The sequence below is a fragment of the Dendrobates tinctorius genome, unplaced genomic scaffold (assembly GCF_039654945.1).
Source record: "Dendrobates tinctorius isolate UK_male_01 unplaced genomic scaffold, ASM3965494v1 ptg000069l, whole genome shotgun sequence".
NCBI lineage: Eukaryota > Metazoa > Chordata > Amphibia > Anura > Dendrobatidae > Dendrobates > Dendrobates tinctorius.
Window position 1 is genome coordinate 4,979,648 of NW_027361737.1, and position 130,634 is coordinate 5,110,281.

Genomic DNA, 130,634 nt, shown 5'->3' on the forward strand with positions numbered 1-130,634 from the left:
CAAAGACGTGAATCGCTGATGTTTTGGGGGATGTGTGCGCTACAAAGGCACAGGAAACTTGGTCAAAGTTGAAGGAAAGATGAATGCATCACTTTATCAGCAAATACTAGAGGAAAATATGCAATCATCAGCCCGGAAGCTGCGCATGGGACGTACTTGGAAGTTTCAAAATGACAACGATCCAAAACACAAGGCCAGGTTGACCTATCATTGGCTACAGCAGAACAAAGTGAAGGTTCTGGAGTGGCCATCTCAGTCTCCTGACCTCAATGTCATTGAACCACTCTGGGGAGATCTCAAGCGCGCAGTTCATGCTAGACAGACCAGTAATTTACAGGAACTGGAGGATTTTTGGCAAGATGAGTGGACGGCTTTACCATCTGAGAAAATAAAGAACCTCACCTACAACTACCACAAAAAACTTCAAGCGGTCATTGATGTTAGAGGGGGCAATACAGAATATTAAGAAATGGGGTATATGAACGTTTGATCAGGGTCATTTGGATGTTTGGGTTCTCATTATGATTAAAAAAGGGAAAACACAGTAGTTTGACAATAAATGGCTTCACCCAACCACTAACCATGAGTGGAGAAAAAGGTTCGGTGTTGTCATTCATATTCTCTGAAAAAAGGCCAAGAAAGCAAAAATTCTGCCGGGGTATGTAAACTTTTGAGCACAACTGTATATAGCAGTGATGGCGAAACCTTTTAGAGACCGAGTACTCATACTGCAATCCAAAGCCCACTTATTTTGCTCTGAATACTGAGGTTTTAGATTAGAAAGGTAACTCTTACATAAACGCTATATAGAGTCAATGTCAAAGAGCTTATAATAGCTGCACTCCAAGCCTAAGATACTAGCCACCAGTTGCAGTGAAGGTCTGTTCTTGAGAATGGAGATGAATTTTAACAAAATTGCAAAGTTGTTTGTTTTTACAACCCCTTCGCAATACTAATCCTTTATCATGGTGAGAACAAACCCTTAAAGGCAGGGATATCAAACTCAAATACAAGAGGGGGGGGGGTCAAAGTAAAAAGCTTACAGAAAGTTGCAGGCCAACCTTGACATTTGTTAAAAAAAATATGTTTACAATTGAGGAAGTTTTTTCTTATCAAATAAAACGATTACCTTTTAGAATTATAGTGGAATAATATAATATTTTATGCAACAGCTGTAAAAAGCATATGGCCCAATGACCTAATTTACATATGTAATAAAGGATAAAAAAAAAAAAACCGTGAATGAAACAAAATAAAGTATGAGGCAAACAAAAGTGCTCCCAACCATAGTATGATACCCCCCCCACTGTGAACTCCTCCACATGCACAGTATGATGACCCTACTGTACTCCCCTCCTCAGTTCCCCCAACAAAGAATGGTGATCCGATCACAGTATGATTCTCCAACTGTAATCCCCACACAGCCCTCCATACAGTATAACGGGCACAAAGTCCTCTATGCAGTACAATGGCTTCACATAGATCTACTGTATATACTCGAGTATAAGCCGAGATTTTCAGCCCACTTTTTAAAGCTGAAAGTGCCCCTCTAGGCTTATACTCGAGTCATATATTCATGACTTTAATGAGCGGTACCACGTGACCGCTGAAACCTGGAAGAGCTGAGGCGCTGAAACCATGGAAGAAGCAGGGGGCGAGTATGATGGGGGGGGGGGGGTTGGGCAGCAGTGCAATATTAACCTGTCCCCGCTCCAACAACAAGTGCCACTCTGTCCTCCGCGTCCTCTGTGACGTTCAGGTCAGAGGGCGCGATGACGTAGTCAGTGCGCGCCCTCTGCTTAACATCACTGCAGAGGACCCGGAAGACAGAGCAGCAACAGCGATAGAACAGGGACAGGTGAATATCGCCGGCACCTGAGCAAGCGGCGACACCGGCACCTGGCTCACATAGAACCATCACGGTGGGCATGCGCGCTATGTGCCCCCTCTCGCACGCTTCTCATAGATTCGCCACCACTGTTATATAGAGTCATTACAAAGAAAGTGTTGTATTTCAAGTGTTTATTTCTGTTAATTTGATGATTATGACTTACAGCCAATGAAAACCCAAGAGTCATTATCTTAGTAAATTAGAATAATTAACAAAAATACTTGCAACGGCTTCCTAAGCATTTAAAAAGGTCCCTTAGTCTGTCTAAGTAGGATCCACAATCATGGGGAAGACTGCTGACTTGATAGACGTCCAGAAGGCAGTCATTGACACACTCCACAAGGAGGGCAAGCCACAAAAGGTCATTGCCAAAGAAGCTGGCTGTTCACTGAGTGCTGTATCCAAGCATATTAATGGAAAATTGAGTGTAAGGAAAAAGTGTGGTAGCAAAAAGGTGCAAAGCAACCGGGATAACCGCAGCCTTGAAAGGATTGTTAAGAAAAGGCCATTCAAAAATTTGGGGGAGATTCACAATGATTGGACTGCTGCTTGAGTCATGGATTCAAGAACCACCACACACAGACATATCCAGGACATGGGCTACAAGTGTCGAATTCCTTGTGTCAAGCCATTCATGACCAATAGACAATGCCAGAAGTGTCTTACCTGGGCCAAGGAGAAAAAGAATTGGACTGTTGCTCAGTGGTCCAAGGTGTTGTTTTCAGATGAAAGTAAGTTTTGCATTTCATTTGGAAATCAAGGTCCCAGAGTCTGGAGGAAGAGTGAAGAGGCCACAATCCAAGCTGCTTGAGGTCTAGTGTGACATTTCCACAGTCAGTGATGGTTTGGGAAGCCATGTCACCTGCTTGTGTAGGTCCACTGTGTTTGTCAAGACCAAAGTCAGCACAGCCATCTATCAGGAACTTTTAGAGCACTTCATGTTTCCTCTGCTGAGAAGCTTTTTGGAGATGGAAATTTCATTCTCCAGCAGGACTTGGCACCTGTCTACACTGCCAAAAGTACCAACACCTGGTTTAAAAACAACAGTATCACTGTGCTTGATTGGCCAGCAAACTCAACTAATCTTAATCCCACAGAGAATCTATGGGGTACTGTCAAGAGGAAGATGAGAGACACCAGACCCAACAATGCAGACGAGCTGAAGGCTGCTATCAAAGCAACCTGGGCTTCCATAACACCTCAGCAGTGCCACAGATTAATCGCCTTCATGCCACGCCGCATTGATGCAGTAATTGATGCAAAAGGAGCCCCGACCAAGTATTGAGTGCATTTATTGAATGTAAATTTCAGTAGGCCAACATTTCGGATTTTAAAATCCTTCTTCAAGCTGGTGTTATAAAGTATTCTAATTTACTGAGATAATGACTTTTGGGTTTTCATTGGCTGTAAGCCATAATCATCAACATTAACAGAAATAAACACTTGAAATAGATCACTCTGTCTGTAATGACTTTTTATAATATAAGAGTTTCACTTTTTGTATTGAACAACTGAAATAAATTAACTTGTTGGTGATATTCTAGTTTTGTGAGAAGCACCTGTACCTTTATCAAAATTTAACAAAAAATATAAGGTTTATATAGTGCTCTTTCGGGATTTTAAATGCCACAGCAGTTTCCCAGCTGACAAGTACTTGGATGGGCTGCGTAAAAGACCTCTGCTTGTGACAGACGTCGGGTGACAGCAGAGTCCTGTCAGGTATTCCTCTGTTCACTGAACCTGATAGGACAGAAGCTGCTGGAATAAAGTGTCTTCAGCTGGACCGGGCATTTTTGCTCAGTAAGGCCAGGCTCACACTTGCGAGTGTGATGCGAAAAACTCGCATCAATACCCGGCACTTGGGACCGGAGTGTGCGACTGCATGTTTTTCTATGTAGCCGCACACTCCGGTCCCGAGTGCCGGCGGCAGTGTGGGGCATTGCTGCGAGAAACTTGCGAGTGCGATGTGAGAAACTCATGCAAGTGTGACCCCGGACTAAGTCTGACAGAATCCTCTCCTTATCTTGAGTAATCTGAGTGAAAATGTAAGGGTATGTGCACACGTTGCGGATTTGGCTGCGGATTTTTCTGCACGGATTTTGCTGAATCCGCAGGTAAAATAGGTAAAATGACCTACGTTTTACCTGCGGATTTAATGCAGATTTCCTGCGGATTTTCTGCAGATTTTGTGCGGATTTTGCCTGCGGATTCCTATAATGGAAGAGGTGTAAAAACGCTGTGGATTCCGCACAAAGAATTGACATGCTGCGGAAAATAAACCTCTGCAAATCTGCGCGGAATTTTCCGCAGCATGTGCACAGCGGATTTGGTTTTCCATAGATTTACATGGTACTGTACACTGAATGGAAAACTGCTGCGGATCCGTAGAGGCAAATCAGCAACGCGTGCACATACCCTAAGGCTATGTGCACACGATGCGGATTCTGCTGCGGTTTTGGCCCTGCGGAACCGCAGCAGTTCCGCAGACATGGTACAGTACCATGTTAGCCTATGGGTTTTAAAAACCGCAGTGCTCACGCTGCGGTGTTTTCCGTGCGGTTTTGCTGCGGTTTATAAACCGCAGCATGTCAATTGTTTCTGCGGATTCCGCTGCGGTTTTGCACCTATTCCATTGTCCAGGTGCCAAACCGCCAGTCACTTTACCTGTGGTTCCGCACGGAAAAACCCGCAGGTAAAGCCGCAGCGTGTGCACATAGCCTAAGTATTGTTTATTCCAGCAGCTCGATGCGGTCCTGCCCTCCACTACACCGATCTCTTAAAACTTTTGGCCTGTGTTTTGTTTGATAAATGAGGGCCCACAAAAACCTTTCCCGAAGAATACTTTCAGCTACGCGCACAGATGGATATGAAGTATTACAAATATAATACCCCATATATAGAAGCTTGTGTTGATTTGTAATTTTTCTTTAAATAATTATACATACCACTCCTGTATAGTAACGCAATCCAACCACATTGCCTCTCAGCACACCGAATAACACCAGAGAGTCCAGATCTTCCTCTCCAGATGCAGAATCATCTGCTGATGATGTAATGTCTTGTACTTCATCAAAAAATATATTGGGAGAAGCGTACACCACATGGCTGCCTCTTCTGTTATACTGCGGAGACTGCAGGAACTTCCAAGCTGAGCCCCTGGTGAGATTGCAAGAGGAACAAACAGTTTTAAGCGTGCCCTAAAAATGCATTTGTTCAGACTGGCCTACCACCTGAACACATTTATCTAATGATCCCTGTGTTGCCCATTCAAAATTTTCACCATAACCAGATTCCTGGTATCTTGTTCTCACATGCTTTATGCAGGGCTACTCCGTGTCTGTACTGTTATATACTTAGGCCGATAACTAGTTCATGCAGCATTACATGAACATCAGATTTCTTACATTATGGCTGGTCTGAACAATGAAAGCAATTGTTACCATCCACCTTTCGTGTCTCCCCTATTTCCTCATAGATTGTAAGCTTGGGAGCAGCAGGGCCCTCATTCCTCTTGGTATTTGTTGATTTATGTGATTGTTATTCTGTAATGTCTTTTATTTTCTGTACAAGTCCCTTCTAAAATGTAAAGTGCTGCGGAATATGTTGGGGTTATAGAAATAAAATTATTCTATTATTCTATTATTATTATTGTCCCTCACTTTAAACAAATCCAACATCAAGGGGATGTCGGAGAGCAGCTGCAGACCTGGCTTCCTGTTCGAGGACAGCGCTCATTGGGCACAGGGCTCAGGTGACGTCCCCACGCGAGCCCCAGGAACGAGAGTGCTGACACCGGAGGGGAGTATAAGCGTTTGTAATTTAATAGGGGCAAACATTCAGATTGAGAAAGGGTTGTCCTAGAGGTGTACAACGCCTGTAAGATTAAGTTTTGCCCCTTACTTTTTTAAGACTTCTGCACTTCACTCTGACATGCTAGGTACCGGATTCTGGACCAAATTATGATTTGGGACAACCTATTCTGGCCAAATCAGTGCTTGCACTTTATTAAAATTATCACTTTTTGTTTATCCTCTAGTGCAGGGGTCCGCAACCTGGAGATCGGGAGCCACATGTGGCTTGCGGCCCCATGAATTGTGGCTCGCGACTGTCTACCAGCTTGGTGCATTAGGTCCAGGTCTAGCAAACAGGTATGAATAGGGCATCTCAAAATGGTGAATTTTGTGAGTAGCCCTGCACAGAAGAGCAGATCTGGATGCACATATACTGGACTTAGGGGTTTAGAGATGTTTTAGGTATGGTACGCTGGAGGATGGTACTACCTGTTAAGAGGAGGGTCCTGAAGCTGGATGTGACAGTGTGTTGGGAGTCGTTGATGGGAGAATACTGAATGGGGGTATTGTGGGACCCCCTGGATCTCAGTGTACCGCTTTGGAGTGATTCCTATGGGAAAGCTTTGGTTATCATTATACCTGTAATGGGGGCTTTGGTTGACACTACTTTGAAGGGGAGGTGAATGTGGCTCGCGACCCTCTCTCTAAGCTGAATGCGGCTCTCAAGGTCAGAAAGGTTGGGGACCACTGCTCTAGTGGGACTGAGATCCCAGATCAGAGTTTCTTGGCCATGGACCCAAAATCTCAATGATTTGTTCACTGAGCACTACATGATCACTTTTGCCTTGTGACATGGCTTCCACTATGCTGGAAGATGCAGTGTTAATCATCACGTGGCTCCTGGAACCTTAGGAGAAATTGCTCCTGAAAGATGGTTCAATGCTTAAGGTCCCCCATCTAGAAACAGCTGATTACGGGAATATTTAACCCCTTCCCCTCCATGATGCACAGCTATCCATGAAGGAGGGGACTCAGGTCAGGAGCTGTGCCTGCTCCACACAGGGCAGGTGTCGGCTGAGTTACACAGCCGGGATTGGCGCTGGCACCGATTAACCGTTCAGATGTTGCCGTCAATTGTTAAGGCGCTCTGACCCTGCCGGGGTTTCCATTAAGACCCCCACAGGCTGAGCCTCATAGGAGACTTTACTAAAGCCTGTGAATTATTCTTCAAGACTAAACATAAAAAGGTCACATAAAAAAATAATAATTGGAAAATAAAGTTTGCCATCACCACAACCGTACAGTCCTGGAGAATCAAGTATCTAGGTCATTTTTACAGCACAATGAATAATATAAAAACAAAAATGCAAAAAAAAACAAAACAATGGCAGTATTGCGTCTTTTTTAGGCTAGGTTCACATTAGCGTTTGAGTCTGCAGTGTATCATCCGCATGTGCAAACGCAAAAACGCATGATTAACGCAGCGGTTTTTATGTGCATCATCTTATGCAGGATGGAAAAAACACTGCGTGTACATTCATTTGTATGCGTTTTTGCATGCGTTGTTTATGCGCATGTGCTCAATATGACATCAGACAAAAATGGGCGTCTCATGGGATTTCTATTCACATTTTGAATAACACATGTCCTTGTGTACCAATGCATTCCCATAGACAGTAATACGTTTTTTTGACGCACTCATGCGCATGCCGACACACATTTGACGGATTTTTGGTGCCTCAAAAAATGCAACGTTGCGTTGGCCGGACCCCGCCGCACACTGCGAAACGATGCATGTGTACACAAAAGCATGTCTTTGCGTACACCATGTTAAAGATACGTATGCATGTGGATCTATGCGGAGCAAACGCTGCGCACACAGACGCTAATGTGAAACCAGCCTTAGGCCAGGTTCACATAGCGTGAACGCAGTCCGTACAATGCACAGCGTTGATCGCGTTATGTGAGCCCGCTAGCGCTAATGCTCCATCGGTGCTAGCAGTGACGGACCCTCGAACGCTGCAGACCGCGTCTAACGGTCCGTCACATCGCTAGCGTATGCCGATTATGACATCGATAGCCATGCGCTCGTCTATAGCAGTCTATGGGTGCGTTAACACATCCGTTACATAGCACCCGAACGCCATGAGGCATTTCACTTGGTGCACACTGTGCGGTAAAGCGACTGACGCCATTGAAAACTACAACTCCGATGATTCGCTCCCAACTCCCGGCCGCAGTGCACACTGCACAGAACACACAGCGTTACCTCATGATTCCCGACATGGTGCCACACAGGACCGACGCAGCGGTACAGGCCGCCTTCCCGCTCTCACACTCCGACACTGCTCCTAGCACACCCCTCCAGTCTCAGCCAATGAGCGCGCAGCAAAGATCCCGACACCCAATCAAAGTCACAGGAACACAATGTTATCCTATGAGAAACGGGGCGGAGCCATGAGAGAAGCCGGGGTGATGAGAGCAGTGTCAACAATCGGAGCTTTCCGGTGTACTTGTGTCCTGGTCAAGTCTCGGTACACGGGGCTGAGACTACAGATACATCCGCCTCCTCTCGTGTGACTGACGGTGGAGGGAGACTGCCGCGAGGGCTTCTCTCATTACACAGACAAGATACAGGCCGACAGGGACTTGTTTACGATAAAACACGTGGTCGATATGTCACGTGACCGCACTTACAGGGTGGTAGGTAGGAAGGAATGCAAGTGTAGAGGGAGTCAGGGACTGGGAAGGGGATTCTGCTGAGACAATAAGGAGGGAGAACAGAGGGCTGTCAGCAGCCCGGGGGGGGTAAAGTGGTGGGACAAAGTAAGGGGAGGGGGGCATCTGTGGAAGAAGAGGGAAATGAGGGGCCACGGGGAGCACTGTGTGATATGTGGAGGGGCCACGGGGAGCACTGTGTGATATGTGGAGGGGCCACGGGGAGCACTCTGTGATATGTGGAGGGGCCACGGGGAGCACTCTGTGATATGTGGAGGGGCCACGGGGAGCACTCTGTGATATGTGGAGGGGCCACGGGGAGCACGATATGGAGGGGCCACGAGGACCAGCCTGTGATATGGAGGGGCCACGAGGAGCACTCTGATATAGAGGGGCCATGGGGACCAGCCTGTGATATAGAGGGGCCACGAGGACCAGTCTGTGATATGGATATTTTTTGCGTGCTGGACTGACGTTTTTAATGATACCACTTTTGTGCAGATACGTTTTTTGATCGCCCATTATTGCATTTTAATGCTATGTCATGGCGGCCAAAAAAACGTAATTCTGGCGTTTTTAATTTTTTTCTCGCTACGCCGTTTAGCGATCGGGTTAATCCTTTTTTTTATTGATTGGGTGATTCTGAATGCGGCGATACCAAATATGTGTATGTGTGATTTTTATAGTGCTTGGACCTCTAGGTTCAAGCAACATATTGTAATCTGATTTCTTATATTTTATAATTATTATTCTACTTCATCTCTGCGTTTTCTGCAATTAATGCGGCCCAAACCGCTCAGTGCAGAGACCCCGTTCAGGCGGCGTTTCAAAGCCCTCGGTGAGGACAGGTGTGCTATGAATTTTTGGAGTCAATCCGATTTGTAGTTTGTTTGTTTTTTTAAAAATCGCATTTTAAGCAAAAATTTTCCCATAGGAATTAATGGTGACCTTTCCATCACTCCCAACTGACATGGATTGAAGCAACAGCACAGGTGCAGTGACCTTACAAAGATGGCAGCTATGCAAATGCAGCTTCCACACATGACCCCTAAGAAGCTGACAGATCGCTGATTCAAGGTCTTAAAGGCGCAGCTCGCCAATGGCTTCTGAAAAGCCCCACCCAGTGATGGCTAACCTTGGCACTCCAGCTGTTCTAAAACTACAACTCCCAGCATGCCCTTGCTACCTGCAGCAGTTGAGGCATGCTGGGAGTTGTAGTTCTCCAACAGCTAGAGTGCCAAGGTTCGCCATCACTGCAGTTGGACCCAAAGTGGCTTTAGAAGCCCAGTGTGCCAAAGTGGCCCCTTAGGGGCCCGGAGTGCCAAAGTGGCCCCCGAGGCAAAGTGGCAGCATGTGTCAACATGGCTAAAGTGGCTACAGAGGTGCCGAATGTGCCAAAGTGGCTATACACAAGCTTCATATTCTAACTTTACTTTCTTGCAGTCGACACATGATACACTGCTGTAAAGCTGGCAGCGCTGTTCAAGCACCATGTATTTCCTTCAGGAAATGCCCATCTATTTTTTTTTTTTTTTATATTGTTCTGTTTTGATTGAGGCGAAAGGGGGGTGATTTGAACTTTTAGGTTTTTTTTTACTTTTGGCATGCTTCAATAGCCTCCATAGGAGGCTAGAAGCATGCCACACTTGATCGGTTCTGCTACATATGGGCGATGAGCAGATTGCAAATATGTAACAGATTTTCTACCCACCGGGCGGCACTCAGCAATGTGCCTGCAGAAACCATAGAGGTCTCTATGAGACCTCTGGTTGTCAAGGCAACGCGTCGCTGACCCCCGATCACGTGACGGGGTAGGCGATGCGCTCACTTCCGGCCCGGCGGCCGGAAACGCTAGTTAAATGCCCGCTGTCAGCTTTGACTAGTTAATAGGCTCGGGCGGATCGTGATTCCGCTCACGCCTATTGCGGGCACATTTCAGTTCATAACAGCTGACATGTCACGGCTTTGAGGTGGGCTCACCGCCGGAGCCCACCTCAAAGCAGGGGATACTTACCGATGACGTACTATTCCGTCATCGGTAAGTAAGGGGTTAAAGAACATGTCTGTTTATCTGCTGACCAAAGATCTCCAATTCCTGACTGCTCATTTTCCATGCACTGCAGGTGGTCACATTGAGGTGTAAAGAGCTTCTGGTTGGTTGATGTCTGGAGCTTGCTGACATACTAATACTATGAATTATATTGTTTTCGGTTATCTTGTAGTAAACTATTTTTTTTTTTTGTGCAGTCTAAGCATAAAATCCACAGGAAATTCTTATTTTAATTCGTAACATCCTTTAAAGCGAATGGGGTCGTTCAAAAGAACAACTCATCCTTCAAAAAACAAGCCCCACGTGGCCATATTGACGGAAAAATAAAGCAGTTATTGCTCTGGGGAGAAGGGGAGCAAAAAACAAACGCAAAAACGAAAATGGGCTGCGGCGTGAGGGGGTTAAAGGGATTATTCCAGAATTTACTTTTTTTTTTTTTTTTTTTAAGATTTTCTGCAGCCTACTAACCACTTTAAAGGGAACCTGTCAGCAGGATTGTGCACAGTAACCTACACAAAGTGTCAGGTTGGCGCTGTTATACTGATACGGCCGGGATCACACTACCGTGTGTGATGTCTCGCACGAGTCTCGCATCAACACCCCGGCGCTGGCACTCCGGACCGGAGCTGTGACTGCATAGAAATACATACATCTTTATGCTTGTTAAGAAAGTTCTATTCAAACTTGCGGGGAAGGCTATATTGTCAGAGATTGGTGTTAGCGGTCCCGGTATAGATGTCAGGTGAAGTTTTTTAGCGGTATATCTGACAATATCCTTTCTAATGAGCAAAGGAAGAGTGCTGCTCCGATCACCCATATTCCATGTTCTGTCCATAGAGTTGCCAATGGATTATACTGGGACAGAACTGTCTCCAAGTCAACCCATTTCTTACTATTTTTACGGTGGAAAAGGTCCAGCGTACATGTACCAAGCGAGGCACAACTATAAAGAGACAAATCTGGAAGACCCACTCCTCTATTTTGCCTTGAACGACTAAGGCCGGAGTCACACTGGCGAGGAATACGGGAGAGTGAGAGGCGCTAAAAGCACGCATTAGACACGGACCAATGATTATGGGGTCACTCGCACCAGGCGTAAATTTCTCATCCGTATCCTACGCTCCGTGCCACTCGCAGCATGCTGCGATTGTTAGCGTACTACGGCCAAAATACGCCAATGCAAGTCTATGGGTGCGCAAAAAATACGGATTACACACGGACCACGCGTGTGACCTGCGAGAAATACGCACCCGGTGTCTTTTGCAAAGCCGGCAATTCAGTGCACGATACAGTAAAGTCACACTGACAGGTTTAATAAAGAAACGAAAGAATAGATAGACACACAGAATACATATGTATATATATATATATATGCATTCTATGTGTCTATCTATTCTTTGGTTTCTGTTAGAAACCCTGTCATAGGGCTCCATTATGTGTCCATTTTGCAAGCCTGCGAGAAAATCTCGCCATACGGATGCTGACATGCGCAAAAAACGCGACCACACCTTGATTACGGATGACATACGGAGCACTATTTAGTGGTGATTCATCCATATTACGCATGTAAAATACGGAGCGTATTTTGCGCATGTTAGTGTGACTCCAGCCTAAGGCCTGTTTCACATTTCCGTTTTTTGATATCAGTCAAAATCCGCCAGTTTCAGAAAAAAACCGATCCGCCCCTTTTTGGCGGATCCTTTTTTTTTTGCCCATAGACTTGCATTAGCGACGGATTTTGACTGATGGTCATCCGTTGTCTCCAGTTTTTGACAGATCAGCCTGAATTGTAGCGTCTCCGGGGCGGAGGAGACGGACTATGAAACTTTTTTTGTAGTGGCGGACCGTCATTTTTAAGTGCGCATGTTCGGTAGATTTCCTTTGCCAAGCATTTTAACCCTCAACAGCGTTCTGGAAACGGCCTGAAGAAAAAATTCATTCTCTCTCTACCGCGGTTCCTTTAACTCCTTAACGACCACCGATACGCCTTTTAACGGCGGTGATTAAGGGTACTTAAACCACAGCGCCGTGAATTCACCGTGGAGTAAGTAAATAGCGCCCCCCCAGTGTCGGATTTTCTCCGGGGTCTCGGCTGCAGGGGGTAGCCGAGACCCCAGAGAACATGAGTTGGGTTGGTTTTTACCGACCCCGCTTTTGCGATCGCCGTTATTAACCCTATAACGGTGATCGCAAAAAAAAAAGCGACGATTTTGATTTAAATTCTCTTTCCTCTGATGTGATCGCACATCAGAGGAGAGAGAAATAGGGTCTCTGATCCCCTCCGGTACCTCTCCGTGCTCCAGGGTCCCCTCCTGGTTGTCCTGCGTCCCGCCGGTGTCTTCCAGTGGGCGCCGCCATCTTGGATCCGGAGAAAATGGCGGGCGCATGCGCAGTGCGCCCGCCGGGAATCTGCAGGCTCCGGCTGGCAGATTCCATTCATTCATTTTGATCACTATGATAAACTATCATAGTGATCAAAATAAAAAAAATAGTAAATAACCCCCCCATTTATCACCCCTTAGTTAGGCAAACATAACAAAATAAAGAAAATATTTTTTTTTCATTTTTCCATTAGGGCTAGGGTTAGGGCGAATTAAGATTAGGATTAGGGTTGGGATTAGGGTTAGGGGGTGTGTTGGGGTTTGGGTTGGAGCAATAATTGAGGGGTTTCCACTATTTACCAACTTTGGGGGTCTAAAAATTGGGGGCTAAAAAAAATCACTTTTGTGGAAATAAAAAAGTTTTATTTTCACAGCTCTGCGTTATAAACTTCTATGAAGCACATGGGGATTCAAAGTGCTCACCACATATCTAGATAAGCTCCTTTGAGGGTCTAGTTTCCAAGATGGGATCACTTTTGGGGGGTTTATACTGTTTAGTCACATCAGGGGCTGTGCAAACGCAACGTGACGCCCACAGACCATTCCATCAAAGTCTGCATTCCAAAATGGCGCTCCTTCCCTCCCAAGCTCTCCCATGCACCTAAACAGTGGTTCCCCCCCCCCACATATGGGGTGTCAGCGTACTCAGGACAAATTGCACAAAAACTTTTGTGGTCCAATTTCTCCTGTTAGCCTTGTGAAAATAAAAAATAGCGGGCTAAAAAATCATTTTTGAGGAAAAAAAAAAATATTTTTAATTTTCACGGCTCTACGTTATAAACTTCTGTGAAGCATTTGAAGGTTCAAAGTGCTCACCACACATCTAGATAAGTTCTTTGAGGCTGTGTGTCCACGTAGCGATTTTTAAGCGTATTTGCCGCGATTTTCGGCGCGAAAACGCTGTGAAAATGTTTAAAAATCTTGTACAGAACGCCCCCCATGCATTCCTATGGCATTCCGCACATGCTGTGCTAATGCTGCGCTTTTTTCCGCGGCAGAATCGCATCGCGGGAAAAAAAAAATCGCAGCATGGTCATTCTTTTGTGCGGAATCGCAAAGAATTGCCGCGATTCCGCACCCATAGGAATGCATGAGAATCGCTTACTTCCCGCATGTGGCTATGTCCTCCATGCGGGAAGTTAAGCGTCTCATGTGCGGTTGGTACCCACGGTGTGGAGGAGAGGAGACTGTCCTCCAGGCCCTTGGTACCATACCCCTGTAAAAAAAAGAATGAAAAATAAAAAATCGGGGTATATTTACCTTCCGGCGTCCCGCGCTGCATTCCCGGCCACAGCGTTCCCAGTAATGCCTTGCGGCAAGGTCCTGTGATGACGTGGTCTCGCGAGATCGCTATAGCAACACGAGACCAACGTCATCACAGGTCGCGCAAGGCATTACTGGGAACGCTGAGGCCGGGAATGCAGCGCGTGACGCCGGAAGGTAAATATACCCCAATTTTTTTATTTTTTTTAGCATTCTATCTTTTACTATTGATGCTGCATAGGCAGCCTCAATAGTAAAAAGCTGCTCACACTTGTCAAACACTATGTTTGACGAGTGTGAGCAACCTGTCAATCACTTTCCAAGCGATGCTTCAAATCGCTTGGAAAGTGTTTGAATATTGCACGCGAAAATCGCGCGGAAAAAAACGCGCGAGAAAGGAATCCGGTTTTTGTGTCTGGAATAAAACGCTACGTGGGCACATAGCCTAAGGGGTCTAGTTTCCAAAATGGGGTCACTTGTTGGGGGTTTCCACTGTTTTGGAACATCAGGGGCTCTCCAAACGCAACATGGCATCCGATCTCAATTCCAGCCAATTCTGTGTTGAAAAAGTCAAAAGTCGCTCCCTCCCTTGCAAGCACTGCCGTGCGCTGAAAAAGTAGTTTACCCCACATATGGGGTATCAGCATTTCAGGAGAAATTGCACAATAAATTTTGTGGTTCATTTTCTCTTTTAACACTTGTGAAAATAAAAAAATTTGGTTCTGAAGTAAATTTTTTGCAAAAAAAATTTTCCTTCCACATTGCTTTAGTTCCTGTGAAGCAAGTAAAGGGTTAATAAACTTCTTGAATGTGGTTTTGAGCACCTTGAGGGGTCTAGTTTTTAGAACGGTGTCCTTTTTGAGTATTTTCTGTCATGTACACCCCTCAAAATGACTTTAAATATGATGTGGTCCCTAAAAAAAAAAAAAATGGTTTTGTAATTCTTGTTGTAAATATGAGAAATCACTGATCAACTATTAACCCTTATAACCTCCTAACAAAAAAAAATGTTGCTTCCAAAATTGTGCTGATGTAAAGTAGACATGTGGGAAATGTTATTTATTAAGAAATTTGTGTGACACATCTCTCTGATTTAAGGGCATAAAAATTTTAAGTTTTAAAATTGCAACATTTTCAAAATTTTCGCCATATTTCCGTTTTTTTCATAAACACAAGACTTATCGAATAAATTTTACCACTAACATGAAGTACAATATGTCACGAAAAAACAGTCTCAGAATCAGCAGGATCCGTTAATGCGTTCCAGAGTTATAACCTCATAAAGTGACAGTGGTCAGAATTGTAAAAATTGGCCTGGTCATTAAGCTGCAAACTGGCTCTGTCGCTAAGGGGTTAAATTTCATCCACTTGCCGACAGCAGCGGATCCGTCCAAAAAAACGGGTCCGTTGGCATCCGTTGGGGCCACAACGGAAACGTATCCGTTTTTTCCAGGACGTCCCCCTGACAGCACCATGGAGGACGTCCTCCTCCAGGGACAGGAAAGCACACGAGCAGTTAAAAGGTCCCGTCCCACCCCCTTTCCCTCAGTGTCTTTCCTGTCCCTGCACGGAGGGACACGCAAGAGGATCGCCCAGGAAGCTTACCGGGGGGGGATCGGGCGGCCAGTCCAAACCTTCCCCCTGTGAAGACGCCCAGGGCCGACACTCCCCGGTGGGGAGTCCCTCTGTCCCAAAGGCCAGGAGCAGGACATCGCTCCTGGAGGGAGCTGCTCCTCCGGGTGGGAGGCTCTCGGCTCCAGGCAGCGCCGCCGTGGCAGTCACAGACCGGTCCCCTGCAGGCAGCGGACGGTGAGGGCCCGCCGATTCCCCGCAAGGAGCGGGCGGTGCGGGCGCCGGCATTTCAAACAGCGCCCTCAGGCGCAGGCGGGACCTAGTGTCGGGGCAGGAAGAGGTCGGCGCGACGTTCGGGCTATCGCGAGAAGACGCACGGCACTACCGGTGACGTCACGCGCTGTCTTTGAAACAGCGCGCGCCTGCAGCTCAGCGTCTAACCAGCAGATTCAGCGGTAATGGACCCAGAAGCTCCGACAGACGGAGGGGTAAGTGCGCCTGGCGCAATTCGCCCGTAACACAGCCATCCCCCGCAGCCCAGGACGACTGACCCGACCATCCCTGTCTTATATTAAATAGGAAAAGGGAACCCCAGCAGCCCCCCGACAGTGACTAAGGACCCGGCTAAAGCCACATCTAAGTCTGTCAGATGCCCGGTATGCAGGGTAAAGCTGCCAGACACCCATATCAAAAGCCTTTGCGGACCCTGCACTTGAAGGGTCGTAAGAGATGAACAGCCATCCATCCTTGCGGAGATGCGATCCCTGATTTGGGAGCTGAACGAAGAGATCTTCCATCAATTATGTCAGCGGTGGGGGACCTGTTATGAATGGGTCACAGAGGAGGAAAAAAACTAAACAAGCTAAGTCACAGAAAACCAGAGAGGTTGGTAACTATGCAGATTGCAGATCCCTGATCCTAACCACACAACTAGCAGCAGCTGTGTAGCGTTCCTACGATGATCCTAGACGCCTCGTCACCGCCGGAGGACTAAATAAGCCTAAAGCAAGAAAAGGGGAAAACTAACTGCCCCAGAGCAGACCCCAAAGGAAAGACAGCCCTCGCACATGTATTGATGGTGAAACAAGATGAAAACACAAACACAGGCATGAAAATAGGCTGAGCAAACAATGGGGCCCAAACTAACTAGAAAGGACAGGAAAGGAAAGACACTGTCTGCAATCTGCCAAAAACCCTACAAAAATAATGTCCAACACTTCTGATAACAAAATTAACCCTGAAGTCACTAGACTTCTCCCACTATATCAGCACTCTGAAATATTCTGAGACAGAGCAAAAAGAGGCCAATCTAATAGGGGACAAAAAGCAAATTGGCAAATACAGATGAATAAGAGTGGAAATTCAGCACAGCCCCAGCCGGGGCTGGCTGACCACACAAAAAACTGAATAGACCAACAAAATCAAGTGTGAACATTAGCAGAAAAACTTAGCTTGAAATGACTGGAACAGAGCTGAAAACCAAGAGCTGAAAAGCCAGAAGGAATCACCAGCACCAGAATAGGGCGTCGGCTGTCTTAAATCCAGTCTGAGATTCCTGAGGTCCAATCATCATCCTCAATATCAGGTGGCAGATCTCTACTGATTAAATCAGCCTCACTACCTCCTGTTACCACCAGAGGGAGCCTGGAAGGAGAACTCACAACTGGTAGACCAGAAAATGAACTCACAACAGGGACCCCCAGAATAGACGTATTCGCAAACCGGAAAAACTCAAAGGTCTCCAGATTCTACTCCCTGAACCCGGCGGACCACCCGGACGGTGTAGACTCCCTAAGTCAGGTCTGGGAAGAGCCCCTCTCGTACGCATTCACACCTCTAGCGCTCATACCGGCGGTACTAAGATCCGTGAGGAACACGCAAGAGTGATGTTGATAGTTCCATACTGGCCGAAGAGAAGCTGGTTTCCCCTACTAGGAGCCATGGCAGTAGGAAGCCCAGTCAAGCTACCCCTAAGGGAAGATGTAATCCACCAGGGCCCGATCAGCCACCCGAATCCAGCAAGACTCCACCTCTCGGCGTGGATCCTGAAAGGGACATCCTGAAGGCAAAGGGCTTATCAGATCAGTTCATATCTACCTTACTAGCCAGCAGGAAGCCAGTTACAGCCGCAATCTACCGGAAGATATGGAAGACATTTTGTCTGGACGGTGGCAGGTCCGACCTCATGGCAGGTACCCCTGACCTCCCTAGTGTCCTAGACTTCATACAGTCAGGGTATAAAGGCCTTAAACCCAGCACCATAAAGGTCCAGATTTCCGCCTTGAGCTCCTTCTTTGATTACCCCCTGGCTTCTCATCCTTGGGTAGTAAGATTCATAAGGGCCACGCAACGTCTTCGCCCCAGGATTAGGCAGCTCACCCCGCCTTGGGACCTTGGTCTGGTCCTTAGAACCCTATGTAGGGACCCATACGTTCCCAGTGAGAGAATGACCATCTCAACTCTCACTCGGAAAACGGCCTTCCTTGTAGCCATTACCACGGCCAAAAGAATAGGGGAGATCCAGGCCTTGTCCACCAAGGATCCATATCTCCAGATCAGAGAAGATCGTATAATCCTAAGATTAGATCCGGCATTTATCCCAAAGGTAGCCTCTTACCAAAATATAAATCAGGAGATAGTGTTACCATCCTTCTGTGAAAACCCTCGTAACGAGAAGGAACAGCGCTTCCACTCACTGGATGTGAGACGGGCAGTTATAAACTATCTCAAGGCCACCAACAGTTGGCGTATAGACCCAAACCTGTTCATCCTTTTTGGGGGAAAAAATAAGGGGAAGAAAGCCTCTAAAGCATCCATCGCAAGATGGATAACCTCGGTGATTTCAGACGCTTACCAGTCGGAAGGCGTCAGCCTGCCAGATACTTTAAAGGCCCACTCTACAAGGGCAGTATCGGCCTCTTGGGCCGAGCGAGCAGGCGCCTCAGTTGAACAGATCTGTAGGGCAGCAACCTGGGCCAGTCTTAATACTTTTTGCAAGCACTACAAGCTCGATGTGCTTTCAGGTCAACACACCGCATTTGGGAGAAAGGTTCTCCAGGCGGTAACCCACCCTAAGGAGGTGTTTTGGTACTCTCCATGGTGCTGTCAGGGGGACATCCTGGAAAATAGGTATTAGACCTACCGGTAATGATGTTTCCAGGAGTCAATCCTGACAGCACGGGTAGTTCCCTCCCTGTTATGGTATGTTATGTCATATGCTGTAATATGATTGTATCATTAAGGTGTTATTGCATTATCCACGCTGTGGTACTTGTTAAGTCACTGAGGGAAAGGGGGTGGGACGGGACCTTTTAACCTGTCGTGTGCTTTCCTGTCCCTGTAAGGAGGAGGACGACGTCCTCCATGGTGCTGTCAGGATGGACTCCTGGAAACATCATTACCGGTAGGTCTAATACCTATTTTCATATTCTGACGGATTTTAACTGACCACAAATGACGGAAATGTGAAACAGGCCTAAGCAGGAAGATAAACGTGGGCTTTTAGTAGACCATACGAATCTTGTGATCGCTGTCTTAAGTCTAGAGAAAAAGGAAGCTGGGAGAAAGAGGAATTATTTGAAAATACTATAAAAGGCACGGCAAAAGAGCCATCTTAATAGCATTGACCCTTCTCGACCAAGATAGTTGCAATTTATTCCATTTCTCCAGATCGATCTCTGCCCTGTGTAGTGCTGCCTTATAGTTAGTCTCGTATAAATGTGACGTCTTGGCTGTTAGTTTTATACCTAGATCGGAAAGAAAGTCAGAGTGCCACTTAGGGTATGTGCACACGGTGCGGATTCTGCTGCGGTTCCGCAGCGTTTCTGCAGCTGCGGGTCCGCAGCAGATTCTGCTGCGTTGTACAGTACCTTTATTTGCTGTGGAAATTAAAAAAAGCTGTGCACATGCTGCGGATTTTTCCGCGCGGTTTTGCTGCGGTTTACAATCCGCAGCATGTCAATTGTTTGGTGCAGAAACGCTGCAGTTTTACACCTCATCCATTATGAGGTGTAAAACCGCAGGACTTTTGTCCTGCGGATTTACCTGCGGTTTTCTCTACAAAATCCGCACACCAAAAAAACTACGTGTGCACATAGCCTAAAACGGGAAAGAGGAGCATAGTTGGGAAATCAGAGCTGGCTGCAGTGAAATATTCAACATCTCTGACTTATGGGAATTAATCTTGAATTTGCTCAGAGAGCGAAATTTGTGCAATTCCAAAATAATATTGGGAAGGCTAGTGACAGAAGTAACATACAGGAGTATATCATCAGCAAAGAGTGCCGGTTTATGCTCCCCCGACCGAGTTTTCACTCCCCTTATTGAAGGATGTTTGCATATTGCAACAGCCAAATGTTCCATAATCAGCACATACAGTAGAGAAGACAGTGGGCAGCCCTGACTTGTGCCTATGAAACGGATGAGACCGAGCACCCTTAACTTTGATCTGTGCAGTAGAAGCATAAAGTTCCACCACCCTCTCCATCATTTTTCTCTAAGCCCCACACCCTTGAGCGTCTGAAACATAAATTCCCAGTGTACCCTATCAAATGCTTTTTCAGCGTCTATTCAGAGGAAACAGTGGGTCGCCTCTTTCTGCTCTGTCTACCAAAGATATGGAGCTAAGGCCTCTTTCACACTTCAGTCTTTTGACGTCAGTCGAAATCTGCCCTTTTTTTTTTTAAAAAACGGATCGTATTTTTTTAGCGGAATCCGTTTTTTTCTCAAACTTGCATTAGGGACGGATTGCAACGGATGGCCGTCCGTTGCATCCGTCATTTGACGGATCCGTCGGAATTTCAGCATCCGTTGTCTGGATACAACGAACATAGTAATGTTTTTTTCTGCGTTGAAAAGGCAGATGGTGACGGATCTGTCGCCATCCGTTATCTGCTATAATGGACGCCTATGGGTGGCGCATCCGTCTCTGTCCGTCACATGACGGAATCCAGTGACTGATTCCGTTTTTTTAAACTGAACATGCCCGGAAGAATTTCCATTCATTTAATTTAAAAAAATCTCTCTCACTCTTTAAATTCCGAAAGCTGCTGCTTCAACGGAAAAGAAGGATCCGATGCCAAAAAACTGATGCAATCTTCACAGGATCCATTTTTTCACACTTTGAAGGATTTTGACTGACGCTAAAAGACTGAAGTGTGAAAGAGGCCTAATAGTGTTGTCTCTTGCCTCTCTTCCCGGTATGAAGCTTACCTGATCTTGATTTATTAAGTTTGGCAGCAGACAACTCAAACTCTTTGAAATCATTTTTGGGAGCATAATAATTTGGAATACTGCTTGTAAAAACCGGCCGTATATCCATCTGGGCCGGGGCGCTTTCCTGGTTTTAGCACTGAAACAACAGAAGAGATCTCATCCAATGAGAAATCTTCTTCTAAATCTAAAAAAGTTTCATTAGATAATGTGGGTATTTTGTTCAGTTGTAAATAGGATTTGATTTTGTCTTCAAGCAACTGTATGGGGTGTACTGATGTATTATATAGGGATTGGTAGTAATCGCTAAAACCTGAAAGTATGTCTCCAGTGCTATGTACCTTTTTCCCTTTATTGTTTTTTATAAATGGAATAAAAGTATGGGGATTGTGGGGATACAAGGCTCTTGCCAAGAGCCTGCCACGTTTATTACCCAATTGGTAGAAACGGCTTTTAATTCTTTCCCTCAGACTAGAATGGTCAGCAATTTTTGTCTGACGATGGAGAATTGCATTAACGTGAGTGGTAAGTTTTGTTTGTGTTGTGATTCCAATTTAAGAATCTGTGAAGAGAGACTATTTCAGCAGCACACTCTTTCTTAAGACGAGTAGCCTGTGAGATGAATACCCCAAAACTTTATCTTGGGCTTGAATCCAGCTGAATTGGAAAAAAAAAATAGAAGCATGATTGTACCATAATATAGACCTCACGTACGCCCAAATCCCAAAATTTAGTAAGTTATGTGTGATGAAAAAGTCATCAAGTCTGCTGTATGTGGAGTGCACCTGTGAGTAAAAGCTGTAGTCCCTCGTGTCGGGGTGGAGAACCCTCCAGACATCCACCAATCTCAAATCAAACATCTTTTTCTTCCCTTTGTGAATGGAAGTTATGGGGTAAGAAGACACCTATTGAAGGGTTCATTGGAATATTGAAGTCGCCTCCGAGAATTATTGGGGAGGAGCCTGCAAACTTCCAGAAGTCTCTTGCATCCAGATCCAAACCTCTGCTGGTCCTGATTTGTGAAGTAAACATTAGCAATGATGAATCTATACAACATCCAAGCCACTCGTAGAAAGATGTATCTCCCTTCCGTATCAATAAGAGAATCTAAAATTTCCGGCACAAAGCAGTTATAGAAAGCAATCGAAGCTCCCTTAGATTTAGAGTGTGGATTTGGGCTGTGGAACCATCTGGGATAGTGGAATGAAACACAATTCAGGATTGCTCCTGATTTAAAATGTGCCTCTTGGAGCATTAGTAAGGATACACGTTGTTTATGGCTCGAATATAAAACCTGTTTCCTTTTTTCGGGAACACTCAGCCCCTTCACATTAAAGGAGCAAAATTTTATTCTTTCCATAGAGGCTATATTGTTTTGAGCAACGATTATGTGGATGCGGCAACCAGACCCGGGGAGAATTAGATGGGATTGCAATGGGATGGGAAACAAGACAAAAAAAAGAGAGGTAAAAAAAAAGCTGGAGAAAGATAGGTAAAAGAAAAAGTACAGAAGCATGAACACCGAGTATAATGAGTCATGGTGCAGTGGTTTGGGAAGCAGCCATGGAGGAATCGTCGTCCCAATCCCCTCCCCCACTGCCTAAGGGTAGAATTCTATCTCAAACTCTCAATGCCTATTGTCATCATTAACTAAACATAGTCTAACCTAAGGGCCCCGTCACACATAGCGACTCACCAGCGATCACGACAACGATATGAACTTGTCAGAATCACTGGTGTCGCTACATGATCGCTGGTGAGTTGCCAAACAGGCAGATCTAAGCAGCGATCAGGACAGCGACACACGGGTAACAAGCGACGCACGTCCCTTAGTTACCTGCAGTGTACGTTAAGATACCAGCGCGCTGGTGCAGGGAGCTGGTAACCAAGGTAAACATGGTTTCTAAGTGCCGCACAGTACTTAGAAACCCGATGTTTACCTTGGTTACCATCTCCCTGCACCAGCGCGCTAGTATCTAACGTACACATCGTGTTTCTAAGCACCACACGGCGCTTAGAAACCCGATGTGTACCTTGGTTACCAGGCTCCAGCTCGCTAATCGCTGCTCTCCCGCCTGCCACAGGCAGCAATGTGTGCTGGCCAGCGGGAGACCAACGATCACAAAAATGTCCAGGCCATTCGAGCACGATCAGCAATACCCGGCAGGGGGGGGCGGTCGCTGGTAAGTGTCACACACAGCGATCTCGCTGGTGAGATCGCTGTTGCGTCACAAAACTTGTGACTCAGCAGCGATCTCACTAGCGAGATTGCTGTGTGTGACGGGGGCTTAAAATCAGCTGAACATCATTAACCCCTTAACTCCCAAGGGTGGTTTGCACGTTCATGACCGGGCCAATTTTTACAATTCTGACCACTGTCCCTTTATGAGGTAATAACCCTGGAACGCTTCCATGGATCACGGTGATTCTGACATTGTTTTCTCGTGACATATTGTACTTCATGTTAGTGGTAAAATTTCATTCATATAACTTGCGTTTATTTGTGACAAAAATGGAAATTTGGCAAAAATGTTGAAAATTTCGCAATTTTCCAACATTGAATTTTTATGCCCTTAAATCACAGAGATACGGCACACACAAAACTTAATAAGTAACATTTCCCACATGTTTACATCAGCACAATTTTGGAACCAAAATTTTTTTTGCTAGGAAGTTATAAGGGTTAAAAGTTGACCACAGCGATTTCTCATTTTTGCAACACCATTTTATTTTTACGGACCACATCACATTTGAAGCCACTTTGAGGGGTTTATATGATAGAAATTACCCAAAAGTGACACCATTCTAAAAACTGCACCCCTTAAGGTGCTCAAAACCACATTCAAGAAGTTTATTAACCCTTCAGGTGCTTCACAGGAATTTTTTGAATATTTAAAAAAAAATGAACATTTAACTTTTTTTCACAAAAAAAAATACTTCAGGTTCAATTTTTTTTATTTTACCAAGTGTAAAAGGAGAAATTGGACTGGAAAAGTTATCGTGCAATTTGTCCTGAGCACGCTGATACCTGATATGTGGGGGGGGGGAACCACTGTTTCGGCGCATGACAGAGCTCAGAAGGGAAGGAGAGCCGTTTGACTTTTTCAATGCAAAATTGGCTGGAATTCAGATTGGATGCCATGTCACGTTTGGAGAGCCCCTGATGTACCTAAACAGTGGAAACCCCCCACAAGTGACCCCATTTTGGAAACTAGACCCCCCAAGGAACTTATCTAGATATGTGGTGAGAACTTAGAACCCATAAGGGCTTCACAGAAGTTTATAACATACAGCGGTACAATTAAAAAATCATATTTTTTCCACAAAAATGATCTTTTCACCCCCAATTTTTATTTTCCCAAGGGTAACAGGACCCTAAAAGTTATTGTGCAATTTGTCTTGAGTACGCTGATACCCCATATGTGGGTGTAAACGACTATTTGGGCACATGGCAGAGGTCGGAAGGGAAGCAGCGCCATTTGACGTTTTTGGCTGGAATTGAGATCGGACACCATGTCGCGTTTGGAAAGCCCCTGATGTACCTAAACAGTGGAATCCCCCCACAAGTGACCCCATTTTGGAAACTAGACACCCAAAGGAACTTATCTAGATGTGTGTTGAGCACTTTGAACCCCCCAGTGCTTCACAGAAGTTTATAACGCCCGGGCGTGAAAATAAAAAAATCGTATTTTTTCCACAAACATGATCATTTAGTCCCCAGTTTTCTTTATTTTCCCAAGGGTACCAGGAGAAAATGGACCCTAAAAGTTGTTGTCCAATTTGTCCTGAGTACACCGATACCCCATATGTGGGAGAAAACTACTGTATGGACACACGTTGGGGCTCGGAAGGGAAGTAGTGACGTTTTGGAATGCAGACTTTGTTGGAATGGTCTGCGGGTGTCATGTTGCCTTTGGAGAGCCCCTGATGTACCTAAACTATTGAAACTTCCCACAAGTGACCCCATTTTGGAAACTAGACCCCCCAGGGAACTTATCTAGATGTGTGGTGAGCACTTTGAACCCCCAAGTGCTTCACAGAAGTTTATAACGCCCGGGCGTGAAAATAAAAAATTTTTCCACAAAAATGATATTTTTGCCCCCAATTTTTTATTTTCTTAAGGGTAACAGGAGAAATTGGACCCCAAAAGTTGTTTTTCAATTTGTCCTGAGTAGGCTGATACCCCATATGTAGGAGTAAAACACTGTTTGGGCGCATGGCAGAGCTTGGAAGGGAAGGAGCACCATTTGACTTTTTCAACGCAGAATTGGCTGGAATTGAGATCAGATGCCATGTTGCATTTGGAGAGCTCCTGATGTGCCCAAACAGTGGAAACCCCCCAATTATACCTCCAACCCTAACCCCAACACACCCCTAACCCTAATCTCAGCCCTAACCCTAATGGGAAAATGGAAATAAATACATTTTCTTTTAATTTTATTATTTTTCCCTAACTAAGGGGGTGATAACTGGGGGTTTGATTAACTATTTATGGCGGTTTTTATTTTTGGCAGCTGTCATACACTAAAAGACGCTTTTTATTGTAAAAATAGTTTTTGCATCACCACATATTGAGAGCTATAATTTTTCCACATTTTGACCCATTTAGTCATGTGAGGTCTTATTTCTTGCGGGACGAGCTGATGTTTTTATTGGTACCATTTTCAGGCACGTGACATCTTTTGATCGCTTTTTATTCCGATTTTTGGGACGCAGAATGAACAAAAACCAGCGTTTCATGAATTTCTTTTGGGGGTGCGTTTACACCATTCTGCCTGCGGTAAAATTGATAAAGCGGTTTTATTCTTCGGGTCAGTACGGTTACAGCGATACCTCATTTAGGTCTTTTTTTATGTTTTGTCGGTTTTATGCAATGAAAACAATTTTATATAAAAAATAATTATTTTTGCACCGCTTTATTCTGCGAGCTATAACTTTTTTATTTTTTTGCTGATGATGCTGTGTGGTGGCTCGTTTTTTGCAGGACAAGATGATGTTTTAAGCGGTACCATGTATATTTATATGCGTCTTTTTGATCGCGCGTTATTACACTTTTTGTTCGGCGGTATGATAATAAATCATTATTTTTTGCTTTGTTTATTATTTTTTAAGGGGTTCGCTAAAGGGGTTAACTAATGGGACAGTTTTATAGGGCGTGTCGTTACGGACGTGGCGATACCAAATATGTGTACTTTTGTTTTTTTTATTTCAAAAAAATGAATTAGGGAATATTTTTTTTTTTTTATTTATTTAGCGATTTTTAAAAATTTTTTACACTTTTTTTTTTTTAACTTTATTACATTGTCCCAGGTGGGACATCACTGTCGTGTGACAGGTCGCTGATCTGTCACATCACTGTGACAGATCAGCAGTCTGTCACAGACACTACACAGGCTTCCTCCTTGCCTGCGCTTTGCAGGCATGAGGAAGCCAGCTCTGTGCAGGCCCCCGAAGGTCCCCGTTGCCATCTTGGATCTGGGCACCTGCAGGGAAGGAGCCCCCCGCAGCAGCGCTGCACATTGCACTACTGTGGGGGGCACAGGGAAGCACGGAGGGAGCCCCCTCCCTGCCCATGCTTCCCTTTAACCCCCGGTACACCGCGATCGTGTGTGCATAAAGACAAATAATGGTTTTGAAACTTATTTCAGACCATGGTCAGTCTACATGACAGTCAGCAACACATGGGCAAACCATAATAAAAGGGATGCAATGATATCAGAGAAATTCGGTAAGTCGCACATGTAACCTGCAAGGGTAAGAAGCGAGCATGTTTAGATTATAAGGGTCAGTTTTCTCAAGTTAAGCTGGAGGGGGGGGATCCTGGCCTTTTTTGTTTCCCGGCTTGTTAAGCAGTAAGCCACCCTGGAGGGATATCTGGGAGTTGTTGGATCTGTGGAGTTCCAGTAGTGGAAGTTCAAAAGTTCTCAGAAAGTTTGCCAGATCTCCAAGGTTACGAAATATTGCTGTCTTCCCTCCATGAAAGGCAATCAGTTGAAATGGGAATCCCCACTTGTAGGTAACATTCCTTTCTTTGAGTAACGATAATAAAGGTCTTAGAGCTCTTCTTAGGCCTGTTTCACATTTCAGTTATTTGACGTCAGTCAAAATCCGCCACGTTGTGAAAAAACGGATCCGTTTCCGTTGTGGCATAAACGGATGCCACCGGATCAAAACGGATCCGCTTTATCAGTTTAGGACTGAAATTTAAAGGAACACGAGTCTGGGAAAAGGAAAGAAAGAGAGAGAGAGAGAGAGAGATTCTTCCGGGCATGCTCAGTGAAAAAGCGGATCCATTGCCGGGTTCCGTCAAAAAACGGTTGGCAACGGATCTGCCGCACATTATAATGAATGGCGGAGAGCGGCGGATCCGTTGCTATCCGCTATTTTGATGCAGACAAAAACGTTTCATTGTCCGTCCACTAAAGTCAGCGGATGTCAAAATTTTGGCGGATCCGTCAAAAAACGGATCCGATGGATGACCATCCGTCAAAATCCGCCGCTAATGCAAGTCAATGGGAAATAACGGATCCGCCCAAAAATATGGCGGATCCGTTTTTTTGCAAAACGGCGGATTTTGACTGACGTCAAATAACTGAAGTGTGAAACAGGCCTTAGTTCTAGTGTGCATTATTCTAGACAGATCTGAAAGTATCAATCTGGGTTCCAGCAAAATTGATGGTGCCTTTTTGTCTTGCAGAAAACATAATGACTTCCTTGACTTTATAGTAATCTATTCTGCATATGACATCTCTGGGTCGTGACTCTTATGATGGTTTGGGGCCGAGGGATCTGTGGATGCGATCAAATTCTATTGAGCTTGTTTCCTAGCCACCTAATATGCCCAGAAACAGTGTGTGTACTGTATGTTCTAGGTCGGATAGGTTTATGGATTCTGGAAGACCACGTCTTCTAATATTGTTCCTTCTGTCACGATTCTCTAGGTCTTCCATTCCTGTAGCTAATTCTTCCAGTTTAAGGGAGTGACTTGTAATGACATCCCTGTGGGTTTGTAATTCTTGTAATATGGTTTCTTGAGACTTCTCTACCTCTTCCACCCGGGTGGTAAATTCAGTTTTTAGGGTGTGAAGTTCTTTTTTTGTATGAGTTTTCCAGTCTGCAAGCAAAATCTCCTAGATCTTTTTTTGGTTGGAAGTGCCTTGATGTATTTGGTAAGGTCAAGTAAACATATCATCAACTGAACTATCATTGAGGATCTTGGATGTCATTTTAGATCTTGTACTTCTGTTTTGGTTATTTAGTTTTAGGAAACTGTCCATATCGTCAGGGAAGTTTGCTGGATCTGATTCTGTGGTCTGTCTAGTACGTCTTATGATAAAACACTCCGGGATCGCCTTTTCTGGGGTCAAAGGTCACGTGCGTTCAGCATGAAACTCAGGCGCACAGCCGGGGTCCGGGTATAACTGACACTGGGTCAGATTTATTAACGGTGAAAGCAATGCATAAAGAAAAAAACTAACAAATCCTTGCCTGTCTGGCACTAACTAAACAAGGTACAACCTAACTACCAACTGGCGGGCTTCTCCCGTCCAGCCAAACCCCAGTTGCAGTGGGCACTGCTTTCACTCACGTGTGTCACTCACACAGACAGGCTCTCTGTGTTCCCAGGCTGAGACACTCACACAACCACCTGGCATCCTTTTATATCCGCCTCCCATTATTCATTAGTAACCAGGTGATATACTAACCAGACTAAGCCACATAGGAAAGGTATCTGGGCGAGATATACCTGCCCTCATCCTCTATTCCCATATGATTCTCACATATCCCCCCTCTGCTCAGACCACTCCGGTCGAGCAATGACACCTGCCAAACAGTGCACTCGGGACAGGGCATCTGCATTACCCATCTGTACCCCTGGGCGGTGCTCCACCGTAAAAGTGTAGGCCTGCAGGGCAAGGAACCACCGTGTCACCCGGCTATTCCGTTCCTTGTTCAAGTGCATCCACTTGAGAGGGGCATGGTCAGTGATCAGCCTGAACTTTCAGCCCACCAGGTAATATTTGAGGGCCTCTAGAGCCCACTTAATGGCTAGGCACTCTTTTTCTATGACTGCATACTTTTGCTCATGTTTGTTCAGCTTCCTGCTGAGATAGAGGACTGGGTGTTCCACTCCGTCCCTCACTTGTGAAAGTACGGCCCCGATACCGGTATCAGAGGCATCCGTTTGTACCACAAACTCGCTGCAGAAGTCCGGAGTCACCAGTACTGGTTGAGAGCAAAGTGTCCGTTTTAGGCTATGGAAGGCTTCTTCAGCCGCTAAACTCCATTTAATCATGACTGAGTCTTTCCCTTTTGTAAGATCCGTCAGGGGGGTAGCGATGGCTGCAAAATTGGGTATGAACCGGCGATAATAGCCGGCGATCACCAGAAAGGCTTGTACCTGCTTCTTGTTGACAGGTTGCTGCCAGTCCTGAACCGCCTGAATCTTATCGAGCTGGGGTTTAACAATACCCCTCCCAATTACATACCCCAAATACCGGCCTTCTTCTAGCCCGATGTGACATTTCTTGGGGTTCGCGGTTAGACCTGCCTCCCACAGGTCGTCAATCACAGCTTGCACTTTCTGGAGATGAGTCTCCCAGTCCAAGCTGTAAATGACAATGTCATCCAAATAGGCCGAAGCGTACTGCTAATGTCGCCTCAGGACTCGATCCATCAGTCTCTGGAAGGTCGCCGGTGCCTCGTGCAGTCCAAACGGCATATACACATACTGAAATAAACCTTCCGGCGTAGCAAATGCCGTCTTTTCTCTGGCAGCCTCCGCCAGAGGGATCTGCCAATACCCCTTTGTTAGGTCTAGGGTCGTAATATACCGGGCTTTTCCTAACCGATCTATTATCTCGTCGACCCGGGGCATAGGGTAGTGTTATGAATGAGTCACCGTAGGAGGCAAAAACAGAAATACTAGCTAAGTCCAGAAAACCATATAGAAGTAGAAAAGCTACTGACCAAAAACAAGCAGGGATCACCAAAACAGTATAGTAAATTTTATTAGACAACCATAAACAACACCAACATAAAAACAATTAAAAGTCATAACACATGACAAATTGTACACTAGGCTCCTAATAAAGCCAAAAAGACATCCCCATATACCTAAGAAAATGGCTAGGCAGTTAAATGTAATATGAAAGTGGTACAAATAACCTAAAGAGAGCAGTGTGTAATTTGATGTAAAAATTGTAGTAATTGAGTCAAAAAAACTCAAGGCTTTATTTCAGCTTGTCCTCTTATCTTCATTAGTGGTATTTATATTACATTGAATTGTGATTGTTCTGTACTTCTGTCATAATTGTTAGTGATAGGGGATGTTGACATTGTTGTTTTTTTGACTCAATTACTACAATTTTTACATCAAATTACACACTGCTCTCTTTAGGTTATTTGTACCACTTTCATATTACATTTAACTGCCTAGCCATTTTCTTAGGTATATGGGGGATGTCTTTTTGGCTTTATTAGGAGCCTAGTGTACAATTTGTCATGTGTTATGACTTAATTGTTTTTATGTTGGTGTTGTTTATGGTTGTCTAATAAAATTTACTATACTGTTTTGGTGATCCCTGCTTGTTTTTGGTCAGTAGCTTTTCTACTTCTATATAGTATCTGTCTTTTGCTGACTGCAGGAGGATCCCAACATTTCATTTGGTGGTGCCCTCCTTTGTTTCACTACTGTAAGTCCAGAAAACCAGAGAAGTTGGCAGCTATCGGATTGCAGACCCCTGAACCTATCAACAACAACTAGCAGTAGCCGTGCTATGGTGCCCTAGACCCCTCGATCACAGCCGGAGAACTACATAGCCTAAAGACAGAAAGGGAAATCTAAACTGCCCCAGAGCAGACCCCCAAAGCAATAGGCAGCCCCCAACATATAATGACAGTGAAGCAAGATGAAAAAACACTCACACAGATAGAAAGATAGGCTGAGCAAATGATGGGGCCCAAGCTAACTAGATAGGACAGGATAGAAAAGCTGCTGTCTGTAATCCGCCAAAACCCTATCAAAACAAAAGCCAACAGCTGATAGGGAAAAAAAGCCCTGAAGACACTAGGCTTCAAAAAGACTATATCAGTACTCAGGTATTTTCTGAAGACAGAGCAAAAAGGAATTCAGCTCACCCCAGCAGGGAATGGCAGAAATCAAGGAAAACAATGCAAAATAAAACCAAAACACAAATGCAAAAAGTAGAACAGAAAACTTAGCTTTTGAGGAGCAGGAATCAGACTGGTCTCCTAGAATCCCTCAGAGAGATCACCAGCAAGGCAGAAGGGCGTCGGCTGCCTTATATCCAGTCAGTAATTCCGGTCACCCAGTCATCATCATCCTGCCCAGGTGCTTGGTAATCAGCCTCACTACCTTCCTTCACCAGAAGAGGGAGTTCATCAGACCTCAATGGTGAAGGGGAAAATGAACTCACAACAGGGTAGGCATCAAATTTTGAGACCGCATTCAGTTTCCTGAAGTCATTGCAGAACCGGATGGTGCCGTCCGGTTTAGGAATTAGCACAATCGGGCTGGACCAAGCACTGTGTGACTCCTCAATGACTCCTAACTCTAACATTGCCTTCACTTCTCGGGAAACGGCTTCACGGTGTGCTTCCGGGATTCGGTAGGGTTTTACGTGAACTGTGACACCAGGTTCCGTTACAATGTCATGTTTCATTAGCGTAGTCTGCCCGGGTTTTACTGAGAAAAACTTTTGGTTGTGAAGTAGAAACTGCCTGACCTCAGTCTTTTGCCGCTCCGAGAGAGTCTCTGCAACCCGTACCTCCGGTACGGTATGCGAGCAGACGGGACGGGCCACCTCCGCTGACAAGGCAGACCGATCTTTCCAGGGTTTTATCAGATTTACATGATAAATCTGTTCAGGTTTCCGTTTACCTGCCTGGTATACTTTGTAGTTTACTTCACCAACTCTTTCCTTGATCTCAAAGGGGCCCTGCCACTTTGCCAGGAACTTACCGTCCACCGTGGGGACCAGGATCAACACCCTATCTCCGGGTGCAAACGTACGGATCTTGGCGCCCCATCATAGATTCTTTTTTGGGCTCCTTGAGCCTGCATCATGTGTTCTTTGACAATAGGCATAACAGCCGCAATACGGTCCTGCATTTGTGTGACGTGATCTATCACCGTTTTAAACGGAGTGACCTGACCCTCCCAGGTTTCTTTTCCAACGTCTAACAGTCCGCGAGGACGTCGGGCGTACAATAACTCAAAAGGCGAGAATCCCGTGGAAGACTGAGGTACTTCCCTGATGGCAAAAAGCAAATACGGAAGTAAATAGTCCCAGTTCTTCCCATCCTTGTCTATCACCTTTCTCAGCATCTGCTTCAGAGTTTTATTGAACCGTTCGACCAACCCGTCCGTTTGAGGGTGGTACACGGATGTGCGTAACAGTTCGATTTGTAACAATCGGCAGAGCTCCTTCATTACCCTGGACATAAAGGGGGTCCCCTGGTCGGTGAGTATCTGTTTTGGTATCCGACCCGACTAAACACATGCACCAGTTCTTGGCAATCGTCTTGGTGGCCGTGTTACGCAAAGGGATGGCCTCCGGGTAACGAGTGGCATAATCCAAGATGACCAGGATATGTTGATGTCCACGTGCAGACCGTGGAAGGGGCCCAACTAAATCCATCCCAATCCTCTCAAACGGGACTTCAATAATAGGTAGGGGTACCAAAGGGCTACAGAACCGGGGCTTAGGTGCAGAGGCTTGGCAGTCAGGACAAGACTCACAATATACACAAATATCGTGATGCATGCCTGGCCAAACAAAACAGTGTAATATCCTTTCGGTGGTTTTCTGGACTCCCAGGTGACCTCCCATCACATGTCCGTGGGCCAGGTTCAGCACCTGCCGCCGGTAGGGTTTTGGCACGACTAATAGTTGCACCGTGTCTTCCCCCTTTTTCTCTATCTGATAGAGTAAATCATTCTCCAGAACCATGTAAGGATATGCCAGCCTAGAGCCAGGTTCTACGGGTACCCCATTTATCACTTTTACATTTGTCCTAGCCTGAGAAAGGGTAGGATCCTTTATTTGCTCGCTTTGGAAGTCATCTTTCTGAACTTCTAAATCCGGCAAACAGGAAGGTGGACGGCTGTCGGCCTCCTCCTCTTCCCCGGGCTCCTCCGTATCACCCGCCATGACTGAAAACGGGAACTGCAGGTCATTTCCAGCAGACTCTTCCCCCGAGTCTTCCGGGGAGACCTCTTCCAGGGGTTCGGGACCCACACGCGCCCTGGGAGAAGAATCATGTACACTATTACCCTGAGGTATCAACTGATTCTCCCACAATTGCCAGAAGTGGGGAAAATCCCGGCCCAGGATAACATCATGCAACAACGCCGGGACGAGTCCCACTTTATGTTGCACAGACCCATAGGAAGTAGTAATGCATATGACCGTGGTGAGGTACGAACAGGTGTCTCCATGCACACACGTTACAGAAAATTTGTCTGATGGTCCAGTCGGGGCTGACACCAGACTGGCCTTCACCAGAGTCACCACACTTCCCGAGTCTAACAATGCCACCACATTTTTTCCATTAACAGTTAAATCACACAAGTGTTTCTCCACATCCATTTGACCAGCATAGAGTTGAGCGAAACGGGTCGAAAAAATTCAAAAGTCGCCGACTTTTGGCAAAGTCGGGTTTCATGAAACGAAACCCGACCCTAGGATGAGGTCGGCCACGAGGTCGGCGACTTACGCGCCAAAGTCGCGTTTCAAAAGTTTGTTTTGCGCTCTTTTTCAGCCAATCAGGATCCACGGACACTGTGGGCAACGTGATGACCTAGGCACGGGTCAACACCATCTTTCAGAAGGGCATGCAAGTGATTGGCTTGCTTTGGTGGGCGTCACAGGGGGTATAAAAGGGCGTGCACGCCGACCGCCATCTTACGTCTGCCGATCTTAGTATAGGGAGAGGTTGCTGCTGATTCTGTAGGGAGAGCGTTAGTCAGGGAAGAAGACAAAAAAACTGCTTCTGCTGCTAGCGATTTGGCCTGCACAACACACAAGTCACTGTGTGTGCAGTGCAAGGGGAGACTATATTGTGGTGTATCAGTGGTGTTGGTTGTTGGGCTGCCTTTTAAGGCTTCCTGACACGCTGGCATTGCTGTTTACCCACTGCTCCGCAAACTGCTTTTTTAAAAGCAATCCAATCTCCCTTATCCTCTAGTCACTTTTGTCACAGCTGTGCCATCGAGCGTGTCACATAGCGCTCAGATATCAGTGGGCCTCACACAATCCACAAGTGTCCAGTGTCCAAAAGTGTACGCAGAGATTCAAAATCTCCATTATCCTCTCGTCACTTTGGTCACAGGCAGCTGTGCCATCGAGCGTGTCACATAGCGCTCAGATATCAGTGGGCCTCACACAATCCACAAGTGTCCAGTGTCCAAAAGTGTACGCAGAGATTCAAAATCTCCATTATCCTCTCGTCACTTTGGTCACAGGCAGCTGTGCCATCGAGCGTGTCACATAGCGCTCAGATATCAGTGGGCCTCACACAATCCACAAGTGTCCAGTGTCCAAAAGTGTACGCAGAGATTCAAAATCTCCATTATCCTCTCATCACTTTGGTCACAGGCAGCTGTGCCATCGAGCGTGTCACATAGCGCTCAGATATCAGTGGGCCTCACACAATCCACAAGTGTCCAGTGTCCAAAAGTGTACGCAGAGATTCAAAATCTCCATTATCCTCTCGTCACTTTGGTCACAGGGAGCTGTGCCATCGAGCGTGTCACATAGCGCTCAGATATCAGTGGGCCTCACACAATCCACAAGTGTCCAGTGTCCAAAAGTGTACGCAGAGATTCAAAATCTCCATTATCCTCTCGTCACTTTGGTCACAGGCAGCTGTGCCATCGAGCGTGTCACATAGCGCTCAGATATCAGTGGGCCTCACACAATCCACAAGTGTCCAGTGTCCAAAAGTGTACGCAGAGATTCAAAATCTCCATTATCCTCTCGTCACTTTGGTCACAGGCAGCTGTGCCATCGAGCGTGTCACATAGCGCTCAGATATCAGTGGGCCTCACACAATCTACAAGTGTCCAGTGTCCAAAAGTGTACGCAGAGATTCAAAATCTCCATTATCCTCTCGTCACTTTGGTCACAGGCAGCTGTGCCATCGAGCGTGTCACATAGCGCTCAGATATCAGTGGGCCTCACACAATCCACAAGTGTCCAGTGTCCAAAAGTGTACGCAGAGATTCAAAATCTCCATTATCCTCTCGTCACTTTGGTCACAGGCAGCTGTGCCATCGAGCGTGTCACATAGCGCTCAGATATCAGTGGGCCTCACACAATCCACAAGTGTCCAGTGTCCAAAAGTGTACGCAGAGATTCAAAATCTCCATTATCCTCTCGTCACTTTGGTCACAGGCAGCTGTGCCATCGAGCGTGTCACATAGCGCTCAGATATCAGTGGGCCTCACACAATCCACAAGTGTCCAGTGTCCAAAAGTGTACGCAGAGATTCAAAATCTCCATTATCCTCTCGTCACTTTGGTCACAGGCAGCTGTGCCATCGAGCGTGTCACATAGCGCTCAGATATCAGTGGGCCTCACACAATCCACAAGTGTCCAGTGTCCAAAAGTGTACGCAGAGATTCAAAATCTCCATTATCCTCTCGTCACTTTGGTCACAGGCAGCTGTGCCATCGAGCGTGTCACATAGCGCTCAGATATCAGTGGGCCTCACACAATCCACAAGTGTCCAGTGTCCAAAAGTGTACGCAGAGATTCAAAATCTCCATTATCCTCTCGTCACTTTGGTCACAGGCAGCTGTGCCATCGAGCGTGTCACATAGCGCTCAGATATCAGTGGGCCTCACACAATCCACAAGTGTCCAGTGTCCAAAAGTGTACGCAGAGATTCAAAATCTCCATTATCCTCTCGTCACTTTGGTCACAGGCAGCTGTGCCATCGAGCGTGTCACATAGCGCTCAGATATCAGTGGGCCTCACACAATCCACAAGTGTCCAGTGTCCAAAAGTGTACGCAGAGATTCAAAATCTCCATTATCCTCTCGTCACTTTGGTCACAGGCAGCTGTGCCATCGAGCGTGTCACATAGCGCTCAGATATCAGTGGGCCTCACACAATCCACAAGTGTCCAGTGTCCAAAAGTGTACGCAGAGATTCAAAATCTCCATTATCCTCTCGTCACTTTGGTCACAGGCAGCTGTGCCATCGAGCGTGTCACATAGCGCTCAGATATCAGTGGGCCTCACACAATCCAAAAGTGTCCACTGTCCACAAGTGTGTGCAGAAATTCTAAATCTCCCCTGTCCTATAGACACCTTGTACCTTGTTTTACATTACTATATAGTTTGTTGGATTTTGTCTACATTTCTACCAAAAATGAGGAAGGCTGGTGGAAGAGGCCGTGGAATTGGGCGGGGGTTGGCAGCTGGTAATGATGGTGTTGGTGGTGGATCTGATGGTAGTGGCAAGAGCAAAATAGGACCGAATGCAGGAGGTGCTGACCCTGCGTCATCGTCTGGCTACATAAGGCCTCGAACGCTTAGTTTTCTAGGAGTTGGCAAACCGCTTTTAAAGGCAGAGCATCAGGAAAAAGTTTTGTCTTACATTGCTGACTCAGCCTCCAGCTCTATCGCCTCCTCTTCTTCAGTTGTAAAAAGTAAAAGCACTGAGTCGTCATTGGAGGCTCATGTTCATGAACCACACCTTTCCTTGTGTCCTTCACCCCAACCAAGATTGAAGGATGACGCAGGCCATACTACTGATTACTCCATGGAGCTGTTTTCACATACCATGCCTGGATTATCAAGTCAAATGGTGAATTACCCAGGCCAAGATGAATCTGACATGGAGTGCACTGATGCACAGCCGCTGATGGATGATTCTGCTGGTACATTCACTCAGAGCACTACATTGTCCTCGCAGTGTACAGAGCCAGATTTTGACCCTGATGAGACTCAGGTGCCCCTTCCCGCACACTATACCACCATACACGGTGACACAGAGGAAGGTGCACATGACATAGAAGAGGAGGTGATGGATGACCCAGTTGTTGACCCAGATTGGCATCCATTGGGGGAAGAGGGTGCTGCTTCCAATAGCTCAGATGAGGAGCATCCACAGCAGACATCGACATCGCAACAGCTGTTATCTGGCAGGCCCGGAGCACTCCAAAGACAGGTTCCAAACATCAAAAGAGTTGCTGGACAGCTTGTCCAGAGGGTCAAAAGATCACAGCGTGCTAGGCCGCAAAATGTCTGCCAAAGTAGGAAGAGTGCAGTGTGGCACTTTTTTGAACAAAATCCTCATGATCAGGCCAAGGTTATCTGTAAGAAGTGCGCAAAGACCTTTAGCCGAGGGAAAAATCTGAAAAATTTGAATACCAGTTGCATGCTTAGACATTTAACCAGCATGCACTTACAAGCGTGGACACAACACCAAACCTCAAGTGCCACATGTGCAACTGATCACAACGAAGGTAGTCAGCAACGCTACATTGTTTCCCCCACTGTAAGCCCACCGGTTAGCACAGCAGCAAATGTTGAGGTGTCGTTGCAAGGCCACAGCAGTCAGGGAATCCCACTGTTATATCAACGAAAGACTGATTCTAGGCCATCAGAAAGAACACCAACTCCATCACCATCATCAACCCTCTCTCAGTCCGCCCTGTCCACCGCTACTTCCACCATATGCAGCTCTCAAGTCCAGCTCACCCTCCCAGACACTATGAGTAGGTCAAGAAAGTACTCAGTCTCTCATCCGCGTACACTGGGTTTGAACGCCCACATTGCCAAACTAATCTCGTTTGAGATGATGCCCTTTCGGTTGGTGGAAAGCACAGCTTTCCGCGAACTCATGGCCTATGCAGTACCACGCTATGACCTACCCAGTCGCCACTTCTTCTCTCGCAAAGCCATCCCAGCCCTCCACCATCATGTGAAAGACCGCATTGTCCATGCACTCAAGCAGTCAGTGAGCGGAAAGGTGCACCTCACAACTGATGCATGGTCCAGTCGGCATGGCCAGGGCCGTTACGTGTCCATCACTGCGCACTGGGTTAATGTGGTGGATGCAGGGTCCACAGGGGACAGCGGTGGTGGGACAGTGCTGCCTAGCCCACGGTATAGGAAACAGTTGGCTGTAGGCGTTCGACCCTCCTCCTCCTCCTCCAGAAGCGAAAGCTCGTCCACAGAGCGCAGTCGTACGAGCACTCCATCTGCAGCTGCCACTGTTGCACACGATGTGTCCCCCTATCGAGCAGCTAGTGGAAAGCGTCAGCAGGCTGTGTTGCAGATGATGTGTTTGGGCGACAGACACACCGCCGAGGTGCTGGCCGAGTACTTGAAGCGACAAACTGAGTCATGGCTGGGCAGTGTACATCTTGAGGCAGGCAAGGTAGTTAGTGATAACGGCCGTAATTTTGTGGCAGCCATAGCCCTTTCAAAACTCAGCCACATACCTTGCTTGGCTCACACCTTGAACCTGGTGGTGCAGTGCTTCCTCAAAAATTATCCGGAGTTAACAGCCCTGCTCCAGAAGGTGCGAAGACTGTGCGCGCACATCCGCCGGTCGCCTGTACACTCCGTTCGTATGCAGAAGCTGCAGCGATTGCTCCACCTTCCCAACCACCGCCTCATTATCGACATTGCAACAAGGTGGAACTCCACCCTGCACATGGTGGAGCGGCTGTGCGAGCAGAGGCAGGCCATAATGCATTTGTGGGAGGATACACGGCCAGGCACTTTGAGAGCAGACATGGAGTTGACAGGCGTGCAGTGGTCGAAGCTGAAAGACCTTTGTAAAGTCCTTCAGTGTTTTGAGGAATGCACACGGCTGGTAAGTGCAGACGACGCCATCCTAAGCATGAGCATCCCACTTATGCGTCTGCTCATGCAAACTTTGACGCACCTTAAGGAGCAGGCGTCTGCAGCCAATGTTGATGAGGAGGAAGAGGAGGAGGGAATCCTTGATGACATTCAGCTATTGTCTGCTCAGGGACCTCTCCTGGACGAGGTGGAGGAAGAAGAGGAGGAGGAGGATGATGGGGTTGATTACTTAGGGGAGGAGGATGCATCTCGTGGGGCAAGTGAAAATGTTGGCGTGGCAAGGTCTGGTACAGGGTTTGTGCGTGACTGGAGGGATGTGGATTTGCCAGAAAGTGCTCCTCCACCCAGCACTCGCAGTGCATCATTGACACCGGGAACATTGGCCCACATGTCAGATTATGCCTTGCGGATCCTAAAAAGGGACCCCCGCATTGCCAAAATGATGAACGATGAGGACTACTGGTTGGCCAGCATCCTGGATCCACGCTATAAAGGCAAATTACAAAACATCATGCCACAGGAGAACCTTGACCTAATATTGGCTAATAAACAAGCAACTCTGGTAAATCGGTTGCTTGAGGCATTCCCAGCACACAGCAGCGGTGATGGTTCTCACACGAGCCGTACGGGCCGGGGGCAGCTTGGCAGAGGTGTTCGTGGTGCACACAGCAGAAGTGGCGTTGGAGACAGGGGTTTCATGACAATGTGGACTGATTTTTCAAATACCGCTCACACAACTGGTAATACTGCATCGATGGAAAGTGACAGGAGACAGCAGTTGTCAACTATGGTTACAAACTACTTTTCCTCCCATATCGATGTTCTCCCACACAGGTCATTCCCCTTTGACTATTGGGCCGCTAAACTGGACACCTGGCCTGAATTGGCCCAATATGCCTTACAGGAGCTCGCTTGCCCAGCTGCAAGTGTGCTATCCGAAAGAGTCTTCAGTGCAGCTGGATCAATCCTGACAGAAAAAAGGACCCGTCTGTCAACCCAAAATGTGGATGATCTAACCTTCATTAAAATGAACCACGCATGGGTTTCCAAGGATTTTGTCCCACCTTTCCCTGATGACACATAGGGTGACAGAAAAATGGCTTGCTTTGGTCCACCTCTTCCTGGTACTTCACCTATTTCGCCTTTGCATCAGCTGAATGTCCAACATCAACATATGCCACTTTCTAAAACTCCCTAACTGTGCTGCCTCCCCCCCCATGGCCGGGGTAACCACCTAGCGCACGACACCGTGCGAGTGCCGTTTCCCTGGACAGGTGGGTAGGCCGACTCTTGGGCGCGGGCACTGGCACAGGGTCCCTCATAGTGCAATCAAGTGTCTCTGACGGTGGTGGTGCACACCCGCCGTCAGACACACCGCTGTACTATGAGGGGCCCAGTGCCAGTACCGACGCCCAAGAGTGGGCCCCCCTTGCTTGGGCAGGGCCCCAGCATTTGCAATCTTTACCTCTCCCTGCTCCTCCGCTGTGTAATCTGGGCCGTCAAATCCATACTGTGCCTGACACCGTCTGAGCCTGCCTCCTGAGACATATATTTTGAATGTGTACGCTATCCATACATGTTATCCAGGGATACGGTACCCTTTCTAACCTTTGTGCAATGACGTGCAATCCATACTGGGCCTAACACCGTCTGAGCCTGCCTCATGCTGTATAGACATATATTTTGAATGTGTACGCTATCCATACATGTTATCCGGGGATACGGTACCCTTTCTAACCTTTGTGCAATGACGTGCAATCCATACTGGGCCTAACACCGTCTGAGCCTGCCTCATGCTGTATAGACATATATTTTGAATGTGTACGCTATCCATACATGTTATCCGGGGATGCGGTACCCTTTCTAACCTTTGTGCAATGACGTGCAATCCATACTGGGCCTAACACCGTCTGAGCCTGCCTCATGCTGTATAGACATATATTTTGAATGTGTACGCTATCCATACATGTTATCCGGGGATACGGTACCCTTTCTAACCTTTGTGCAATGACGTGCAATCCATACTGGGCCTAACACCGTCTGAGCCTGCCTCATGCTGTATAGACATATATTTTGAATGTGTACGCTATCCATACATGTTATCCAGGGATACGGTACCCTTTCTAACCTTTGTGCAATCACGTGCAATCCATACTGGGCCTAACACCGTCTGAGCCTGCCTCATGCTGTATAGACATATATTTTGAATGTGTACGCTATCCATACATGTTATCCGGTGATACGGTACCCTTTCTAACCTTTGTGCAATGACGTGCAATCCATACTGGGCCTAACACCGTCTGAGCCTGCCTCATGCTGTATAGACATATATTTTGAATGTGTACGCTATCCATACATGTTATCCAGGGATACGGTACCCTTTCTAACCTTTGTGCAATGACGTGCAATCCATACTGGGCCTAACACCGTCTGAGCCTGCCTCATGCTGTATAGACATATATTTTGAATGTGTACGCTATCCATACATGTTATCCGGGGATACGGTACCCTTTCTAACCTTTGTGCAATGACGTGCAATCCATACTGGGCCTAACACCGTCTGAGCCTGCCTCATGCTGTATAGACATATATTTTGAATGTGTACGCTATCCATACATGTTATCCGGGGATACGGTACCCTTTCTAACCTTTGTGCAATGACGTGCAATCCATACTGGGCCTAACACCGTCTGAGCCTGCCTCATGCTGTATAGACATATATTTTGAATGTGTACGCTATCCATACATGTTATCCGAGGATACGGTACCCTTTCTAACCTTTGTGCAATCACGTGCAATCCATACTGGGCCTAACACCGTCTGAGCCTGCCTCATGCTGTATAGACATATATTTTGAATGTGTACGCTATCCATACATGTTATCCGGGGATACGGTACCCTTTCTAACCTTTGTGCAATCACGTGCAATCCATACTGGGCCTAACACCGTCTGAGCCTGCCTCATGCTGTATAGACATATATTTTGAATGTGTACGCTATCCATACATGTTATCCAGGGATACGGTACCCTTTCTAACCTTTGTGCAATGACGTGCAATCCATACTGGGCCTAACACCGTCTGAGCCTGCCTCATGCTGTATAGACATATATTTTGAATGTGTACGCTATCCATACATGTTATCCAGGGATACGGTACCCTTTCTAACCTTTGTGCAATCACGTGCAATCCATACTGGGCGTGAGAACGGCTGGCGAGCTGTTAAGCAAGCTACAGCACCTGTCCAGACAAGTACAGGGATTCCCTAGCGAGGAGACTTATTTGATTGTTTTCAATGTTGGGACAGCAATTTTTGGGGAGCACTATACTCTGGAGAATGATAGATGGGTCCCACCATACACTGGAACATTCCAAAGGTGGACATCAGACACTGGAGCAGCATTTACAGGGCCCATTATACACTAGAGCATTAGAAATGGGGCCCATTATGTTTGGAGCATTATTTGGGCCCATAAGACAGTGGAGCTTCATCCATGGGGACCAACATATACTGTAGCATTATGTGGAGCTCATCATATACTGTTTCAAACATTATATGGGACCAATGATTCTGTATGGAGAAATAGATGGGCCTCGTCATGAGATGTAAAAAGTGAGGTATTTTTCATTGTACTATACCGCTATTTATCTGCCGTATCGGAGCATGATGAGTTGTGGTATGTGTTAAAGGGGCGCTCTTTCGCCCAGGGCACATGAAAACCTGCAGCCAGCCCTCCCTCCCCACAACTTTAGCCAAATAACACCCATTTTTCAGTGCGTAACTTATATTATGAAGTTAATTAAGGTTGACAAGCTTAAGTAAGAAGAATTGATGCTTTTGGCATTCAAATGGGCACTGTTGGTGTGTTTCCTGTCCTCCTCTCACTGCCGACTTTTATTCCCCATTGACTTACATTGGGTTTCGTGTTTCGGGACGACCCCGACTTTTCCCTATAATCGGACGATCTTGCTCGACCCGACTTTTGGAAAAGTCGGGTTTCACGAAACGAAACGCGACCCTAAAAAACCAAAAGTCGCTCAACTCTAGACCAGCATTCACTATGCTTAGACCACAGTTCGTTACTCCCCCACTGTCTTAGGGATTTTTCCTTCTCCCCTACTCCCTGGAACAGTCTTACCGGTTCCACATGGAGATGATGAAGAACGAGGTGGGGTAGCGTCGTCTCTGAGTCCTTCCGCCACGGAGTAACGTTCAACCAGATCCACAAGTTGATCTGCCGTCGTAGTATTTCCATGGCTTACCCACTTCCTGAGGGCTGGCGGTAGGGCTCTCAGGTATTTGTCCATGACGACTCTCTGGATTATCTCTGGCGCTGTCAACACCTCGGGTTGTAGCCACTTCTTCGTCACGTGGATCAGGTCGAACATCTGTGACCGCGGTGGTTTATCCGGCTGATAAGTCCATTGATGCACTCTCTGTGCACGGACAGCGGTCGTCACTCCGAGCCGGGCCAAGATCTCGGCTTTCAGTTTGTCAAAGTCCTGCGCGGCTTCAGGTTCTAAGTCATAATAAGCCTTTTGGGCTTCACCGGAAAGACGGGGCAATCAGGCCGGCCCATCGTGCCTTCGGCCATTTTTCTCGCACCGCCGTCCGTTCAAACGTGGTCAGGTATGCCTCGACGTCATCTTTGGTCGTCATCTTCTGCCAGTACCGACTCACGTGAATCACTCTCGACTCGGCTTCCAGGTTAACCTCAGGTAAGCTTGCCAAGTGCTGTGCCACCTGCTGGAGAAGCGAACGCTCGGTAACTGTCATGTCCACCAACTCCCTCAGCTGGGCCATCATCACCCGATTAGCTTCATGTTGGACAGCGGTGGACTGTACCAGCGCTTTCACCACGTCCTCCATGCTCATGCTTCCCACGTGATGCCCGCGTTCTCCACCACAATGTGATAAAACACTCCGGGATCGCCTTTGCTGGGGTCAAAGGTCACGAGCGTTCAGCATGAAACTCAGGCGCACAGCTGGGGTCCGGGTATAACTGACACTGGGTCAGATTTATTAACGGTGAAAGCAATGCATAAAGAAAAAAACCATAAAACAAATCCTTGCCTGTCCGGCACTAACTAAACAAGGTACAACCTAACTGCCAACTGGCGGGCTTCTCCCGTCCAGCCAAACCACAGTTGCAGTGGGCACTGCTTTCACTCACATGTGTCTCACACAGACAGGCTCTCTGTGTTCCCAGGCTGAGACACTCACACAACCACCTGGCATCCTTTTATATCCGCCTCCCATTATTCATTAGTCACCAGGTGAGATACTGACCTGACTAGGCCACATAGGAAAGGTATCTGGGTGAGATATACCTGCCCTCATCCACTATTCCCACATGATTCTCACAGTCTCTTGTGTTTGCCCACATGAGCATTAAGGACACTGCTCTCTCCTGGTTCTCTATCTATCTATCTTTCTGACCACTACAGTGTTTTGTTCGCTGGCTCCACGTCATCTCCTCTTCCTCTTGCTGTCGGGGTACCTCAGGGCTCAGTCCTTGGCCCTTCTCTTCTCTCTCTACACGTCCCCAATTGGACAGACCATCAGCAGATTTGGCTTTCAGTACCATCTTTATGCTGATGACACACAACTTTACACGTCATCCCCTGACCTTACCTCCGCTGTACTACAGAATGGCAGTGACTGTCTGTCCGCAGTCTCCAACATCATGTCCGCTCTCTGTCTGAAACTTATCCTCTCCAAAACTGAACTTCTTCTGCTCTCGCCGTCTACTAACCTCCCTAAATCTGACATTACCCTCTCTGTGGGTGGCACTATAATAACACCCCGGCAGCAGGCGTGCTGTCTGGGTGTTATGTTTGACACCAATCTCTCCTTCACCTCCCATATACAATCTCTTACCGATTACACATAAAGAACATCTCTAGAATCCGCCCTTTTCTTACCATGGAAACAAAAACCCTCACTGTCTCCCTGATCCACTTAGGACTATTGTAACGCTCTATTAATTGGTCTCCACGTTACTTGACTTTCCCCTCTCCACTCCATATTTAATGCAGCAGCCAGGGTCGTCCGCTCTTCGCCAGTGGTTACATTGGCTGCCCATTCATTATAGGATCCAATTCAAAGTACTTGTTCTCACCCACAAAGCTCTCCACGATGCGGCACCCCCCCTACATCTCCTCCTTCATTTCTATCGGCCTAGCCGACCGCTGCGCTCTGTAAACGACTTTCGACTAACCTCTGCACTAATCCGTACCTACCAATCCCGACTCCAAGACTTCTCCCGCACTGCGCCAATCCTCTAGAATGCTCTACCCCAAGAAATTAGGATCATCCACAATTTGCATAGTTTCAGGCGCTCCCTCAAAACACATTTGTTCAGAGCGGCCTATCACGTTCACTAATCAGTCATTTTATGTGTAAGTGTGCGTGTCTAACTCATTCACTATCTCTACCCCACTCCCTCATGATGGCTGGACCATCATTGTAAATACACACCTGTACTTTGTGTCTCCCCCCACCTCATTGTAGATTGTAAGCTGTCACGAGCAGGGCCGTCTTATTTTGCTTTTATTAATGTATTATTGTTAACGTTGTTACTTACGACTGTTGTGTTTGAAACGGTAAAGTGCTGCAGAATGTTGGCGCTATATACCGTAAATAAAGATTATTATTGAGACTCTGCTGCCTGAGGGCCGAGAAGTGACCAGCGGGGTCACACAGCGTCAGGGTCTTCTGCTTTCATGTTAGGGTATGTGCACATGTTGCGGATTCTGCTGCGGATCCGCAGCGGTTTTGGCCCTGCGGAGGCGCAGCAGTTTCTGTTGCGTTGTACAGTACCCTTTATGTCTATGGGAAATGAAATCCGCAGTGCACACGGTGCGGAATTTTCCGCGGATTTAAATCCGCAGCATGTCAATTCTTTGTGCGGATTCCGCAGTGGTTTGGCACCTGCTCCATATCAGGTGTCAAACCACAGGGGAAACCCGCAGGCTAATCCGCAGATAAACCACAGGTCTTTTGACCTGCGGATTTAGACAAATCCGCGCGTAAAATTCCGCAGTAGAATCCGCAATGTGTGCACACACCCTCATAGGGATTGATAGAGCTGTCACACGGCGGACACAAGCGCTGATGAGCAGTAGTCGCTACAGTCAGGGGTCTTTATTTCTGTAGGGGGTCTAGTTCTTAAAGGGAATCTGTCACCCCTTTTTTCGAATATGAGCTGCCGGCACCAACATCAACGAGTTATATTATACTCACCCGAATCCGGTCCGAAGGGTGTCGCTGTCCCATCCGGCGCATCCCATCTTCATACGATGCTGTCCTCTTCTTCCCTTCCTGTCGTGGCTCCTGTGCAGGCGAAGGGAAGAAGAGGACGGCATCGCATGAAGATGGGAGGCGCCGGATGGGACAGCGACACTCTTTGGACCGGACCCGGGTGAGTATAATGTAACCCATTTTTCTTATCATTTAGGTTACATCCAGGGCTGGTTTTAGGCAAAGTGGGGCCCTAGGCAAAGATTAAAATGGGGCCCCAAAAGCTAACATACTGGACATCACACAGAAGCATTTCGGTTGTATTTATATGCGCTGAGTTCAGGCCGCTAAATGAGTGTGATCGACAATATTGAAGTCGTTCAACACTTGTTTCCCGGCCTCTTTCCACCGTCTGAGAAAGAATGATGAGGACAAAACATTCACTAATGGATCACTAACAAATCACCATACAGTATCATGTTATCAGCAGCACATCTACAGTTTACACCCCATAGTCCTCCATATAATATAATCTGCCCCATAGTCCTCCATATAGTATAATAAACTCCTCAGTTCTCCATATTGCATAATTCACTCCCCATAGTCCTCCATATTTTATAATACACTCCCTATAGTCCTCCATATAATATAATGTACTCCATAGTCCTCCATATAGTATAATACACTCCTCAGTCCTCCATATAGTATAATACACTCCCCATAGTCCTCAATATAGTATAATACACTCCTCATAGCCCTCCATTAAAATACACTTAGTTCTCCATATAGTATAATACACTCCCCATAGTCCTCCATATATTAAAATACACTGCTCAGTCCACCATATAGTATAATACACTCCTCATAGTGCTCCATATAGTATAATGCACCGCCATAGTCATCCATGTAGTACAATTCACTTCCCATAGTATAATGCACACCATAGTTCATCATATAATGTATTCCCCATAGTCCTCACTACAGTATAATGCAGCCCACATAGAGCATAATGCAGCCACCCCACAGAGTATAATGCAGCCCCGCCATACAATATAATGTAATCCCCATAGAATATAATGCAGCCCCCCCTCTTATAGTATAATGCAGCCACCCCTTAGAGCATAATGCAGCTACCCCTCAGAGTATAATGCAGCTATTCCACAGAATATAATGTAACCCCCCATAGAATATAATGCAGCCCCTCCATAGAATATATGGCAACCCCCTCATAGAGTATAATGCAGCCCCTTATATAGTATAATGTAGCCCTTCTCATATAGTATAATGCAGCCCCCATAGAATATAATCTAGCCCCCACAGATAATGCCGCCCCCCATAGAATACAATGTAGCCTCCTCATATAGTATAATGTAGCCCCCTCATAGAGTATGATGCAATCACCGCCCATAGAATATAATAAATATAATACAGCCCCCCATAGAATATAATGTAGCCCCAAATAGAATAAAATACTGCCCACCTCCCCATAGAATATAATGTAAAATGTACCCCCTTGGTATATAACTCAGCTGCATAGTATAAAGCACAGCACCACCATGGTATATAGCACAGCCCACCATGGTATATAGCACAGTACCACATGGTATATAGCACAGCCCACCATGGTATATAGCCCAGCATGGTATGTAGCCCAGCACCACATGGTATATAGCCCATCATGGTATATAGCCCAGCACCACATGGTATATAGCCCAGCACAGTATACAGCCCAGCATAGTATACAGCCCAGCACAGTATACAGCCCAGCATAGTATATAGGCCAGCACAGTATAGAGCCCAGCATAGTATATAGCCCAGCACAGTATACAGCCTAGCATAGTATATAGCCCAGCACAGTATATAGCCCAGCACAGTATATAGCCCAGCATAGTATACAGCCCAGCATAGTATATAGCCCAGAATAGTATATAGGCCAGCACAGTATAGAGCCCAGCATAGTATAGAGCCCAGCATAGTATAGAGCCCAGCATAGTATATAGCCCAGCACAGTATACAGCCTAGCATAGTATAGAGCCCAGCACAGTATAGAGCCCAGCACAGTATATAGCCCAGCACAGTATATAGCCCAGCATAGTATACAGCCCAGCATAGTATACAGCCCAGCATAGTATATAGCCCAGCACAGTATACAGCCTAGCACAGTATACAGCCCAGCATAGTATATAGCCCAGCACAGTATACAGCCCAGCATGGTATATAGCCCAGCACAGTATACAGCCCAGCATGGTATACAGCCCAGCATTGTATATAGCCCAGCATTGTATATAGCCCACCATAGTATACAGCCCAGCATGGTATACAGCCCAGCACAGTATACAGCCCAGCATGGTATATAGCCCAGCATAGTATACAGCCCACCATAGTTTATAGCCCAGCATGGTATATAGCCCACCAATGCCACAATCGTATATAGCCCAGCACAGTATACAGCCCAGCATGGTATAAAGCCCACCAATGCCACCATAGTATATAGCCCAGCACAGAGTATAGCCCAGCATAGCAAATAGCCGCTCCCCCCCAGAATGGCCCCACAGTCCAGCACTCACACTGATATATTAAAAAAAAACAAAAAAAATTCTCACCTTCTCCTTGTGCCCGCGCTGCTGGCTGCTCCTGTCTCCTGCTCTGCCGGCACACAGTGAGAGTGCGATGATGTTATCGCGCACCCGCTGTGTCAGTGGCAGAGCGGGGAATGATGGGAGAGGGAGCGTTGGCTGACGCTCTCTCCTCCATTATTGCTTTGAACTGTACTGGCAGTCGCCGGTATAGTTCAATGCGGCGGCGGGGGGAGTCGGCACTGGGGGAAAGCGGGCCCCCTGCTTCAAGGGGCCCTATAGCAGCTGTGTGATGTGCTGCTAGCTGGGTGCCCCTGGGGGAGCGGGGGCCCTAGGCAGCTGCCTGGTCTGCCAGCCCCTAACGCCAGCCCTGGTTACATCGGGGGCTTATCTACAGCAATACAGAATGCTGTAGCTTAGTCTAGTTTCACACTAGCATATTTTCCATGCAGCGCACGGAGCCGCTAAGCCCCACCCCCTGCCGGCTCCCTGTTCGCCCCATCCGGTCATCGCCGCCTACTATCGCACACGGCTGCATACGATCTGCGCACCCTGCGCAGACCGTGCGCTGGCTGTGCGCTAGTAGGATTTTAGCGTGCGCTGCGCACTTTTGAAGGTGCGCCGAGCGCGCCAAAATGCAACATGGTGTGTTCGGCGCACACGGGCGCACCTTCAAAAGTGCGCACGCTAAAATCCTACTAGTGCACGGCCAGCGCACGGTCTGCGCACCCTATGCTAAAGATAGGGTGCGCAGATCGCATGCGGCCGTGTGCGATAATAGGCGGCGATGACCAGATGGGGCGGGGAGCCGGCAGGGGGCGGGGCTTAGCGGTGCCGTGCGCTGCATGGAAAATATGCTAGTGTGAAACTAGCCTAAGCCCCTGATGGCGGTGCCGGCAGCTCATATTCGAAAAAAGGGGTGACAGATTCTCTTTAAGGCTGAGTTCACACGTGGCGTTTTTTTTCGCGTTTCTGCGGCAGTTTTAACCGCGCGATTTTGCTGCGAAAAATAAGCATCCCATGCATTCCTATGGGATTCCACAATGCTGTGCTAATGCGGTATTTACCGCGGCAGAATCGCTTTGCGGTAAAAAAAGCAGCATGCTCATTAATTTTGCGGAATCGCGGCGATCCCGCACCCATAGGAATGCATTGTTCCACTTCCTGCATGTGGCTGTGCACAACATGCGAAAAGTAAACAGAACAATTGCGGATGGTACCCAGGGGGTGGAGGAGACGAGACTGTCCTCCGGGCTTTGGGTACCATATCCCTGTAAAAAATAGAATTTAAAATAAAAAATGGTGTTGTTCTCACCTTCCGACGTCCCGCGCAGCCTTCCCGCTTCTCTTCACGCTCTCGGTCCCAGTAATCCTTTGCGAAAATGCCCGCGATGGCATCCGTTCTTGCGGGATCGTGAAGTCTTGCGGTCATTCGCAACACGGCATCGCGGGCATTTTTGCAAAGGATTACTGGGACCGGAGCGTGGAGAGAGGCGGGAAGGCTGCACGGGACGTCGGAAGGTAAGAATAACTATATTTTTTATTTTTTTTTACATTTTATCTTTTACTACTGATGCTGCATAGGCAGCCTAAAGTATCACCGATGCTTTAGCGATATCGCTATGTGTGTAACCCCAGCAGATCGCTGTACAGTGGCCCCTCCAGAAATCTCCTCACGTGACTACACTCCCTGTCACGTTCCAGCTGCATCAGCTCCTGTCACGTGACTTGAGCACTGTACTAAGCACATGGTAGCTGTAGTGTGGCTACATGACCCTGCACACGGCCGGATCCCTCTCCCGCCAGCACTGCACGGCCGAATGGGCCCGCCTCACTATTCATTCGTACACCGCTCCACCCCCGCCTCCGATGGACGCGCCCAGTCCCCTGTGCATGTGATCTGGTAATGGGCGTCACATGCCTGCTGGGAGGAAGGGGGAGTCTCGGCCGCTGTGTGATGTAGTGCGGGGCCGGCTCAGCTGCTCTGCCGGACGGGCCGCAGTATGATGACAGGTGAGGCCGCAGCGCGTCACACGGACCCCGGCAGCCGCAGCCCTAACACCGGCCTTGTGTGTCCCTATACAGGTGTGCGGAGCTCTGCGCCTCTCATCATCATCTCCATGGACCCGCGCAGCTCCTCTCTCCAGGGCCCTAAATAACCCCCTCTACACCCGGCCAGGAGGGGGCGCTGAGGCCGGGCGGCCCCCACACAGTGACACCATGGTGCAGCTCTACAACTGCCATCCCTTCGGCTCGCAGAGGATCGTGCCCACCCGGCAGGCGCCGGAGCTGTTCACCTGTGGGCGGGACAGCGTGTTCGTGACCAGCGCCGGCGGCTGCAAGGTGGAAGTGTTCAGCGTGGGCCCCGAGCTGTGTGACCCGCTGTGCAGCTTCAGCACGCTGGGGAGAGTGGTGCACATGAGCTACAGCGACGTGGGTAAGAGCCTGGGGCCACAGGTGAGGGCGCTGCCGCCCGCTAGGGGGCGTGAGGGCTTTGCTGGCAGCTCGGGGGTGGGACGTGAGGGAGTTGCCGACCCTTCGGGGGTGGCGCTGCTGCCACTCGTGGGCCTGATGTCACTCTTATGTTGTGGGCCAGGCCTTAAAAGTTCTGCCTGCCTTGATAAAAGTTTTCCTTCAGAGATGTTGTTAACCTCTTGCAGCAATTTTTACTTTCTGTTTTCGTTCTTTTTCCAACAGCCATAACGTTTTTCCACCGTTGTTTTTAATTTCAAAGCCGTTCATTGAGCATTAAGAATGACGGGACAGGGGGATTCTTCAGATCAGTATAGGGGATAACTTACCAACCGCCCCCCACCAATCTTGTAGACTGAGTCAAGTAGAGGTCGATCATCTGCTCCATTCAAAGGGCACCAGAGACGTCCACGGTTTTCTTAGGCTGAGTTCACACGTAACGTTTTTTTCGCGTTTCCGCGGCGGTTTTAACCGCGCGATATTTTTGCCGCGAAAAATAAGCATCCCATGCATTCCTATGGGATTCCGCAATGCTGTGCTAATGCTGCGTTTTTTACCGCGGCGGAATCGCTTCGCGGTAAAAACCGCAGCATGCTCATTAATTTGCGGAATCGCGGCGATCCCGCACCCATAGGAATGCATTGTTCCGCTTATTTTCCCACATTTTCCCACATTGCGGATGATACCCACGGTCCGGAGGAGACTGTCCTCCGGGCTTTGGGTACCATATCCCTGTAAAAAATAGAATTTAAAATAAAAAATATTGTTGTTCTCACCCTCCGACGTCCCGCGCAGCCTTCCCGCTTCTCTCCACGCTCCGGTCCCAGTAGTCCTTTGCGAAAATGCCCGCGATGACGTCCGTTCTCGCTGGATCGTGAAGTCTCGCGGTCATTCGCGCGACGTCATCGCAAATTACTGTGAGACGTCGCGATCCCGCGAGAACTGACGTCATCGCGGGCATTTTCGCAAAGGATTACTGGGAACGGATGCGCGGGACGTCGGAGGGTGAGAATAACACCGTTTTTTTTTTTTTTTTTTTTACATTTTATCTTTTACTACTGATACTGCATAGGCGGCCTCAGTAGTAAAAAGTTGGTCACACTCGTCAAACACTGTTTGACGAGTGTGACCAACCTGTCAATCAGTTCTCCAAGCGATGCTACAGATCACTTGGAAAACGCTAGCATTTTGCAAGCTAATTACGCTTGCAAAATGCTAGTTTTTCCGCGGGAAAATCGCGGGAATTTAAAATGCGATTTTCCCGCGGACTGGAATTCCGGAATTCTCGCGGTAATTTCCGCGAGAGTTCCGGTACGTGTGCACTTAGCCTTACAGTTGTCTGATAGTTAAATGTACCTAAACTTTCCAATAGATGAGAAAGTAGCAAATATTAAATTCCTAGAAACACTATAATACACAAAAAACCTCCTTAGTCAATAAAACTGAAAGACACTCTGACCTTCGCCTGCCGCCTCAACGCGCGATGAAGAACGGCGAAACGCGCGTTGAGGCGGCAGGCGAAGGTCAGAGTGTCTCCCACATGTAAGATCTTTATGTTCTATTATTTGCACTTCATTTGGTACTACCAGATTAGGTTTGGATAAAATACTTGATCAAATAGGGTGTAGCTGGGTCCAATTAATACACACTAAGCATACTTATTTGCATATTGGCATAGCGTTTGCTATTTGCAAATTTTTTATCACTTTATAGTGTTTTTTTTCTGAGCACTTGCACCTTATAACTATAAATATATTTATTTTCTGTATTTATATACTAATGGTATTTTTTGCTATTGCATTTGCACTTTGTGATTCAATTTTGGACTTGAGCTTAATTTTTGGGTAAACCCTGTTATATGTTCAGGAGGCCTGCTATATTGCATTGTGGCTGCATTTTTACCTGCTTGGTTAGCGTTACTCTGGCTATATATGTATAATTTTGTATCTAATAAAATGATTGACGACAAAATAACTCTGGACCTTAGCTTTCAGTTTTGAATAAGGAGGTTTTTTGTGTATTATAGTTGTGTGATAGTGTTTGCCACCTTCCGGATTTCCGATTATTTTGCATGTTTGTCACACTTAAATGTTTCAGATTTCCAAACAAATGTAAATATTAGACAAAGATAACACAAAATGCAGTTTTTATATGAAGCTCTTTATTACTAAGGGAAGAATAAATCCAAACCTACAGGGGCCTGTGTGAAAAAGTTATTTCCCCCCAAACCTAATAACTGGTTGGGACACCCTTAGCAGCAACAACTGCAATCAAGCGTTTGCCATGGCATTGAGTCTTTTACAAGGCTCTGGAGGAATTTTGGTCCACTCATCACTGCAGAATTGTTGTAATTCAGCCACATTTGAGGATTTTCCAAGCATAAACCGCCTTTTTAAGGTCATGCCACAGCATCTCAATAGGATTAAGGTCAGGACTTTGACTAGGTCACTCCAAAGTCTTAATTTTGCTTTTCTTAACTCATTCAGAGATAGACTTGTTGGTGAGTTTTGGATCATTATCCTGCTGCATAACCCCCAAGTGCGCTTCAGCTTGAAGTCACGAACAGATTGCCGGACCTTCTCCTTTAGGATTTTTTGGTAGACTGCAGAATTCATGGTTCCATTTCCCATAGCAAGTCTTCCAGATCTGAATCAGAAAAACAGCCTCAGATCATCACACTACCACCACCATATTTTACTGTTGGTATGATGTTTATTTTCTGAAATGCTTTGTTACTTCTATACCAGATGTAATCAGACCTACACCTTCCAAAAAGTTCAAGTTTTGATTCATCAGTCCATAGAGTATTTTCCCAAAAAGTCTTGGGGAGCATCAAGATGTTTTCAGGGGCAAAACTGAGACAAGCCTTTGTTTTTATTGCTCAGCAGTGGTTTTTGTCTTGGAATTTTGACATACAGGACATTTTTGCCCAGTCTTTTTTTTATGGTGGAGTAATGAACACTGCCCTTAAACTGAGGCATACATTTCTTTGGATGTTGTTGTGGGGTCTTTAGTGACCTCTTTGATGAGTCGTCTTGGGATAATTTGGGTGGGCCCAGCCACTTATGGGAAGGTTCACCATTGTTCCTTGTTTTCGCCATTTGTGGATATTGACTCTCCCTGTTGTTCGCTGGAGTCCCAAAGTTTTAGAAATGGTTTTATAACCATTTCCAGACTGATCACAATTACTTTTTCTCATTGGTTCCAGAATTTCTTTGGATCACAGCATGATGTCTAGATTTTGAGAACATTTTGGTCTGCTTCACTTTGTCAGACAGGTCCTATATAAGTGATTTCTTGATTGAGAACAGGTGTGGCAGTAATCAGGCCTTGGTGTGGCTAGGGAATTTGTGCTCTGATTCTCAAAGATGTGATAAACCCACAGTTAATTTATGTTTTAAGGGGTGGGGGTAATCATTTTTTCACAAATGGCCCAATAGGTTTGGATTTCTTTTTCCCTCAATAATAAAGACCTCCTTTTACAAACTGCATTTTGTGTTTACTTGTGTTATCTTTGTCTAATATTTAAATTTGTTTGGTGAACTGTAACATTTGAGTGTGACAAACATGCAAAAGAATAGGAAATCAGGAGGGGGGAAAATACTTTGACAGAACTATATTTGTAAATGAACTGTTAAGATCTATGGGCCGGACACTGATCTGCATGAGAATCTGCCTCCAGAGATTATTTTACATGAAGGGGGAGTTACCAGTGTGATGTATAATGGCCTCCTTTCTCTCTCCTGATCTCAGAGCTTTGTGTGATTTTACCTGACACAGCTTATTCTGACTCCATAACTAAACTAAGAGTATAGGGCGCTTAAGACACAGTTTCTAAGCGATCTCCTTAAACCAGTATTCACAAGTAGATATATCATCAGATAGTTTGAACTCCACTTCAGGAGGCACATATGAAGATTCCAGAAGATAATTTATTTTCCAGCTGATCTCTTGTAGAGCTGCTCACAATACAGTAGGTAGAGTTTTCTGACCAGAGTTACAAACACATGGGCTTCTAAGATGGCTGATTGACATTAAATGGGGAAGACGGGAGGATTTACTGACATCAGAGCTACATCAGACAGACAAGGACAGAGGAAGGACAATTTCTAAAGTCAGCAACCCTTATTGCATAGCAACCAAACTACAAAATAATACAATACTGTCTGATTCCCAAATCATGGGACAGGACACATATGCAGGTTCCTCTCAGATTCCGCTTCTATCTCAGGCAAGACAGGGTTACAGTACAGCAGAGCTGAGAGACCTGCAGCTACTGATGTTTGTTTTTAAGACAAAGTTCAGTTCTACTGTCCATTGTTAGTTACTTGTCTAATAACGCCCCATTTTATAAGAAATAGTCTCTGGGGGCAGATTCTCATGCACATTTACATATAAGAAAAATATGGATTTCTCTGGAATAAAGCATCGGATAACACATCAAGGTATCACTTTATTCAACTTCTTATGACCTACAGTACATGCCCATTTAGGAGGGTTGATCCTACTGACAGATTCCCTTTCAATAATTTTATATTTTACAGATTGGCTGTTTGGAACAGAGCAGTACTGAATATGATTATATTATTTTATTTTTAGATTTCCTGCGGCCTGCAAAGCACTTCAAAGCAAACCTGTCAGCAGGATTGTGCTCAGTAAACTACAGACAGTGTCAGGTCGGCACCGTTATACTGACTACAATAATACCTTGGTTGATGAAATCAGTCTTGTGGTGGTTGAATCTTTATCTGCTGTTTTCAGTTAATGATATGCTCGTGCTTCGGGGCGGGTCTGTGGGGGGTCTTCACGTGGTGCTCTGATTAACCATTCATGAGTATGGGTTCTTTGGCTTCTTTTACACTTGCTGTTTTTTTTGCAGCCCGTTATTGCGGGCCATATCGCCGCAAAAAAGGAGGTCTGCCGCAATAACGGACCGCAAAAAACTTTTTGATCGCCGTTTTTCAGTTTTCCAATACTATGGAAGAAGTATTGAAGAAAAAAAAACGGCCTTCCACAAAACCGGAAGTGACGGTGCACCGCAAAAACTTCCGTTGTTTTGCGGCCCCATTGATTTTCTATGGGGGCCGTGTCCATAAGCCGTGAAGAAGATCGAGCAGGCTCGTTCATTCTCTCACGGCTGCAAATACGGCCGTACGGCGGACCATAGAATTTTTGCAGGCCGATTTTGCGGCCCCATAGAAATCTATTGGGGCCGCAAAATCGACCAGCAAAAACACGGTAAGTGTAAAAAAAAAAAAAAAAATTAAAGCCTTGCAGGTCACGGATCCCTCAGTTTACATAACGCATATACTATTTAAAAAAAATAAATAAATAACATTCATTATTTAATAAGATTCTGCAGGTGAACAACTGGCTACGTTGATGGTGCCGTCAGCAAGGATTTGTATTTCTGGATCACGGAGAGAATTGCCTATACGATGGACTACTTGCAAGAGATGGGGTGCACCTTACGAAGACCGGAAAACATGTTTTTGGAATTCACCTTGCTACACTTAAGGAGAGCTTTAAACTAGAACAATGTGGGAAGGGAAGCAAAAGGCCAGAAAAAGCCATACACCTGACAAATGCTATTGAGAACTCTGTTATTAGAAGTGGTAAGGAAGAACAAAGACAAAAAAATCAAAATAATAAAAATATTGGAGAAAGAGGAACCAATCACAAACTAAAATGTTTCTATACTAATGCACAAAGCATGGGCAACAAACAAGGAGAACTGGAACTACTAAAGCAGGAAAAGAAATATGTCATTGGAATCACTGAAACTTGGTGGGACAATACACATGATTGGAATACAAGACTAGAAGGATACAACTTATTTGCAAGAAACAGACTTGATAAACGAGGAGGGGGTGTCGCATTGTATGTTAGAAACGCGTATATCTGCACAGAGATTGAAGCTTCAGAGACTGGGAGTTCTGTGGAAACTGTTTGGGTAAGAATACAAGGACAGAACAATGGAAAGGACACCATTGTAGGCATTTACTACAGGCCGCCTGTGCAAGCTGAAGATATGGATGAACTCTTTATGCATCAAATGGCCGAGTTCTCCAAAAAATATGACATAGTTGTCATGGGAGATTTCAACTATCCAGACATTTGTTGGGAATCTCTCTCAGGCAAAACTAACAGGTCAAGGAAATTCTTATCCTCTCTTGCTGACAACTTTATCTTCCAAAAGGTCGGGGAGAAAACAAGGGGATCTGCTACCTTGGATCTAATCCTTATAAACAGGGAGGAAATGGTTGAGGAGGTAAAAGTGGCTGGGACCCTAGGAGGTAGCGACCATGCTATTTTAGAATTTTGGATAACTAGAGAAGGAAGACCTGTCAAGGTTAGATTTCAGAAAGGCAGATTTTATGGCATTCAGAAAGAGAATTGGAGGGATCCAATGGCTGGATATCCTTAAAGACAAAAATGTCCAGGAAGGATGGGAAATCTTGAAAAATGAAATTCTCAAAGCTCAATTGTTAACAATTCCGAAAAGAGGGAAGAATAGGAAGCATTTAAGGAAACCAGGATGGATGAACACAGAACTTAAGCACATGCTAAAAAGGAAAAAAGAAATGTTTATAAAATGGAAAGAGGGAGGCATATCTAAAGAAGAATATAATGCTGTCTGCAGAACCTGCAGGGCACAAATCAGATTACTAAAGCTAACAATGAATTGAGGATGTCAAAAGCAATAATAAAGGATTTTGGGGATATGTCAAAAGTAAAAGAAAAGTCAAAGATGCTATAGGATTTTTACAGGATGAAAATGATGAAATGGTAAGACAGGATGTTGAGAAGGCCGAACTTTTAAATTCCTATTTTGCATCTGTTTTCTCTCAGAAAGGAAATGTAACATCAACTGTTCTTCACTGTCCTATTAAGGAAATAGAAGAATCCATGATATCTATAAACAGAAAGATAGTGAGGAAACACTTGGCTAACCTAAATGAATTCAAGTCTTCAGGTCCAGATGAATTACACCTCAGAGTACTGAAGGAGATAGCAGGACAAATTTTTGAACCCCTCTCCATAATCTTTGAAAATTCTTGGAGAACAGGAGAAGTGCCAGAAGACTGGAGAAGAGCAAATGTTGTTCCTATCTTCAAAAAGGGGAAGAAGGTGGACCCTGGCAATTATAGGCTGGTGAGTCTGACTTCTATGCCAGAAAAGATCTTTGAACAAATTGTTAAACAACATGTATGTAAGTACCTGGATAAGAATGAAGTGATTAAACAGAGTCAGCATGGGTTTGTAACTAATAAATCATGTCAGACTAACTTAATTTCCTTCTATGATAGAATCACTGATTGGGTGGATCAGGGAAATGCTGTAGATATAGTATATCTTGACTTCAGCAAAGTATCTCACACAATCCTTATTGAAAAAATGGCTAAGGAATGGACAAGGCAACTGTTTGGTGGATTCATAACTGGCTTAGTGATCAGACCCAAAGAGTGGTCGTAAATTGCTGCACATCCAGTTGGAAGAATGTCTCAAGTGGGGTATCACAGGGCTCTGTCCTGGGCCCTGTATTGTTCAACATCTTTATCAACGATTGAGATGAAGGAATTGAGGGTAAACTGATTAAATTTGCTGATGACACAAAGCTAGGAGGGATAGCTAATACTAGGGAAGAGAGAGAGAGGATTCAAAAAGATATAAATAAACTGGAGAAGTGGGCAGCAACTAACAGAATGGTTTTTAACATGGAAAAATGCCAAGTACTACATCTGGGCAATAAAAATGAAAAAGGCATATACCGAATGGGTGGAATAGGGCTAAGCAACAGCACATGTGGAAAAGACTTGGGTATACTAATAGATCACAGACTGAATATGAGTGAACAGTGTGATGCAGCAGCAAAAAAGGCAAATTCAATTCTAGGATGTATTAACAGAAGCATACAGTCTAGATCACGTGAAGTCATTATTGCCCTCTACTCCTCTTTGGTCAGACCTCATCTGGAATACTGTGTCCAGTTTTGGGTGCCACATTTTACAAAAGACATCAACAAACTGGAGCAAGTTCAGAAAAGAGCGACCAGAATGGTGACCGGTCTGCAAACCCAGTCTTATGAGGAAAGGTTGCAAGATTTGGAAGTGTTTAGCTTGCAAAAGTGAAGACTGAGAGGAGACTTAATGGCTGTCTACAAATACCTCAAGGGCTGTCACATTGTAGAAGGAACATCTTTATTCTCATTTGTACAAGGAAAGACTAGAAGCAATGGGATGAAACTGAATGGGAGGTGACACAGATTAGATATTAGAAAAAACTTTTTGACAGAGTGTTCAATGAGTGGAACAGGCTGCCACGAGAGGTGGTGAGTTCTCTTTCAATAGAAGCTGTCAAACAGAGGCTGGACAGACATCTGTCTGGGATGATTTAGCAAATCCTGCTTTGAGCAAGGGGTTGGACCAGATGGCCCAGGAGGTCCCTTCCAACTCTATGATTCTATGCTTTTGCTGTAGCAGTATTTATCAGCATTTACCTCGTTCTGATAAATACTACTATGCAGGCACCATTTTGCTAGAGAAAATAAATTGGCCTCCTTCAAGATAGCGGCGCCTGCGCAGTGGCATCTATCAGATCTCTGATAGATGTTACTTGCAGGCGGCGCCACCATTTTAAGATGATTTTCCCTTTTTTTGCCAACAAAATGCCTAAATATAATAAGTATATGCATATTATACATCGTATCATGCTGCAGCGCTGACGCCTGCATGATGAATGTTATCTTATTTTTTTTCAAACAGTATATTCAGTACAGTATATAAATTAGGGGTTCAGTGACCTGTTAGAAGCCATACTGATGAATGCCTAATCAGAGCACCACATGAAGACCCCCCACAGCCCCGACCCAGAGAATCTCATTAACTGAAAGCAGGGTGGATTTGATTTAAATCTAACTGATTTAAATCACGATTTAAATCACGATTTAAATCACTAGTCAGTAAGGCTTGATTTAAATCAGTGATTTAAATCAAAGTTTCTACCTAAACTAGTTCTTGCTACTTTAACATGCAAGTAGATGAAGATTTTTAGAATCACTTTTTATATTACTTTTTTCTCCCCAGTTTAATGAGTTAATCATTCATATTTGGACACCACTGTTCTGTTGTACTTAGGAAGGAGAAAAATAATCCTGGCCTTAATAACAATTTAAATAGATTTATTCAACTGAAACAATAACAACATTGCAGCATAAGTTATTTGCTTAAACAAACATCCATGTTTGTTAACTAATTTGGCTAAACAAAATATATATATATTTTAAGAAACTTAGACTGTCAGCCCAGCCGACACATGAAAAACTTAAATACTACTGTCCCTGCTGTCCTCTGTAGCTCACTTGTCGTCATCTTCATCATCATCATCATCATCTTCTTCTTTGTTCCTATTCATAATCTGGAAAAGAAAAACAAGCTTTCCTGCTTTATTGGGTCCCAACCGATTTCTCAATTTAGAATGAATGAGTCCAAAGGAAGAGAATATTCCTTCAACGCCTGCAGAAGAAGCTACTGCTGTTAAAAGTGAAATCATTACTTGAACAGTCTCTAAATCCAAGCGCTTAAGTGACTTCCACCAGTTTACTGGTGTGACCTTCCTTAAAATATCTTCAGCAAACATATATTTCTTGAATGGTTCCCCCTTAGCTCTGAAGTTTATTATAGTTGGCATTAAAGATGGATGATTGCTGGATACCCATGTCATAGCTAACTCCTCTTCCTCAGCACTTAGGTTTTGACCCTGATATTGGATATTGACAATATTTGCCAAAAAATGAGCTGGAGTCAGTGCTTGTCCCATTCGTTTGTTTACTGCTTGTAATTTAATTCTGTCCATGTGTAGTTCTGTTTTTAAGTGTTCACTCAGTTCCTTCCAAATTTCAACAGCATCCGCAATAAAACAGCTATTTTTCTGTATTTTGTTTAAAGCTTGAGAGATGGGTTTCAGGAAGCTCAGCATATGTTCAACATTTCTCTTAAGCCCAATGTTGAGGATTTTGGCCGTGACAGTGCCATCTATTTTATCTCGATTTTCTTCACAAAGTGTCATCAGAATAGGCCAGTTTTTGATATACTGCTCAAAACAGTCCACCACAGAGTTCCATCTAACATCTTGTGGGAGCGTTAGCTTGGTTCCACCCATCCTTTTCAGAGCTGCTGCAGCAAAATGATTATTACGGAAGTATTTAGCAATTTCAACAACATTAGCCTTTATTTCTGGAACACTTAAGTCTTTGGCTAAGAGGTGCAGCAAATGAGCACTGCAACCATATGTTATTAGCAGCTTTGTATTCCCTCCCTGCTCTTCTAAATCTCTTCTCATCTTGGATACGTTTGCAGCATTGTCAGTGACCAAACTGCGTACTAGACATTTGAATTTTTGTTCACATGTCGTTATAGCTTTTACTGCCACTTCTTGTAAGTATTCTGCTGTGTGTGCATTTCCTGACGTATCAGTTGTTTGTGCAAGGAAGACTTTACCTTCTTCTGTTGTTATACAAGCACATACAATAGGATCATTGTGGACATTACTCCACCCATCAATAATTAGGTTAACAATTTTACCCTCCAGAGCTGTTGCACATTGCTCCATTTCTGTCATACACTTGATCCAGCAGTTTCCCTGTAACATCAGCTCTGCTGGGTGGACTGTATCCTGGTCTCAGTGACTGAACCATATTAATGAAATGTGGGTTCTCAGTCAGACGGAAAGAAGAGTTCGTTGCATAAATAAACTGGGCAATTTTTTCATCAATCAACTCTTTTTCTAATCTGCGAGTTCTTATCACAAACCTATCTATGGTGGTTCCAGGAGGTAAAGGTTTTTTCTTCCTTTTGGGTGATGGTGATATGTGGCTGTGGGTGTCTGATGATGCTGCTGCTGCTAATGAAGCACTATCCTGGATGGATAACTCTGAAACTGTAGAACAGGATGATGGTGATCTTGGAGGTGGATAGTTTCCAGAATCCATGAATTCCCCTAAACAAAAAAAGTCAATGCTGTTATTTTATTGTTTATACAATTTCTGCTTATTGTACACAACACATCACTGCCCCTGCCCCAAAAGGAATATTTGTTTTTCTTCATAACTGTACCAAATGACAGTAACATGCAGTAATAATAAGAAATATAATTTTTCTCACACATGACAGTTCAGTCTTTAGAAATAGGATTCAATAAAAATGTTTACCAACCTGAAGATCCTGCCTGTTCAGAAGTGTTTCTTTGGTCATCTTCATCACCGCATTTCTCATGATGTTGCCTCATTCGCGCCACCAGGCCTTGCATCTCTTTGTTGCATCGTTTGCATTTTGCACGCATGCCTGCCTTACCGATAGGTGAAGGAGCTTCATTAAAATATTCCCAAACTGGGTCTCTTTTACGGCCTGCTGCCATTATAAGGAAAGAATGTAATAAACCTCAGATCGTACACACAAACAGATCCAGACTTGTCTGTCTGTGGCTATGCTGCAGTATTGTGCTCAAAGTTTCACTTTCATTTTCTTGTCTGCTTGCCCTTCCTGCTCCTCACACTTAGATTCACATTCTTCTTGTGTTGTGCAGATCTATTCCACTCCAAACAATCAGAAACATATTGTCTAAAGGGCCTGTCACACGAAGAGATATCACTAGCAATATCGCTATAACTAGTGACGTTATAGCGATATTGCTAGCGATATCTCTGTGTCTGATACTTACCTACGACCCGCTCCCCCGCTGGTTATCGCTGATCGCGCGAGAACGCTCAGGACTGTTTCTCGTCGTCAGCTTCCTGCGGCGCTTCCTGCTGTGACGACGAGCGACGAGTGGAGCCGGGCGGGAGGACGCAGGATCGCCTCGTCTGACAGGTAAGTAGCGACCCCCGTCCCCAGCGATGTCGCTAGTGAGATCTGCCTGTGTGGCAGCTCACTAGCGACCACTTAGCGATGTACCAGCGATCCTGACCGCGTCATATCGCTGGTCGGGATCGCTGGTACATCGCTAAGTGTGACAGTACCTTAACTTCTTGGACTTTGCACTGAAGGGGTTGATTCTGTATTCATAGGTTTGTAGAACAATAGGATTAAGGTCTTTTTCTCAACTCTGTTCATGTTGTAACATTTTTGCCGTGAAGAAGAGGCTGGGACCTCTGCGGAGTCAAATTCAGTTTTGAGAACTGCGTAAGTAAAGCGAGCGTCTGTGATAATATAGGAGAGAAACTGCCCACTAATCCTACAGAAACCTCTGGAAGAGCATGGCATTGTGAATGTTACACATATACAGCCTTTATTCTACTGCGTTAAACAACTCAGATTTATCTCATGATGGAAGAACCTTTGGATGGTAAAATATTTTCCTCAAAAAGCAGTTTATTTAAAAAAATCCGATTTAAATAAAATCCGATTTTTTTTTTTTATTTTTTTTAAAAAACATTGATTTTTATCCACCCTGACTGAAAGCTACAAATACAGATTATACCACAACCACAAGACGGATTTAATCAACCAAGGTATCACTGTAATCAGCATAACAGCGCCGACCTGTCACTGTCTGTAGGTTACAGCAGGGTTCCCCAACTCCAGTCGTCAAGGCCCACCAACATGTCATGATTCAGGATTTCCCTTGTATTGTACAGGTGATGCAATTATCACCTGGTCAATACTAAGGAAATCCTGAAAACATGACCTGTTGGTGGGCCTTGAGGACTGGAGTTGGGGAACCCTGCAATACAGAACACAATCCTGCTGACGGGCTCCCTTTAAAGTAACTTATTACTTAAATCACTTTCCTGCTCCTCCATAATTGTGACTCTTTGCTCTGTGTAAAGTGGACGGTTCTTCCGTGCAGCACGTGACCACTGTGAAGAACGTTTCCCATACCCCCCTGCTAATGCAGACTTCTTGCTCACCCCTGAGCAGATAACATTAGCAGCTCCGCTATCGGCTCTGTGATCTCCTAGTGCACACGGAGGAGCAGACATGGTGCTGTGCAGTTTCTAATATTGGATCAATAAATATAATTCTCGTCTGTCCCCACCATCCTCTTACTGTTATCTAATCTTCCTTAAGCTTACTTAAGCAACTCTTTTCAGACTTTATCCCTGTCCCCATTGGGGATCACAGCCTATATTACCTATCAGTGTGTCTTTGGAGTGTGGGGGGAAACCCGAGAGCCTGTATGAAATCCAGAAAAACATGGGGAGAACATATAAACTCCTTGCAGATATTTTCATTTGTGGCATTTGAACGTAGGACCCCCTGCATTCAACACACCAGTGCTAACCACTGAGCCACCATGCGGCCTCCCACCTTCCTCCGGTTGTGTATATGTTCTTGATTCACTCCCCCTGTGAATAGAAATTGTCAACCATTGTTGGTTTAGTGACAGATATTTCTGCGCTTAGCTGCCCGTATGGCATAGCCGGGTTGCTTTGTCGGAGGGAAAGATTGGAGCAGACACACAGTGCCCATGTCCACCCTGTGTAGTCGGAATGGCCCAACTGTACACTTGCCACCACCATGTAAAGTAAGATGGATACCTCTACTGAAGAATAGTCGGTATCTACTGCGACCTGTCCTAGAACTACAGGACATATTCATGGGCAGAAGTCTCCAGCATGCAGATATCTCGCTCAGATCTTCAGAGGGCGATATCTGGAACAGTGAGTACGTTTAGAAAATGATTACGGTATATTTCACAATTTTATTTAAGGATTTGAAGCCGTTATGCGATTTGATACTGTGGGAATATAACCCTATAAAGGGAACCAGTCAGCAGGTTTTCCCCATATAAAGTACAACCAGCAGCATTAGAGCCTTTTTACAGCACAGTGGAATACTGTGTGTCTGTCCCCACCAATCCAGTCGGTAGATCCCAAAAAGTATCTTTTATTATACTCGCAGATGGGGCGGTCCTGTCCCGATGGGCATCTCAGGTCTTGTTCCTGCTCCTCCTTCCTTTTTGCGATCTCCGTCCTCGTTCCCTGCTTCGTGTGGATGGCGCATCCTATGCCATCCATACAGTGTACTCCATCTTGCTCTCACGCATGCGTACTTCTATCAGCCTGACTGAGGGCAGAGAAAAGCCGGATACAATGTGTGTATATGTTTTATTAGCATTTATAATGGATTTTACCCTCCACATTGAAATGAGAAAATGTGCAACTAAATAAAATGCTATAGATTTAAAGGGTGCAGCCATAAAACCCCCCTCGAAACCCCAGTATGTCTTTTCTTGTTTGTGTCATCCCACAAGTGACTTGTGTCACCGTATGGCATTCATTGCATGTTTTCACTGAATGCATAAGTGGGGAGCATTCTCGGCATGTGTTACACATGGGTTATCGGGGTAACGTTTCTCCTTGTGGAGAGTGATATGTCAGTCCTGGCAAGGTGAGGAGACTTTTGGATCATTTAATGTTCCTCTGGGAAATAAGCAAATGGTCTCTTCAGAGAGGAAGAGGACTAGAACTCTAGTGCCACCTATTGGAGGTAGCAGTCCTAAAAGTCAGTATCAACTCTCTTTAACAAGCCTTGTCACATGACTTAGGATGAAAGACAAAACCAAAATCTGCAAATTGAGATTTTGGTTTTGGCTTTTATCCTAAGTCATGTGGCACGGCTCGTTAGAGAGTTGCTATTGACTGTTAGTATTGCTACCTCCAATAGGTGGCACTAGAGTTCTAGTCCTCTTCCTCTCTGAAGAGACCATTTGCACAGGGGTCAAAAACGCAGTGGAAAAGAATCTTGGGCGCAATCATCTGATAGTAATCTTGGCAATCATGCCTGCAGCCCAAACCACTAAACATTGAAAACTTGCGTCTTCCACTTTTGGTTGCATGTGATTTGTTATAACTTGTCCTCATTCCTAGGAGACTATCTGGTTACTATTGAAGATAAAAACAATATTTTCTCCCTGAGAGCTTATGTGAACTGGAGATGTCAGACTACAGACAACCGGATCAGTGTACGGATGGTTGGCCTCCAAGAAGAATCTCTTCAAAGTGGAATATCGAAGGACCAGATGGAAATCATAGAGATTCCTCTCTCTGAAAACCCCCTATGCCTCTCTTGTTGTCCTGTACAAGGAGACCTTCTGGTCGGCTGCAAAAGTAAACTAATGGTCTTCAGGCTGAAGTACATTTCCGCTCGTGATGCGACAGTGCTGGATTTTGACCGATCCTTGGTTTTACACATAAATGGCATTGTACCTAGTCAGCTGAGCTTCTGTTCCTGGCATATTGGCATCTCAAATGATCTGGAAGTTTTGGTGTTTAGCCTGAGCTCAGAGCCCCCAAAAGGAACCGGAGCTACTGTGAAAACTGTGCATGATGAAACCGTGCCAGAAAAAGGTATGAAGTTAGTATTTTCAATTGCGATTATAGGGCAATTCTTGAGTGTTTCTTCAGTTTTCCTCTGCAGTTTAAATTGTTGTTCCCAGAATTGCATTATTTTTTAAAAGCACAGAAATGCATAGTTATGCAGACTAAGCCCACCCTAAAGTTTATTTCTTGCACCCTGTTCATCTGTCTGCTCCTTTGTGCATCCAGCTTCACATAACTGAATGGGTGTTACTAACTCCTAAAACTACATTTTCCAGCAGCATTTACTTCTCCTCAGTACTTCAGAGCCCTCCCACTTCTGACTTGGGGCCACCATTAATTCACGTTATGCTTCTGTGCAATCTCTGCCCCTGTACAGTACCCTGCCTGGCCGATATTATTCCCACATCTACATCAGTATAACTGCAGTGTCGTTTTACATCTTTAGCTGATTCTCACTAAACTCCACTCTTCTGCACTCCTCCACAATGACGATGACCCCTGCTGCTGACAGATTAGTGACACAAAACTGCAAATGCTCCTTTATTGAAGCATAGGACAGAAGATAATCCATTGTCATATGCATCAATAGAGCACTGTTTGCAGTTTTGCACCAGTGAACTCTTAGCAGCAGCCAACAAACACAGCTCAACTAACCTTAACCTGTCTATATAGAGCCAAGTTATGCAGAATAGTTTCCTTTCAGTACCATATGCAATATACATTGGGGAAAAAAAAAGTATTTAGTCAGCCAGCAATTGTGCAAGTTCTCTCACTTAAAAAGTTGAGAGAGGCCTGTAATTGACACCATAGGGAGACCACAACTACGAGAGTCAAAATGAGAAAAAGATCCAGAAAATCACCTTGTCTGATTTGACAAGATTTATTTTTTCAAATTATGGTGGAAAATAAGTATTTGGTCATTAAAGGGAATCTGCCTCAGCCATCAGAGGCTTATCTACAGCATTCTGTAATGCTGTAGATAAGCCCCCGATGAAACCTGAAAGATAAGAAAAGCAAGTTGGAGTATACTTACCGGGGGGGGGGGGGGGGGGGGCGGTGGGTGTCACTGTCCGGTCTGGCGCCTCCCATCTTCATACAATGCTGTCCTTCTTACTTCTGCCTCGGCTCCTGCGCAGGCGTACTTTCTCTGCCCTGTTGAGGGCGGAGTAAAGTACTGCAGTGCGCAGGCGCCGGGAAAGGTCAGAGAGGTCCGGCGCCTGTGCACTGCATTACTTTACTCTGCCCTCAACAGGGCAGAGAAAGTACGCTTGCGCAGGAGCCGAGGCAGAAGTAAGGAGGACAGCATTGTATGAAGATGGGAGGCGTCGGACGCCGGGGTGAGTACATCAGGGGCTTATCTACAGCATTACAGAATGCTGTAGATAAGCCCCTGATGGAGGTGCCGGCAGCTGATAGGGCTAAAATGGGGTGACAGAACCCCTTTAACAAAAGTTCATCTCAATATTTTGTTATATACCCTTTGTTGGCAATGACAGAGGTCAAACGTTTTCTATGCGCTGCCCGGGCATAGTAACTAACTGTGGTTAGTTATAACAAATTATAATTATCCTCCATCCCATAGTCCCGTGCCCATATACCCATCATACCAGGGCTGTGGAGTCGGTAAGCCAAACCTGCGACTCCGACTCCTCAATTTCCCTTACTCCAACTCCGACTCCACGACTCCGACTCTGACTCCCACACATATTGCTTATATTTAAGTGAAAAACTTATTGTAGTACAATGTGAACCTCAGACATTTAATCATTTTTATGATCCAATAATCAAGATGTTTAGATAGAACAGAATATATATTGGTGTACTACCCGGTTTTCATTCTTTTTGGTACAGATGCGATATGGATAGACAGATATGGATAAATGGATATATAGATAGAGCAGATTTCTAATCTGCTTTTGCTATTGAAAACATTATCTATGAGCTCAAAAACCTTTCAGGTGATGCAGTTTTTTAAAAAGATGATCAGCTTTTGCAGCTGAAAAACGTATCCTCAAAAAACACAGGAAAAACGTTGTGTGTGAATGTAGCCTTAGATCAGGAATATAACAGCCATTTATAGGACATTTCATAACTTTCCCAAACTCCTATGAAAAAATATTCAGCACATCCTGCATTGAATTACTGTACCCAATTTATTATATATTTTAGGAGTCGGTCCATTTTATACCGACTCCAACTCCGACTCCGACTCCACCAAAATGAGCTCCGACTCCACGACTCCGACTCCGACTCCACAGCCCTGCATCATACATAGTCATATGTAAAAGTTTGGGCACCCCTATTAATGTTAACCTTTTATCTTTATAACAATTTTGTTTTTTGCAACAGCTATTTCAGTTTCATATATCTAATAACTGATGGACTCAGTTATATTTCTGGATTCAAATGAGGTTTATTGTACTAACAGAAAATTTGCAATCTGCATTTTAACAAAATTTGACCGGTGCAAAAGTATGGGCACCTCAACATAAAAGTGACATTAATATTTCGTAGATCCTCCTTTTGCAAAAATAACAGCCTCTAGTCGCTTCCTGTAGCTATTAATGAGTTCCTGGATGAAGGTATTTGTGACCATTCCTGTTTACAAAACAATTCCAGTTCAGTTAAGTTTGATGGTCGCCGAGCATGGACAGCCCGCTTCAAATCATCCCACAGATGGTCAATGATATTCAGGTCTGGGGACTGGGATGGCCATTCCAGAACATTGTAATTGTTCCTCTGCATGAATGCCTGATTAGATTTGGAGCGGTGTTTTGGATCATTGCCTTGCTGAAATATCCATCCCCTGCGTAACTTCAACTTCGTCACTGATTCTTGCACATTATTGTCAAGAATCTGCTGATGCTGAGTTGAATCCATGCGACCCTCAACTTTAACAAGATTCCCGGTGCCGGCATTGGCCACACAGCCCCAAAGCATGATGGAACCTCCACCAAATTTTACTGTGGGTAGCAAGTGTTTTTCTTGGAATGCTGTGTTTTTTAGCCTCCATGCATAACGCCTTTTTGTATGACCAAACAACTCAATCTTTGTTTCATCAGTCCACAGGACCTTCTTCCAAAATGTAACTGGCTTGTCCAAATGTGCTTTTGCATACCTCAGGCGACTGTTTGTGGCGTGCTTGCAGAAACGGCTTCTTTCGCATCACTCTCCCATAGAGCTTCTCCTTGTACAAAGTGCGCTGTATTGTTGACCGATGCACAGTGACACCATCTGCAGCAAGATGATGCTGCAGGTCTTTGGAGGTGGTCTGTGGATTGTCCTTGACTGTTCTCACCATTCTCTGCCTTTCTGATATTTTTCTTGGCTTGCCACGTCTGGGCTTAACAAGAACTGTACCTGTGTTCTTCCATTTCCTTACTATGTTCCTCACAGTGGAAACGGACAGGTTAAATCTCTGAGACAACTTTTTGTATCCTTCCCCTGAAAAGCTATGTTGAATAATTTTTGTTTTCAGATCATTTGAGAGTTGTTTTGAGGAGCCCATGATGCCACTCTTCATAGGAGAATCAAATAGGAGAACTACTTGCAAGTGGCCACCTTAAATACCTTTTCTCATGATTTGATACACCTGGCTATGAAGTTCAAAGCTCAATGAGGTCACAAAACCAATTTAGTGCTTCAGGAAGTCAGTAAAAAGTAGTTAGGAGTGTTCAAATCAAGAAAATGATAAGGGTGCCCATACTTTTGCACAGGTCAAATTTTGTTAAAATGCAGATTGCACATTTTCTGTTAGTAGAATAAACCTCATTTGAATCCAGAAATATAACCGAGTCCATCAGTTATTAGATATATGAAACTGAAATAGCTGTTGCAAAAAACAAAATTATTATAAAGAAAAAAGGTTAACATTAATAGGGGTGCCCAAACTTTTACATATGACTGTATCCACGATCCCATAACCCCGTGCCCATATACCCATCATACATATCCTCCATCCCATAGTCGAGTGCCCATATACCCATCACACATCCTCCATCCCATAGTCCCATGCCCATATACCCATCATACATATCCACCATCCCATAGGCCCGTTCCCATATACCCATCATACATATCCTCCATCCCATAGGTATATGGGCATGGGACTATGAGATGTAAGTCTTCACAAGTTTGGCACACTATTGGTGGTATGTTGGCCCATTCCTCCATGCATATCTTATCTAGAGCAGTGACATTTTGGGCCTTTCCCTGGGCAACACAGATTTTCGAATCCCACCAAAGATTTTCTATGGGGTTGAGATCTGGAGACTGACTAGACCACTCCAAGACCTTCATATGCTTCTTACAAAGCCATTCCTTCGTTGCCCTGGATAATCCAAATGCTTTCTAGCAAACTTCAGACGGGCCCGGACATGTACTGGCTTAAGCAGGGGGGGACATCTGGCACTGCAGGATCTGAGTCCCTGGCAACGTAGTGTTACTACTGATGGTAGCCTTTGTCACGGTGGTCCCAGCTCTACGCAAGACATTCACTAGGTCCCCCCCCCCGTGTGGTTCTGGGATTTTTGCTCACAGTTCTTGTGATCATTTTGACCCCACAGGGTGAGACCTTGCATGAAGCCCCAGATCGAGGGAGATTATCAGTGGTCTTGTATGTCTTCCATTTTCCTATTATTAGTCCCACAGTTGAGTTCATCACATCAACCTGTTTGCCTATTGCAGATTCAGTCGTCCCAGCCAATATACTCTCAGTATACACTACCATCCTGCAGTTCATCACTTCTCTTAGTTAGCAACACACACAGTATGGAAGATGCTCCTACCCTTGAGTTTGAAAAAGAACATATTGTTCGATACGCGTTGCTGTGTCTTTCCGCTATGATGGGGCATGTCCGTTTATCCTTGTTCTTATGCCTTGAATAAATTTTTGTATATTTGGAAGCTGGAAACTTTTTCATTATTGATTTACTCGACGTGTGGCTTCACGAAATATCCGAGCTTCCACGCACCACTACTAGCCAAGAAAGCAGGTGAGCTGGTTAGTTTTATTTTTTACTCTTCGCCACGACAGCACCCACTTGGAGAGAGGGATCCGCCCATAGGAACAGGAAACCTACAGAGATAAGAGGGCGGTCCGCCTCTCCCCCTCAGTTGGTTTCCTGTTCCGAAGGGGAACCGCAGGATACGCTACAGTCTTACCTGGGCCAAGGAACCGCCTGTGCAGTGTCTGCGAGAACGGCAGGGGTTCCGGTCCAGAAGCAGTGACGGGGGAGTGCTGGAATCTGGCTCCCTCCTCGGCTGGTATGGATGACGGGCAGAAACCCCGGTACCGGGTGGCGCCGACCGGGTTTCTTCTGTGGACAACATGACACCGGGCGGGAGGATCCATTCCGGTCCATGTGGGGGCGCAGGAACCGGAGAAAACGGCAGCCTCCGGCGTTCCTAAAGGGCTTCAGCGTCCAGGAGGACGCACAGGCAGCGCGACAGGAAGTGGTAAGGAGGAACTTCCGGGTTACCGTGGGTTCCTCGGCTCAGAGCGCACACGCACGCTGGGCGGCGCTGCAAGCAGAGAGGCGCTCCCCGCCCCCTCCAGAGAAAGGAAGAAGAAAAAAAAAAGGAGCGATTCAATCTGCAGAGCGCGGGCGGCTAGTCTCGGCACTGTAACAAGGAGCCGCAGATGGGCGCACCTGGAGGGGGAGGTACCAGGTATGAAGGGGCTTATAAAAGGCCTGGGGCACAGAAATATGGCGTGCAATCATGTCTTCACCAAGGCAGGACACGCATCCCCAGGCAGGCGACGCAGCAGCAGCCGCCAAGGACCGCGCAAGACGAAGGTCCTCGGATCGTAGCCACAGAAGCCATGCCAACAAGCCTCCTTCTCAGCCTCCTGAGCCGGTACCTACAGCTTCTCTGGGTGAGTGGACGTCGCTCTGCCTATCAAGCTGATAAAATGTCTCTCTCTCTTCTCTCTCCCTCTCCCCTCCGTCATGATGTCTCAGACAAAGGCTGAGTTCACACGTTGCATTTTTTTCGCGTTTCCGCGGCGGTTTTAATCGCGCGATTTTGCCGCGAAAACGAAGCATCCCATGCATTCCTATGGGATTCCGCAATGCTGTGCTAATGCTGCGCTTTGCGGTAAAAACCGCAGCATGCTCATTAATTTGCGGAATTGCGGCGATCCCGCACCCATAGGAATGCATTGTTCCGCTTACTTCCCGCATGTGGCTGTGCACACCATGCGGAAAGTAAGCAGAACAAGTGCGGATGGTACCCACAGTCCGGAGGAGAGGAGACTGTCCTCCGGGCTTTGGGTACCATATCCCTGTAAAAAATAGAATTTAAAATAAAAAATATTGTTATTCTCACCCTCCGACGTCCCGCGCAGCCTTCCCGCTTCTCTTCACGCTCCGGTCCCAGTAGTCCTTTGCGAAAAAGCCCGCGATGACGTCCGTTCTCGCGGGATTGCGAAGTCTCGCGGTCATTCGCGCGACGTCATCGCGAATTACCGCGAGACGTCGCGATCCCACGAGAACTGACGTCATCGCGGGCATTTTCGCAAAGGATTACTGGGAACGGATGCGCGGGACGTCGGAGGGTGAGAATAACACCGTTTTTTATTTTTTTTTTTTTACATTCTATCTTTTACTACTGATGCTGCATAGGCAGCCTCAGTAGTAAAAAGTTGGTCACACTCGTCAAACACTATGACGAGTGTGACCAACCTGTCAATCAGTTCTCCAAGCGATGCTACAGATCGCTTGGAAAACGCTAGCATTTTGCAAGCTAATTACGCTTGCAAAATGCTAGTTTTTCCGCGGGAAAATCGCGGGAATTTAAAATGCGATTTTCCCGCGGACTGGAAATCCGGAATTCTCGCGGTAATTTCCGCGAGAGTTCCGGTACGTGTGCACTTAGCCTAAGAGGAAGGAAAAATCAAAAAATAAAGAATGTGCCCTATGCACACGTCCGCTACCGGACTCGTACACAAAAAGACTCTGCAAAGCATGCATAAACGAAACGGCAAAGCAGGCGTCAACATCAGCCGCAGATATAAGGGCTATAATTAGAGAAGAACTACAGGCCCTAAGTCAGTCTAGCAGGCCTTCTAATATCGAAACAACTAGGCCAGCAGACGCCGTAGACACTGATGAGGGCGAAATAGCCTCGGATAGTTCTAATGCGTCTACATCGGCATCCTCCTCAGAGATGGAGCGCCGTTGCTGTTTTCCATTAGATCATATGGATAATTTAGTTAAATCCGTGAGAAATACACTGGGTTGCACAGATACAAAAGAGCCGCAAACGGCTCAGGAAATTATGTTTGCAGGTCTAACAGACAGAAAGAGGAAAGTTTTTCCGGTTATTCCAGCAATAAAAGCTCTGGTTAAGAAGGAGTGGGAGAGATGGGACCAGAGAGGGTATCTTCCCTCAACTTCAAAGAGAAGGTACCCCTTTAACGACGAAGACTTGTCGACATGGGTTAAAGTCCCGAAGGTAGACGCGGCAGTGGCCTCCGCCTCAAAGCAAACAATCTTACCAGTGGAGGACTCGGGCGTGCTAAAAGACCCTCTGGACCGTAAAGCTGACGCCTCATTAAAGAGGGCATGGGAGGCAGCTACCGGCACGTTTAAACCGGCAATAGCTAGCACTTGCACAGCTCGCTCTATGCTGGTCTGGATCGACCAACTAGACCAGCAAATAGACCAAAAGATCTCCAGAGACAAGCTACGGGCCGCCATACCTCTAATCCGCGGCGCAGCGGCATATATAGCTGATGCTTCGGCTGATTCCTTACGTTTGGCAGCCAGAACAGCAGGGTTGGCTAATAACGCTAGACGTAGCCTATGGCTAAAAAGCTGGAGAGGGGACACCCAGTCCAAAGCAAAGCTTTGTACCATTCCTTGCGAGGGTGAGTTCTTATTTGGGAAAGCCTTAGATGAAATCCTTACGAAGGCAAAAGAAAGGAAAAAAGGATTCCCTAACCCTCCTCTCCCATTTTATAGGAGGGCGTTTAGGAGAAGACCTTTAGGCCGAGGAAGACCAGCAGAAAATCAAAACCGCTGGTCCACAAAGGAAGGAAAGGGCAAAGGTGCCATGTTTAGGGGATCCTCCTTCCGCAGGGACAGGAACTGAGGAGCCAGTCCCTCCAGTAGGGGGGAGGCTACAATTTTTTTTTCGAGAATGGGAGAAAATTACGCTTAGCCCTTGGGTCCTGGGCATTATTAAAGAAGAGTTAAAGATAGAATTTCATCATGTACCCCATGATTTGGAGCCTTCTGGACAAAAAAGTTCTGGTCCATGTACCTAAAAGGCAGGAAGGGAGAGGATTTTACTCCCCTCTCTTTCTGATACCTAAACCAGACGGGTCATTCCGGACGATAATCAACTTGAAGAAATTAAATTCCTTTATAATAAATCATAAATTTAAGATGGAATCCATAAGATCCATGATTAAGCTCCTCTTCCCTAATTGTATGATGGCAGGCTTGGATCTGAAGGATGCTTATTATCATATTCCCATCCATTGCAGATATCAGAGATACCTCAGAGTGGCGGTCCTCCTCGATGGCACCATACAGCATCTCCAGTTCGCAGCCATGCCATTCGGCATTTCCATCGCACCACGAGTATTTAAAAAGGTGATGCTGGAAGTGATGGCTTTTTTACGCCAGAAGAACACACTAATAGTACCCTATCTGGATGATTTTTTGATCGTACGGAATTCAATTCGGCAATGTAATGAACGGGTTGCTTATACAATCTTGTCCCTACAGGCCCTAGGGTGGGTAATAAACTTCAAGAAGTCCAGAATCGAGCCGCAGTCTGTTCAGTCCTTCCTAGGTCTTGAGCTAGACTCCATACATCAAAAATGTCTACTGTCTCAGGTAAAAATTTCAGCAATTAAAAAGAAAGTGAGGATAGCAATAGATCGGCCACACATATCTTTAAGGGAAGCAATGTCCCTCCTGGGATCCCTTACTGCCTGCATCCCTGCAGTTCGCTGGGCCCAGTTCCACACGAGGGAACTACAACACCAAATTCTCTTAGAGGAATCCCGGGATCGGGGTAATCTGACAAAGAAAATCACGCTATCCCAGGAGGTCCTAACCTCCCTTACATGGTGGCTAAGGGATGATAACTTAGCAGGAGGAGTACCTTGGGTTATAACACCCTCCCGTATAATTATCACGGACGCTAGCCCCAAAGGATGGGGAGCCCATATGGGAAATAGTTTTGCCCAAGGCCTATGGGATATAGGCGAATATCAGGATTCGTCAAATTTAAAGGAACTAAAAGCAGTCTATCATGCATTCTGTCATTTTCTTCCGCAGTTACAAGGGGAAAACGTGAGAATCCTTTCGGACAACACCACAGTAGTCGCATATCTGAACAGACAAGGCAGAACTCGTTCAGTCACCTTAATGTCTTCCGCAAGAAGGATTTTATCCCCTACCTCCACATAAGGGGAAGAGACAATTGGGAGGCAGATTTTCTAAGTCGCCATACACTGCGACAAGGAGAGTGGTGTCTAAGCCGGGAGATATTCACACGCATTGTGGCACTATGGGGTCGTCCCCAAATAGATCTCTTCGCCACCAGAGAGAACAGACAGGTGCGAAGATTCGCCTCTCTAAATATGACAGACAATCCGGAAATTCTGGATGCCCTCCAGGCCCCGTGGCAATTCAAACTGGCATATGCGTTTCCCCCAATCATACTTCTACCGCAGGTGATCAGGAAAATCAGAGCAGAGGAAGCACGAATAATCTTAGTAGCACCATTCTGGCCCAGGAGGCCTTGGTTTTCTTGCCTGCAAGCAATGTCAGTGACAGACCCGTGGGTGCTTCCCTCAACACCCAGGCTCCTCTCACAGGGGCCATTCTTCCATCCTCAAGTGGACAATCTCCACTTGACGGCTTGGAACTTGAAAGGGAAATGTTGAGATCAAGAGGTTTCTCGGAGGGATTAGTCAATACACTCCTACAAAGTCGGAAAGTGACAACGACAAAAATTTACACCAGAGTATGGAGAAAATTCCTAGAGTCCCACGCAGAGCCGGATTTCGGAGAAATTCCGATTACAGCGATCCTAGAGTTCTTACAGAAAGGGAAGGAATTAGGGTTAGCTGTTAACACATTAAAAGTACAGGTGTCGGCGCTAGGGGCCCTCTATAGTTATAACGTGGCAGGCAATAGATGGGTAAGCAGATTCATCTCGGCCTGTGAGTGGAGTGAGCCAGTGCACATACCTAGAGTTCCTCCTTGGGACTTAAACCTAGTTCTGGAGGCTCTAACACGTCCTCCCTTTGAACCTTTAGATTCAATATCCCTTAAACACCTATCCTTCAAAACACTACTGGTTGCACTAACCTCAGCCAGAAGAGTTAGCGACATACAAGCCCTTTCAATAGAACCCCCTTTTCTGTTGACATTTCAGGATCAGTTATTAAAACCAGACCCCTCATACCTACCAAAGGTAGCAGGGAAGTTTCATAGATCACAAGAGATCCACCTCCCGTCATTTTTTAGTAACCCTTCTACTCCAGAGGAAGAAAAGTTCCATACACTAGACGTTAGAAGAGCGGTATTACAATACATCGAGAGGTCTAGCAGCTGGAGGAAGAGTAGGGCTCTGTTTATTTCCTTCCAGGGCCAAAAGAAGGGACATGAAGTCACAAAGGGTACTTTGTCTCGGTGGATCAGAGACGCAATTGGGCTGGCATACTCCGAGAGCAATGAAAATCCTCCGGAGGGTATCAGAGCACATTCCGCCAGAGCTATGGCTTCCTCCTGGGCAGAGAGGGGAGACGTCGCAATCGAGTCTATATGTAAGGCGGCAATCTGGTCTACACCCTCTACCTTTTATAATCACTATAGGCTTGATTTATCAGGCTCATCCGACCTAGCCTTTGGTAGAGCGGTCCTCAGCACGGTGGCCCTCCCAGGTGAAGGTCTCTGAAAGTCTCTCCAAGTGGGTGCTGTCGTGGCGAAGAGTAAAAAGCCGGATTACTTACCGGTAATGCTCTTTTAATGAGTCCACGACAGCACCCGTTCACTAACCCTCCCTAGAAGTTAACATAATGTATATACACCTTCTTAGTTGTAAAGTTAATAAATTTAGAATATTGGATAATATAATGGCCTAATAATTGGCGGTCCTCCTGGTACTCTGAAATCCAACTGAGGGGGAGAGACGGACCGCCCTCTTTTATCTCTGTAGGTTTCCTGTTCCTATGGGCGGATCCCTCTCTCCAAGTGGGTGCTGTCGTGGACTCATTAAAAGAGCATTACCGGTAAGTAATCCGGCTTTTTGCACACGTTGTGTCATATCGTCTGGATGTACCTGCTATGGATGGAGAGGTGGGGAAGCCGGAGCAGCGGGTCACAGGAGGCAGGAGCCTGCTGCGGCTAACACCTTTGCCCACTGCTAAAGAGAAATGAACATTCACTGCGCTCAATGCCCATGGGAGTGGAGAGCAGTGAATATTCATCTCTGTTTAATAGCGGACACGCTGTTAGCTGCAGCCACTGGATTCCTGCAGCTTCCAGGTTTTCACTTGTGCCCGCTACTTAAGGTAATGAATATTCACTGCCCTCCACTCCCATAGACGTGGAGAGCAGTGAATATTCATTGATCTTTAATAGCGGGCACAAAAGTAGCAACCGCTGGCTTCCTGCAACTGCCGGGCGATAACGTGTCCGCTATTAAAAAGAATGGCTATTCACTGCTCTCAGTGAATAGTCATTCCCTTTAATGGCGAGCACATAGGCAGCCAGCGGCTGCGGCTAACACTGTGGCTGCTATTAAAGATCAGTGAATATTCACTGCTCCACACGTCCATAGTCCCGTCACTATCATGCTCTGCTTACAAGCATAAATCGGCTGCTGGCCTCGGAATAGGAAGCTGCGAGGGAGCGCAGGAAGGTAAGTAGAATTTTTTTTTTTTTTAATTAAATGTTTTTCTAATGGGGGTCATGCATACCAGGACGTAGATGGGGATCCTGCCCAGTGCCCACCAGGCTGGGGGTTGAGGGGACCATGTATTCCTGGATTGGGTAGATATATATTCCAGGATAGATGAAATTGGTACAGAACTGACCACATTTTTTGCTTCAATTTTTTTTCTAATTTCCTCCTCTAAAACCTAGGTCTTATAGTCCGAAAAATACAGTGCATTGTAATTTTGGGAATGACACTTTTAAAGATTGTTGTGAGATGTAAGGATAGCCCCTTCTTCTTTTCTTCATGTCCCTGCCAGCTCTCTTGATGTCTTAAAAAGAATCCTTGACCATCCCTAAATCTGACATTACCCTCTCTGTGGGTGGCACTATAATAACACCCCGGCAGCAGGTGCGCTGTCTGGGTGTTATGTTTGACACCAGTCTCTCCTTCACATCCCATATACAATCTCTTGCCACTTACACCTAAAGAACATCTCTAGAATCCACCCTTTTCTCACCATGGAAACAAAAACCACTAAAACCACTTCTGAAGAAATGTGCACAAATGGACAGCGACATTTTTTTCTTATCTAAACGCATCTCCATGGAAACAACAAAAACCCTCACTGTAGCATTGATCCACTCTGCCTGGATTACAAAAACCCTCACTGTAGCATTGATCCACTCCCGCCTGGATTACTGCAACGCTTTATTGATTGGCCTCCCCGTTACTCAACTATCTCCTCTCCAGTCCATACTTATTGCAGCAGCCAGGGTCATCTATCTGGCTAATTGGTACTCGGATGTGTCTGCTCTTTGCCATTCCTTACATTGTCTGCCCATTCACTATAGGATCCAATTCAGAGTACTGGTTCTCACCCACAAAGCTCTCCACAGTGCAGCACCCCCCTACATCTCCTCCCTCATTTCTGTCTATCGGCCTAACCGACCGCTGCGCTCTGCAAACGACTTTCTACTAACCTCTGCACTAATCCGTACCTCCCACTCCCGACTCCAAGACTTCTCCTGCGCTGCACCAATCCTCTGGAATGCTCTACCCCAAGAAATTAGGACTATCCACAATTTGCACAGCTTTAGGCGCTCCCTCAAAACACATTTGTTCAGAGCGGCCTATCACGTTCACTAATCAAAATCATTCTATGTGTAAGTGTGCATGAGTAGCCCATTCACTATCTCCATCCATCCCTCTCTCCCTCAAGATGGCTGGACCATTATTGTAAATACACCATTTTAAATACACACCTGTACTTTGTATCTCCCCCACCTCATTGTAGATTGTAAGCTCTCACGAGCAGGGTAGTCTTATTTTGCTTTAATTATTGTATTGTTAACGTTGTTACTTATGACTTGTGTTTTGAAACTATTAAACTGTAAAGCGCTGCGAATATGTTGGCGCTATATAAATAAATATTATTATCCTTAGCTTAAGCATGTTTATCAGATGACTATCAGCAGAAAGCTTGCCTTTCCGTTAGCTATTCCTCACGATCTCTCCCCTCCAAACACATGCAGGCTCTCTTCTTAATGGGACAGGGAATAGCCACTGCTAGACAGCTCTGGTATGGTTAAGGCTGCATGCACACATCCATGTGACATGTCCTAGTGCAGTCTTTCGGGAATCATTACAGACCCATAGTTTCATTGATATCATAAATACATCAGTTTTTAAAAAAACTGGTTTGTGTGCCCAGTCCATGAGACTTGGAGCACGTCCTATTCTCTTCCGTTTTGCCATTAAAGTCTATGGGGATCCATGTAGAACAGATGACACTGATCGACAAACTTTGTACGTCAGAGTTACATCTGAGTTTCTCTGTTTTTAACAAATGCATTAAGGGGCAATAGATAAAAAAGAAAAAGTTTAGATAGTCTACCTGGTTCAGTAAAAAGAAAAATGTGAAAAAATAGAAGCAACCCTGATCACACCTGAAAAGAAAAACCTGTCCGTCTCTCTCGGATGGTAACACTCACGACTGTGTAACTGCAGCCTTAATCATGATTATGGAGTACTGGGGCGCTTTGTCAGAATCACGACTAACGTCATCAGAAAACATAGACCCCCCTGAGATTGCATTACATGTGGCTGATGGGCACGCTGAGCGAGCCACTGCCTTCTGTAAGTCGCCTGAGAGCCCATGATCACCATGTCTGTGGCATCTAAGGGTGTAAACTTTTTAACCTATCAGTGTCCATCTCTGTTGGTTGCCATTCAGTGCCTGATGCCCAAGAGTGTTAACAGTAGCCTGGTCATTGATATCCAATGCTTAGTGTTGCGATCGCCTAAAAAAGCTACATAACAAGTCTATTGACCAGCCATTGCTATTGCGTTCCTCCAAGTACGGGCCCAATACTGTATACACTCGGCCATAGTAGCAAACAACCCAAAAGTACACAATCCGTTTCAAATTTTAGTAATGCCATCTAACAGGCGCTTGCGATCTACTTCCTTTTTCCAGGTGGTAAGTCTAGTCTGGTTGTGACAGCGTCCCACCCATTGGAGTGCGAGGACTTTGTCGTGTGTCAGAGGCCTGTGGAACTTATTGGAGAAGACTGCGAATCTTGTAACATAGTGGTGACACCAGAGTCAACAGGACTAGATGCCCCCAGTCATTACCGTGTGACGTATATCCTGTACAGGTAATAAAATAATGTCTGATTGTCCGCTGCTAAGTTTCACTTAATAACCTGTCTGGTTTTGTAGTTTTCACTGCATATAATGTACTAAACTCTTTTTCACCTTTGAAAGCAGTGAATTGTGGTCCAGCGTTTACAGTTTGAGGGTACATGCATGTGTGCGTGTATATTTCTAATCTTATACTTTGTCGTTATTTAGGAGGTTTGCTCCAGACTTTACCGATGGCTTCAGTGTAGAAAGCACAAGATTGCATTCTCTACAGCTGCTACCTATGTATAGGACAGGTATAAAATACTCTGCTGGAAAATGCATTATCCCAAATGTTTATTACATCCAGGGATTTTAGGCTTTTTGAAACCTCAAGGACCAAAGCCTGGAACTAAAGTACGGTACTTTGTGCCTGCCACCCGCTAATCCATACTCAGACAATTGTTCACTGTTGTATCATCTTAATTCCCTAACGTGGGGATGACCTGCAATACCGGAGACAGTTTTAGAAGAGTGCTACTTTTTTTTTTTTTTTTCGTCCTAATCAGGGATAGCCTCATCATCCATTTTAACACCATATCCTTTATTATTCTATATAATCTGTCTTCATAGGTACGAGAAATATTTTTTTTCTGAAACACAGCTCCAAATCCTGTGTAACGCAGTTAAATGATAGCCCTTTAGCTGGGACTGGAATTTTTATTCCCGTTTTACAGTGTATTATATGGTAAAATGAATTGTATCATTCAAGGTTACAGCTCGTCCCATAAAAAAAAAATTAAGTCCTCATATGTATATTTTGATTGAAAATAGGAAGCAGGGGAGGGATAAAACAAAATCGCAAACAATAAAAAAAATGGAAAATCGCCATCATGAAGGGATTAAATACTACATTCCCTGCATAGATCATTAAAATAAGTTATTTGCAATTTTCATGCCATGAAGGCTGATAGCTTTTTCTTACATAGTATGATGGCAACCGATTGGTTTTTTTTTTTTTTTTTTAACTGCTTCAGGGCCGCCTATAGACTATGAGTGCATCTAAAGGAAAGCGGGGATCCGGCTGTCAGATCCGTAGAGAAGGCACAAACGGTTCATTACTGTCTGTGCTCTTTCTCAGTATGTAGTATTAGACTGGGCTGAGGAAGCTTTCTCCTCCACGCGCAGTGTAACTGTATAGATAAGCAGGACCTGCTGGCAGAGGAGGACAGGAGACCCAGACCGCTCTGATGTGCAGCGCCAGCAGGTTGCATTTCCCCTGTAACTGGGGTTAATATACCAGTCAAAGTTACAATGGAAATAAGATGAAAATAAAGGTGTTTCAATATTTTAATTTTTTTAAACGGGTAAAAAAATAAATATATAAATAAAAATATAAAAGATGTGAATCCAAGTTGCGGTTACTCGCCCTGCTAAGTTGGGCGCATTTTAGTGGTCCTCTGTGGTCATAAGAAAAGAAAAAACCTATTTCATGAGCTATATGTAACACCTCTTTGTTAGTGGTCTTTTGGTTATGTCCTATAATTAATACCCGGGTAGCCCTGTAGTTAGATTTGATCTCTAGTGATTTGAGAATGGGACAGCCCCGTTTTGACAATTTTGAGTTTTTCCTCCTAGAAACTCGTGTTCTTCCTAATGAAGCCAAACACACAGTCTCTTGGAAGGAGGTTTCGAGCCTTTTTTGCTTCTTCTCCATGCCACACACTGGCTACCTGTACACTGTCGTCAGTGCTGTGGAGCTGATATCGGTCTACCAGTATCCCGAGAGGTCTCAGCAGGCGGTGCTCACTCCTGAGTTCCTACACGTCATTACAAGGTATTCCTTTTTATTAAAGTGTTTCTCAGTTTTGGATGAGCTGTTTGTTGTTTTCCATAGAGTACTAGAGTAATAGTCCTAATAAGAACACCTGTACAATTATACTTCTTTTTTAAAAAGGCCTGATGTCCAGGGAAAGAATAGTCACGTATGTTGAATTTTAGTATGCCTGATCCTTTGTTCTCCGGGGAGATGAGTTTCGCAACAGCGTATTCCTCTACCTACTAAATACCTGCATGGCTGACCTAGCAAAGTTGACTGCTATCTAAGGTGGATAAACTTTAATGGTTAGTCCTGTCTTCATTGATGGGCATATCTGATCGTTCTTGTGAATCAAGCAACTTTCCAATTTTACTGTTTATTATTATTTACCGCTCATTGCCTAGGTCACCGGCCACCGCGGTTGTCTAGCACTGGTGGCTGAACATGCACAGTGTTCTTTTCTCTTGAGCTTGTAAGCACTGCACTGAAGCTGGAGGTGATGACACACTTGGCTTCTGCTAGTGTCTGTGCCACTGTGCTTCTCTACTGCCGGACAACCAAACTTGCCCTATGTGCACACATTGAGAACACACGGTACTTATGGCCCACAGCACAATCATGCCACTGGTCTGAACTGTCAATGATGCAAGATCACACCAGTCCCCCAGCAAGCAGAGAGTGGGAGGAGGCTAGTGGGTCAAGATGGTGGCACAAGCCTTTTAATTGTTGCCCAGTTTTGAGCAATCTTTTCGCTTGTGTTGATTTATTCAGCAAATATTTAATAATAATTTATCATTATTGAAAATGCTCGATATAAGAATAAGACCAATATCCTATGGACAGCCGGTTTCGGAGAGCAGCCGTTAAGATGGTGGTTGCTACGTTAGTTTACTGCCAAAGCCAAACAGATTGAAGACCAGAAGGTGAAGAGCCATAGATTTCACTGACGGATATATATGTAATATCACGTGTAAGATGGATAGTTGTAAAGGATTTAAACATAAAAGTATGTTTTCTATTATGATCTATATCTTATGCAGAGCAATGTACTATTATATAAATGTGAACTGACTGAAAATTAGTGCAAAAACTGTAAAGCTAATTTATCATGCAAAACCAAACCTACTTCCAGAGATGTTCTGTGCTTAGATTTTCTTTCTGCAGAACATCCTATTAATCAGACATTACTTGCACAGTGCTCTTAGAGTGAACATACACTGTGCAATAAGAATTGGCAGGTTGTCTACATAGACGTCACTAATGAAGAATATGTTTTCCAATTTTCCCTTTACAGTAACAATTTGCAGTGTTTCACAGTCAGGTGCAGCGCAGCCGCAGCTCGGGAAGAAGACCCCTATATTGATACAACGATGAAGGTAGATGGCCACATTGAATGTCAGATTTCATGGACTCTTAGTCATGACCATGACATTTTGAAATGTAATTGTGTTCAGTTCTTTTAGAAGAGTCTGCTAAAAAAAAAAGTATGAAAATCATATCCAAAGAAAAGCACCAATAGAACTAAAAATACTAAAAGTAAAAAACTTTGAGATGACAATAAAACACATAGTATGAGAACATTGAAAAATAAATAGGGCGATGACAATGGTGAGCCAAAGAAACAGTGGGTCCACGGTAGTGGAACAGGCAAAAAAAAGAAACCTCAGGCAAGGTAAATAGTTGTAAACATTAATCAGCTCAAAAGTGCATGGGCATAGTGCTACAGAGTCCATCAATATAAAGTTATAAAGTAAATCCAAAAATAAGGATACACTAAAAGCACAGAGACATCATAAAGGCTAACAGCCATAAGTAAAGGGAGAATACGGAGTAAAAAATCAGTAGCATAAGGTGCATGAAAACCCGAGGAATTACCTGATATACCGTGGAGCCACCCACCCTAACGTGCGTTTCGACGCAGTGCCTTCTTCCGGGGGTATGCCTTCTTCCACTACGCCTAGAAGAGGGCACTGCGCCAAAATCAATAAAGTTTTTTTTTACTTTTAGTATTTTTGGTTCTATTGGTGCTTTTCTTTTGATATGATTTTTATTGCTTCTGCACCAAACCTTTCCTATACATCCTTGCACCCCCTATACCCCTATATGCTATTTTATTGACTTATATTACAAATTTACAAATTGGGGGTGTTGGCTTGGTACATATGTTTTGTTTTTTTTTATGTCCGAAAAGTATCCCTAACACCACGTTCGCACGTTCAGTATTTGGTCAGTATTTTACATCAATGTTTGTAAGCCAAAATCTGGAGTGGAACGGTCAGAGGAAAAGTCTAATGTATAATAGAAACACGTCTCCACCACTTCTGTATTTTTCATTTACTCCTGGTTTTGGCTCACAAATACTGATGTGAAATACTGAATGTGGCCTAAGAATGCTACTTGCATGCAGAATTTGATGCCCCATTTTTTTTTTATTACAGCATATTTAAAGGCTTCCAAGTAACTATTTAGAATGGTGTCTTGTTTGTACACAGACTTAATAACCCCATTTCTGGCCATAATGTGACTGATGTTCTGCATTCTCAGCAGTTTTCCCTTCTCCATGCTCCATCTGTAACTTGCCATGCACTGGTAGCTGGGCTGCAGAGATTCCTCCCATATACAGCACAGAGAGGGAAATGCCGACTCTTCATTCACCTCTTATCTTGCAGAGACAAGCTGCAGCAACATGGAGGACATTGTACAGCAGAGCTCAGCTGTGTTGCACACTTGTTATGGAGCTCTGCGCGATGATTTTCTGTCTGCTCCTTCCCTGCTGCACACTCCTTATCCTCCACTCTCTATATAGGATAATGGCTTGTGTTATGTGATACCTGTAGTCCATCTCCTCTGAGTGCAGGAGCAGGCTTATTTTTCTGATGAGATACATTACAAAGTTTCTTACCACCTGCACTATTGATTTATGCAACATTTGTTGAAAGTACAGTTCTGTTTTAATAAGAGCAGGTTACTGTAAATACTGAGACCCTGATTCAGGCGATCTGTCCGTTACTGGGCTACTTGCTGTAGTTTTGATTAAACAGTTTTATCAGGAGGAGATTATCACTAGAGGACTAGTAAAGCTGCTGTCATGTAGTTCTTATTCATGAGATCTATATAACCCTGCCCCCACCACTGATTGGCAGTTTTGTGTACACTGTGTATAGGCAGAAAGCTCCCAATCAGTGGTGTGGGCAGGATTGTACAGAGCTCAGGATTCAGAAAACTGCTAGATCTGCAGCAGAAAAAAAAAATGTAATCAAAACTGCACCAAGCAGCCCAGTAAGTGACACATTGCTAGAGTTAGGGTCTCTGCCCCTATATCATGCTGCTCTCAGATGAATACCAAAAACCTTCCCTTAAAGGGAACCTATCAGCAGGATTGTGCATAGTAACCTACACACAGTGTCAGGTCGGCGCCGTTATACTGATTGAAATGATACCTTTGTTGATGAAATCCGTCTTGTGCTTCTTTTTAATCCTTATTTTCAGTTTTGTGTTAATGATATGCTCGTGTTCTAAGGCGGGGTTGGGGTATGTGGTACTCTGACTATACAGTTTGGTCCATATATATTTGGACAGACATTTTTCTAATTTTGGTTCTAGACATTACCACAATGAATTTTAAACAAAACAATTCAGATACAGTTGAATTTCAGACTTTCAGCTTTCATTTGAGGGTATCCAGATTAAAATTGGATGAAGGGTTTAGGAGTTTGAGCTCCTTAACATATGCCACACTGTTTTTAAAGGGACCAAAAGTAATTGGACAATTGACTCCCAAGGCTATTTCATGGACAGGTGTGGGCAATCCCTTCGTTATGTCATTCTCAATTAAGCAGATAAAAGGCCTGGAGTTGATTTGAGGTGTGGTGCTTGCATTTGGAAGGTTTTGCTTTGAAGGAAACACGCGGTCAAAGGAGCGCTCCATGCAGGTGAAGCAAGCCATCCTTAAGCTGCAAAAACAGAAAAAACCCATCTGAGAAATTGCTACAACATAAGGAGTGGCAAAATCTACAGTTTGGTACATCCTGAGAAAGAAATAAAGCACTGGTGAACTCATCAATGCAAAAAGACCTGGGCGCCCATGGAAGACAACAGTGGTGGATGATCGCAGAATGATCTCCATGGTGAAGAGAAACCCCTTCACAACAGCCAACCAAGTGAACAACCCTCTCCAGGAGGTAGGCGTATCAATATCCAAATCTACCATAAAGAGAAGACTGCATGAAAGTAAATACAGAGGGTTCACTGCACGGTGCAACACACTCATAAGCATCAACAATCAAAAGGCTAGACTGGACTTTGCTAAAAAACATCTAAAAAAGCCAGAACAGTTCTGGAAGAACATTCTTTGGACAGATGAAACCAAGATCAACCTCTACCAGAATGATGGAAAGAGAAAAGTATGGCGAAGGTGTGGTACAGCTCATGATCCAAAGCATACCACATCAACTGTAAAACACGGCGGAGGCAGTGTGATGGCTTGGATATGCATGGCTGCCAGTGGCACTGGATCACTAGTGTTTATTGATGATGTGACACAGGACAGAAGCAGCCGAATAAATTCTGAGGTATTCAGAGCCATACTGTGTGCTCAGATCCAGCCAAATGCAGCCAAACTGATTGGTCGTCGTTTCATACTACAGATGGACAATGACCCAAAACATAAAGCCAAAGCAACCCAGGAGTTTATTAAAGCAAAGAAGTGGAATATTCTTGAATGGCCAAGTCAGTCACCTGATCTCAACCCAATTGAGCATGCATTTCACTTGTTAAAGACTAAACTTCAGACAGAAAGGCCCACAAACAAACAGCAACTGAAAACCACCGCAGTGAAGGCCTGGCAGAGCATCAAAAAGGAGGAAACACAGCGTCTGGTGATGTCCATGAGTTCAAGACTTCAGGCAGTCATTGCCAACAAAGGGTTTTCAACCAAGTACTAGAAATGAACATTTTATTTACAGTTGTTTAATCTGTCCAATTACAGTTGGTTCCTTTAAAAACAGGGTGGCACATGTTTAGGAGCTGAAACTCCTATACCCTTCATCCACTTTTAATGTGGATACCCTCAAATGAAAGCAGAAAGTCTGAACTTCAACTGCATCTGAATTGTTTTGTTTAAAATTCATTGTGGTAATGTCTAGAACCAAAATTAGAAAAATGTCTCTGTCCAAATATACACCGTGTGCAGAATTATTAGGGAAGTTGTATTTGAGAGGATTCTTTTTATTGTTGAATAACAAATATGTTCTCAATCAATCCAAAGGACTCATAGATATCAAAGCTTAATACACTGTTCCAAATTATTATGCAAAAAATATTTCCTCATATTTTCTCTAAATTACCTATATGAATTGCAGTCATTGTTATTTTCCAGTCATCTAATATTCTAGTATAATTGCAATGTTTTTGAACAAACTGCCTATGAAAACAGTATATTTTTAAAAATAAGAAACACTCAAAATGCATGTTCCAAATTATTATGCACAGCAGAGTTTTCAACCTTTTTATTTTGACCAAAAAATGGTCAATTGTGAAATTATAAGCATTATCAGCTTATTACAAAATGAAATCAAACCGTTTTCAAGTCAAAACTTTATTCTAGGTGATATTACATTTGCACATAGGACCCCTTGTTGGAAAGAAGATTCTGATCTCTCTCGTCCATTGAATTTGTCAGTTTTTGGATGGTTTGTGCTTCAATTGTTTTGCCTGTGGACAGAATACCCTCCCAGAGCTGTTGCTTAGATGTGAACTGCCTCCCGCCATCATAGACACTCCTTTTGATGATGCTCCAGAGGTTCTCAATGGGGTTGAGGTCAGGGGAAGATGTTGGCCACACCATAAGTTTGTCCTCCCATAGCAGCCAGAGAAGCAGATGTGTTATTTGCAGCATGAGACGGTGCATTATCATGCATGAAAATGATCTTGCTGCGGAAAGCACGGTTCTTCCTCTTGAACCATGGCAGGAAGTGCTGGTTTAGAAACTCCACATAGATTATGGAGTTCATCTTTACCCCTTTAGGGATCCTAAAGGGGCCGACAATCTCTCTCCCCATGATTCCAGCCCAAAACATTACTCCACCTCCTCCTTGTTGGCGCCTTAGCCGTGTTTTAATGGGGTGTCCATCAACCAGCCATCCTCCACTCCATCCATCTGGGCCATCGAGCGTTGCACGGCACTCATCGGTGAACAAAACAGTTTGGAAGTCAGTCTTCATGTATCGTTTGGCCCACTGGAGCCGTTTCTGCTTGTGTGCAGTGGATAGAGGTGGTCGACAGGATGGCTTATGCACAGCTGCAAACCTCTGAAGGACCCTGCATCTTGTTTTTCAGGGGACGTTGGAGGCACCAGCAGCTTCAAAAACTTGTCTGCTGCTATAACAAGGCATTTTTGCAGCTGCTCTTTTAACCTGACACAATTGCCTGTTGGAAAGAGTCTTCAATTTTTCCTTATCAGCACGCACACGTGTGTGCTGGGAATCAGCTACATACTTCTTGATTGTGCGATAATCACAATGAAGTGTCGTGGCAATGTTGACTGTAGTCATGCCTTGACCTAAATACGCCACAATTTGTTGCTTCTCAGCAGCCGACACATCCTTTTTTCTTTCCCATTTTGGCAAAAAATGTTGGCTGCTTAATAATGTGGAACCGCCTTCTTAAGTAGTCTTGCCTTTATTTGGACACACCTGCCAAACTAATTTGCACAGGTATCTGCAATTGCTTTCAGTGATATAAAGAGCCCTGACACACATCACCATCAATGAGTTTAAATGACGAACAAAAAAAATTCTAACCTTATCACTCCTAAACTCTTTTTGCATAATAATTTGGAACAGTTTATTTTTGGAATTTGGAGTGAGTTTTTGTTTAGATTTGGCTATCTTGGGCCTCTTTCACACTTCAGTCAAAATCCGCCAAAAGGACGGATGGCGGATCCGTTTTAGTACTGATGACAACGGATGGCACCCGTCCGTTTTTCTGACGGATTCGACAAATGAAGAATTTTAAAGAGAGAGAGAGAGAGTTTTTTTTTTTTGGTCCGGCACCCAGAAAGAATTTCGGGTTAAATGAGTGACTGGAGGATCTGCCAGAGAAAAAAACATTGCAAGCTCCGTTTTGAAATCTTTGAGGATGGTGACGGACAGCAACTTTTGGCGGATCCGCAAAAAAAACGGATGCAACGGACGGCAATCCGTCACAATCCGCCAATAATGTAAGTCAATGGGGAAAAAAACGGATCCTCAAAAGAAAATTGCGGATCCGTTTTTTTCAAAACCTGGCGGATTGTGACTGATTGTAAAAAACTGAAGTGTGAAAGAGGCCTTAGGAGGATATCTGTTTGTGCAGATTTATTAGGCAACTTAATAAAAACCAAATATATACCCATCTCACTTGTTTATTTTCACCAGGTAAACCAATAGAGCAACACAAAATTTAGAAATAAACATTTCTGACATTCAAAAACAAAACAAAAAAAAATCAGTGACCAATATAGCCACCTTTCTTTACGATGACACTCAAAAGCCTTCCATCCGTAGATTCTGTCAGTTGCTTGATCTGTTTACGATCAACATTGTGTTCCGCAGCCACCACAGCCTCCCAGACACTGTTCGGACAGGTGTACTGTTTTCACTCCGTGTAGATCTCACGTTTTATTAGGGACCACAGGTTCTCTATGGGGTTCAGATCAGGTGAACAAAGGGGCCATGTCATTATTTTTTCTTCTTTTAGACCTTTACTGGCCAGCCACGCTGTGGAGTATTTGGATGCATGTGATGGAGCATTGTCCTGCATGAAAATCATGTTTTTCTTGAACGATACCGACTTCTTCCTGTACCACTGCTTGAAGAAGGTGTCTTCCAGAAACTGCCAGTAGGTCTGGGAGTTGAGCTTCACTCCATCCTCAACCCAAAAAGGTCCCACAGGTTCATCTTTGATACCAGCCCATACCAGTACCACACCTCCACCTTGCTGGCGTCTGAGTCGGAGTGGAGCTCTCTGACCTTTACTGATCCAGCCTTGGACCCATCCATCTGGCCCATCAAGAGTCACTCTCATTTCATCAGTCCATAAAACCTTAGAAAAATCAGTCTTAAGATATTTTTTGGCCCAGTCTTGATGTTTTATCTTATGTTTCTTGTTCAAAGGTGGTCGTTTTTCAGCCTTCCTTAGCTTGGCCATTCCCTGAGTATGGCACACCTTGAGCTTTTTGATACTCCAGTAACGTTGCAGCTCTGAAATATGACAAAACTGGTGGCAAATGGCATCTTGGCAGCTTCACGCTTGATTTTCCTCAATTCATGGTCAGTTATTTTGCACCTTTTTTATCAACACACTTCTTGTGACCCTGTTGGATATTTGCCATGAAACGCTTGATTGTTCAGTGATCACACTTCAAAAGTTTAGCAATTTCAAGACTGCTGCATCCCTCTGCAAGACATCTCACAATTTTTGACTTTTCAGAGTCCGTCAAATCTTTCTTCGGACCCATTCTGCCAAAGGAAAGGAAGTTGCCTAATAATTAAGCACACCTTGTATAGGGTGTTGATGTCATTAGACCACACCCCTCCTCATTACAGAGATGCAAATCACCTGATTTACATAATTGGCAGTTGGCTTTCAAGCCTATACAGCTTGGAGTAGGACAACATGTATAAAAAGGATGATGTGATCAAAATACTCATTTGCCTAATATTTCTGCACCCAGTGTATATGGACCTAACTGTATATTCACAATGCAGACTGCTGACAGGTCACCGATCCCTCACTGACCTGCCCCCTAGTTTGCATAATGAATATATGTGCATTTGAAGAAAAACATGTCACTTCATCAAAAAGTGCGCAGGCGCCGCCAATCACTTGTCAGTGCCTATTATATTGCTAGGTTGAAAAGAAAAAAAAATCACCATCAAAATGGTGCCTGCGCATTAGCATCTATCTTTTTCCATTTATTTCCCTCTCTTCTGATATGATTTAGCACATCAGAGGAGAGAAATGGGGTCCCCCGGCCCTCGGTGTCTACTTCCAGGAAGAAAATGGTACACAGTGCACCCACCAAGATCTGCTGGCCTGCATCTGACAATAGGAGATTTCTCCTATTGGTTCATTTTGTTCACTGTGATAGACCCTATCACAGTGATCAAAATAAAAATATAAAGAGGGCTTGATTTGAGAATTTAGGGGGTTTCCACTGTTTAGGCACATCAGGGGGTCCAACATAGCAGGGGACACAAAATTTGGGCATGCTGTACTTTTTTTTTTTTTTTTTTTAGCAGCCAGTTACACCCTCCTCTTTCTCTAAGGCAATAAACATTCAGACTAGACAGATGCAATCATGTATGGGAGATCAGACCCAAATAACAGTAGTATGACCAGTCGGTATGATTCATCTGGTTGTGAAAAATTAGTGATATTCTCCTCTCCAAGACGCTATCCCAATATGTAGTTGGTGTAATAATATTATTGGCAAATACCTCCAATTAGAAATGTAATATATAATTTTATTGCTTCGCTATGTCCTCTTTCCTGATGTACAGGCATTGCAGGACCTTGGGTATCCATGGTTACGACCACTAGCATCTAGCTGTCATTACATCAGTGGTTGTATCCATGGATGCCTAAGGTCCTGCAATGCCTGCACATGAGGAAAGAAACATGGCGAATCTTGGAGATGGGATTACTCCTTTAAATAATAGAGTGCTATTGGATAAGACAAAGATTTCCATATATCAGAATTCAGGAGCCGTCCTGTCGGTTTCACTTTTCTGTATATACATTTTTATTCCCTGGATCCAGTTGGTTTTAGGTTCTCCTCTGTGGCTTTTCTGAACTTTACCCTTTTTTTGTACCCAGACATGCCCACCGGTATCACTCAATGTCTGTACACTAAGGATGCAGCTATTTATTGGATTAAAAGCCATCCAGCACTTTAATAACTACATAATCATCTTGACAAGAGCAGATATTGAGGATGTGGCAAAGAAAAAAAGAAAAAATACCAAGAGGTAAATTTTGCCTTTTAAACCTTGTTTCCTATTTATTGAGGAAAACACTGTAATATGGAAACAAAAAATCCAGCAATGATCTGAGGGCTTGCAGTGTGGTGGAACTTCGGGTCTGACTGGTGCTGTTCTCTGAAGTAAAAAGCCATTTGTGATCAGACATTTATTTTCTAGCCTGTAGATAGGTGAGAAAATTCCTTAAAGGGGTTAAAGGGGAAGACAAGTTTTCACCTATCCATAAGATAGGTAATAACATATAAATCAGTGTGGGTCCGACCACTGGTACTCACTTTGCTTGGCAGAAAGGAACCTTTTATCACTATTAGAATGGAACAGTAGTGAGCATGCTCAACCGCAGATCCATTCATTCTCTATGGGACTGCTGGGAAAAGCAGAGCTCAGCACTCGGCAGTCCCATAGGGGATAAATAGAGCTTCAGTCGTGCTTAGGCTTTGCCGTTCTGCTGACTTTTGCGCGTCTCAGCCGTTGGTCCCTCACCAAAGAACAAGGAAAGATCAGACCGTTTTTACTATTTCCACATTTTTGGCCATAGCTATGTAGTACCATCCTGTGTGTATGTGTATTCATTCTACCTTATATTTCATTGTAGCCCAAGAAATGCGAGCAGTGTGAAGGACAAGACCCCCAGTGCATCCGAGCATGGTTGGAATCTCTATGTTGTAAGCACTACACCTACTCTCCAGCTCTACAAAGAAATGGTATTCATTTTTATTACATACATTAAAGTACAAGTATGTGTGCAATGTATTTGAATGGACACGTATTCCCCTTACAGGGGCTGTACAAGATTACAAGAACATGGCTGATCTGTGGTGTCACATCTATCCACGTCTTGTCTCGTATTGCAGCTCGGCTTCTTTGAAGTAAATGGGCCTCAGATGCAAGACCAGACAGAGCCTGTGGACAGCGAGAGCTGGAGCGGCTAATAAGAGTATTCATTAGCCGACTCCTGCTCTGTAAATAAATAATTCAAAGAAAAACCCAGCATGGGTTCCTCTGTATTTTTGTTAACCAGTGAGGCAAAACTCACAGCTGGGGGCTCTAACTCTCAGCTGTGAGCTTCAACAAGGCTGGTTATCAAGAGTAGAGGGGTCCCGATGCTGTTTTTTTAATTATTTAAATAGATAATTTAAAAAAAAGACATGGGTCCCCCCTATTTTTGACAACCAGCTTTGCTAAAGCTCACAGCTGGGGGCTGGTATTCTAAGGCTGGTAAAGGGCCATGGATATTTCCCACCCCCAGGCAAAAATTAGATGCCCGCAGCTGCCCAGCTCTTCCCACTTGCCCTGTAGCAGTGGCAAGTGGTTGGGGTTCATATTTGTTGGGTTGATGTCACCGGACAATACAAAGGTGACATCAAACCCACGGATGGGTGTCTATAAGACACCTATCCATTACTAATCCTTTAGTGGTATAGTAAATAAAGACCCAGCCAGAGTAAAGTCCTTTATTAGAAATAAAACAAAACTCAGTTTTCCATTCTATTTAAAAATAGCAAACAGTTAGGTGAGTATAACACCTAATTCCACTAAAGCCCTCGTTCTCCTGTAATAAAACTAAAATAAAAAACAATATCCCTCACCTGTTGGTGGTTCTGTTCCACGCCATAATCCATGTCTTGGTGGGGGGGGGGGGGGGGGGGGGGCAATTTTTAACCTGGACGGTGCCAAGATGCGACCGTCCAGGCTGAGAACCACTGGTGACTGGGGTGACGTCATCGAGGTTACCTCCGGTCACTGAGGCTGCATTCCCAGCAGTGCTGAACTGCCGTGACCTCCGTGAGATCCCCGCTAGAACAGCAATTTTTCTCATGGTGCTATCTGCTGTCTTTACCAGGTAGAGTACAGCAAGAGATATGAGACTGTGAAGACCCATGGCAGTATTCACCTCCTGAGTGAAGCCCACCTCTTGCTGAGAGCGGCATTATTAAACCCAAATTTGGTGGATTCTGAAGACCAGAAGGAACTGATGGCGGCATTCAGAGAGAGCTGTGCTTACTTGGGAGATTGCTTCAGTAGGTGAGCATTCAGAAATAATTTGAAGTCACTAAATCTTAGTTACGTGCTGTGTGGTTTTTAATCCTCTTATGGCATGATGTATTTTTCATTTTTTTTTCTTTGATTTTTCTTCTTTATTCCAAGAAATGAGAAGAAAAATAATTGCGCTTTATGACATCTTTAGAGATCCATTCATTTTTCCATTGATGACATTGTTTGAAGGGCTTCTTTTTCCTTGTGTTTTTATGGCACCCTAAAATTATTTCATATACCGTATATACTTGAGTATAAGCTGACCCGAGAATAAGCCAAGGCACCTAATTTTACCAGAAAAAAAACTGGGAAAACTTATTGACTTGAGTATAAGTCGAGTATTCATTGTCCCCCTCATCCCCATCCTGGTCTGCATGGCTCCTCATCCCCATCCTGGTCTGCATGGCTCCTCATCCCCATCCTGGTCTGCATGGCTCCTCCTCCCCATCCTGGTCTGCATGGCCCCCATCAAAAAGCATAAAATAATAAACCAACCTACTTGCCTTCCCTGCACTTTATCGCATCGTCTTGTTTCGGTGCAAGCAGCTGATTTATGCTTTTAAGTAGCACATGGCAAGGACGTCATGTGCTGCTTGCAGAAGACAGCTGCTGGAATACTCACTGTTCTCCACGCCAAAACTGTGTGCCAGTGCAGTGAATATTCTTTCTTCTTTAGCAGTGGGCACATGCTTTAGCCACAGCAGTCGGTTCCTGCTTCCTGTGACCCGCTGCTCCGCCGCTGCTGCTTCCCCTCCATCTTCTAGGACCCTCATTTGAGTACAAGCCGTGTGGGGTGTTTTCAGTACAAAAAATGTGCTGAAAATCTCGGCTTATACTCGAGTATATACGGTAATTGAATCACTCTTCACTGCATTTTTTTGGCGGGAGGTATGGTGATTAGGAAACACCAATTCTAGTGTTTAAATAATGTTTCAGGCTGGGGGAAGCTTTGATGGACTCTAGAACAGTGATGATATTTGAACACATTTTTTAAATGCCAATGTTACAGATTCACGGTGACATTTATGTGGGTAACAGCAAGGTCAGAGCACAATCCTATTCAATAATGTTAGAGAACCTGAGTCCGCTCCATAATTAAAGAACAGAGGGGAATGAGGGGTAAAAGCATAGTCAGCTCACCAAACATTGATTTGCAGTCTTCGTCTATAAGGCAGCGCACAGAGCCGTCCCAGTCTCAGACGTGGCGGTAAATGGTAAAAAAAGCAAAGATCCTCCAGTGGTAGCCAAAAAATATATCAAAAGTAAGGTTTATTGATCACAATAAAAACTAGTAGCAAATCACCAAAGGAGATCCATAGACATAGGAGAAGGAGACCGACTAGTTTCAGCTTAACGCCTTAATCATGGTACGATACACCTCTACCTGTTGCGATGTACGTGTGTACCACATGTCAGGAAGGGGTTAAAGAGATTGTCCAATGATGCCGCATTGCTCGGATCGCTTTTCCAGGCGATGAGGAATATCTATCACTTTTCCACACAGCTGGTGCATAAAGGCGGCACTGCTGTGAAAAAGAAAGCTGCAACACATTATGCCCTTCATCCTGAGAATCTGTGCTGGTTGTGGCCATCTGACTCCCACTGATGAAGTGATGTCTTCTTCAACCACCAGTGTTTTTTGTTTAAGGACGATCCTTTTACGACATGAAACTATCCTTTTGAAGGTCTTTCTGAATGTATTTGGTTTCATAACCTAATATATTATTTTACATATCCCATTAATTCATGTGTATTTTTCCGTTCTTTTATGGCCTTCAGCTTGGACACAAAGAACTCCCACCTCGCACTCCCTTACTACAAAATGTCCTGCTTATCCATGTCCGATGTTATAGAGCGTGTCCGGTCTAAAGACTCGCAGCAAGACTATGGGAAAGGCTTCATGTTTTACCTCAAACATTCACTTTATGAAGAACTGGATGAGAAGCTTAGTGAAGTATGAACACGTTTATTTTTTGTCCTGCAGAGTCACAAGTTATGCTGCTTTGAGTGGATTGTCCACCTTTTGGGGCCATTTTGTTTCTTAAATGCATGCAATTGAGGCTTAAAATATTTTTTGCAATTGGATTTCATTAAAAATGTGTCACATGCTCCTCCACCGGCAGCCATTGTATGACCTGGAGAGCCGTGCAGTCTGAGGAAATCTGAACTAATGAGCCGGAGGAGAACCTGTCACCTATATAATAGTAAGTGCCACAGAATCATGTCTGTTAGAATAAAGACAATGTGGCCGACTCCGAAACACCTTATTCTGCAGCCACCAATAGACAGTTTAATACAACGGGTATAGGATGCAAATGGTGCAATATTTTTAATGAAAGCCAATGGCAAAAACAATTTTTTTTTTTTTTTTTTTTTTTTTAGCACCACTTGCATGCATTCAAGTAAGAAAAGAATTGCCCACAAAGGTGAACCCCTGATGTTGAAAAAAAGAATTAGAAAATTGCCCGACTCTAGTGAATTGGCTTCTATTCTAATAATGGTTGTAATCAGCCACATATAGCGCTGATGTAGATGGAGAAGAGAACTGTCTTATAATGAGTAATTTGTACCAGAGTTGGCGCTAGCAGATGGGAAGAAGCATGGCATGACATTGTGTCTTCCTGGAATGTCATTTTTACCGCTAACTTTACTGTGCTGCACTGTACTTTTCAACAAACTTTGCATAAATTTGTAGTACAAGAAAATGAGACTTTGTAATATACATTTATAAGAGAAATCCTTTCCTCCCCCACTTAGCCTCTTCTTTCTCCCCTGCATCCTATATTTGTCATACGTGCTGAATATCCAGCTCAGATTTGTTTTGCTCAGAGAAATGGAGCTGCCTGCTCATTTTGGTGTCATGTGACACAGGCTATTATACTCTGAAGAGGGGAGGAGGAGCAGGGAGAGGAAACAGGCAGAGGGAGACATGGAAAGATTGTGCTGAGCTTTCTAACAAGTCTTTTACATCACCCAAGAGCTGATTGACATGAAGGCACCTCAGTACTGATGTATAATGTTCTTGGTGTTGCTGTTGCTTCTCTCTGGGTGCTATAAAGTAATGAAAACTCATAGTAGCTTGTTACTTCCCACAATCTCAGAGCAAATTGAAAATTATTATTATTATTATTTATTGTTATAGCGCCATTTATTCCATGGCGCTTTACATGTAAGGACGGGTATACATAATAAAAACAAGTACAATATTGTTAAACAATACAAGTCATAACTGGTACAGGAGGAGAGAGGACCCTGCCCGCGAAGGCTCACAATCTACAAGATGGAACATACATGGGAAAAACTGATGAACATGCAGGATACAAGACATAAAATGGCCAGATATAGTGTTTCTTAGTGTTTGATTTTTAGCTTAGGCGATTGCTCTGTTTTTCTTTTCCCAGACAGTGGCGCACGCAGTTTTGCAGATTTTTATTGCAACAGAACCAAACCAGCTGCCTCAAGCTTTGTGCAGTCCTTGTATGGATAATGCTTGTCCCAAAAAAGCAATAATCTTTTTGGAAACCTTAGAGACATCCGAACCTTCAGCCCTTATTTCTCTAACAAAGGCAGCCATGGCGCTGAAAATGCAAGATTTTGAGGCTTATGAGGCAGCGATGCAGCGTCACTCAGAGGTAGGAAATCATCTGATTACTTGCTGAAGACTGAGCTAAAATGCGCATTTTCTTATTATATTGTGGCTGATATTGTAGTGAGAGGTTTGCTGCATATACCTGGTAACTGATTGTTTTCCATTTGTTAGAAAGGTGATCTACCCATAAGTGTGAATGAACGTTCATAGTGAGAAGCTGGTTGGGGGAAGGATGCACTTGGCAGATCAAAGAGCAGGGAAACCATCTAGGTTTCCTAGTAGTGAAGATTACAGCGTAGATGGGAAGAAAAGCAGCCTCATGGCTGTCTGCAAGGATGAGGTAGATCACACTCATTTCTCTTTACATGGATACACAGTATCTATGGGAGACTATGCTGTCAGGCAAGGGGGAAATCATATACTCCTCAACACATTGACTGATGGCACAAGGGAGACAAGATCTTTCCTGAACTATGGAAATCAGCCCAAGAATGAAGCTCTGATACATAAGAGCTAGTGAAGGTAGCATTACCCTGGACACACTGACCTCACATCCAGCAGGTGTTACTGGAGGGACACATTCACTTGAGAAGAGTCTGAGACTAAGGTCACATTCACATGATCAGTACTTTACCTCAGTTTTTGTAAGCCAAAATCAGGAGTAAGTGAATAATAGTGCATGTGTTTCTGTTATACTTTTCTGCTGTTCCTGTGGTTGATCCACTCCTGATTTTGACTTAGAAATACTGCTCAAATATTGAACATGTGCACGAGGCCCGAGAGCAGCTTACCTGGGGCTGAAAGTAAATGAAGGAATGGAGATCGTAGCCTGCAATGAACGTGCAAATAATTTTTTCCATGTCAAAGCTGACCATAGTCTTTAGTAATGGTGATGTATGGACAGAACGGGGCGTTATCTTTGGGATGAATTTAGACCAAAGCATCATAACTTTATCAACATTTACACTTAAAGGGGTTATCCACTACTAGGATAATCCCTTCTTGATCAAAATCTTTGGCCCCCGTAAACCAATAAAGGATATACTCCCCTCCTGTGCTGGCGCTGTTCCGTGGTGTCTGCACTCGCTTTCCCAGTGTGGTTGTTGTAACGCCGGCTCACATTCGCCGCTGTCGTAACTGTCCCCGCCTTCAGATAAATCGAACGCAAAAAGGAAGTCCAGGCTGGAGCTGATCTCTGACTCCTCTTCATGTTCAATTCGACAAGAGGCGGAGACAGTGAAGCTGGTGCTGATTGGGCACCGGTGTCACATGTCACAACAAGCGTGAGGAAGCCCCCGGGAGAGTGCCTACACCGCGGGAACAGCGCCGCCACGGGAGGTGAGTATAGGCCTTATTATTTTATGCGAGAGTCATGACAAGAAGTTGTCCAAGTAGTGGACAGACAGCTTCATTACCTACTAGATATGAAAGGAAATGTCGGTTACATTCAGTTCCTATTCACACATCAGTATTTCTTTCACGTGCTGTCAGTGTTGTTGTTTTTATTTTTTTTTTCCCATGTGAGAATAACAGATCTTACACAGATGGCAATAATGGACACAGACCAAAACAAGATTCAGCACGCTGATGGAAAAACAGCCTGTGGAAAAAAAATCACTGAATAAGGCCTCATTATAATTTGGTTTTTTTTTTTCCATTTCACTTAGCTATTTATATGTAATATAGGGTATAAACCTCAAACCACCATAAACATCCCTTTATTTTTCTCTCAAGCAGTAAACTTGATCCAGTATTAGAGCAATTGATGATACCGCAGTGGTCTCATCACTTCACTCACTAATGGATGTAACTGTAACGTGTGACCTGTAACGGGCTTGTGCAGGATTCTGTGATGTTGCAGGGAAAATCTCTGGGGGGAAGGAGGAGTATAAGGGGTTTAGTTGAAGATACAGGTCTGTGCTCACTGCTGGCTTGCAGCCTAAGGGTACTGTCACACTTAGCGATGTACCAGCGATCCCGACCAGCGATATGACGCGGTCAGGATCGCTGTACATCACTAAGTGGTCGCTAGTGAGCTGCCACACAGGCAGATCTCACCAGCGACATCGCTGGGATGGGGGTCGCTACTTACCTGTCACACCAGGCGATCCTGCGTCCTCCCGCCCGGCTCCACGCGTCGCTCGTCGTCACAGCAGGAAGCGCCGCAGGAAGCTGACGACGAGAAACAGTCCAGCCTGTTCTCGCGCGATCAGCGATAACCAGTGGGGGAGCCGGTCGTAGGTAAGTATCAGACACAGCGATATCGCTAGCAATATCGCTATAACGTCACTAGTTATAGCGATATTGCTAGCGATATCTCTTAGTGTGACAGGCCCTTAACACAAGAAATGGTGGAAATTGTAGTCAGAAAGGAGCAAATGATTCTGCAGAGGAAGTGAGAGCTGGTGCTAGGGCACAGGAAGCAAAAGAGAGGTACAAAACCAGATGAAAATGAGCAGAAAAGGTATATTGGGATCATTAGGGGTATTATCCTTAGGAATTTAAGGAAAAAACAGTAACGGCGTTAGGGTATTAGACAACCTCTTTTAAGCATTGCCCACGAGATTTACATGTACATTTTACGATTCTTCTACTTTCAGATGCAGCTTCTGTACGGTTTCCTGGATGAACCGAGGCTAATTATAAGACGTAGAGAGAGAGAGATCATACCCACAGAAATGGCATATCACTTCCAAGACACACTGCCTGCACTGCTTGTAGCGATTCTGGTGGCTTTTCATGAAAACAGTAAAATTATTCTGAAAGAAGCAGAGTCCTTCTTTAAGGTTTTATTCTTGATTTTTTATATTTTTTAAGTGAACTTGCAGGCTGAAACTATTTGTTCCCAATTATCAGTCATTCAAAGCTGAGCGACTTTCCCTAGGAATTCTGTTCACACTCTCACATGTATAGAACCAAGTTTCTCACACACAGTTTTTTGTGAATCCTTATTATACTGTGCTCATTGTCATGTTTTTGACTGTCATTGCATGTCATCAACTACCCTGAACCCCTTTGCAATGTTGAGCCCTTGCTTCCCAGAGCCAGAATATTTTTTTTTTAATTTTTCCATAAACAAGTGTATTTTGATTTTTTTCTTTCTACATTTTATTTCGAATGAGGCAAAAGCGATGATTTGAAAAAAAAAAAAAAAAAAAAATATATATATATATATTACAATTTTTGTTAGATTATTTTTCTACTTGTTCCTTGCTTCAGTAGTCCCCTTAGGAGGCTTGAAGCTGCAATCATCTTGTCACTTGTTTTACACACATCAGGGCTCCAGCCTTACTATGCGTATCAAAAATCAGATCTTAGCAACTTTTTACTGTATTTGTTAGTGCCCTTGGAGGACTTGAACCTGGGATCATCCAATCGCTTGTACTAATATACAGCAATAGTAAAGTATTGTTGTGTATAGAAGAAATAACAGTCTCCTATGAACACCAGAAAGAAGCTGGCATTTACTGGTGTATCGTCAGCAGGCCACCAGCCATCATTAAATAACAAAAGTAAGAAGCAAGCAGGGTATATCCACCGAGTGATACAAAATCAACCCATAAAAAAAATAGTAATGATAATCTATATCACTCACGGTATGGTATACATGTGGACCATTAGGACCAACTACAAAAACTTTAAAGCCAACAAAAGTACCACCAAGCAGTCATAAAGTCCAAGAGATATGTATAAGCAAATTATCAAAATCTTTATTTAGTATACCAGGACAAAGATAAAAGCAGGGAACAAATATGGAGAACCGACATCAACATCCATGCAAAGGCTGGGGAACCATAACGGTAAAGATATTAATACACATATGCGAAGTTAAGCCTGCACTGACAATATTCAGGAAGGACAAGACCCCTTGCATAGCAATATCAGTGCTGCATTTGCACCGCAATTATTATAAAAATTAAAGCACATAGATGGTGTAAAATTTATAAATTTGTGCCAATACATATACGGTATATACCTTGCAGAGTGCAGCAGTAGGGTCACACGTGGTCCACCAGCCACCCCAACGCGCGTTTCTGAGCGTACTCCTTTCTGTTAATGTTGATTGTGGCTTACAGCCAATGAAAATCCAAAAGTCATTATCTCAGTAAATTAGAATACTTTATGACTCCAGCTTGAAAAATTATTTTAAAATCTGAAGTGTTGGCCTACTGAAATGTATGTTCAGTAAATGCACTCAATACTTGGTCGGGGCTCCTTTTGAATACATTTCCATCTCTAAAAAGCTTGTAAGCAGAGGGAAGCATTAAGTGCTCTAAAATGTCCTGGTAGATGGCTGCGCTGACTTTGTAATAAATACAAAGCAGCAGCCGACAGCAGTTCAAAGATAGGGATGCACGTTCAGAGTCCAATCAACCCAATTGGAAAATGCATACCAAAAATAAAAGGGAACAGCATCCAGTCCAGGAGAAAAAGATAAAAGTTGATCTTTATTTTGCCATATTGCAACGTTTCGATCTTTGAGTTCTTTGTCAAGCTGTGTTGACTTTGGTCTTGTTAAAACACAATGGACCTACACCAGCAGATGACATGGCTTCCCAAACCATCACTGATTGTGGAGACTTCACATTAGACCTCAAGCAGCTTGGATTGTCTGTCTCTCCACTCTTCCTCCACACTCTGGGACCTTGATTTCCAAGGTCTAGTGTGAAGTTTCCACAATCAGTGATGGTTTGGGGAGCCATGTCATCTGCTGGTGTAGGTCCACTGTGTTTTAACAAGACCAAAGTCAACACAGCTTGACAAAGAACTCAATGATTGAAACGTTGCAATATGGCAAAATAAAGATCAACTTTTATCTTTTTCTCCTGGACTGGATGCTGTTCCCTTTTATTTTTGGTATGCATTTTTCAATTGGGTTCATTGGACTCTGAACGTGCATCCCTATCTTTATCAAGAACAAAGTCAGTGCAGCCGTCTACCAGGAAATTTTAGACCACTTCTTGCTTCCCTCTGCCGACAAGCTTATTGGAGATGGAAATTTCATTCTACAGCAGGACTTGGTGCCTGTCCACAATTCCAAAAGTACCAATACCTGGTTTAAAAACAACAGTATCACTGTGCTTGATTGGCCAGCAAACTCGCCTGACCTTAACCCCATAGAGAATCTATGGGGTGTTGTCAAGAGGAAGATGAGCGACACCAGACCCAACAATGCAGGTGAGCTGAAGGCTGCTGTCAAAGCAACCTGGGCTTCCATAACACCTCAGCAGTGCCACAGGCTGATCACCTCCATGTCACACCGCATTGATGCAGTAATTGATGCAAAAAGAGCCCCGACCAAGTATTTAGTGTGTTTACTGAACATACATTTCAGTAGGCCAACATTTTGGATTTTACAATCCTTTTTTCCAGCTGGTGTTATAAAGTATTCTAATTTACTGAGATAATGTCTTTTGGGTTTTCATTGTCTGTAAGCCGTTATCAACATTAACAGAAATAAACACTTGAAATAGATCACGCTGTGTGTAATGATTCTATGTAATATATGAATTTAACTTTTTGTATTGAGCTGAAATTAACTTTTTGATATTTTAATTTTGTGAGATGCATCTCTATCTAATATATCTATTGTGCAATATCCAGCAGAAATAGATCTGCACAACCCCCTGAAATAATATAAAATTGCACCCTTTAGTGCCTTGCACGAGGAGCTTTGTATGAAGCTAATAAAAGGAAAAATCGACATTGGGTCCCCCCAATTTTTTTTATTTTTTTCACCATCAAAGGTAAGGCAGACAGCTGGGAGATATTATCAGTCTGGGAAGGTTCATGGTTATTGGGTCCCCTTCCAAGCCTAAAAATACCAGCTCTCAGCCGCCCCAGATATGGCGCATCACATTAGATGTCTAATTCTGGCGCTTCACCTTGGTTCTTCCTGATTCCCTGATTGCGTTGGCAATCAGGGTAATGGCGGTGCTTGGGGTTGATGTCAGATGTGACGTGTCCAAAATCACAGATAACATCAAGCCCTGTTTTTAGTAATGGAGAGGTGTCTATTAGGCACCCCCATTACTAACCTAGTAATATAAAGGAAAAAAACACAAAAAATATGTTTTCCATTAACACCCCCACATTTTGCATGATTTACCACTGTATTAAAAATTGAACAAAAATTGCCCACGTGTCTGACGTAGTCCAGCGAATCTGTTGTAATAACATCAGTAATGTTACCGCTCTGCAGAATCGCTGGGTCTCACACAGCGTGACGTGGAAGTAGCTGTTGCTAAAATCTAAGGGGTGTCCGAAAGAGGCTCCATAGGCTTTGTACGTAGGATTCGGGGCACTGCGTCAGATCGGTGTTGGGGAGTGTTTATTTCAATTGAGTATTTTCTTTTTTGCTTCATTGGGGGACACAAGAAACCATGGGTGCATACTGTTACCACAAGGGGGTTAACACTATGCAAAGAAGTTAGCGTCTCTCCAGCAGTCTACACCCCACCGAGTGGCACAAAGTGAATCAGTCAGTAATAGAGCAGTAGGAGAATCCAACTTAACTATATACAAGGGTGGGTGCTATGTGCCCCATTGAAGGGATCGAGAAAAAGACCTTTCTAACAGGATGTAGGTGTGAACCATGTTGAACTTTGTGAAAGGTATGAATGGAGGTCCATCTAGCAGCTTGGAGAGCCTGCATGAGAGACTCGGTGTGACTCTGGTAGGAGTGCATGCAGAAGCAGACTCCCGGGCCGAAAGGAAGATGCTCTATGAGGCTCAGAATGCAGACATGTAGGACACTGGATGGACCTGAGACAACCTTATAATTCACTAATTTCTTAGTAGGAAAACAAGTTTACATAATTTATTATGATCGGCGTAAGGATAACATTTTTTCCAGGGAGCAAATCAATTTTCATTGTCATTTATTTTTCCCTAGTCTTTATGTAACAAGCCAGAGGATGATGATAAACCACAAATACTTGTAGATTTTTGGGAAGCCCTTCTGTCCTCGTATCCTCCAGAATCCATACTCCAGGACGTACTGTCCAAGCTAACATCTCATTATGTGCGCAGGATTTGCAAACCACAGCACGTGTGTGTCACATCTCTCCGAGGCCCAGAAGATCTGGTAGGTGTTGTGATCCATTCATGCGTGTGCCTACCGCGTGTGCCTACCGTCTGTACCCTTTTACCCTGCCGATTGCTTTTGTTGCACTTTCCCTTATACAGAAAGCTCATTGAATCTGTCTTTTCAGAGGAATTCCTGCAGCCATTTTGGCGTGATCAGCCCTTGGATAACAAAGATGATGTCTTCAGAACTTGCGTCATGTGCGGCCTGTGGGGACTTGGTGAAATTGCAGGTATTTCTTAATCTGTTTGTAGGTGAAGAACACTTCAGTGTTAATCCCATCCTACTGGTACTGCACTAATAGACAGGGATGACACCGGGGAGCAGACTGATGTCTCTTTTGTTTTCTTGTACCTTTTCTTCCTTGCTCTTCACTATTGAATCTGTTCTAAGGACTTCTAGTACTGATATTTTGGACTGTAGGACTAGAGCTATATCCCGAGTAGGGAAAAAAAATAAAACCCTGTCTTTTTTTTTTTTTTTTATTCTAATTTTGTCTTCATTTTCATTCAGTCTCTCCTGTGTGGCCCTTCACTGGATATTGTGTCGTTCCTTCCGTTTCTGGACTCCATACCCGACAGCAACAATTCGTATCTAAGCATTCACATAATTTGTGCAACACGGCTCCTCAATTACGAGGGCTCCATAGAGAGACTTCTAGATCGGTGTCCAGAAGCAGTTACCTTGTATGCACACCATGAGATAAAAGATGGAAGCCAGGTAGGATCACGGATCAGATGAAGAGCCTTACACATCAGTACATGAACGTTAACCTCTTCACTGATATTGCATATATCCTCTCTATTTAGTTTTTATCTATTTTACTTGCATAGCGATTAATTTCCACTGCGTTTTAAAGAGATCAGCGCCACTATTCTCTTTGGAGCTCACAATCTACATTCCCTATCGCTATGTCTTTGGAGTGTGGGAGGAAATCGGAGAACCCAGAGGAAACCCACGCAACCACGGGGAGAACATACAAGCTCCTTGCAGATGTTGTCCTTGATGGGATTTAAACCCAGTACTGCAGCCAATACACAGTTCTAACCACTGAGCCACCTTGCTGCTCTATCATTTGCTTTTATCACCGCTGTATATGTATATGGCACACAAATCATTGGGTCTCATGAAATCAAGCAAAATCTTTGATTTATTGCTTATTGATGCCACTATGTAACCAGAACCTGAAAAAAGAAATGACTTCAGCTTTCCTATATCGGTTTACAATATGATTAGAGAGAGGGGTACTAGTACATTGGAATTACAAGAGTTTTTATACATACAAGAATCTTTTCTTTTGCAGCTGCTGCTTGACATTTAGTGCTGCTTCTTGGCTTACTGGCAACCAGAACAGAAGTCCGTCTTGTTCTGTAATCCCTAGTATGTTTCCAATGAATGTGTACGACCCCATACAATTACTCCGGCCTAGGTGTTCTACATTTACCAACATTAAACCTCATCTTCCGTGTTTTTGCCCATGTGGCCAGCTTATTTTTCTGTAATATTATTCAATCTAGCGGAATTTAAGAATCCTACGAAGTGTTGTTCCATCACCAAAAGCGATTAAAAGTAATTTGGCCTAACCCTGATTCCTGTGGCCCCCACTGCTGACTGTAGCTCATGGTGACAAGCATCCAGGCTTGCACTTACCACCTTGTACAAAGCAATCATGTTTATTAGGCACAACCATCTTTTTCAGAATCTATTGGAAGTATACTAAATTAAATTATTCTTTTTTGTTCACTCTTAAAATTCCTTAAAATATTTGTCACACACCCTATTTACACACCTCTAGCTTTGTACCCTTGCTAAATATGATCATTAGCTACCATGAAATCCTGTGGCACTGCCCCTGTTATTCAAGAGATAGACAAATGTTTCTTACTTTTTCAATTAGGTAACTCAGTCTCCTAAATACTCATGGATGAATGACATGAAAGCTGGCAGATTTCTCAATGTTAAAAGAGGATTCCCAATTTTGTCTTTATATAAATGTTTTGGGGTTTTTTCAGGTTTTTCTCCTTCGTCTCATTGGGGGACACAGAGACTGTGGGTGTATGCTACTGCCGTCTAGAGGCCGACACTAAGTATACAAAAAAACAAGTTAGCTCCTCCGCCGCCGCATACACCCTCGCCCCGATAGCGGGCGGAAAACAGTTTTTGCTTAGTGTCTGATGGAGGCACACGCAGTCTGGATCTCTCCACACTATTTTTTTTCTCTCGCTATGAAGAGGAGACAGGGGCGACGGACCCTATTGAAAAGGTCCGATCTCCCCAAACCATCAACGGGCGAGCACGCACGAGTATCGCCTCCGCGTGTCCTTTCCTGCACCGAGGGACATCTCTGGGACTTTTCCCCAGACATCTATTTTTCTTTTTTATTTTGTAAAGATAAGACGGGGGCCATGCATCCTATTGAAAGGATCCGATTTCCCCAAACCAGCAACGGGCGACCACGTGCGAGTGTCCCTCCACATTTCCTCTCCCGCGACGTGAGACATTATGCCAGACTTAGCCCTGTCCACCCCTAGGTATCGAAACCATGGGCTTGCACAGAGGCACAAGACTAGTCTGTGCGGCCCCCACTGCTCCACCAACGCATGACGGCGGTGCTTCATGGCGGTGGACGGTCCTTCTCCTCGCCCAGACAAGGCGGACGGAGCTAGGGTGCCTGCACCGTCCGCAGATGAATACCTCATGACCTCAGGGCAGGTATGGATGTGCGGGGAGGGCCCCTGGGCAGCGAGAGGCTCCAGGCTAGCGCCTGCTTAGGGAAAGAGCAGGTCAGCGCAGTCCGTATGCCCCAGCAACTCAGGTGCTGGAGCCGCAGAGTTTGCATAGGGCTGTGATCAGCAGCCATTTCCCTCCGTCCTCCCTTCTCCCCCTCCTCTTCCCTCCTTCCTCCCATACCTGTAGCCCTGTATGCGTGGAGATCCCGCGCCAGAGGAGATGCCAGCGGTGGAAGGGAGAGCGCTTCAGGGGGGTACTGGCGGGATCACCAGGATGGCGCGCCCATGGGCGGGCGGGCAGTGTCCAAATTTAGCCCGCGGCTTCGGCCTAGGCCGCAGGGGGGAAGGCCTGCCCCCCGACGTGACGTCATATCCGGCGCCGCCCCCAGTTCCGGGGCGGGCGCTGGATAAAATTGAGGCCCCGACTTCAGAACAGGGTAGGCCAGCATTCGCAGCCTACCCAGAGAGGAAGTAACAGCCAGAATCATAGAATCGTAGAGTTGGAAGGGACCTCCTGGGCCATCTGGTCCAACCCCCTGCTCAAAGCAGGATTCGCTAAATCATCCCAGTCAGATGTCTGTCCAGCCTCTGTTTGAAGACTTCCATTGAAGGAGAACTCACCACTTCTCAGGATCAGGAGCGCGGGGAGACACGAGGAGCCGGGTAAGTGCGACCCCCGTCCCGGAGCCACACTAGGGCAGGTTACCCTCCTTCTCCTCATTTTCCCTTAAGCCTTAGGGAAAAAAAAAAAGGGAGAGAGAGAAAATTGGCCTTTTTCAGCAGTATGTCTGGGAAAGGGAAAAAGCACACGTCCTTTTATACCGCATGCGTTTCCTGTGGGGTTGTGTTCCCACGAGCGCAGTCTATTAAGTTATGTGAAGCCTGTAGTTCCGAACGCGCCCAGGAGCCCTCCCCTCCAACGGAGCCCAGAGGTCCGGATCCCCTGGAATGGGCGTTACCACTTTCTCGGTCTATGGCTTCGCTTACGAAGGCGATTGAGACCCTTCAGGCCCCGGATAGGGGTAGAGATGACGGCTCGCCTGTTTGGGTTCATCCACCTCACAAGGGCCGCCGGCCTGCAGGGGCCGCACTCTCTCTAAGCAGACGTACAGGGAGAGAACCCATATGGCGTCTCCGGGCCCCTCCGGTGCTTCGGCATCCGTGAGTGCGGCGTCTCGCTCACCGTCACCATTTTCTGGGAGCGAGCAGAGTTCGGATGAGGACATGCAGGAATCCTTGGACTTGGATAACCCGGGGTGTCGGGAAACGGTATACAGTCTCATTGAAGCTGTCAATCAGACTCTGGGTATTGAGGAGGATGTCTCCCTAACCGCAGGGCATAAAATATCTTTTAAAAAGGCCAGGCGGCCACATAGTGTTTAGCACTCATCCAGAGTTCGAGGACATGTGCAGCGGCACAGGGAACGTCCAGACAAGCGTTTTTCGGGACAAAGAATGCTAGAGACGAGATACCCGTTTGCACCAGAGCTCTGTAAGAGATGGGCGGAATTTCCGATTGTGGATCCCCCAGTGTCACGCCTGGCCTCAAGATCAGTGTTGTCAGTGCCTAGTGGTTCTTCCATTAAGGACCCCACGGATCGGCTCATAGAAGGTTTAGCATGCTCGGTGTATGAGGCATCGGGGTCAGCGCTTTTGCCTTCATTTGCGGCAACATGGGTGGCCAAAGCCATGATGTCATGGTCAGAGTCTTTGAATAGAGTCCTACAGGGTAGAGACTTGCCGATAGAGGTGTCTGAGATAGCAAATCAGATCGCAATGGCGGGTGACTATCTAATTAATGCATCCTTGGATGCGGCTAATTGTGCGGCACTAGCGGCAGCAAACGCTATCGCCATTAGGAGAGCCTTGTGGCTAAGGCTATGGCGGGCTGATTCAATTTCTAAGAAATCGTTAACTTCCCTGCCGTATCAGGGTAACCGACTATTTGGAGAGGGATTAGACAAACTCATTTTGGATGCCACAGGGGGAAAGAGCAGTTTTCTCCCACAGCAGAAGATTAGACTGCCTTTTCGTCAACCGCAGGTGCGCTTTCGAGCAGCCAGTTCTGCCGCCCCAGCTCGCTACAACCAAGACAGAGAGCGTCAGGTCACGTATAAAGCCAACCCGCTGGGTAGGATGCGGGGCCGACCGCCCAGGTCAAGGGGGGCCAGGTCCCAGCGGCCCTCAGCAAAATGACTCGAGGCATCAGGTACCCGAAGACAGCAGAGTAGGCGGACGTCTGCTCAGGTTCCGCCACGTCTGGGTCAAGGTGGCACACGACGCATGGGTGGCGGAATTAGTCTCATCCGGGTACAAAAGAGTTTATCGGACATCCTCCAAGACGATTTTTTCCTTCCCGGCTTCCCAAATCGCAATCCCGGGCAGAGGCGTTGCTAGGGGCCATCAGGGGTCTTCAATGCAACGGGGTCATTGTCCCGGTACCAGAGGGCGAAAAGACTCAGGGATTTTATTCCAATCTGTTCGCGGTCCCCAAGAAGGACGGAACAGTGAGACCGGTTCTGGACCTAAAGCTCCTGAACAGGTTCATCAGAGTCAGGCACTTTTGGATGGAATCCCTCCGGTCAGTGATATCGGCCATGGAGCAGGGAGAATATTTGGCCTCAATCGATGTCCAGGATGCCTACCTGCACATCCCTATTTTTCCCCCGCATCAAAAGTTCCTTCGGTTTGCAATAGATGGTCGGCATTTCCAATTTGTGGCTCTGCCGTTCGGGTTAGCCACGGCTCCCAGGATATTCACGAAGGTAATGGCGGTCGTCATGGCCATTCTTCATTCTCGGGGCATAATGGTTTTGCCGTACTTAGACGACCTCTTAGTAAAAGGTCCGTCTTTTCGAGCGTGCGAGGAAAATGTCAGCATCACGCTGGATACCCTATCTCGCCTAGGATGGTTGATCAACGGGAAGAAGTCATCCCTTACCCCAGCTCAGAGGATTCTATTCCTAGGGATGATTTTCGACACTTCCCGAGGGTTGGTAATTCTCCCTCAGGACAAGGCTCGGGTGCTCCGGCAGGGAGTTCAGAGTCTTCAACAACCAGGCCCTCACACTATTCGATACGGGATGAGGGTTCTAGGGAGGATGGTAGCGGCAATAGAAGCGATTCCGTTTGCTCAATTTCATCTTCGTCCCCTGCAGCACGCTCTCTTGACAGCTTGGGACAGGAGTCCGTTCTCCCTCGGTCATCAGTGCAGGTTGTCCTCTCAAGTCCGACGAGCACTTCAGTGGAGGACGCGCGACTCCTCTCTTCTTCAGGGGAAACCCTTTCCCCCAGACCAATGGTTGGTGATCACGACCGACGCGAGTCTTCTCGGTTGGGGAGCGGTGTTTCGCCATCACACGGCCCAGGGGCAGTGGTCGCCCCAAGAAGCTCGTCTCCCAATCAACTTGTTGGAGATTCGAGCAGTGCGGTTGGCATTGCAGCATTTTCAGCACTGGCTAGCAGGACACCCAGTCCGGGTTCAGTCAGACAACGCCACGGCAGTGGCGTACGTGAATCACCAGGGAGGCACGCGCAGCAGGGCAGCCATGCGCGAGATAGAGCATGTACTCCGTTGGGCCGAGAGGCACCACTCTGTAATCTCAGCAGTTCACATACCAGGTGTGGAAAATTGGGCAGCAGATTTCCTAAGTCGGCAGGGTGTCGTGGCCGGGGAATGGTCCCTGCACCCCGAGGTCTTCCAGCAGATTTGCCAACGGTGGGGGACTCCGGACGTGGATCTGATGGCCTCCAGGGAGAACGCCAAAGTGGTCATGTTTGTCGCTCTGTCCCAGGACCCGCGAGCAATCGCAGTGGACGCATTGGTCCTTCCATGGAACCAGTTTCGGCTCCCATACCTGTTTCCTTCTCTGCCGCTTCTCCCGAGGGTAATCAGAAAGATCAAGACAGAGAGGGTCCCGGCAATTCTACTGGCCCCATCGAGCTTGGTACGCGGATCTAGTACAGCTCCTCACAGACGTGCCGTGGCGTCTACCGGAACGGCCAGACTTACTGTCTCAGGGGCCGATCTGCCACCTGAACTTAGGGGCCCTGTGTTTGACGGCATGGCCGTTGAATCCTGGATTCTGACCCAGGCGGGGTTTGGGCATGAGGTGGTTGCTACAATGGTTAGCGCCCGGAAGCCGGCCTCGGCGAGGGTTTATCATAACACTTGGAAGGTTTTCTTTCTCTGGTGTCGAGAGCACGGGGTTGCGCCTTTTGTCCTTCTCGGTTCCCAACATCCTGGCTTTTTTGCAGTCAGGCCTAGACGCAGGTTTGGCCCCGAGTTCCCTGAGGAGGCAGATATCGGCCTTGTCTGTCCTTTTCCAGCGAAAGATCGCTACCAATATGCAGGTCAAGACATTCATTCAGGGGGTCTCTCATTTGGTGCCCCCCTTTAGGGCGCCCATAGACGCTTGGGACCTTAACCTGGTTCTGGGTGTCTTGCAGGAAACTCCTTTTGAGCCATTGCAAGAAGTCTCATTGTCATACCTTTCCAGAAAGGTCGTATTTTTGGTAGCCATAACTTCCATTAGGCGGGTCTCGGAGTTGGCAGCCCTATCTTGTAGAGCTCCGTTTCTGACTTTTTTTTTAAAGATAGGGTAGTCCTTAGACCACCGCCGCCGTTTCTGCCGAAGGTTGTGTCCTCTTTCCATATTAATGAGGACATTGTTTTGCCTTCGTTTTGTCCAGCTCCAGTACACAGAGTGGAAAAGGCGCTCCACACGTTGAACCTAGTAAGGGCCCTCAGGAGGTATGTGTCAAGGACAGCACTTTTTCGCCAGACAGACTCGTTGTTTGTGATTCCCTAAGGGCGCAGGCAGGGGCTCGCAGCCTCACGGTCGACCATAGCCAGATGGATTCGCCTAACTATTCAAGAGGCTTACCGTATTAGAGGCACGCCGATTCCAACAAGTATTGGGGTGCACTCTACTCGGGCAGTGGGCGCCTCTTGGGCGCTTCGGCACCAGGCTTCGGCAGAGCAAGTATGCAAGGCGGCAACCTGGTCAAGCCTGCACACGTTTTCGAAACATTATAATGTGCATACTCAGGCTTCGTCAGATGCGAGCCTGGGTAGGAAAATTCTCCAGGCAGCAGTGGCACACCTTTAAATAGGGGGAATGCTGTTTGGATCGGTGAGTTGCTCCCACCCAGGGACTACTTTAGGACGTCCCACAGTCTTTGTGTCCCCCAATGAGACGAAGGAGAAACATGGATTTTTGTGAGTACTCACCGTAAAATCCTTTTCTCCGAGACGCTCATTGGAGGACACAGCACCCACCCTGATAGCCAGTTGGCTCTTGTTTATTTGATTAGTGTAATTCTTGGTTTATTGTTGGGTGGTCCTTTTTTCAGACATATGTTTTTCTGCGGTAAGGCTAATTCGCTTTTACGTTCTCCTACTGCTTTTGCACTAAACTGGTTTCCGCCTGCTATCGGGGCGAGGGTGTATGCGGCGGAGGAGGAGCTAACTTGTTTTTGTATACTTAGTGTCGGCCTCCAGACGGCAGTAGCATACACCCACAGTCTCTGTGTCCCCCCAATGAGCGTCTCGGAGAAAAGGATTTTACGGTGAGTACTCACAAAAATCCATGTATTGCTTTTATTACTGATTTTTTGTTTTGTTTGTTTTTTTGTGACAAATTTTTCTCTTGATTTTAATAGATTTCCTGATGAGATCTTTGTACTTTGATTATTCTTTTTGCTTTTAAATTGTAGGCCCTGTGGTGGAACAAGTTGTTACCTGAGCTCTGCAATAGAGTTCGTGAGAGTGCAAACACTAATGAAGTATTTATTTCTTCTTTAAAAGGTAAAGTTATTACTTTGTTAGGTCATCTTCATTTGATGCTGGAGCTTTAAGCTACAAATATGATTTGGCAGGAATGTCACTTACAAATGCCGTGTGGCAAATCATAAACTGCACCACACATTGAGGTAACTAGTGATGGGCGAGTAGCATCATTCCTCGGGTTTTCCCGAGCATGCTGGGGTGTCCTCCGAGTATTTTGGCGTGCTCGGAGATTGTTTTCCTCCTCTCAGCTGCATGATTTGCGACTAGTAGACAGGCTGAATACATGTGGGAGTTCCCTAACAAATAGGCATTCCACACATGTATTCAAGCTGTCTAGCAGTCGCAAATCGTGTAGCTGAGGCGACGAAAACTAAATCTCCGTGCACGCCAAAATACTCGGAGGATACCCGAGCATGCTCAGGGAGACCCAAGCAACAAGTATACTTGCTCATGACTAGAGGTAACCAGTTACATGCCGCACATGTTACAATCTGATAATCCTCTTGTCATTCAGTCATAAGAGGTTACCGTACATTTTGAAGTCCTTTTTAAATGGTATATTTACTTAGCACTCTTGCTCTGACTCTATTACCTTCCGTAGCATATTCAAAATTATAAAGTGAAGGAAACCTTTTCTGATGACTGGTTCCAATTTATATCACAGAGTGCTTTTAGCTGATTTCTCTACTGTAGGGTTGGGCAATTCATTTTGTAAAAGGGCCATGTGAGACACTGTGGCTCTTGTGGAAGGCCAAATTTAATTCTGCTTATAATTTTTTCTATCACTTAATGTTGAGTTAGTGTGATCTGTTGCCGATCTACCAGTTCTCTGACTGCTGAGCTTTGTATGACCCCATTCACACCACTGATTGGCAGCTTTCTGTGTACACTGTGCATAGGCATAAAGCTGTCAATCAGTGGTGGGGGTGGGATTAAACAGCTCATGAATATGGAGGACTAGATGGCAGCAGGTTTACTTGTCCTCTAGTAATCATCTCCTGCTGATTTAAACTGATTTTTATCAAAACTGCAGCAAGCAGCCCAGTAAGGGATACATCGTTGAAATTGGGGTCTTTGTCTTGTGCATTAAGCTGCTCTCAGAATAGTAGGAAAAACACTGTGACAGATTCACTTTAAATATATATAAGTATAGATGTACCTTCATACTCAACTCCCCCCCCCCCCACACACACATACACGACATACTGACATAAAATAAACATACTCATCTAACCCTGTTTCCCAATGCGCTGCTCCAGTCTATGATGGAACAAATGTGCAAAGTATGCTGCTGTAAGATGAAGGACGCAACACCCCACTGGAAAAACAACCACAAGAGCGATGTAGTATATGTATATATATCTCACAAAGGAGAAAATCTCAATAATGAAAAAGGAGCCCAATCTCATAGGTAACGATGACTAATGCAGGTGTCCACCCCACATCCATAAGTGATTGCTAATATGCTGGTGCAATATGTGGGCATATGGACAGCGTTACCTGTATATCCAAAAAAGGCTTAGCTACTGGCGGTGGTCCAGAGAGGTGTACGCGTCCACCCCAACGCGCGTTTCGGCCTTTGCCTTCGTCAGGGGGCACACGCACACTCTCCCACATGCAGCTTTTTATATTGACTATACTCAGAAATTAACCTATGTGAGCTGAAGGCCGTCATCTGCTCAAAAGAACCGCCCACCGGTGGTGATGTCAGCGTTACCAAGCAACATACACTGCACAGTGTTCAAAAAACAGGGCGTATAGTTTAGATATTGAATAAATTTAAAGGGAATCTGTCACTCCTTTTTTGAGATATCGTATAATGATATCATTCAATTGTGTGTCACATAAGGATTCTCTTAGTACTTTTGCTTCCCCCTGACCCCGCACCTTTCATGCATAAATACCATTTTATATCGGTTCAGATGTATGTAAACTGCCGCTGTCTGGTCCGATGGGCGGGGCTTATTCAACTGCTCCCCCCTCCCTGTCTTGCTCTACGCATTTCTTCTTGTGTAGAACAAGACAGGGAGGGGGGAGCAGTTGAATAAGCCCCGCCCATCGGACTGGACCGTGGCAGTTTACATACATATGAACCGATATAAAAATGGTATTTATGCATGAAAGGTGCGGGGTCAGGGGGAAGCAAAAGTACTAAGAGAATCCTTATGTGACACACAATTGAATGATATCATTATATGATATCTCAAAAAAGGGGTGACAGATTCCCTTTAAACACATATTCAAGGGGAATATATTAATCCACAAGAATCACTCACTGGTCATATGATACATTCATTTATGGGCTGAAAGTCGTCATCTGCCCAATAAAAGGAACACCCACTGGTAGTGATGTCAGCGTTACCAAGCAACGTATACTGCACAGCGTTCACAAGACGGGCATGTAAGTTAAATAATAACTAAATTTAAACAATTATATTAGTCCAAAAAGGCCACCCATTGGGCATATCATAACTTCATTGCCCCAACAATATCTCAGACGTTATCTCTTATTACAGTATAAGCCTGCAAAGGGGACGCTGTGTTCCTCCATGAAATTACGCCCACAATTGATGACGTGCATAACACTCTGGCAACACCCACCACGTCTGTCAGGAAGGAGGCCTGCCGCACGCAGCGCCACGGCAACCAGGACACCGCCTGGCCCCGGCGTCCCAGGGCTGGAACCTGGCCCTGTGTGGACGTCGGGGACCAGGAAGGAACAAGGTCCCCGGGCGGCTTGTGCGTACATGTGGGAGGCCAGCTCCAGAGGACATGGGATTTCATGATGGAGTATATGTGTATGAATTGGCAGACATATTAAGAGGCAGCCCCTGATGCAAATAAAGGATGCAACATTCCATAATTGTATAGGGTAAACATGAGGGAAATATTCATTTCAGGAGCACTACATTGCCCCCTTCAAATAATAATTAACCCCTTTATTTTTAACCGGTGGGTGTTCCTTTTATTGGGCAGATGACGACTTTCAGCCCATAAATGAATGTATGATATGCCCAGTGAGTGATTCTTGTGGACTAATATGTTCCCCTTGAATATGTGTTTAAATGTATTCAATATCTAAACTATACGCCCTGTTTTTTGAACACTGTGCAGTGTATGTTGCTTGGTAACGCTGACATCACTACCGGTGGGCGGTTCTTTTGAGCAGATGACGGCCTTCAGCTCACATAGGTTGATTTCTGAGTGTAGTCAATATAAAAGGCTGCATGTGGGAGAGTGTGCGTGTGCCCCCTGACGAAGGCGAAGGCCGAAACGCGCGTTGGGGTGGACGCGTACACCTCCCTGGACCACCGCCAGTAGCTGAGCCTTTTTTGGATATACAGGTAACGCTGTCCATATGCCCACATATTGCACCAGCATATTAGCAATCACTTATGGATGTGGAGTGGACACCTGCATTAGTCATCGTTACCTATGAGATTGGGCTCCTTTTTCAGTATTGAGATTTTCTCCTTTGTGAGATATATATATACATATACTACATACAGTTAGGTCCATATATATTTGGACAGAGACAACATATATTTGCCATAACGAAGGGATGGCCCACACCTGTCCATGAAATAGCCTTGGCGTCATTTGTCCAATTACTTTTGGTCCCTTTAAAAACAGGGTGGCACATGTTAAGGAGCTTCTGAAACTCCTAAACCCTTCATCCAATTTTAATGTGGATACCCTCAAATGAAAGCTGATTGTCTGAACTTCAGCTGCATCTGAATTGTTTTGTTTAAAATTCATTGTGGTAATGTCTAGAACCAAAATTAGAAAAATGTTGTCTCTGTCCAAATATATATGGACTTAACTGTAGCTCTTGTGGTTGTTTTTCCAGTGGGGTGTTGCAGCCTTCATCTTACAGCAGCATACTTTGCGCATTTGTTCCATCATTCCCTTATGACTTTTTTTTTTTTCTCCTGTGTTTTTCTGTATATGATTTTGTTTATGAATTTTTAACAAAGTATTTTATATTTATGAATATTTTGGACTAGTACACTTCTTTTTGGTTTCTTTGATATTAGCTTTTTGGTGTGTCTAACAATATGATCCATCACACTGATTTGTTTATGTAATGAAATACATCATGTGTGTACGTTGGTGGTTTCATTTATACTCCAGTCTATGTAGAGTTTGGACTGAGGCTCCGCACTGCAGGCACGACCTAGTGACGTTGTCAGGCCTGCTGCAATGAGACACTGTCGCAGAGGCTGAATCATGGATTAGGGAGCTCCTCTTCAACCATTGTATCCACAACCTGAGGATGTAGATATCTTGGAAATTGAGACTTAAGGCGATGTAGGAGAAAGAGTGCCGTGTGGTGCAGTATTGCAGTGTTTCCTTCTTTTTGTCTGTGCCAGACAGGAAAAGACACAGGCTCAGATGTCACCCATGGGCCACTCTTTGCCCACTTTTGCAGTTCTGGAATCAGGACATTGTTACATGGAATGAGCTGTCACTAAACGACATTGTACCAGATGTGAGAATTCTTATTAATTTTAGATTTGTCTCTTTTTAGAAACTCTAGATGTTATCGCCACGGAACTTGACCTTCAAGATTTCCTCAACCTGCTGCCCGACGATGGAAATGCAGCATTTTTCTTGCCTTACCTTTTATATCAAAGCCAAAGAAAACTTGTAACATAAACTATAGAGTACTTTGTATCTTGGGACAGGAAAGATGTATATCTTTGTTACCGTGTTAACCAGTAGGTAGAAAAATATTCAGACTCTGAGGACTCTCAATACTGAATATTTTTGTATCTTGGGAGAACTTAATGTTACATAGACGGCACTCCGAAATCTGCTGTGTCCAATAAACCATACACAAAGGTAAAATGACTCCAAATGAAGTTTGTTCTGTACATAAGGCAACGATTACATCTCACAGAGGTGAATATGCAAAATGCACCTGGTACTGGTGTGAGGCAAAACCGCTCCCTTTGTGATCACCGGTGACCTGTTCATGCAGCAGTTTTCAGCATTATGTTGTAATTCTGACATCTGAACAAGAGCCGCTAATTAACCAGTTCAAGACTGGACTATTTTTCATCTTCCTGACCAGGCACATTTTTATTTAAAAAATTTTTTGGACATGAACTTTATAACAGCTCTAAAAAAAAAAAATCAATTGGATGTTTGTTTCCTCTTTATTTTTACGATAAACTGCTTCATATTTGTCATCTATTTTTTTTTTTTTTGTTATAAGTTTTTAACTTCTGCATTTTTTTTCCCCAACATTGTGTTTTACCACAAAATTAATACTGTAAAAACAAATGTCAAAAAACATTGGAGAAATTACATTTATTTATTGTATGTTTTTATTGCATTATTTCCGTTTTCTTTCTTTTAAACATCTTTTTATTGAGTTTTTGAAAGAATTAGAACATTAACAGGACATGGTATGAACATTAATACCATAAAGTATTAAAACAGTATCCTTCCATATGACATAGCAAATTACATGGTAGGTTTCATTAAGTTAAAAGTCACATATCCTCACTTCAAGGCAATTTGGCAATATTCTTCCTACTACTTTAGCACATAGGATAATAATCCACTGCGTACATACCTATATAACAGAAAATGAAACCTTTATATAGATAGAAAGAAAAAAGCAGAGAAATGGGTATGGGTTGGGGAGGGGGAACCCCAGATTCAGGGGTGAATGATGGAGTTGGCGATTAATGACTTATATTTCAGTGAGATTCAGTAGAGAGGGCATTGATACCCAGTTGAAGCTTGCTGAGGTCTAGAATGTAGGCCTGACCATCACTAGTTCATTAGTTTGGACTATTGGTTTGTTATCCTTAGATATTCAACAGATTCTCTATATAAAACCCATGGCGCCCAAATTACCCCAAATTTGTCTCTTGAGAAATGAGTGTAAGCTCCAATTTCTTCTATATAGTAGAGCTGGTCTACTTTTTGGATCCACTCAGTAACACTTGGGCAGTTTTGAGAACGCCATTTCGTGGTTATAAGCAATTTGACTGCTGCTAATAAGAATAGAAGCAGTGAATTTTATGGTTGATCTTAGAGATGTCACTAGACCAGTTTAAAAAGATGAGACGTGGATGAGGGGGTTTTGGTAGTTTGCACAACTTAATTATAATTTTCAGAACATTATCCCAAAACGGTTTTATTTTATTGCATGACCACCAAATATGCAGAAATGTCCCATCATCCCAAGAGCATCTCCAGCAGGTTGGGGGTACATTATGATACCATGTGTCACTACAGGAGTATTGTACCGTCTTACAATGATCTTATACGAGTTTTCTTGGACTCTTACACATCTGGATGGGCCGAATGTATTTTTGTATATGTTTTCAACCTCCCAGTCCTGTAGTTTAATATCAAATTCTTTCTCCCATGCTTATATGTAGGCCTGTTTAGTAGGTACAGAGTCTGTAAGAAGACTCTGATATAATTTTGCTAGGACTCCTGTTTATGTTGGGTTATTAATGTCTCGAAAGTCGTTAGTTCTCTGATTGGGAGTCCAGTTTGTAAATACGATCTAATGGCTTTTTTAAGGCTATTTTAGTGGAGGAAATTAATGTGGTGTTTTGGAAATTTATTTTCCAAGTCTGGAAGTGGGAGTAGTGTGCCCTCTGTTAGGATATTATCTATGCCTTCGTTAAACGAGTGTAAAGTCTCCTTGGATTTAATTTTAGTTTGGTCTAAATATAGATCCGGTAAATCCATTACTCTAACTGGAAGAGACAGAAGTGGCATTAATTGGGTGGAATTCCTCATCCAAGTATGTACTATATTTCTAGAGACAGCATTAGGGATTTCTAATCTGCGAATAAATTCTTTGGGCGCATGGAGTATGGTAGAGATTGGGACAAGTATTGAGTCATCTGCTATTTTTGTCCATAGCTTGTGTTTGTGATTTCTTGCCCATTCAACCATCAAAGACCATGTCGCTGCTGTATGATATTTTTGTGGGTCCGGAGCCCCCATACCCCCTTTTGTTCTAGGCAGTGAAAGTATTTTATAATTAAGCTGGGACCTCAAGCCTCCCCAAATGTATTTCCCAAAAATAGATCTTGCTCTTTGAAAAAAATGAGTCAGGTATTTTAATAGGTAGCATTCTTGATATGTAAGGCCTCTTTCACACTTCAGTTTTTTGCATCAGTCATAATCCGCCAAAAGGACGGATGGCGGATCCGTTGTAGTACTGATGACAACGGATGGCACCCGTCCGTTTTTTTGACGGATCCGACCAATGAAGAATTTTAAAGGAATCACAGCCTGGAAAAAGAGAGAGAATATTTTTTTTTGTCCGGCACCCAGAAAGAATTTTGGGTTAAAACAGTGTCTGAAGGATCCGCCAGAGAAAAAAAAACGTTGCAAGCTCCGTTTTGAAATCTTTGAGGATGGTGACGGACAGCAACTTTTGGCGGATCCGCAAAAAAAACGGATGCAACGGACGGCAATCCGTCACAATCCGCCAATAATGGAAGTCAATGGGGAAAAAAAACGGATCCTCAAAAAAAAAATTGCGGATCTGTTTTTTTCAAAACCTGGTGGATTGTGACTGATTGTAAAAAACTGAAGTGTGAAAGAGGCCTAACTGAACTTTGGAAAAATGTAGCTTTTTAGTAAATTTTTGCGTCCCATCCAAGAGACGAAAGTCGCCTTTCATGACCTAATCTGTTCTAACGCAGTGTTAATAAGCGGGGTGTAATAAAGTGTAAATAATGAATGTATTTAAGATAGCTCGAGGTCCATTTGATTGGTAGTTTTGATTTAATATCTTGGAGATTCGAGCTTTGTACATTCATACTCATAGCCTCCGATTTCTCAAGATCTATTTTCAAGTTTGACATGTCTCCAAATTTTTCAAATAACCCCAAAACTGCTGGAATTTCCTTTCCAGGGTTAGTCAATAATAAAAGGAGGTCGTCCACAAATGCTGCTACAGCATGGGATGTTCCAGCTAATCGGACCCCTTCTATTTCAGGATGTTGTCTAATGCCTGGATTAGAGTTTCAACATTATTTCAGTTTTCACCTCAGGTAGCAGGAACACTAAAATTGGCTCTTCCAGCCGTTTGCTATGACATTGTCCTGACATGGGACCACATGCAAGCTGATCGTGCCCACATTTACTATAGACGTAATGCGAGCTAGCTGTACATTGGAAAGAGAAAGTCCAAATCTTTATTGGATCTTCTTAAAAAATATAATATGCCTATTGGCAATTCCAAAACGTGCAAAATTTCAACACAATTCCAGCTGAACACATTTCTTGTGTACATTAGAAATTAAAATGAGACAAAGACCTCCATTTATAAAAACATGGATGCCACTTACCAATCAAGAACTGCTGACATCTTTTTCTTGATCAGGTAAATTTTTATTGAACATTTTCAAAATCCAGAAGACATGTAATCAAACATAGGATAATTCCTGAACAGCATATTACATAAACAGTCTAGAAACCCATAAAGTTCCCATAGTCCCACCCCCACCCAACAAAAGCCTCTCTCTCTCCTGGTGTATTTAGTCTCCTCACGTCCACAATTCTCCATTGCAGATGATAAAATTTCTTGACATCTTTTTCTAAATGAAAAGCACTAATAAGTGAATGGAGTTATTATAGATAAATCTCCCTGATAACGGTGTTATATCCAAATGGTGTACAGGTAACAATTTGTATCTATAAAAGCAGTGTGTGGCGCACAATACCAGAAATACTGCTGTATGGAGCAAGAGATGCAAGTAATAACAAAAAACATCTGCCCTTCTTAATTGTGCCACAAACAAAATCATGGAGAAATGTAATTTTCCAGGACGTCCACCTGACAGCACCATGGAGGACGTCGTCCTCCTCCTTCTTACAGGGACAAGAAAGCACACGAGAGGTTAAAAGGTCATGTCCCACCCCCTCTCCCTCAGTGTTTTTCATGTCCCTGCACGGAGGGACACACGAGAACTTACCGGAGGGGCTCGGGGGATCGTGCGGCCAGTCCAAGCCTTCCCCTGTCAAGAGGTCCCGGGGCCGAAACACTCCGATGGGGAGTCCCTCTGCTCCAAAGGCCATGAGCAGGACGACGCTCCTGGAGGGAGCCGTTCCTCCCTATGGGAGGCTCTCGGCTCCAGGACTCACCGCCATAGCAGGCGAGGGTCGGCTCCCTGCAGGCGGCTGGCCGAGCGGGCACCGGCAGAAGGATGACGCAGTCGGCGCTGGGCTCCAGCAGCGCCATGACAGGTGGAGGTCGGGCCCCCGCAGGCAGGCCGAGCGCCCGCAGGATGGCTCCAACGACGACGAGGTCAGCGCCGGGAGACGGCTCCAACAGACCGCCATAGCAGGCGGGGGGCAGTTCCCTGCAAGTGGCCGGCTGAGCGGGCACTGGGGATAGAAGCAGAGCGCGGTCGCGCGCAGGAGCAGCCGGGAGGAAGTGGAGGAGGCAGCCTATCGCGAGAGGTCGTGCGTCACATCCGGTGACGTCACACGCTGGTTTTGAATCCCAGGCGCGCGCTCCAGAGGTCCACAGCGCTCTGCAGAATCGTGCCAGGATGGAAGGCAATGCTCCAGCAGGTGGAGGGGTAAGTGCGCATAGCGCAGACCACCCTCCCCCACCCATCCTCACAGCCCAGATCTGAGTAGGTGCCCCTTCTGTATTATTAGGAGAAGGGAACCCCAGCAGAATCCCCCTCGGGGGTGAAGGACCCGGCAAAAGCCACCTCCAAATCGTTCCGATGCCCCATATGCAGGGTAAAGCTGCCGGCACCTATAACAAGACCTTATGCGGACCCTGTACCTCAAGGGTCATAGGCGAGGAACAGCCATCCCTTCTTGCCGAAATGAGATCCCTAATAAGGGAGGAAGTTCAGGCCTCTACAGCCAGCCTCACACGGCGCCAGTCCCCCAGCCCAGGACCGAGTCGCAAGCGTCCAAGGTGGGAAGCAGACCCAGTGTCGGAAGCAAGCCCTAGCGAGGACTCCGACTTCCAGGATTCAGATCAGGAGGAAGAAGGCAAGATCCTGGGGGATAGACAGGATCAGAGCAGGAAGTACCTGTTCAGACTTGAGGACACGGACGAGTTGGTCCAGGCAGTCAGAAATACTATGCAGATAGAGGAAGTCCCTAAACCACAGTCCAGACAAGACTTAATGTTTGGAGGACTAGTGGCCCGGAAACAGGTAGTGTTCCCCGTAAGTGAACACATCAAAACAATGGTCCAGGAGGAGTGGAAAAGAGGCAGAGCGTCGGTTGATACTCTCCCGAGACTTTAAAAATAGACTGCCTTTTGATCCCGAGGAAACACGGGCATGGGAGGAAGTCCCTAAAATACATGTCCCAGTCGCCAAGGTTACCAAAAAGACGGCCATCCCATTCGAGGACTCATCAGGTCTCCGAGTCCCGATGGATAGGAAGGTGGACGTCTTGTTAAAGAACATGGGAGACGTAGGCGGCTCTTATTAGGGCCAACATAGCAGCCACCTCGGTGTCCAGGTCTATGTTTTTGTGGATGGGGCAGTTGGAGGAACACCTAACCAACAAGACCCCTAGAGCAGAGATCCTAGCATCACTTCCTCTCATGAAATCAGCCACGGCGTTCCTGTCGGATACGTCGGCTGAATCAATAAGGTTTGCAGCCAGAAACGGCTCCCTCTCTAATGCGGCCCGGAGAGCAGTCTGGCTTAAATCCTGGTCGGGGGATAACGCTTCTAAAACAAAGCTATGCGCCATCCCTTTCTCGGGCCTGAGGGTATTTGGTCCAGCCCTAGATAACATTCTAGAGCTAGTGTCCGATAAAAATAAAGGATTCCCGGAGGAAAAACCCAGGCGGCCCCAGTCCTTTCGGAGAGGCTCCTCCAGGAATCATAGAATCATAGAATCGTAGAGTTGGAAGGGACCTCCTGGGCCATCTGGTCCAACCCCCTGCTCAAAGCAGGATTCGCTAAATCATCCCAGTTAGATGTCTGTCCAGCCTCTGTTTGAAGACTTCCATTGAAGGAGAACTCACCACTTCTCGTGGCAGCCTGTTCCACTCATTGATCACTCTAACTGTCAAAAAGTTTTTTCTAATATCTAATCTGTGTCTCCTCCCATTCAGCTTCATCCCATTGCTTCTAGTCTTTCCTTGTGCAAATGAGAATAAAGTTGATCCTTCTACAATGTGACAGCCCTTTAGATATTTGTAGACAGCTATTAAGTCTCCTCTCAGGCTTCTCTTTTGCAAACTAAACATTCCCAAATCCTGCAACCTTTCCTCATAAGACAGGGTTTGCAGACCGGTCACCATTCTGGTCGCTCTTTTCTGAACTTGCTCCAGTTTGTTGATGTCTTTTTTAAAATGTGGTGCCCAAAATTGGACACAATATTCCAGATGAGGTCTGACCAAAGAGGAGTAGAGGGAAATAATTACTTCACGTGATCTAGACTGTATGCTTCTGTTAATACATCCTAGAATTGCATTTGCCTTTTTTGCTGCTGCATCACACTGTTGACTCATATTCAGTCTGTGATCTATTAGTATACCCAAGTCTTTTTCACATGTGCTGTCACTTAGCCCTATTCCTCCCATTCTATATATGCTTTTTTCATTTTTATTGCCCAGATGTAGTACTTTGCATTTCTCCCTGTTAAAAACCATTCTGTTAGTTGCTGCCCACTTCTCCAGTTTATTTAAATCTTTTTGAATCCTCTCTCTCTCTTCTCTAGTATTAGCTATCCCTCCTAGCTTTGTGTCATCAGCAAATTTAATCAGTTTACTCTCAATTCCTTCATCTAAATCGTTGATAAAGATGTTGAACAATACAGGGCCCAGGACAGAGCCCTGTGGTACCCCACTTGAGACATTCTTCCAACTGAATGTGCAGCCATTTACGAGACAGGAGACAGGCCGACTTCAGGGGTCGGGCAAGGTCCAATAGAAGCTCCTATAAGGGCTCCTTCAGCCAAGGTGGGAGGAACAGGGGTCCCTCATTCACATCAACATCTAGATCGAGGAGGCAATGACGCCATAGGTATTGGGGGTAGACTTCGCCACTTCACAGCAAACTGGTCCCAAGTCACCCGCAATCCGTGGGTCCTCAGAACCATAGCGGAAGGCTACAGTATAGAGCTTTATTCACCTCCCCCCGACAGATATATTGCCCCCACTGTCGTCCTGGAGGACTCCGCAATGTGGACGAATCTACAGGACATGGTAAACTCAAAGGTCATAATACCAGTTCCCCCGACGGAAAGAGGAAGAGGGCACTACTCTTCCCTGTTTTCGATCACAAAACCATCCGGCGAGGCCCGTACCATCATAAACTTGAAACCACTAAATTCCTGGGTCAGGTACAAGAGATTACGGATGGAATCGATCCGATCCGCAATCCTCCTAATAGACAGGGACGCCGTCATGTGCACCCTAGACCTAAAAAAGGCATACTACCAGGTCCCTATCCATCCCTCATCCCAGAGCCTACTATGGTTCGCGGTCAGTTTACCAGCACGGACCTGCCACTTCCAGTTCCAGTGTCTTCCATTCGGGCTGGCCTCAGCTCCCAGAATCTTTACAAAACTGGTGGTAGAGGTGGTGGCCTACCTGAGAGATCAGGGTATTGTGATCATTCCATACCTGGACGACTTCCTACTGGTGGCAAAATCCAAAGAAGCGCTCATTCGAGACAGGATCCGAGCAACTACCGTATTGGAGTTCCTTGGCTGGGTGATCAATTGGGAGAAGTCGGACCTCAGGCCAGACACCAGAAAAGTATTCCTCGGAGTCCTCCTAGACTCAGCCGACAGAATATCCTGACTACCCGAGCAGAAGCAGAGGACTATTCAGGCCAGAACCAGAGACCTGTTGAGGCGTCAATGCTCCATAAGAGAGGCAATGGAGGTCTTGGGCCTCATGACAGCCTGCATCCAGTGTGTCCGATGGGCCCAATTGCACTCGAGATTATTACAGAGAGAGATCCTCGCAAAGTGGGACAGAAGTGAGGCGTCGCTAGACAAACCCCTAAGGCTGCCAGAACGAGTGAAGGAGTCCCTTCGGTGGTGGACACAGTCCAGAAACCTTCAAGTGGGCGTACAATGGACAACCTCTCCATACGTGGTAGTCACCACAGACGCCAGTGCGTGGGGATGGGGAGCCCACATAGAAGGGAAGATCTTCCAAGGGAAATGGCCAGTAGGCATCAGGACCAGATCCTCCAATTTCAGAGAGCTCTTCGCGGTCTGGGAAGCGTTGCGGAGAAACCAGTCGGTAGTAAAGAATCGTTACGTCCGCATATTATCCGACAATATAACGGCAGTGGCATTCCTGAAGCACCAGGGAGGGACCAGACATCAACCACTACAGGCCCTAGAGGAAAAAATATTCGCTTGGGCGGAACGAACAGTCCAATCTGTGACCACAGTACACCTAGAAGGTTCTCAGAACGAAGTAGCCGACTACTTGAGCAGACAACGGATCCACCCGACAGAGTGGGAATTGAACGTAGAGATCTTCGAACATCTTTGTCAGCGTTGGGGGACCCCCAGTATAGATCTTTTTGCAAGCCGAAAGAACTCGAAGGTCCCCAGATTCTACTCCCTGAATCCAGCGGACCACCCAGAAGGCGTAGACGCCCTGAGCCAGACTTGGAGCGAATCCCTCTCTTATGCGTTCCCACCACTGGCTCTCATACCAGCAGTGCTCAGGAATATACGCGAGGACCACGCGAGAGTAATGTTGATTGTTCCATACTGGCCGAAGAGAAGCTGGTTTCCCCTTCTAGGAGCCATGGCGGGGGGAAATCAAGTCGAACTACCCCCGTGGAAGGACATCATCCACCAGGGCCCGATCCACCACCCGAACCCAGCAAGACTCCACCTATCGGCTTGGATCCTGAGAGGGACATCCTGAAGGCAAAGGGATTGTCGGATCAGGTCATATCCACCCTACAGGCCAGTAGGAAACCGGTGACATCCGCAATCTATCGAAATATATGGAAAAGATTCTGTCTGGAGGGTGGCAGGTCCAATCTTGTGGCAGGCACCCCTGACCTCCCTAGCATACTAAGCTTTTTGCAGGCAGGGTTTAATAAAGGCCTTAAGCCCAGCACTCTAAAGGTCCAGATTTCAGCCTTGAGCGCTTCGATTACCAGTTAGCTTCACATCCCTGGGTAATAAGATTTATAAGAGCCACACAGCGCCTGCGCCCCATGATTAGGCAGCTCACCCCGCCTTGGGACCTGGGCCTGGTACTTAGGTTTCTCTGTACAGACCCCTACGCTCTCGGTGAGAAAATAACCATCTCTGCTCTCACTCGTAAAATGGCCTTCCTAGTAGCCATTACCACGGCCAAAAGAATAGGGGAGATCCAGGCCCTGTCCACTAAGGACCCATATCTCCAGATAAGAGATGACTGTATAATCTTAAGGTTAGACCCGGCATTTACCCCAAAGGTAGCCTTTCCAAAAAATCTAAACCAAGTGGTAGTGTTACCATCTTTCTGTGATAATCCCCGTAATCAAAAGGAGCAGCGTCTTCACTCGCTGGATGTGAGGCGCGCAGTTCTAGACTATCTAGAGGCCACCAATAGCTGGCGCATCGACCCAAACCTGTTCATCCTTTTTGGGGGTAGAAATAAGGGGAAGAGGGCCTCTAAGGCATCCATCGCGCGCTGGATTACCTCAGTAATCCCGGACGCCTACCAAGCTGAAGGCGCCAACCCGCCAGATTCCATAAAGGCCCACTCTATGAGGGCGGTATCGGCCTCATGGGCCGAACGGGCGGGGGCGTCGGTTGATCAAATCTGTAGAGCAGCAACCTGGGCCAGTCTTAAGACATTCTGCAGGCACTACAAGCTTGATGTGTTAGCTGGTCAACAGACCGCATTCGGGAGAAAGGTTCTCCAGGCGGTAATCCCACCCTGAGGAGGTGCTTTGGTACTCTCCATGGTGCTGTCAGGTGGACATCCTGGAAAATAGGTATTAGACCTATCGGTAATGATGTTTCCAGGAGTCCATCCTGACAGCACGTGTAGTTCCCTCCCGGTTGTGTTATACTACAATGTATTATGTCATATGCTGTAATATGATTGTTTCATTAAACTGTTACTAGCATCATCCACCTTGTGGTACTTGTTAAATCACTGAGGGAAAGGGGGTGGGACATGACCTTTTAACCTCTCGTGTGCTTTCCTGTCCCTGTAAAGAGTAGGAGGACGTCCTCCATGGTGCTGTCAGGATGGACTCCTGGAAACATCATTACCGGTAGGTCTAATACCTATTTTTGATCCAATTCACTAATTGGAATCACATATTGCACATGGATGGCATACAGGTTTGGTCTACCTGTTGTTGGCTCCTTCCCTCAAAAGTCCTCACTTGTGTGGAGGGGACACAATAGTGGTGCTCCTTCTACACTGGGCACATACTGGCTATATTATACAGTAGGCATCAGTCTTTAACAGCCACGATTGGTACTAGCGCTGATCGGCGGACGTTTAACCCTCTAATGCTGCTGTCAATAGCAATAACGACATTTATCAGTCTATAGAGGGATATAGGGCTCCTTCTTTGCTTCGATCAGCACAACATGATTCCGATCGTGTAATGACGATTAGAATCAGAGTTGGAAGGGACCTCCTGGGCCATCTGGTCCAACCCCCTGCTCAAAAGCAGGATTCGCTAAATCATCCCAGACAGGTGTCTGCTCAGCCTCTGTTTGAAGACTTCTATTGAAGGAGAACTCGCCACCTCTTGTGGCAGCCTGTTCTCCTCCTGTTGATCAATCTAACTGTCAAAGTTTTTTCTAATGTCTAATCTGTGTCTCCTCCCATTCAATTTCATCCCATTGCTTCTAGTCTTTCCTTGTACAAATGAGAATAAAGATGATCCTTCTACAATGTGACAGCCCTTGAGATATTTGTAGACCACTATTAAGTCTCCTCTCAGTCTTCTCTTCTGCAAGCTAAACATTCCCAAATCCTGCAACCTTTCCTCATAAGACAGGGTTTGCAGACCGGTCACCATTCTGGTCGCTCTTTTCTGAACTTGCTCCAGTTTGTTGATGTCTTTTTTTTAAAATGTGGTGCCCAAAACTGGACACAGTATTCCAGATGAGGTCTGACCAAAGAGGAGTAGAGGGAAATAATGACTTCACGTGATCTAGACTGTATGCTTCTGTTAATACATCCTAGAATTGCATTTGCCTTTTTTGCTGCTGCATCACACTGTTGACTCATATTCAGTCTGTGATCTATTAGTATACCCAAGTCTTTTTCACATGTGCTGTTGCTTAGCCCTATTCCTCCCATTAGTCTTCATTGTGATCACAGGGCAGTAATGGCTACGAGGTCACCTAAGACTGTGGCCTGTAAGGTGTTGCCTTGAGCAGGACCTGACATGCCTCCCACCTGTGTGATTCACAGATTTAATACCATGCAATGCATAGGCATTACAGTGTATTAAACCAGCGATCACAGCAGGGAAATTTGATGTCCCATACTGGGACGAGATAAAAAATAAAAAAATCGTGGAATAAAATTAGTAAAGATGTGAAAAAATGTAAAGTACAAAAAAATGGAACAATGCTTCGCAAGAAAAATTTTTTTCTGTAAAAACAAAAGTAAAGTGAAAAAAGTACACCTATTTGGTATTGTCGCGTTCAAAACAAACCACTCTATAAAACTGTTATAATATGTAATGCATTTGGTGATCCCTGTGAAAAAGCACATAAAA

At 45.1% G+C, this 130,634-nt stretch overlaps 2 protein-coding genes across 3 annotated transcripts in view; one reads left to right on the forward strand and one right to left on the reverse strand.

Annotated features, from left to right (window-relative positions):
- HLTF (helicase like transcription factor) overlaps positions 1 to 8,213 on the reverse strand; it is a 202,678-nt gene extending 194,465 nt beyond the window's left edge. The window contains exons 1-2 of the mRNA XM_073581064.1: positions 7,952 to 8,213; positions 4,837 to 5,047 (exon numbers count right to left, since the gene is read on the reverse strand). Coding sequence (XP_073437165.1) covers positions 4,837 to 5,047; positions 7,952 to 7,968 — 228 coding nt within the window. The 5' untranslated portion in view covers positions 7,969 to 8,213. The remainder of the gene's footprint in view (positions 1 to 4,836; positions 5,048 to 7,951) is intronic.
- Positions 8,214 to 50,301: 42,088 nt separating this feature from the next.
- HPS3 (HPS3 biogenesis of lysosomal organelles complex 2 subunit 1) lies at positions 50,302 to 118,791 on the forward strand. Of its 2 annotated transcripts, XM_073581065.1 has the most exons (18): positions 50,302 to 50,556; positions 50,629 to 50,980; positions 65,885 to 66,364; positions 80,721 to 80,901; positions 81,098 to 81,183; positions 82,505 to 82,703; positions 83,980 to 84,061; positions 92,544 to 92,695; positions 93,303 to 93,411; positions 94,551 to 94,732; positions 96,524 to 96,698; positions 98,146 to 98,376; positions 100,934 to 101,119; positions 105,229 to 105,420; positions 105,548 to 105,652; positions 105,934 to 106,140; positions 113,868 to 113,958; positions 118,472 to 118,791. In XM_073581065.1, exons 2-18 carry the CDS (start codon positions 50,764 to 50,766, stop codon positions 118,597 to 118,599), a joined length of 3,003 nt encoding a protein of 1,000 aa, XP_073437166.1. In that variant the 5' UTR covers positions 50,302 to 50,556; positions 50,629 to 50,763; the 3' UTR covers positions 118,600 to 118,791. The 2 variants fall into 2 exon arrangements, with proteins under 2 accessions (XP_073437166.1, XP_073437167.1); XM_073581066.1 differs by lacking the exon at positions 50,629 to 50,980 and having other exon boundaries at positions 50,303 to 50,556.
- The last annotated feature ends 11,843 nt before the right edge of the window (positions 118,792 to 130,634 follow it).

Coding starts and splice junctions, on each gene's coding strand:
- HPS3 (XM_073581065.1), top strand. CDS start 50,764: ATGGTGCAGCTCTACAACTGCCATCCCTTCGGCTCGCAGAGGATCGTG. Junction 93,412..94,550: donor TCCAGCTCTACAAAGAAATG/GTATTCATTTTT, acceptor TGTCTTTACCAG/GTAGAGTACAGCAAGAGATA. Junction 98,377..100,933: donor CGATGCAGCGTCACTCAGAG/GTAGGAAATCAT, acceptor TTCTACTTTCAG/ATGCAGCTTCTGTACGGTTT.